General features: G+C 36.0%; 2 protein-coding genes and 1 non-coding gene across 6 annotated transcripts; 1 reads left to right on the top strand and 2 right to left on the bottom strand.

Moving 5' to 3' along the window:
* Positions 1 to 24,056: 24,056 nt before the first annotated feature.
* Trnas-gcu (transfer RNA serine (anticodon GCU)) lies at positions 24,057 to 24,138 on the top strand. The gene has a single exon. It is a non-coding gene; the product is annotated as a tRNA-Ser (tRNA).
* Positions 24,139 to 55,783: 31,645 nt separating this feature from the next.
* On the bottom strand, positions 55,784 to 58,760 carry LOC127857083 (uncharacterized). Its single transcript, XM_052393418.1, has 2 exons — positions 58,317 to 58,760; positions 55,784 to 57,820 (listed from the first exon to the last, which is right to left on the bottom strand). Exons 1-2 carry the CDS (start codon positions 58,635 to 58,637, stop codon positions 56,309 to 56,311), a joined length of 1,833 nt encoding a protein of 610 aa, XP_052249378.1. The 5' UTR covers positions 58,638 to 58,760; the 3' UTR covers positions 55,784 to 56,308.
* Positions 58,761 to 62,987: 4,227 nt separating this feature from the next.
* On the bottom strand, positions 62,988 to 133,980 carry LOC127857092 (transcriptional regulatory protein AlgP-like). 4 transcript variants are annotated; one of them, XM_052393450.1, is made up of 16 exons: positions 133,839 to 133,980; positions 132,725 to 132,880; positions 124,098 to 124,186; positions 119,783 to 119,920; positions 113,712 to 114,186; positions 111,572 to 111,661; positions 110,786 to 110,901; positions 109,625 to 109,797; positions 107,972 to 108,088; positions 91,705 to 91,804; positions 83,725 to 83,791; positions 75,169 to 75,215; positions 73,576 to 73,692; positions 70,282 to 71,053; positions 66,130 to 66,226; positions 62,988 to 63,947 (listed from the first exon to the last, which is right to left on the bottom strand). In XM_052393450.1, the coding sequence occupies exons 14-16, from the start codon at positions 71,031 to 71,033 to the stop codon at positions 63,885 to 63,887; spliced, it is 912 nt and encodes a 303-aa protein (XP_052249410.1). In that variant the 5' UTR covers positions 71,034 to 71,053; positions 73,576 to 73,692; positions 75,169 to 75,215; positions 83,725 to 83,791; positions 91,705 to 91,804; positions 107,972 to 108,088; positions 109,625 to 109,797; positions 110,786 to 110,901; positions 111,572 to 111,661; positions 113,712 to 114,186; positions 119,783 to 119,920; positions 124,098 to 124,186; positions 132,725 to 132,880; positions 133,839 to 133,980; the 3' UTR covers positions 62,988 to 63,884. The 4 variants fall into 4 exon arrangements, with proteins under 4 accessions (XP_052249410.1, XP_052249411.1, XP_052249409.1 ...); XM_052393451.1 differs by lacking the exon at positions 124,098 to 124,186; XM_052393449.1 differs by lacking the exons at positions 132,725 to 132,880; positions 133,839 to 133,980 and having other exon boundaries at positions 124,098 to 128,160.
* Between the last annotated feature and the right edge of the window lie 10,199 nt (positions 133,981 to 144,179).

Below are 144,179 nucleotides of genomic sequence, written 5' to 3'. Positions count from 1 at the left end.
AGACGCGATATTGAACTTGGCGCATGCGTGACCCATCGGGGCACACAAGTCTGCCCTTTTTTGTCACTGTGGCTTACCTACTCTGACAGATAATCGCGACTTCAGGCTCCTGTTATGGGGTAACGGGGCAAATACGGGCCAGTTAGCGTACCTTCAGCGACATATTCACCGGAAGCGATGGCACTGAGACGCCATATTGAACTTGGCGCATGCGTGGCCCATCGGGGCACACAAGTCTACCAAGTTTCTTTGCGGTGGCTCACCTACTCCCAGAGATAATCGCGACTTCAGGCTCCTATTATGGGGTAACGGGGCCAATACGGGCCAGTTAGCGTACCTTCGGCGACACATTGACGTTTAAACGGACGTCAAAGTGGCAACTAATGACGGCAGTTGCACGTCCATATGACGTCATATAACGACGGGACCAACGTCATTCGGCGGGTGTCGGTGAGGTCTACACACGTGCCATGTAGCCGGTCTTCCCAAGGACGACATTGACGTAACAGATGACGTCAAAGTTGCAGCTTTTGACGTCAGCGGCGTGGCCATATGACGTCCTGTAACGGTCAAAACAGCGTCAGTCGACGGGTCTCGGTGAGCGCTACAAACGTGCCAAATTTCGCGACTATTACCAAAGGCGTTTGCGAGCGGCGCCCGTTAAACGCTTACGTGTAAACATCCATAGTGACGTCATCGGCTGGCATTCCTTATAATGGGAGCCGTTCTGCCGTTGCTGGAGGCAAAGTAGTTGACTTATATTCATGAAACTTGGCACACTTGTGGGGCTCAATGAGTCGAGCATGTTGGAAGTGTCGCCGACACTCCCATTGACGTCATTGACGTTTAAACGGACGTCAAAGTGGCAACTTATGACGTCAGTGGCACGTCCATATGACGTCCTATAACGACGGGACCAACGTCATTCGGTGGGTCTCGGTGAGCTCTACAAAAGTGCCATGTCGCCGGTCTTCCCAAGGACGACATAGACGTTACAGATGACGTCAAAGTTGCAGCTTCTGACGTCAGCGGCGTGGCCATATGACGTCATATAACGGTCAAAACAGCGTCATTCGACGGGTCTCGGTGAGCGCTACAAACGTGCCGCCACATTTCGCGACTATATTCCAAGGCGTTTGCGAGCGGCGCCCGTTAAACGATTACGTGTAATCTCAATAGGACGTCATCGGCTGGCATTCCTTATAATGGGAGCCGTTCTGCCGTTGCTGGAGGCAAAGTAGTTGACCGATAGTCATGAAACTGTGCACACTTGTAAGGGCATAATGAGTTGAGCATGTCGGAAGTGTCGCCGACCCTCCCAGTGACGTGATTGACGTTTAAACGGACGTCAAATTGGCAACTAATGACGTCAGTGGCACGTCCGTATGACGTCCTATAACGACGGGACCAACGTCATTCGGCGGATCTCGGTGAGCTCTATAAACGTGCCATGTCTGCCTGTCTTCCCAGTGACGAAATTGACGTAACAGATGACGTCAAAGTTGCAGGTTCTGACGTCATCGGCACGGCCTTATGACGTCCTATAACGGTTATAACAGCGTCATTCGACGGGTCTCGGTGAGCGCTACAAACGTGCCAAATTTCGCAACTATATTCAAAGGCGTTTGCGAGCGGCGCCCGTTAAACGCTTACGTGTTAACCTCCATATTGACGTCATCGGCTGGCATTCCTTATAATGGGAGCCGTTCTGCCGTTGCTGGAGGCAAAGTAGTTGACCGATAGTCATGAAACTTAAAACATTTGTAGGTCTCAATAAGTCGAGCATGTCGGAAGTGTCGACGACCCCCCCCCCCACACCCCAGTGACGTCATTGACGTTTAAACGGACGTCAAAGTGGCAAATTATGACGTCAGTGGCACGTCCATATAACGTCCTATAACGACGGGACCAGCGTCATTCGGCGGGTCTCGGTGAGATCTACAAATGTGCCATGTCGCCGGTCTTCCCAGTGACGACATTGACGTAACACATGACGTCAAAGTTGCAGCTTCTGACGTCAGCGGTACGGCCATATGACGTCCTATAACGGTCAAAATAGCGTCATTCGACGGGTCTCGGTGAGCGCTACAAACGTGTGAAATTTCGTGACTATATTCAAAGGCGTTTGCGAGCAGCGTCCGTTAAACGCTTACGTGTAGACCTCAATAGTGACGTCATCGGCTGGCATTCCTTATAATGTGAGCCGTTCTGCCGTTGCTGGAGGCAAAGTAGTTGACCGATAGTCATGAAACTTGGCACATTTGTAGGTCTCAATGAGTCGAGCATGTCGGAAGTGTCGACGACCCCCAGTGACGTTATTGACGTCTAAACGGACGTCAAAGTGGCAACTTATGACGTCAGTGGCACGTCCATATGACGTCCTATAACGACGGGACCAACGTCATTCGGCGGGTCTCGGTGTGATCTACAAATGTGCCATGTCGCCGGTCTTCCCAGTGACGACATTGACGTAACAGATGACGTCAAAGTTGCAGCTTCTGACGTCATCAGCACGGCCATATGACGTCCTATAACGGTCAAAACTAGCGTCATTCGACGGGTCTCTGTGAGCGCTACAAACGTGCCAAATTTCGCGACTATATTCAAAGGCGTTTGCGAGTGGCGCCCGGTAAACGCTTACGTGTAAACCTCCATAGTGACGTCATCGGCTGGCATTCCTTATCATGGGAACCGTTCTGCCGTTGCTGGAGGCAAAGTAGTTGACCGATAGTCATGAAACTTGGCACACTTGTAGGGCTCAATGAGTCGAGCATGTCGAAAGTGTCGCCGACCCTCCCAGTGATGTCATTGACGTTCAAACGGACGTCAAAGTGGCAACTTATGACGTCAGTGGCACGTCCATACGACGTCCTGTAATGACGTAACCAACGTCATTCGGCGGGTCTCGGTGAGATCTACAAATGTGCCATGTCGCCGGTCTTCCCAGTGACGACATTGACGTAACAGATGACGTCAAAGTTGCAGCTTCTGACGTAAGCGGCACGGCCATATGACGTCCTATTACGGTCAAAACAGCGTCTTTCGACGGGTCTCGGTGAGCGCTACAAACGTGCCAAATTTTGCGACTATTACCAAAGGCGTTTGCGAGCGGCGCCCGTTAAACGCTTACGTGTAAACCCCCATAGTGACGTCATCGGCTGGCATTCCTTATAATGGGAGCCGTTCTGTCGTTGCTGGAGGCAAAGTAGTTGACCGATAGTCATGAAACTTGGCACACTTGTAGGGCTCAATGAGTCGAGCATGTTGAAAGTGTCGCCGACCCTCCCAGTGACGTGCTTGACGTTTAAACGGACGTCAAAGTTGCAACTTATGACGGCAGTGGCACGTCCATATGGCGTCCTGTAACGACTGGACTAACGTCATTCGGCGGGTCTCGGTAAGCTATACAAACGTGCCATGTCACCGGACTTCCCAGTGACGAAATTGACGTAACAGATGATGTCAAAGTTGCAGGTTCTGACGTCAGCGGCACGGCCATATGACGTCCTATAACGGTCAAAACAGCGTCTTTCGACGGGTCTAGGTGAGCGCTACAAACGTGCCAAATTTCGTGACTATATTCAAAGGCGTTTGCGAGCGGCGCCCGTTAAACGCTTACGTGTAAACCTCCATAGTGACGTCATCGGCTGGCATTCCTTATAATGGGACGTCAAACGTCAAAGCTGGCATTCCTTATAATGGGAGCCGTTCCGCCGTTGCCGGAGGCAAAGTAGTTGATCGATAGTCATGAAACTTGGCACACTTGTAGGGCTAAATGAGTCGAGCATGTCGGAAGTGTCGCCGATCCTCCCAGTGACGTGCTTGACGTTTAAACGGACGTCAAAGTGGCAACTTATGACGTCAGTGGCACGTCCATATGACGTCCTATAACGACGGGACTAACGTCATTCGGCGGGTCTCGGTGAGCTCTACAAATGTGCCATGTCGCCGGACTTCCCAGTGACGACATTGACGTAACAGGTGACGTCAAAGTTGCAGATTCTGACGTCAGCGGCACGGCCATATGACGTCCTATAACGGTCAAAACAGCGTCATTCGACGGGTCTCGGTGAGCGCTTCAAACGTGCCAAATTTCGCGATAACAGAACGCCAACTAGAAACATAAACTCAACATTGGGATGAACACTTGGGTACGGTAAATAAAAAGACTTGGAGGTATTTAACGATTTGAGAGCACAATTTCCCAAGAATCAATCACAAAATTGCCACTCTTCTAAAACAGCTCAAAAAAACTATCTTATGAAAAAAATAATATGAAAACAGCATCTGAAGTCTGAAATATTGCATCCGTATATCTTACTTTCATATGGACATTTTAACGGCGCTTCCGATTGTTTATGTCTATTATATGACAATGAATGATAGAGCTCGTGTTTCCAATCAATGTGATGCGATCAATGTTGCTTTCATTGCATAAAAGAACTGAATAAATTCACTAATAATATTGAAAGAAATAATTACCAAGTTTGTTTCATAGCTCAATTAAACTAATCACAAAGCCTGTAAAAAACGTCTCAAAATAAAAATGGCAGAATTAAGATAAACATGTTGCATGAAACGGTCAACTTAAGTACATGAATATGACTTTGTTCTCAAACCAAATGCGTCGGCTGATACCTTTTATTTCGGCTGATCTCTTTTATTTAGGTATGCAAGGGATAGAACGGAAAATTGACGTTACATTTCATTTATTGAATGCAGGATTCGAGATAAAAAATAACATCAAGAACAATATTTAGCTGACAGGAAATCAATTCAGTTGTATAATATTTGCATTCGTATAAGATTGTCCGTTGCAAAATAAACATACAAATTACAAGAACACACGAAACTTATTCCGCAGTTCATGACTTTGTCGGATACTGGAGATAAACTGACATTTTAGATTGCTGATGATATCAGTTAGCGGTGGCTGTGCATTTATGCATGTTATATACATTTTTGTTCAAATAAAACTAACAAAGAACAAAATAAAAAAACACGTTTGTTTACAACTCCACCCTATAAAAAGGACTTTAAAATAAATATACATTGTTTGTAAAATATAACGAGTAATACTATATTTTCTTCGTTGAATAGGTTAATTACAGCATCAATATCATACATTAAAAATACTCAATATACACTTAATTGAAGCTGTTGGTTCGATAATGCTATATACAATTGATCAGTATATAAAAGTTAATCAAAAAGGTAACTCATATTGCGCTGGAATTTGTTTGGGATTGTCTGGCAGTGGTTGTCCATTCCAGTCATTTTCTTCAACGCTCTCGACACAGGGCCCAAACAAAAAATAAACGTTCGTCTACTGGTTAGTGCATGGTTGTAGTGTCGTTTATTAAGGCTATAGTGTTGACCGCACTGTCCTCATCTCGCACGCTCAATCCGAGTAACTTCCTAAAGGCCCGTCGATATTGCTTGTTTTGCCAAGCGTACACAAATGGGTTTACAACCGAGTTGAAAATGCCAAGGAACACGAGAAAGTTTCCAACCATCACCTTGATCTGCGTAACTTGACCTACGTCTAGCATCGTTAGCTGAATTAAGAAGAACAGTAGCCAGGAAATGTAAAATAACAGAACCACCATAGCTATCGACGTGTTCATCTGATTTGAGACCTGACGTTGGCGGCTCTCGGATTGCACGCTGGCCTCGGATTTGATTTTGGTCACGTGCTAATGGACAATAAGGAAAATGTTCATGTATAGCATGAACATTATAAACGCCAGCACTATCCCATGCACTAGGTTTGCGCATCTGTACCATTTGTCCATCACAACCTCGAAAATACAGAACGGTGACTGGCCGTAGTCGCTGACACCAAAGAGTAGGAATGGATTGAAAAATTACATCAACAGTCCAGATTAACCCGACCATAATATAGGCCACTCTTCTTGTCAGTATTTCGTAGTAATGTAACGGATATATTATTGCAATGTACCGGTCTAAGACTGTGCAAACCAATGAATATATCGACGCATTGCACGCGAAACTGATAACTAAATACCGTAAAAGGCAAGAATACTTGTTGGCTTCAAGTGAAGGGTAGAAGAAAAACACAATCTGAAAGGGAAGAGAAGCGCCGATGATAAGGTCCGCATAGGCGAGATTAACGATGAAAACGCCAGTAATGTCTCGTAGTCTCTCGAACTTCACGATAGCAGCGATGACTAGACTGTTTCCAACAGTAACCACAATTGATACGATGATCATCAAAGTGATCGTGGTCTTTGCAAATAACGGCAAACCGTTTGACTCATGTTTGTCTTCCACAACCGACGTTGCGTTAAAAATGAATTCGTGTTTTCCATTCTTTGTTCATTTAAAGCTTGCTGTTTCCCATTAAATCCTGGATGTAATTGTGCTTAGATTGATTGGGTATACATCTAATTGTCGATTAATTTAAAATAACAAGTTTGCACTGAATATAACAGAGTCTTGTTCCGAAAATAATATCACCATTCTCGAATATTAAGGTGCAATGCATTTTTTCAACTTTCATTAGCATGACACGAAGCCGTTCGATGTTATTAAAAGGAATTATAATTCATCGACTTCGTAAAACAAATATTTCCTCATGCATACATCCATTCCGGTGCTTATTGACAAAAGTCTGATTTAAATCAGTGTCGATAGCTTTTGTGGCGTTTGATAACCCCAGCTGTTTGCTTTTACCTATCACATTACCAGCGATGTCAGTGCTGTCATGCCCTTTTATCACGATTTCCAATATCTTCTCATCAATAACCTCGCCCATAGATGCGCGCGCACACTTGTCAGCTTCGGGCGCAGTAAAACTGTTTCAGACTGACGCATCAGACAAAAACGGAATATATCTTAATAATTGGTAATTAATTCAGCTACTCTATGTTTCCAATATAAGTGGCTTGCATAACAAAAACTACTATAAATTAAATAACGGATTGTTTCATCAATTTTAAGTTGGTGAGATCACACAAAAAGATGATATGGTCTATCTTATCAGGGATATTACGACCCACTAAATAGAATATTATTTAACAAAAATTTAATATATTTATGATCATGTAACATACAAGAATTACTGAAGTTTACTCAACATAGAGTTTTATTCTTCGTTATTAGACTTTTTTCAAAAGTGTAATGCAACTTAACCCATGTATGCCTAGTGGACTCTCCCATCCTTCCAAAATTAGGGATGTGTAGTATACTGGTTTCTATATTTAGAATATTTCTTACATTCATGCGGCGTCTTGTCTGGGTCTACGCTGTTTGCCAAGGCCTTTTTTCTAGACGCTAGGCATAAATGGGTTAAATTTGATAACGGTATTTAAAACAAGAAATATCTTTAAAAAAGATATACGGCGTTGATTGTGGTCGATGTTTATGAACGATCAAAAGTTATCTCTATGAGATAAAAAGTAGCGGATGCCTTTTTTCTGCGCAGTTGTTAGCTACATCATAAGCAAATCAATTACGGGGTGTTGCGCCAGATTTCGTGGCTTATTTTGCTTTATGTGATATTATTACTCAGATATCTATATTTACAGAATAGAAAAACACAAGAAACATGAAAATAAACGAGTGCATATAGGTCAGCCGGCAATACTCGAATCTTATTTAATTGCATAATTATAGTATAGCGAATTATTGTGGTCATGCTTAATAAACTGGTCTAAATGGATAAATATTTCTAATTAATTTTACCAAAATTGGTCCTTATCATGCAAATTTAGAAACCATATTAAAAATCGACGATTGACATACCACAATAATATCGCCGAATATCTTTATTTAGTATCTTTCTGATCAAAACAGACTTCAAGTGCACAAAGTTTACGAGACGGCGTTTATATAAAGATTTCTGCAACTGACCGCAAACTGACCTTGATACCTTGCGGATTGGAATGCAATGCATTACAGTCACTACGTTATTGTCAGTAAGACACAATGATCGCAACCCCTTTTGCGAACTCCGGTGATGAACTGTATATAAACTCTGACTTTCACAAAATGACCGCGTATTGACCCGAAACCTCGCGGGTTGAAATGCAATGCAAGTAAGTACTAAATATGACAACATAGCCTTTAGTTAAACGCTTTTGCGCTGGTAATTCTCTGAAAATAAAAGGTGAACGCACAAACTGTATTTATGTCGAAAATTGATTGTAAAACTGTTCTATCTATTGGGCCTTTTCATTAGAGATAAAATTGTTTCATGCAGTAAAACAGTGTTACAAAGACGCGGATATGTTTCCAATGTTCTGGTGTTATACTCAAATCAGCCAATGGAATAAATGAAGTGTATTCATTCGTACTTAGCCGCGGGAAATTTTATTTGAGTATTATTGGACACTTACAAAGGTCAAGTCAGGGTGAAAAGCTGGCTTATTCAGCTTACGCCGAAAAATGTTAAATAGCATGAATAGTAGTCATATACAACTATAACGACAATATTTTTGCTATACGTAGCTAGTTGTTTTGTTTTTTTTTCCATTTTTTCACTCCACTAAATGTTGGTGTGTTGATTATTTATACACATGGTGCCAAATTTAACAAAAATTATTTCAAATCTAAACAAAATCAAGTAAAAACAAAATATAACATATGCTTTTTTATGTTTAAGCCGCATGAATACGAACATAAACATAAAAAAATGAACATTGATCGACTCGAAATGTTTAACGTTGTGATAATTTAAATCGAAATCGAATTGATATATTGCTGAACAGTTGAGTCTCTTTAGTCTGTGAAGCACATTTGAAAATAAAATACAAGGTTGATTGTTTACTGTTCATGTTACGTCATAAAGCACGTTCGATAGTATGTATTTATTATCGGTACCATCGATTTTAAACCAATATTAAAGGGTCTCTTTCATTATTACCCCGGCATGCGAGATGACATTATTACAAATGTCACGGATTCAAAAAAGAATGGATGCATTATGTTTAGAAAAGCAAAAATAACTCTTACTACGTAATTCGTAAAATATAGTATTCTTTTCGAATAATCATAGTTTGAAATCTGAAAAAATATAGAGCGTTTGTAATTCTCTATCTTTGATAATTTAAAACGTGTGTGAATAACATGGCGTTTTTAAAACCTTTATTTAAGTCTGCGGATAGTATTAATAACGTGTTAGCGTTTACAGCCTGCAGTCGCGGGTCTGACAGTCAATTGGAAAAGGGAACATTCTAAAATATTTGTTTCCTTGATAATTATATGTTGGTAGATTTTAAAAGGCTTTAGCATTTTCCTAACATGCGGACAAGTGACAAGAAAAACATCATGTCAGTTATTTTTCGAAAATGAGATTGATGTTGTTATTTTTTTTTCTTTCTTATTTTGATTGTTGTGGTTATTTAAGTACTGCTCAGAACAACAACTTTTTTCAATAATATACAAACATTAATCATTTAGATTTCATAACATGACCTTAACATAATATAATATTATTGTACCGCAAAATCTGTACAGTTGTATTTCGCATCCATGGATTGTGTGTGATTATAAGAGATAATTAAATTACTAGCATTTTTATTACGAATATCGTTCAATATATCTGACAATAAAATAATTTTGCGTCGGAAGACCAACATTTAATAGAGTTGTAAAAGGAAGAAATAAATTATTTACTTTTATATGAACATATAAAGGCGCATGTGTAATCCCATCCGTTTACGATGATTGCTACATGTAAATCGCCTAGTTCCAAATAAAATGAGACTGTGGAAATAAACGTATGAGGTACGTAGTTATATCTATTATGCCTTCGTCAGGCATGAAAAAGAGCAATCACAATATAAATACCACGCTTTGAATACGTCTGGCAGGTTAATTACTTTCATTACAATTATATTTCAGGAACGTTTTCCAGAGAATGGCGGAAAAACCCCGCTTTTATCATGTTTTAACAGAACACAATTATGATAATTTACCTGATTATAGAGGGCAATCAGTCAACTACAGTGTTTATATCGATAATACAAACATGTTGCTGGATGAGCATACTAAAACCCTTTACTAAATTTAAAAGCCGAGATATTTATGTTTCAGGAATCTTTTTAAATAAACGGTGCAGCTCGCCCCGCATATGGATATTAAAATGACAAGCTGAATTTAAACCCTATTTTTAAAAACTGCGACTTATAACGATAACGTATAACGATATGAAGCTGATTTCGACGTTGATGATCAATCAATGAAGAGGATTTGCAGAAATAACGATTGCTCAGTGCGCGTTGGTTTTTCATAAAATGTTATTGGTTATTGCAAATTTGACGCGTCATAGTATTTATTGAATCCAATATTTCGTGTTAAACGTGAGTACATTACTAAGGTGAAATAATACGGAAACACCAGAATACATCTAGATAATATTGTATTTAGACACTTAACAAAATCAAGATAAAAACAAACAAAAAACGATTCAATGGTGCAATAAATCTGACGTTACCACACTTGTAAAAGACCACATTGATTTTGTCGGAGTAAAATGAAGTAAAAATGTTTTTGTTGTTGTTGTTTCTTTCCTTGAGCAATTACGCGTTTTAAAATGGAATATTGAAACAAATGCGCAAATATTTCCGCTTTCAATCGATATATGGTTTGTGTTCGTATATAGTGTACATGCAGGCAATATAAAAAAAACCTCTCCATTCAACGATTATAAAGAGAACGGTAATAAGTATGGTATGTTTTTGCATGTTAGTTGCATAATGTTGAACACGTGAATTCGAACACATTAAAAGGTGCATAGAGTGACATTCTTATATAATAATAAATCATGTATGATTCAGAAGACACACTTAAATTCAGTCTCATTACGCCGTTTCCTTGGCTTAAGCATTCCGATCCACTCAAATAATGCCGTTATTTTGGCTTGTTTCTGGCTAACCGGGCTTCCTGGTGCCAGCAGAGAGTCAACAAGACATGCGAAGAGATCGGCTGCACTTTTTTAACTGCTCATTTATTCCGAAAATATTTATGTTGTATTTTTCTTCAAAACAACTAACACATATCAGATTATTGCGAATGACCATTCTTGTATGACTTATTTGAACGGAAATGTAAATGGCATGACCCAACAGTCGATAATGTTAAATTTTTGCTGCGTTTGTTTCACTTAGCCATATTAAATGATCTTGAAATTAATTCTGAATGCGATTAAATATTGTATGTGTATCGTATTCTAAGATTAAAAAAATAAAAAAATTAAATGTATAGTTTTTCTAGAAAACTGAAAAAACTTCTTTAAGTAATTTACAAAACATAAACGTGAGATATTGTATTCATTGTTTTAAAACCCGCATACTTCAATGCTGTTAATAAGTCATCTTCATATGATAGATTATTGTCTTGTATTATGTGTGTTATCAAACAGATCTAGGTCTACACTGAAGAATTTGTAAAAAAAATCACACCTTATTGTATTGTTTGACTAACAATGAAATGCTATAGACACTGTTTGGTGCAAGCGATAACTACATGTTTAAATAATAACATATCATGTAGCTTTTTTTGAGAATCAGGAAGATATCTTTTGTATGTAAATAGGTTTGTTGAACTTAACTATGGGTGCAAAATGCTCAACAAAAACAATAATAATTATACTGTAAATTGGTTACAAAAAACATACTTTAAACGAATTCAATAGAGGTCATTCAAATTGGTTCTCGAATGCCAAGAACATGTTACACAATTTTGGAGTTTGATAATCGGCCCGCAGAGTGAATAATCGCCCTCAGGCCTACGGCCGATTATCACTTCTGGCCCTCAAGCAACGATGGTATTAACGTCTTTCATACGTAATCCCCGTTAACTGTACTATTTATTACAGAACCAGCTTTCCGTACTTTAATTTTAAATCAATTGAACACTCAATTAATGACGTAGCTATCTCATGTGACGTAATTTCTGTAACGAAACACAGTTTTAGCTAGACTCTCTGGATTCTAGGGACTACAGTTCCGTCGTCAAGGATTTATATTTAACAGTTAAATATTTTTAAGCATCGACCGAATCCAAAACTTATTTTGGATAGCTTGTTTGTCATGCATTATTAGGAATCAATTTTGTGTAATCGCTCCGACAAGTCATTCGAATTCGTATGATAAATCGTGTTTTTGGAAAGTGGTTAGCATTCGATACAATCGTTTAAAAAAAGTGTGATTTAAAATATTAAATAACGGATGGAATAACATAAAAGGACGGAATATTACATCGTTGTTATATTATTATTATTATAAACATCGGATTTAAGTTGTCGATGTGTTTCTTTTGAGGATAATACACGGCTGAGCCGGGCTGGGCAGTGATAATCGGCCCGCAGGGAGCATAACGGCCCAAGGGTCGTTTGCGACCTGGGGCCGATTATCACTGCCCGGCCCGGCTCAGCCGTGTATTAACGTCTATAATATATATCTTACTTTTATACTAAATTATAGATGGGCTAAGGTTTTGAGTCATAAAATCATACTATTTTGGTCTTTCACTAAAATTTATGAAAAACCAGCGTTTGACGTATCTCATGTGACGTAATTTAAATGACGAAACTAGCTAGACGCTTTGGATTTAAGAACAACAACAAATCGGACTTGGAGTGTTTTTATTTAACAGTTAAATATTTTTTAAGCATTGAACGGTTAGTGTGTGTGTGTTTACGATGGATTATTAAAATATTTTGAGTGTGAATAACAGTGTTATGATATAAAACTGGAATGAAACTGGTGAGACTGCATTTTCGATTTTGTTAAAATGTCGAATAAACTTTAAAAGCGATGTTTTGTTGAATAATTGATGGATTAAATTTAAGAAAAGTGTAAGTAAATTGTTCTTTAACTTTTCGAATGAATTCGAAGTTGAATTAAAAGGGTAATTTCTTTGATGAATAAGTCGTTCCTTTGTCAGTCGATCAAAGAATGGCTATCCTCAAAGAATTGCCTGCTTACATCCAGTGCTTAAAAATGGAAGAGATGGATTGCGATGAAGAAATGTGTTCAGAATTTTAACTCGTCATGGAAGCAAATTAAACGAAAATAAACATGGTTATTACACAACTTCGGTGAGTAGAACAATAACCTACATGTTTTACTTTTTTATGGCTAAGACTGGATGTGGACGCCATTTTTTTTCCAGTTGAACGTCACGCGCACACATTCTGAGGGCCGAATATAAATAATCGGCCCTATGGCCGAATATTTATAATGACCCCGCAATTGTGATAATGGCGTGAATAACTGTACAAATTTGTTACTATATATAGTAAGGTATGTATTATTTAACTATAAATGTTTTGTTCGTCAGTTCGATGAATCCTGTTAAAGCTCAAATAGAGGCTGGCATATATCTAATGTATGGTTGTTACTGGTTGAGTCGTGGGTTCTGTTTGATTCGTGGGTATAGAAAGCGCATGAAATCTCGCGATAGAACGTTCGTACATGATGCAGTTCGTTACGGAAAATGTTTTGACACGGTCACCATTTTTTTCCGATCAAAAATGCGTCAAAAACAAGTAAATAGTGTAATTCATCATAACTTGATAGGTCCTTATGAAGTATTTCCTCATTTATGTATTGTTCATATAGTGTTTCATAGTAACACAAAATTTACCATGCTACATCGTCTGTTGACATTTTTTCACAAGAAATTCACCTGTCCTGCAAGGTCAGTTTAAAGGCTATTTATAATATGCAAATCTTGAAATTCTGGCAGCCAATCAGAACCCACGAATCAACCGGAAGCTTATTTTCATGATGGTAGTTTGACACTATCAACACAGTCGATTATTTTGATGTTTAAAGACGATAAACATTTGGAAAAAAGCATCAAATCTTAAAGAAGAAAGGTTAATAATTATTTTCATTATGATTCATGGTCATATATTTATAAAATATTTGTGATGTAACAACTTTATGAAAATTACCCACGACTCAACCAGACTATAGCATACAGAAGAGTTTCAATTCGATATTTGTATTATCCAAACTGTGTGCTACGTGTCGTTAACATTATGTTTTTATGTTCGATTCTTTCGTTGAGTTGTTGTTAATTGTATTGATCACCTTTGGCTGAGACTGAATGTGGAAGCCATTTCGTTATTACGTAACGGCCGTGACGTCATCGGGACCGATTATCGATTATCAACATTTGGCCCTGCAGGGGCACATGCATTCGAGTCAATTTTGTTACTATTTTTGGTAACATAAGTATTATTTGACAATTGTATGCGAGAGTGGTCAGATTCAATAAATAACAGCTATGTATTCGATATGTTATAAGTATTGGAAACCTCTCTGGAAAATTCATAATATTTAGACAAATTGTGTATACTTATGCGCTTATTGTTTTGTCTCAGCTTTCCTGTTTAGAATCCAAAATGGATACTGAAAAAAAAGCATATAATAGCCGTATATTTTATATTAACCTAAATATATAGTTTCACAAGTTATTAGTTGTGTGTGGCAAGTCAGAAATGTCTGATATATATTAATGTCTCAAAGAAGCTTTTTTGATAAGATAAACGATCCTTAATAATACTGTTTAAAATAAGTTCAATTCTGCTTGTTGTTATGTTAATGTAACACATCGGTAATTTATCATTTTTAATAAACATCATTGCCGCTAGAACTAACTTGATCTTGACATCAATTGTGTTAGCTCTAATGCGTATTTGAATCATTAAATGACTATTGTTTGTTATAGCACGTTATGTTTTTATACTTATTTATCTTGTAGACAATAATGTGCATATTAAAAGTAACATAAATACTCATACTCAACGAATAATTCGGGAAATATTTCGTTGAATCAAGTTAACCCATACACAATCATTGTTCTTTATAGCAATAGCCAAAATTGTAACGCAAGATGTGGTATGGTAATACAGACTTAACGAGATACAAAATGCTCGTTTTTATTTTTTTTAGCGCAACATGTTCTATTTTAAATCATTCAACAAACAATTTTCGGCAAATAATAGACGCAAAGTGATCTAAGGTCCATACAATTTATATAGCTTCACAACATGTACAAATTGCTACTCAATATAGGCAGGTAGAGTAAGGGAAATGTGCGATTGAAATAATCTTATAGTGTAATTACTTTTTATGTGCCATTTATTCCAACTCAGATTTTGTTCAAGTTTTGTTTAACGGTATTCTGACGAAATGTTATGTTTGATATTCAATAATGTATTCAAATTAATGCATTCGACGTTTGTCCAGCATCCATCGAATGACGACCCGTGTGTCGTCAAATATTACGATTTGTTAATATTTAAAAATGATACCTAATTACGGAATAGCTAAAACGAGTGCACATTTTTTTTACTGTTATTCATGTATACCATACAAGAATCTGCACTACATACATCTAAAGTATGTCCTTTGTGGTTTTGTAATGTTGGCAATCAAACAGGAAATATGAACCACCTTGTTCATTCAAATAAGGTCACTAAAACCGCACCTAAGAGAATCATCAACGGATTGTAGTCAGGTTATTTGTTTTGTAGTTGTCATATATATGGTAAGACAGAAATCTTACACAAATAAGGTGGCCCTCGCAAAGCAATATACACTTGTAAATACTACACTTGGAGACTTGTCTAACGCAACACTTCCTAACATATATTGTAGATCTGTTCATGCTATCAGAGAAGAAAGGGTCAAAATTTATGGTCAAATATGCAATAAAACGTAAATAGCAGAATGATATAACACAGTGCATTACAAATGCTGAAGTTTATCAAACAGTGAATAAAGAGTGGCGATCTTTGGCTTATAATTGGAAAAAAATAAGGTTAAAGTAATCTAGTCCTCATCATTATTTAACAACAGTGATTAGTGTGTAATATGATTTACATGTGAAATAATGTGCTTTTGTAAATTTGATTACCCCATATTTAAACGTGTTTTAATATAAACAACTGTTCAAATACACGTGTTTGCTTGTAATATGCAGTTTTATAGTATGTATTTGATGTACTAATGGAATGGTGGCCGGGTAATATTTTACATCTTAATTTAGATTGAACAATCGGTCATTCAAAATCACAACGAAAATCATTGCCCCAATCAGAAAGTATTATATATACTTTATATATATATATATATATATATATATATATATATATATATATATATATATATATATATATATATATATATATATATATATATATATATATATATATATAAAATCACAACGAAAATCATTGCCCCAATCAGAAAGTATTATATATATTATATATAAACAAAAACGCTGTATTATTTTTTCCCGAAGCTTTCGACCTCGAAGCTTTCGACGGTCTCCATCAGCGGCCATTTTTTACTATATATACATCACTGAAAATCCGGTTGAAATCGGTTGAAAACAAACAATATAGCGATTTTTATATTGGGTTCGAGTACGGTAAAGTACGAAAACGACATGATAAATAGTCATGATTCGACACGTTAATTCAAACCTAAAAAATAAAATTTCGGATACGGGCGAATTTAGCGGAGAGAAGGTAAGAACAAATGTAATTACATCTGTTACAGACGGAAACTGAGTTGCAACGCTAAATCTGCGTATTTATCTTCCATTTGCTAATAATGTTAAGCAAGGCTTAATATAGATATATTTTGCATAAATCGCGACGCTGCAATGATTTTCGCCTATTGCATGTATTTATGATCATTGATATATTATTTTATCGATTAAACCCGATTTTGACCAGGTTTTCGATGTCAACCTTGATAAAAATATATTTCAATGAATTTATATAAAGTTTATTTCTCGCTATAGGATTTATATGCAAAATAACGATCTATTCCGCGCACGGGGACTTTAAGCAAAAGTTAAGCGGCTGATTTGAAGAACTTTATAAAATTCCTTTATATATATAATATATATATATATTGGCGAACGGGGACTTTAAACTAATGAAATCGTTGATTATAACCATAATTGTACGAATATATCAAGAGAAGCGTTGCGGTGTATTAAACAAAACCGCTTTATGAACAACGTTTAAAATGGAAGTGTATTTTAACTTATATTTATTTTATTCTTAATTCTCATTGTTATAAACAGCATGTATACGCTTTCAGCATTTTGAATTTGTATGTTGATGCATTAAATTTTAAACACATTCTACAAATTGAACAAATTTAACATTCTGATACTGGCATTATCTGACTAATCACACTCGTATGATTACTTATTAACTGCAAACGTATAATTGATATAACTTGCCAACAGGTAGGATGTACAAACGTCCAGACAATTGATCTGACCTGTAATTACCTTAAACCGCACTAAAGCCTTTCATTATTTTTTTCCTAATATTGGTGAACGAAAATAATAACCAGGCAGATCACAAAATGATAAAAGATATGGAAAACGTTATTGCTTAATTTGCATTTATGCTTATTTATTAAGTTTGAAGAAAAACCCGATTGATACTGTTTTACTATATTCAAGCAGTAAAACGCTTTGTGATTAAAACGGCATATGTAATTTATGAGCCAGCGAGACATAATAAACGTGTAAAGATTGGTGATTAAACCAAAATTACAAGTTACAAAACCTTGTTTATCTTCATTGTAAAGTTCTCGTTATAATTAAGCTCTCGATTTTCGAACGATACTTCACTCTCGGCAAATATACAGTTACAAAGCTCAGTATCGTTTAAATTGCATTTGAGACGTTTGCTTAACATATAATATTTACATGTACTCAACGATCGAATATTAAAAATGATGTCTGATAACAGGGACTTTATATCAAACGAGTCAGTTCTCGTAGGTTTCCTTTGCCAGGTATTGACATAACACATACTGTTTTCTTTCGTTTCATTTAAAACAAATATATAAAGAAATTGAAGACAACTTCATTCATGCTTAAATCTTCGTTGAAACACACATTAAATCAAATATGATATGCGTACTGATAGAAGTATGTCATGTAGTGATAAAGAAATATGAACAATTGCATTCGACTTCTGACTTTGAAAGCTGATTTTGCCGCCCAAACGTCAAAGTCGTTGTAAAATTCAAAAGATACATAATAACCTATCAAAAAGAGCAGACTTAAACAGATCTATGGTATATATATGCCGTTTTAAAAATGGGTTGAACATAAAACAATTGATTGCATTTGTTATGACGTGCAGGTAAGTCAAATTTAATCGTGGTTTAAGTTCGTCTAACAAATAAATTCCCCATTGGGCCCCATTTAGATTTAAGAGCTATTTTTCAAATACCGCATATTAATACTGTGAGTGGTTTTGATATTGGTGATCATCGCTACTGATATCAGAAAGTATGCTCTTTATGAAAGAATCTTCCGCTTATCACAGAATCTTAAGATATAAATTTATCTGTCTTTCATTTTTATTAGTGTGAGCGTTAACAGACCATATTTTGCAAATCAGTATGTGCTTAGAAGCCTTAGGTACGGTATGGAAAGACATCCACTGCCTGTTTCATCAGACGACAAATGCCATTCTCCTAGCAGAGTTGTCGTTCGTGCCTCAACATAAATGTGAATGTGATGAACCGCTGTGTATTGGTACACTGCAGAGGGTTTATATGACTACTAGTGTTTAACAGCTCGTAAAATGAGATTGGCCAGTCTGGTGTTTATCATTGAAATCTGTACATATTGGCTGCTTTCAGGGGAAACCGGGCTTAATGCATGTCAGATAAGATAAGCCTGTGCATACTGATTAGCCTGATCAATGCGCACAAGAAAACAGGGCTTAATGCATGTCAGATAAGATAAGCCTGTGCATACTGATTAGAGTGTGCAACGCGCACAATCTAATCAAGGACGACATTTTACAACAGCGAACACCTACTGTGCCTTCAGCGCTTTGATATTCGAATACGTTCAGGGACGTAACAAAGACTTTACCGAACAGCTGTTATGTATTTTACATTGTACGCTTGCAAAATTAATACTACAAAAGTGTGGGTGTAGCATAGATTTCCAACAATTCAGCAAAACATAAACAAAAGATGAGGGTCGATTGCAAAAGCCTGGTTATCTGTTTAACACTTCTTTTTTAGACACAACTACAGTTTCACATGTGTCAAGGTAATAAAACACTAAACGAAAACAGAAACAAATATGCGTTATTTTGCGATTATAATTTTATGCAAAATATTGCAATAATTTATGTCATACATGTAGTAACGTCGTCAAACTGAAAAAAAAATAACTCAAGCGCACTGTTTCTTATAAGCGGACCGAAGAAGTGCCGCTTTGAGACGATACATATTTCTTAAACAAATGCATCCTCTTTAATAAATAGTTTAATTATAATGAACGAAAGAAATGCACTATTAACGAAGCAGCACATGTTATCATAAAAATTGTAATTCCTTAAATATTCCAGGGAAAAAACACTGCTGCTCGGAATGGCTGTACGGTTAGCACAGGGCTTGGTACACAGAGCAGTTTTTCAGTAACCATATGTATCCGTTATTTTGTCATATCAAAGCGAGTGATTATTCTTCGATGATTGCATCATTAAATCTGGTCATCAGGAAGATGCTGGTATGATGTAATTAATAAGGTTGAAGATGATGGTGACTGCATGCAATTTAATTTATTTTTGTAACGGCGTAAAGAAAGGCTTTACATTTGCATTGTGTTTTCTTCAAGGAAGCGCCTTTTCTTTCATGAGTAGTTTATGAAAAAACACTAGATTGGGACACCTGGACTCGCGGAAAATTATATCCTCATTAGTTTTTCAAATAGATGTAATGTGACCCGCTTATGTTTACATGTAAACGATGTCTGGAATTCCGATGTGACCGCAATGTCATAGGAACGCACACAGTTCAAAGTCAAGAAACGTTTTATGTTGAGCAAGTTCTACCATCGACTTTTCTACAGCGGATGTAAATCCTAAATTGTGCACAATGTTACTTGTGTAAATGAAAACGCATCCATTAAGTATCATTTTACATTCCATTCTATTCGTTTATTGGATCTAGTAATGTCATCTCGGCAACACCTGTGTCAATTTTATTTTTCAAAGTATACTTTACCAAGATCACATATATACGTTATACAATTAAATTGACATTCGCAAATAAGAGTTTACTGTAATATATGATTTGTATTTGTGTTTTGTATTCCCTGAACGCACCATAGTGATCATCATCGTAATCTCGCAGCAAGTTTCAAACTGAGGTTAATAAAGAGTGTACCAACCACAACACTCTTACCCTTCTGGTAGATCTCGACCAAGTTCGCACACGCGCTTCTAGAATTGCGAGATACCGGTAATGGTGCTGGTAGATGAAGTGGAGTCAGTTGTTGTAGAGGGCAATGTTGTCGTTGCTATCGTTGTCTTTTTTGATACAACTACACTTCAACACCGTTATTTCGAACACCGATAATCCGAAGTCACCGGTATTTCGAAGTATGTTTCGGATCCCGATTTTGGTTCTTCTTTGTTTAATGTCAAATTTCATTGTTAATCCGAACTTCGTTAAACCGAAGAAATCGTTATTTCGAAGTGATTCAGTGGTCCCAGCACTATAATTCGCAACTCATTATCAATCTTTAAACCGAAGTCAAAACTGCAAAATACTGAGCGTATTTTCACACCTTGTCGTGGCACGTCAAAAGCCGATAATTACACCTTTGTCGTCTGTGCGAAAGCTGGTGTTCAGAGAGACATCGCGTATTAGTTAAAAAAAGTTAATTCATTTCCGAAAATGTATTCATATGTTTGTATGTCTGATAATTTGTGCTATTCGTTATATTTTATATGTTCTGTAATTAGACAAAAATAAAAACAAGAAAAAGATTCTTTTTATTCCTCCGTTTGTTACAAGTGGAAATCTATTGCTATGCGACTTCCACAACGTTTTATTTTTACAGAATCAAAGAAGTCTTCTGTCAAATGTTTATTTCGAATTATCGTTAATCCGAAGTTTTTTTTAACGGTCCCGACGACTTCGAAATAACGGTGTTGAAGTGTACACATGTCAATCAAAATGAAAACCGAGCATAAATTTATATTATACAAAATGTATTGTTATTCTCCTTGGGGTCGACACCCTTGAGACTATCGTATCAACACGAAATTCATACATGTGTTCCAAACACCAACCATTCACACGCGTCTCCCCTTCGTTGTCGTAATGCGCAAGTTTTCCGTTCTTCTCATCTTGGCATACGAACCAGGCAGCGCTGTAGCCGCCTGAAACCATGGAAATGTCAAATGCAGGAAAGCTACTCTAAAGACGTCTTTCGTACTAACATACATATGTATCATGTTCTTAAAAAACATATTTAATTTTCGATTGCAAATCTCATTCACTGCCGTTTTTTCAGCTTTCAATATTTTATTTTGGCTTAGATCATGTGGTGTGTTTTAAATACAGTACATAATGGTTCAGGATTAAGTTGCATTTACATGAGGTGACTTCTGTACCACCGTTTTGGGCATGTATTATGTTTGTAATAAAAATGTAATCAGAATAAAATATTCGTGGAATACACATATCAAATTGTTTGAAAATAAATAACATTCAATGCGATGTGTTCTGTAAGCTTCTTGTTCTGGTGACACACGTATGACAAAAAACTGCGCAAATAATACATTAACGGAAATTGCCATAATATGGACTTATGGACCTGTTCCACTTTTGTATTGAAATTATTCAAAATACATTCGGCCTATAGACATTTTTTTCCTTTACATATAACACCTATTTTGTAGACATCTCTACTTGATTTTCATTTAACCGATTATGTAAGACTAGTTACTGCCGGTATGGTTTTATATAACACATATATTGATTTGCATACTTGATCATTGAGTAAAAAAATCACTATTGAAGTCGATACATATGACGACTAACAATATCGATAATAGTGTACACTGTACATACTTCAAATGCTGATCTAATTTACAAATGGTGCGTTTTGTGGTGTGTTATAGACTTATATAAATATAAGAATATAAATAATAACAGCATATTTAAATAACCAAACTTTGCTGAATTTTATTTTCCGGTAAACAAAAATAAGTTAAATACAATGCGACTGACTCAAAATTGTGTTTGATTTCAAATTGGTTATCCCTGGTTATCCCTGTAGACAGCAGTTAGTTAAAATGCAACTGGGCCGTGGTATATTGTAAATTATTCATTTACTTTAAAAATACAGTTTGGATTTCACTTAGTTATCCGTGTGTTCAGACAGACATTTCAAATACAACTGGACCGTGATGTTACGTGTATATATTTTGACATTATGTACAACGTCAAAAAGGTAGGGTGTCAAACTTGGTTTAAATTATTTATTTCGAAACAATAACACTATGACATTGGTGTGTTTTGTTTTCAAAGATACCGGTATTACCATTTTTCGTTTAGAGTGTGGTCCATTTAATCACCTTTTCGGTTCGCAAAGCTGATTCATACGGATCCTACACGTATCGTTTACCATGAGTGTTAAACATTTCTTTGATTCATTACGCATGCTTAATGCAGTATTGATCCCGAATTTACAACATTGTGCACGTCGTGGGTTTTCGTCTACGTTTTATTATTAATATTTAGTGAAGTCTTTGGTTATAAGTAAACAAGGAAAGGACACCCAGAAGCTATAACGTGTTATATGTTGATATACAGCACAATTGTTGTTTTCATTTGCACTCCCTCTGGAGTAACTGGGTATCATTTTAGAATCTACTAGATTTATTCTCATTAAAAACGAAACAATGTAGTTTTATTCTTGTTGTGTTCGGAGTCGCACTGTACAAGTTTGTGACCTATTATCAAGTTTTATTTAAATAAATGCGTTCTAAACAATTATGAAAAAACTACGCGTGAATTTATAACAAAGAGATTTTTTTAAAACATCAGCAAAAATGTAGACTATTACACCGTTGATATTGTTCATAGTTTAAAATAACACAAATGGACCACGTGATGCGAAAATGAGTTTTCTGCAATTTTCGGCCAGCGTAGCTTCAGACCAGCCCGCGTAGTCTGATCGGGGCGTATACATAATTGAGTCGTGTTCTAAGAAAACTGGGCATAACGCATGTGCGTAAAGTGTCGTCCCAGATTAGCCTGTGCAACCCGCATAGGCTAATCAGGGACGACACTTTCCGCTTTTATGACATTTTTTGTTTAAATGAATTCTCTTCTTAGCAAAAATCCAACTTAGGCGGAAAGTGTCGTCCCTGATTAGCCGGTGCGGACTGCACAGGCTAATCTGGGACGACACTTTAAGCACATGCATTCAGACCAGTTTTCTCATAACGCAACTCATATGTCGTCAATCTAAAATCATTTGCAACATACTCGATAACTCAATTATGTACGTTGACAAAAGCATATCCACTAGTGAAGTGGATGAGTTTTAAATTCAAACTTTTGAAAACTATGTTAGCCTTTCGTTTGATCGTTAATTTTCCTGTGTACTTAGATCTTTTATGTAAAATCATTTTTGTATTGCATTGCAACTTTAAATAAAATGTAAGTGTGTTTGACATGTCATTAAACTTATGTATATAAAAGGGTATTCAAAAATGAATCCATATTATATTTCTCCTTGAATTTATTAGTCTAAAACATTTCCGCAACCAACATTTTCGTAAAAATAACTGTCTTTTCCGTGTATTTATTTCTATTCGATATTATTTGGGATCCCGTGTTGGTTATTTGTGTCCAAAAATTTCTATCTTAAAATGCTAAACATGGTATAAATGTTCCGTAGAATAAAATATATTCTATGTTTATAATAATGCATTTTTTATTTAAATGAACATTTCCTTATCGAAGGTTCGCTTTTTTAGTTTCAAGCCTCCGGGAGCCTGTTCCGTTAGCTTCCATGTAACAAATTAGGATTCCTAATGTGATTCATATATTCACTGGCATAAGGACGTCCTACCTAATGTTGATTGCAAAGACACACAGCAAATGTAGCACAATATTTAGCTGAAGAATTTTATTGAATATTAAACTTTCATTCTTTAATTCTTTATTCTTCAATATTAATTCATTCAAAAATTATCATTTTTGTACTAAGTAACAGACGAGGTGGCCGAGTGGTTAAGGCGATGGACTGCTAATCCATTGGGGTCTCCCCGCGTGGGTTCGAATCCCATCCTCGTCGATATAGTTTTATTCAAAATTACATAAGGCTTTAGAACTGTATATGGCATGTTGGTATTCCGTTATTTCCGTGCATATTTCCTGGTAATATGATATTATGCATCCAAACTCAAAGTTTACTGAACGATTTAGGATTCTCAGACATTCATAGCTGCCAATGTCCCCGATTTCGGAACCACTTATCTTCGAATTTTACTCATTTGGTTGATTACATCGTATATGAATTTATGGTAGTTTTTTAGACGTACCAAGTGGAATAATACTGATATAATTACTCATGTTGTGTAATTCCCGTTTAAAAATCAGAAATATATTTATCTCCAGCTATTAATTATCTTTAAAAATAATTATAAATAAAACGGCAGATAAAAAAGCTATACAATGATCGTTCCTATGACGTATCAATGATTGAAAAAAAGAAGAAAAATGAATAAGGTTAAAAAATGAATAAAGTTCAAGCTATAGTTGGAGGGGGACCCCTGTTTGCCACAAATAAATATACCATACTATTGTTGCAGTCGAAAATTTAATATGTTGCTTGAATTAATGAAACGTGTCTTATTTGATACACACCTATCATAAACTGCTAACAGATCTGAATAAAATGTGGCACAGCATTTTATTATCATTAAAATTTTGTTGAATCATTCCGCTATAAATCGCAACTGGACATAGTTCAGCCCTTTGAGTTATACATAATAGTAGTTTAGTATGCAACATTTCACTGTGAGTTGCATATATGAAAGCTACTGTTGCTATCGGTTTAATCATATAATAATTCAAGTCAACTTTAAAGGTAAATTTTCACTAGTCTATTTACCTTGTGCTCACCTTTGCTCTTCTATGTTTTATCTCCTATGTTGTCCAAATAGGTAATGTTCGTTGGGTGATTCAAATAATTATTAATTTAATAATGCCCAAAATGTTCGTTACGTAAGAGTCACGACAAAAGCTCATATCATGGAATCATGGGAAACACCATGGGCTCCCTTACCATTTACACCGGCTATAACTTTGGTCTGCCATTATGGTCCAGTGAAGCCACAAAATTACAGCCGCGGTGGGAGGTAAGGGAATAAGTTACGGGTTACTAGCAAAACGATTGAAATGATGTCCGAAACCTAGCTTTTCACATAAAATGACCTTTAACATAACGCCAGCAGACCCGATTGAATACACTTCATTTATTCCAATAAGGTAAATAACAAATACAATAATAAAACAGGGGAAGTCTACACTGTGTATCAGCAACCTGCTGTGATGATCCCTATCTTGTCAGCTCAATACACAGGCACCTGGCTACCGTACTGCAAAAAAGGGTTAACTGCCAAAATAACTGATTTCATTTATTGCTAAATTGTTGTGTACATTTAAAATTAACAACGAGAATGGATCAATATCACCGTTGCACATTTTTATTAATTTCACAGTAATCTGTTCTTTAAATAGTGATAGCCTAATTAAGGACGGCGCTAATAAAGAATAAAGTGTGAAGGTGGATAATACGAAATAAGATTCATTTTCGCATGACACTGGCAGTATAGAATGTAGTCTTATATAAATAATACACATTTAAGACATGGATAAAAGATAAATAAGACACATTTGAATCTCTCATTTCTTAAAAAAAATAAGCACAAATAAATAAGATACATTAAAGAAAGAAAAAAAAAGATACATTTGCATATTTCATTTCTTAGAAAAAAGCTTGTGAATCTGAAGCAATACATTTATTACTGACACATTATTCTAAAAGTCGACAGACAACATAAGTTCAAAGAGGGAACCACACTTGAATAAGATCCATTTTCGCATGATACTGGTTGTATAGCAAGTAGTCACATATTAATTCTAGCTCGCATTAGTTGCGATAATTTTGTTAAGTGCGCGTGCCATTGAACGTTGAGTTAAGCGAGAGGTGCGAATTAAATTACGCACAATTAAAATCTGATACTATTCTGCCAGCTTGAATTGTGCTAACGTCATTAACTCAATAGTAACCACAAATTTACCAAGTGTATTGGAACCTTATAGGAATAATTCATGCGTGTCTGAATTAATCAGTTTTTAAGTCTGCCATACTTCAGGTCATCAAAATGTAAGGTATGTATTTTCTTGCATTTTTAATATGTTCTTTAGGTAAAATTCTACCAGAGGGTTTATTCCCGTGACGAGTACGATTTTTAATTCAAAAATGATCGGGAGTGTAATAAAACAAAATTACTGTGCACGGAGGATGATCTTTGACACTGTTACGCACCAAATATTTTTGTATTCACGAAGGTAAAGGATACATGTGAAGGTAACTAACAGAAGGCTAAACGGTGATGCGGTATTTTTCACTAGATCTATACTCTGCAGCGAGTCAGTGACATAGAATACCGCTGCCTATATGTTAAGGATTAATTGAAGGCAACGATATTGAAATAATAAAAAGAACACATCATTCTACAGTCAGTTCATCAGTTTGCCAGTACAATCTACGGCATATGCCAGTGCGTGTGCAAAATAGTAATACATTAATTAAGAAAATGATACATGTACATGACTTCTTCTTCGTCACTTATATTTGAAGAAGATAACGTTCAAAGAGGCATCTTTATCAATATTATCTATAACCCGTGGTATTAAATGACTTCTTTAAAAAAAATCCTAAATTCTTTTGTTTTTTAAATTGCATTTCTTTCATTTTAAGAAATTGATTTTTATTAAAATTACGCTTAGATTGTCTGCACTGATAGATCTACGAATAATCTTTTTTTGCTATAAGCATCGCATGTCTACTATAACTAACTTAATTAATCTTTGCATTGGCATAGGTCATGGCATAAGCGATTAACTCCTGTATCCGTTTTAACACTTTAATTATTATCTCATTTAACGTTATAGCTTTCAGCGTTTATTACATGAACAACTTTATTTGTATTCGTTTTTAAATCAAATCTTAGTGGTGCGTTATTTGAAAATTCGCTAAAATCTTGATAAAAATCTGCCTAACAAATAATTAACCACGCTTTCGCCCTAACATATTTCGTCAAACATGTGAATTTACCAACAGTCGCTTCGCTCCCTATTCGACCGTTACATATTCGTAAATCACGAGCTATGCATAACTTCAGAAAACTGTCGCCAAAAGCGTTAGTTCGATTATCATTAGATGCCCGACGAATGTAAAAATCAGTTTCTCATCTGATTGAGAAACAGATCGATCATCGTACAAAGTCCGATTTCAAGGCGTTTTAATCACACAAATACGCTACATTCCCATAATAAAAGAAAATAATGTCAATCTCTAGCAGTGAGTCGTTTAAGTAACGATGTTCAAAAAAGGAAAATATACACCGCACATTTTTTTTTACATGAATCAATCGCCCGACATTTATCAGCTCATATTGTTCACCTACCGAATAAAACAGTGGGAGTCTACGTTGTGTATTAGCAACCTGCTGTGATGATCTCTATCCTATCAGCTCAATACATCGGCAACTAAAATTGTATTGGAAAAATAGGATTACAGCCCGAATGACTGCTTTATTAGCTCACCTGAGCGATAGCTCGGGGTGAGCTATTGTGATCACTCAGCGTCCGGCGTCCGTCCGTCTGTCTGTAAACAATTTGTAAACATCTTCTTCTACTAAACCATTGAGCCAATTTCAACTAAATTTCATGTGGAGCATCCCTAGGTCATGGGACAAAAGAATTGTTAAAAAAAAATTTGATCGCATAACCAAGATGGCCGCCATGACCATATATGGTAAAAACCTTAAAAAATCTTCTTGTCAGAAACCGCTCATCAGATTTTCAAAAAATTTCACAAGGATGACCTTTGAAGGCTCCCCTGAAAAAGTTGTTCAAAGAAATTTGATTCGTCAAAAAACATGGCCGCAGGAGCTCGTTGAACTTTGCATGTTTATTCGTTTTTGCCTATTTTGTGAAAACTTACAAAAATCTTCCACATTTTTTGTCCGATCCTTTCCAAATTTGCACAGTGTCTTTATATCAATGAGGACACGAACCCTACAAAAAATGAGCATTATTGGTCCATGAAGTACAGAATTACCTCCCCTTGAATTGAGAAAATGGTGTTTATGCAATAAAGTCCAAATTTTTCATCCAATTCTTTCCAAACTTGTAAGGATTTAGCATGGTTCAAACAAGAGAAACAACTACGGTTTATGCATGTTCTTTTTATTACAGATTTGCCTCCCTTTAATTCATTCAAAATCTCATTTTACAGCAGAGATTCCAAATCTGACCTGTAAATGAGCCCCATATTTACTGCCAGTGCTAGGTTACCTTTTCCCATTTGATCATTCTTAAGTATTGGTCTTGTAATGCTGCTACTGCTTCTGCTACTGCTACTACTACTACTACTACGACTACTACTACTACTACTACTACTACTACTACTACTACTACTACTACTACTACTACTACGACTACTACTACTACTACTACTACTACTACGACTACTTCTCCTCCTACTACTACTACTATTACTTCTACTACTACTACCACTACTACTACTACTACTACTACTACTACTACTACTACTACTACTACTACTACTACTACTTCTACTACTACTACTAGTACTACTACTACTAGTACTACTACTACTACGACCACCACCACCACCACCACCACCACCACCACCACCACCACCACCACCACCACCACCACCACCACCACCACCACCACTACCACTACACGACGACTACTACGACTACTACTACTACGACTACGACGACGACTACCACTACGACTACTACGACGACTACGACTACTACGACGACTACTACGACTACGACTACTACTACTACTACGACTACTACTACTACTACTACTACTACTACTACTACTACTAGACTACTACTACTACTACTACTACTACTACTACTACTACTACTACTACTACTACTACTACTACTACTACTACTACTACTACTACTACTACTACTACTACTACTACTACTACTACTACTACTACTACTACAACACCACCACCACCACCACCACCACCACCACCACCACCACCATTCACAGTGACAAAAAACGTATTCACACAATGGCTGCTACTACAACTTATAGCCCATATAGGGGGGCATGCATGTTTTACAAACAGCCCTTGTTTCTATGGGATTTTAACCACAACTGTTCATGTTTATCTCCGACACATATTTTTAGGTCACCTGTCATGAAGTGATACGGTGAGCTTATGTGATCGTGTGATGTCCGGCGTCCGTTGTGCGTACCTGCGTGTGTCCGTGCGTCCGTCCGTCAACAATTTGTTTGTGTAGACAGTAGAGGTCACAGTTTGCACCCAATCTTGATGAAATTTGGTCAAAATGTTTATCTTGATGAAATCCGGTTTGGGATTGTATTTGGGTCATCTGGGGTCAAAAACAAGGTCACTAGGTCAAATAATAGAACAACCTTCTGTAGACAAGAGAGGTCACAGTTTTCATCCAATCTTTATGAAATTTGGTCAGAATGTTTATCTTGATGAAATCTGGGTTGGGATTTTATTTGGGTCATCTGGGGTCAAAAACTAGGTCACTAGGTCAAATAATAGAAAAACCTTGTGTAGACATTAGAGATCACAGTTTTCATCCAACCTTTATGAAATTTGGTCAGAATTCTTGATGAAATCTGGGTGGGATTGTATTTGAGTCATCTAGGGTAAAAATCTAGGTCAAATAAATAGAAAAACCTTGTGTTGACAATAGAGGTCACAGTTTTCATCCAATATTTATGAACTGTGGTCAGAATGTTTATCTTGATGAAATCTGGATTGGGATTGTATTTGGGTCATCTAGAGTCAGGAACTAGGTCACTAGGTCAAATCATAGAAAAACATTGTGTAGATAATAGAGGTCATAGTTTTCATCTGATCTTAATGAGTCAGGTGAGCGATTCAGGGCCATCATGGCCCTCTTGTTGCTATATTGTTGTGTCCATTTATAATTAGCAACCTTAAACAGAATAATGTTTATTCAGGAATAGTAATAGATTTGTTTCGACCATCACCGTGACTACATAACAAAACTAGCCTACAAAACTAATCTATAAAATTATTAAAATTAGTATTTGCATAGGATTCAATAACAAGATTACAATCGGGAATCCTCGGACAATTCATTGTCCGAAGCGTTCAGATTGAACAAGATTAATAACCTTAAAAATAATAATCGATTTTAAGGCAAAAATACCTTCAATCAAATATAAAATAAAAATACATTAATTAAAGCTAAACGTTGCGATTTATACTGCACCAGTCATACCAGTTTTTCCTCAGTTATTTACAACTCCTCGAGATCAAAATCTAACAAATTGTTCAAACATTCAATTAATAGAGAGCAATATCTGGCTGTCATCATCGAACCTAAATTTGGTTGCAATGGAAGTCAAAATTGATATGTAATGTTTTGTTTTTCAACTTCTTGCTCCAGAAAATGTTTTTTTATTTACTTTCTCCATGTACATTAGTTAGTCCGTTTTAGCGTTATGATTAACTCAACAATATTGGTGAATTGAGTGTTAAAGATTTTTATCAAAGTTGTAGCATTATGCACTTCATAAGGAAGACGAAATCTAGCAAAATAACGGACGTTTCGGCGGCTATTACGTCTGACTGCACTAAAATAATTACAATGCTATCAAGCAATTATCGTAAATTTATATTTGTTAAAACACACACGGCAACATAAAAAACGTCATTTCATAATATGTAAGCTAGATTCGCTTTCCGAAACGTCACATTTCGACGTTGAAACTTCTAAAACGCAGTAATGACCATTAAAAACCGCTTTAATAAATGTTAATACATGTAAATACATATTCTACGACAGTGTTATTTATTATCTTATTTGTTCTTACGTTACTGACGCAGTTATATATTTGCGTTACATTTTGTATAAGCGAATTGAAAATTTGTTTGTTTTAATCGATATCAATATTTGTAACACAATATAACTTTTATTTATGTTTAGTTGCTTAAACCGAACACGAAAGTAAAAAGATACTGTTTACGCATATTTTCGTTTTTTCGAGTATGAATCCTACACATATATCTTTATGAAAGCAAAATAAAGTTGTAAATGCGATTGCAAATAACCCACAGCCGGTATATTGCTTTTTGTATAATATCAGGTACTTCGTTACAAATGTGTGTCTTATGCCGTTGATAACTGAATTTGTCATACGTCCGCAATAATAATAGCGCCTAAAACATAAAAAATGTTTTATGTTTTTTTTAATACTTTATTTTTTTCATAAATTAAACGGGCAAGTATCTTTACGGTGTACAATTTCTGATATTCTATATTGGACATAACTTTTAATTTGTAAAATATGTAACATATCTTATTTACGCAACTGTTAAGTATGTCGGAGGTAAATTATCTTACCAAATGAATCCTTAATACTACCAGGAAGATGAGACATGGTGGCATCATCAATTGTGTTTAATGACCAGATTGTAATCTGCCACCCAGTGTGGTTTATGACACCATGTGGTTAGTTAAGTCTGGACAATATCTGATCAAAACGAGATAATCGGATTATGCAGAACAAAGGGGCAATTAAACACTGGAATGCAAAGGCATACACGATTTAAAGATTGATGCAAATAATCAAATGAAAAATATTGCATTTAATTTAATTAAATGCTTTTTTTAATGTGTCAATGTGTTAGTTTTCCCAGACAACCAAGACCATGTAATGACGGCCTTAGAATTTGGAAAGAAATTCATCCGTTGAATAATCGGTGCGCTCTTATATACCGGAAATATCCGGAAAACCCGGAAATCTTTAAGGTAAAACCCGGAACCGATATAAATGGTTATAACTTCATTATTATTCGTCCGATATTAATTATAATGGTACCGTTGTAAAGAAGATTCTCTACAGATTCTAACCATATCAAAATATTTTATGGCAGGGTCGTAGTCGGCTTGTAAATCGCGGACAAAGTTGGCCTGTTTTAACGGTTTTTTTTACACACGCAAATGCCGAAAAGAAAACCCGGAACCGATATAAATGGTTATAACTTCGTAATTATTCGTCCGATATTAATTATAATGGTAACGTTGTAAAGAAGATCTTCTACAGATTCTAACCATATCAAAATATTTTATGGCAGGGTCGTAGTCGGCCTGTAAATCGCGGACAAAGTCGGCCTGTTTTAACGTGTTTTTTTTTATCACGCAAATGCCGAAAAGAAAACCCGGAACCGATATAAATGGTTATAACTTCATTATTATTCGTCCGATATTAATTATAATGGTACCGTTGTAAAGAAGATCCTCTACAAATTCTAACCATATCAAAATATTTTATGGCAGGGTCGTAGTCGGCCTGTAAATCGCGGACAAAGTCGGCCTGTTTTAACGTTTTTTTACACACGCAAATGCCGAAAAGAAAACCCGGAACCGATATAAATGGTTATAACTTCATTATTATTCGTCCGATATTAATTATAATGGTACCGTTGTAAAGAAGATCCTCTACAGATTCTAACCATATCAAAATATTTTATGGCAGAGCCGTAGTCGGCCTGTAAATTGCGGACAAAGTTGGCCTGTTTTAACGTTTTTTTTACACACGCAAATGCCGAAAAGAAAATCCGGAACCGATATAAATGGTTATAACTTCAGAATTATTCGTCCGATATTAATTATAATGGTACCGTTGTAAAGAAGATCCTCTACAGATTCTAACCATATCAAAATATTTTATGGCAGGGTCGTAGTCGGCCTGTAAATCGCGGACAAAGTCGGCCTGTTGTAACTTTTTTTTTATCACGCAAATGCCGAAAAGAAAACCCGGAACCGATATAAATGGTTATAACTTCATAATTATTCGTACGATATTAATTATAATGGTACCGTTGTAAAGAAAATCCTCTACAGATTCTAACCATATCAAAATATTTTATGGCAGGGTCGTAGTCGGCCTGTAAATCGCGGACAAAGTCGGCCTGTTTTAACGTTTTTTTTTATCACGCAAATGCCGAAAAGAAAACCCGGAACCGATATAAATGGTTATAACTTCATTATTATTCGTCCGATATTAATTATAATGGTACCGTTGTAAAGAAGATCCTCTACAAATTCTAACCATATCAAAATATTTTATGGCAGGGTCGTAGTCGGCCTGTAAGTCGCGGACAAAGTCGGCCTGTTTTAACGGGTTTTTGTACACACGCAAATGCCGTAAAGAAAACCCGGAACCGATATAAATGGTTATAACTTCATTATTATTCGTCCGATATTAATTATAATGGTACCGTTGTAAAAAAGATCCTCTACAGATTCTAACCATATCAAAATATTTTATGGCAGGGTCGTAGTCGGCCTGTAAATCGCGGACAAATTCGGCCTGTTTTAACGGGTTTTTTTACACACGCAAATGCCGTAAAGAAAACCCGGAACCGATATAAATGGTTATAACTTCATTATTATTCGTCCGATATTAATTATAATGGTACCGTTGTAAAAAAGATCCTCTACAGATTCTAACCATATCAAAATATTTTATGGCAGGGTCGTAGTCGGCCTGTAAATCACGGACAAAGTCGGCCTGTTTTAACGTTTTTTTTTACACACGCAAATGCCGTAAAAAAAAACCCGGAACCGATATAAATGGTTATAAATGCATTATTATTCGTCCGATATTAATTATAATGGTACCGTTGTAAAGAAGATCCTCTACATTTTCTAACCATATGAAAATATTTTATGGCAGGATCGTAGTCGGCCTGTAAATCGCGGACAAAGTCGGCCTGTTTTAACGGGTTTTTTTTACACACGCAAATGCCGTAAAGAAAACCCGGAACCGATATAAATGGTTATAACTTCATAATTATTCGTCCGATATTAATTATAATGGTAACGTTGTAAAGAAGATCCTCTACAGTTTCTAATGATATATAAAATAGTTTATGGCAGGGTCAGAGTCGGCCTGTAAATCGCGGACAAAGTCGGCCTGTTTTAACGGGTTTTTTTTACACACGCAAATGCCGTAAAGAAGACCCTGAAAAGGAAAAAGGGGTTATAAAAACATTATTATTAATTCGCAATTAATTATAATGGTACCGTTGCAAAGAAGAACCTCCACAGTTTCTTACCATGTTAAAATATTTTATGGCACGGTCAGTGCCAACCTGTAAATCGCGGTCAAAATTGACCGAAAAATACCGTTTTGTTTTTGTACACAAAACAATGTCTTGAGGAAAACACGTAAAAGCTAAAAGGGGCTATAAAAGCATCCTTTTTCTAACCGACCATACATTTTTGGTACCGTTGTTATGGTTTTCTTCCACTGTTTCTAAATATGTAAAAAAATTGTGAGAAAGCATAATATGAAATAAGGCGATGCATCAAAGCGAGCTCAATTAATCTGTAATAGAAGAAACCACGGACTCTAGATGACAATATACAATATACGCACCGTGAAGAAACTAACACACAACTTATATACAGATAATATTTGAATTAAATCATTAAAGGCACTTCCTAGCAGAAGAACCTGGAGTTCGTAAAGACTGTTATTAAAAAGTAAGGAAATGAACTTTCAATTATTACTTTAATCAGCAATTCAGCAACAAACGGGCCATATTAAAGGGTTTCATGTGACCTAATGAACTGAACTGTTAGCCCAAAAACCCGCCCAAAACAGATTGTCATACTATCCGTTGCCAGCCTTGCAACCACAATTTACCTACGAAGGTCAGATCGGGATTCGAACCCGAAACCACCCATTAGCCATCTAAATAAGATATGATTCCGGCCTGGGTTGCTCTACCAATTAAGCTATTCTGACCGTTTGAAAAATATATGGGTAAACTGCAATTCTGTTGAATAGCATGATTAACTTGCTTAGAAAAACGTTTCCAAAGAATTACATGTACATTTCATTGAAATTGTTTTATGATTTAGAACGATATATTGTCAGTTCAAAAGGTCACACGAGGCAATGTTTGAAAAGCCCACAAAAGCTTCCGTTTGTAAAATGGTGATAATTTGCCGACTGTGTAGTTCATATAAACCCTTATTTTGCACAAATCTGGAAGAAACATATATGGATCGAAAACCAACTGCAGATAAGAGCAACAGAACAGTCCTTGTAACTAAGTAACTTTTTTGTTTTAAAATCGCACAAAAGCTGCTGTTTGTAAAATAGATAAAATCACCTTATGTCGGCACACATCTGAAGTATATATGATTCGAATACCAACTGTGGATAAGAGCAACTAAACAGTCCGGGGCAATTGCACTTTACCGGTACGCACTATAACCCAAGCCCTTATAATTAGTGTTAAGTTGCGTAAATTTCGGCATCCATGATGGCAGCGTACCGCTAAAGTGCAATATAGTCAACATAAATAAGGAGTTAAAGCGGGACTGCACGATTTGTGTCAAATATGTTAATCAGCAATTAAACAACAAACAGGCCATATAAAACGGTTTCATGTGACCGGACGAACTGATGAACTGAACGGTTAGCCCAAAACCCCGCCGAAAACAAATTGTCACACTATCCGTTTCCAGCCTTGCAACCACAAGTTTACCTACGAAGTTCAGATCGGGATTCGAACCCGAACCCACCCATGAGCCATCTAATGATACCGGCCTGGGTTGCTCTATCAATTAAGCTATCTGACCTTTTGAAAAATATGTAGGTAAACTGCAATTCTGTATAATAGCATGAATGACTTGCTCAGCAAAGGTTTACAGTTATTCGCACATCCCTGCTCATAGCAAAACACAATTGACTAACATAAAATCTTTTTCCGTAAATTTATAAATCTTTAATCGAAACATCTTCATTCATTTTCATAAGATAATGTTTTATTAATTTTGCATTGCCTTGTGGCTTTAAATTTAAATTAGGAGATTTGTGACGTATATCGTGTGTGGTCATTTCAGTGACGAAAAAAACTAGTTTAACCTCAAAATATTTAACATACAGTCCACACAGGCTAAACAGGGTCGACACTCTTCGCTGTTATGACATTTTTCGTTTAAATGAAGTCTCTTCTTAGCAAAAATACAATTAAGGCGGAAAGTGTCGTCCCTCATAAGCCTGTGCGAACTGCACAGGCTAATCTGGGACGACACTGTACGCACATGCATTATGCCCAGTTTTCTCAGAATACGACACATAGTTTAAACGCATTTTCGATAGAATTAGCGACGACATATGAACGTGGTTTGTTTTTAACAGTTAATTATTTATTCAAAGCATCATCAAATGCAAAACGTATTTAGGATTGTTTGTTTGTCATGCATTATTGTAAACTTCGATAAGATTAAAAAAGAGCATAAATGTGTATGTGGTTAAAAAAAAATTAAGATAAATTGAAAGAGAGCATAATGTGGATGTGCATTTCGTTTGACTCTCTGGCTTTTAATGACAAGTCGGACGTGGCATTTTAGTTAACAGTAAAATATTTGTTAAAACATCGAACGAGCCCAAAACGCATTTTGGATCTTGTGTTTGTCATGCATACTAGATAACTTCCATAGGCATAAAATTCGCTTCTACGTGATCGCGGGTTTGTAAAAAATATGGTCAGAATGGTTCGCGTTTGAAACAAACGTTATCAATAATGGTGTGGTTTAAATTAAATTGCGAAAAAGTGACGGAAGTACAAAAATGGTTGTGCATATCATTGTAAATATACCTTTAGACTTTTTTTCGTTGTATATTCGGAGTCCAATGCAATCAATGACGATTTGTCCAGTATACTTATTGAATTATCTGTCTATTTGTAAATCCAGTATGAAATTTATCAAACCCATTTTGATACTTAAAATACTTTCAAATATATATGCATTTAAATACAAGCAAAGTTCGGATTTCAATACACATATCTATACTTAGATTCTTAAAACCATACCCATATCAGTAATTTTAGTCGAAAAACTCAACCCGTATTTTCGGCACATCCCTATATACCCGTATATAGGAAGTTATCCCCCCCCCTCTTTTTCCGGGGCTGGATGTCGAAGGCATAAATTGCATTTTATTGGACGAGATAGATTAATTTGTTATAATGGAAATGACACTTCAAAAGTAACTGTACTGGAGGATATCATTACATTATGTCTAAATAGATATCATATATCTAAACATTAAGATATAAGTGTTGTACCATAATCACATACCTTTATCTCAGTGCTTGTTCATCTCAAATTACCATGTGCAGTATGGACACAACCATTTTTCATCTTGGTTTGTCATTGTGTACCCAACACATCTTTTGTGAAACCATCTATTCAATTTGCATCTTTTATTGTCACATTCCACCATATCGCCAACTATATCAGGCAACTAACAAGCGCAAAAAATCTTAATAGAACAACTTTTTGCTACTTTACACGGCATTTTTGGCATTTTTTCTATTTTTGGAAATGTTGTAAAATGTTGTTTAGTAATACATTCTAATAAATGTGCTCTCATTCTTGGTATATCATATCTGATAATTGAAAAATCTACATCATAATTGTTGTGTAACACCTCAGTAAGATTTGCAATAGCAAAAACACCACAATCTGTGTAATAAGGTTGACGTTGTACGTCGGGTATTTGTACTTGTACACTGCGCTCTCCATTTTCATAGATTTGAGCGATTTGAATTGAAATACTACTGTTTAGAGTTCTTGGAGATTTTAAACTGTCCACCACAATAACATGTCGATCTTTCTGTGATTGGTATGATAATACCCAGTGATTACTGGCGTTGTAATGTATTTGGGCGGACGGGGGATTTTGTTTCGTTAAACGTTTATTTATATCCCAGGTACCTAAATCATGATTAAAGTACGGAGCAAGAAGTGTGTTCTGCATCCCACTGTCAAGCGCGAATTGTTCTTTTAGCATTTGCTGACATTTGTTTATTATTGGGTCGTTCAGCCACCCAGATGGATTTTTAACTAGCTCTAAATCTATTGTAGATATATTTGCAATTTCTACATTATCGTCTTCCGCGTCATCAATGGTCATTTGATTAAAACACGTCTGTTCACTGGTAAATGAATCATCGCTGCTTATATTTAAATGGTTTTCTTCTTCGAGAACGTCTTCTGCAATTGAACTTAAATTGTTGTCAAACTTTATTTGTTTACAAGAAGTGAATGAATTGTTGGTGTTCCGGCTTCTTTTTTTAGACGTTGGTGTTTTGGGGGTTGATGCTATTAAATTGGCGAGCTTTTGTTTCAGCGATGTGTCGCAAGATTTTCCAGTTGGTGTCATGAGTATTGAATCGGGTGCTGGGTTAATTTCGAAGTCGGCTTTTTTCGGTTTCTTTTGTCCCGTTTTTTTGGCAACACGCGGCTTGCTATTTTTTCGAAGAAGCGTGAGATTTTTAACCGTGCGTTTATCACAGATTCCATCAATACCAAAATATGAATCATTTTCTGCACACGTGAAATGCAAATTATTTCATTGCGAATGAGATGCTAATAGACTGATGTAATGACAGCGATTAATTGAAAGAATCTGTTTGTCTTACATGTACACTATACATGAAAGGAAGGTATCATTAATCTCGTTTATTTTATATATATTATTATGAAAAATTATTCCGTAAAAGGCATAGTCAAACGGAAAAACTTTTCATGGTTATTATAATATATCATTTCTTCACTAAAATGAATGATATATCTTTGGATCGTTGTCAATTTTGTGGTTTAAAATTGAAATGTCATAAGATGTAACGTCTCTTACAGAGTACATTATATATACGATTTTGTAGTGACTGTCATGTTTTATACATAGCACACACAATGCACCCATATCCGATTTTTCGTCATTTAAAGTCAAAAGTTTCAATTGGTTGCATCAAAATATCACTCACTACAAGTTGTTTTTTAACTACTTCAAAAAATGAAAATGTCCCTTTAATTGACTATAGAGGGTTTGACACCATTTTGTTAATGCTGTTAGTACAGATGACATAATAGTTTCAGATTTTAATTCGCACCTTTCGCTTAACTCAACGTTCAATGGCACGCGCACTTATTATTGTAACTAATGCAAGCTAAAATTAATATGTGAATACTTTCTAAAAAACCACTATCCTGCGAAAATGGATCTTATTTAATTGTGGTCCCTCTTATGTTGTCCGTCGACTTTAAGAATAATGTGTCAGTAATAAAAGTATTGTACATATTCACATGCTTTGTAATAAATGAAAGATGCAAATGTGTCCAATCATCTTTTTCAGTGCGCTTAATGTAGCTTCTTTACCTGTGACTACGTGCTTATTTTTTCGAAGAAATGAAAGATTCAAATGTGTCTTATTGATATAATACTACATGCTATACTGCCAGGGTCATGCGAAAATGGATCTTATTTCTTAATATCCAACTTAATTAGCGCCGTCTTTATTAAGGCTATGTCTATTTAAAGAACAGATTACGGGGCGCCTAGATTACAGTGAAGTTTATACTAATGTGCAACAATGATGTGGGTCCACTCTCGTTGTTTATTTTAAATGTACATAACAATTTGGCAATAAATGACATCAGTTATTTTCAGTAAATCCAATTTGTTCATAACAGTAGCCAGGTGCCTGAGATAGAGCTGATAAATAGGGATAACCACAGCGGGTGGCTAATACACAGTGTAGACTTCCCCTGTTTTATTATTGGAATTGTTTTTTATCTGATTGGCATTTATGAAGTGTATTAATTCGGGTCTGTTGGCGATCATTTTATGTGCAAAACTGTGTTTCTTACATACTTTCAATCGTTATGCTTTTAAACACAATTTCATGAAACCATTTAATTAAATACATTGGCGCGTTGGAACATGAATTATAATTTATAAATCAAGCTGAGTGGTATCAGTTTTTAAATCGCATAACTCACTTAAATCAACGTTCAATGTCACGCACGCTTAACAAAATTATAAAAACATCACGTGATTCATTATATTTGTTTAAAAAAAGGATGTACACATATTATATGTATTGGTATATTTTGTTTTTGTTTTTAATCAACAAGAAAAAATAAAACATTGTCATATATAAAGCGCTTTACCTTTGCAAAATTCTACATTACATAAAGAAGTATCGTATTTGTTAAAGTGAACATGCTTGGCATATTTATAATGCATTATTACAAGTATTATAGTGCAAACGGAATTTGACCTTTAAATTTATGCAATCCACATTTTAAGCGTCGTATTGTAACAGTAGCAGACAACAGGCATCAGGTTAATAAGAATAACTGATGTATTTATTGAACGTGAATAACATCACCAAGTAACATGTTTTGAAATTACAAATAATAGTATAACATTATTCATCTATCAATGGTCATTAAAAGCTATGTTTAAAAGCAAATAATATAAAAATGTTTGCCGAAATAAACAATTGAGCTGTGTTTGTGTCACGCTCTATTGGTATTTAAGTCGGTCCATACAATCACCGAAAAGCACCGAAAAGCACCCAATTTCTCTCTCTCTATATGCAATATATCGTTTCTAGCGTGTGCTAACGGGTTTAATTAGTTATTAATGGTTATATGAATGTATGTCTATACTACATTTTGCCCAAAATTGGATAAATATCGGCAATATACCGACCGAATAGCAATTCATGTGAAGACCGAAAAGCAATCAATTTCTCGCTATATAAATGAAAAATTGCGTTTCTATTGTGTGTAACGGATTAAATGAGTTATAAATGGTTATATTTTATGCATACTTATACTACCTTTTGTTTATTATGATGTATTGATGCCCAAAATTGGATAAATATCGGCAATATACCGACCGAAAAGCACTTCATGTGAAGACCGAAAAGCACTCGATTTCTCGCAATATATATGAAAAATTGCGTTTCTGTTGTGTGTAAATGGACTAAATTAGATAAAAATGGTTATATTTCATGCATATTTATACTACCTTGTGTTTATTATGATGTATTAATGCCCAAAATTGGATAAATATCGGCAATATACCAACCGAAAAGCACTTCATGTGAAGACCGAAAAGCACTCCCGCGCAAGCACAGAATCACCGAAAAGCACTCAATTTCTTCATATTTACATGAAAGTAAGCCATAAGTGCCGTTTATAATGGATTGAAAACATGTACGTATTAATTAAGTCATTAATGACTTCGTTAAATATTGATTTAAGTTTAAAGATTACGCACAATAGTATTTTTATTTGCAACCGAAAAGCACTATCGCGCCAGCATAGAATCACCGAAAAGCACTCAATTATTCTATATACATGAAAGTAAACTATAAGGGCCGATTTTAATGGAGTGAAAAAATGTACATATTTATTTAGTCAATAATGACTTCGTAAAATATTGATTTAATTTTAAACATAAAAAAGGCAGTTCTTCTTTTCATTTGCATCAAATTAAAGGTTAAAGACCGATTGTTTAAAAAAACTGCTATTTTATGAATATATATCAAGCACGTACACTTAACAAAAAATACGATATTTCTTTATTTAATGTAGAATTTTGAAAAAGTAAAGCGCTTTATACATAACAATGCTTCTTTCTGGTACTTCTTGAGTAAATAAACAACAATGTATAGCATATTATATTTGTACATAATTTATAAAAAGAACTATGCGCGTCCCATTGAACGTTGAGTTAAGCGAGAGTTGAGAATTAAATTACACATTAATTGTTTCATTTTTTTTTTTAAATTTAAATGATTGAAAAATTATGTCAGAAAACCAGCTTTTCTGCATTAAATGACCTTTAACAAAACGCCATCAGACCCGAATGAATACACGTCATTTATTCCAAGCAGGTAAATAACAAATACTATAATAAAACAGGGGAAGTCTACACTGTGTATTAGCAACCTGCTGTGGTTATCGTATCAGCTCAATACACAGGAACATGGCCATAATGGCTACTGTACTGGAAAAATTGGATTTACAGTCAAAATAACCAATTTCGTTTAAGTCTACACTGTGTATTAGCAACTTGCTGTGGTGATCTTATCAGCTCAATACACAGGAACATGGCTACTGTACGGAAAAAAATGGATTTACAGCCAAAATAACTGATTTCATTTATTGCTGAAGTGGTGTGTAATTTAAATTAACAACGAGCATTGATCCACCTCACCGTTGCACATTATATTAAATTAATTAATTTAATGAACTCATTAAAGGGATCTTTTCACGCTTTGGTAAATTGACAAAATTGAAAAAAGTTGTTTCAGATTCGCAAATTTTCGTTTTAGTTATGATATTTGTGAGGAAACAGTAATACTGAACATTTACCATGGTCTAATATAGCCATTATATGCATCTTTTGACGATTTTAAAACCTAAAAATTATAAAGCGTTGCAACGCGAAACGATTGAATAATTTGGAGAGTTCTGTTTTTGTCGTTAAATTTTGTGAAACTACGAAGAATGCTTATATAAGGTATAAAATACGTCAAATATGTGTACTCGGCGGATTAGCTCAGTAGGCTAAAGCGTTTTTACTTCAGGACTCTGGCAGGACTCCAGGGGTCACTGGTTCGAAACCTGGTCCGGGCAATGTTCTTTTCCTTTTTTTAATTTTATTCTTGAATTTTTTAATGGAGCTTTTACGATCCAATGTTTACATTTATCGATATAAAGCATTTAATGAATAAGTTAAAAAATGCCAAAATCTGTGAAAAGGCCCCTTTAAAGACGGCGCTAATAAAGTGTGAAGGTGGAAATTAAGAAATAAGATATATTTTCGCATGACACTGAATACACACGATACATGGATAAAATATAAATACGACACATTTCAATCTTTCATTTCTCCAACAAAATAGCACGTAGTCACATATATAAGATAGCTTAAAGACCAGAAAACAATATAAGTTAGACACATTTGCATCTTTCATATCTTAAAAAAAACAAACATGTGACTCTAAAGCAAAAAAACCCGTTAAAACAGGCTGACTTTGACCGGGATTTACAGGCGGACTCTGACCCTGCCATAAATTATTTTGACATGGTTAATAACTGTGGAGTATCTTCTTTACAACGGTACCATTATAATTAATATCGGACGAATAATAATGCATTTATAACCATTTTCGCTTTGATGTTTTCATCAAGACATTGTTCTGTGTAAAAAAACACGGTATTTTTCGGTCAACTTTTACCGCACAGCGATTTACAGGTTGACACTGTCCCTGCCATAAAATATTTTAACATCATTAGAAACTGTGGAGGTCCTTCTTTGCAACGGTACCATTATAATTAATATCGGACGAATAATAATGCATTTATAACCATTTATATCGGTTCCGGGTTTTCTTTACGGCATTTGCGTGTGTAAAAAAACCCGTTAAAACAGGCCGACTTTGTCCGCGATTTAAAGGCCGACTCTGACCCTGCCATAAACCATTTTATATATTATTAGAAACTGTAGAGGATCTTCTTTACAACGGTACCATTACAATTAATATCGGACTATTAATAATGCATTTATAACCATTTATATCGGTTCCGGGTTTTCTTAACGGCATTTGCGTGTGTAAAAAAACCCGTTAAAACAGGCCGACTTTGTCCGCGATTTACAGGCCGACTCTGACCCTGCCACAAAATATTTTGATATGGTTAGAATCTGTAGAGGATCTTCTTTACAACGGTACCATTATAATTAATATCGGACGAATAATAATGAAGTTATAACCATTTATATCGGTTCCGGGTTTTCTTTACGGCATTTGCGTGTGAAAAAAAAACGTTAAAACAGGCCGACTTTGTCCGCGATTTACAGGCCGACTACGATCCTGTCATAAAATATTTTGATATGGTTAGAAACTGTAGAGGATCTTCTTTACAACGGTACCATTATAATTAATATCGGACTAATAATAATGCATTTATAACCATTTATATCGGTTCCGGGTTTTCTATACGGCATTTGCGTGTGTAAAAAAAACCGTTAAAACAGGCCGACTTTGTCCGCGATTTACAGGCCGACTACGACCCTGCCATAAAATATTTTGATATGGTTAGAATCTTTAGAGGATCTTCTTTACAACGGTACCATTATAATTAATATCGGACAAATAATAATGAAGTTATAACCATTTATATCGGTTCCGGGTTTTCTTTACGGCATTTGCGTGTGTAAAAAAACCCGTTTAAACAGGCCGACTTTGTCCGCAATTTACAGGCCGACTACGACTCTGCCATAAAATATTTTGATATGGTTAGAATCTGTAGAGGATCTTCTTTACAACGGTACCATTATAATTAATATCGGACGAATAATAATGAAGTTATAACCATTTATATCGGTTCCGGGTTTTACCTAAAAGATTTCCGGGTTTTCCGGATATTTCCGGGTTTTATACCTCGTTCAGCGATTGTTAGGCTGCACACCACACTTTTTAGCCACCAATGCAAATTTCTAAATAAAGAGAACATTGCTCAAGTAAGCACCATTTTGAGTGTCTTAATAATAATGAATGTCAGGTTTGAGTTGTTGTGGTTTTTCTTGGATGTTTGTAAGTTACCAAAACATTGGTATTTTAACTATAGCTGCATACAGGAAGTAGAATTAATGCAATTCGAAAACAGGTGTAATGCTGGCTCCGGTCAGTATTTCTGTTGGAAATTTGAAAGGGCGTACGGACATTGAACTATTACAAAAAATCTAATCCTTTGACCCCCAATTTTCTCCATTGCTGTTTAGTACTTGGTAAGTTACCAATGTAAAAACATGGTTTCCAGGCACCTTGCTTCTGCAGGAAAGTGGCAGTTTGTTGTTGAAACTGGCTTAAAAAGGCTCGGAAACACACATAATTCTGATGTTTTGATTTGAAATAATCAATACTAAAACATTTTGCCCCAACTCATTTGATTTGAGTGTTACTGATTTTTCAGAAGGCACAGCCTCAACCATTCTGGCAATGTGCTTGGTTTATTTTCAGATTTGCGAGGTGACCAGTTTCCAGACATTGGTTCGCTCCTGCTTGTGTACGCGATTGGCCGAGACTAAAAAAACTGTAGTGTGCCACCTTAAGCAGCAGTGTAATGGCGGACGCGGAGAGAATTCAGGGGAGATAATTATGTAATGACTAAATTATGGAACGGTCTATAATTGAGTAACATAAAGACTTATAATTCTAGTTTAAAATGTCTTGAATAACTTTCAGCATGAAGTATTGTGTGGTGAAAACAATGTGTATTTACTACAATGTGTAAATCAACAATAAGTTTGTTGCAAAGGAGATTCAAAGTGGATGGTGAAAGTGATATGGTCTCATAATTCATCAACTGCCTGTTATCTTGGAATACTGAAGGACAGTTGTTATAGGTTTGTATATCAATTTTTACATCACTTTTTTATTTAGTTTTATATTGAATTAATTATGATCATTATCATATTTATGTATTGTCACTGGGAAATGTAAATGGATAAGTATAAATGTAATGCAATTATAAGGAAAAACAACACCATTTGAATAATTATGGCTGTATTTTATGATTATTGTCATCTTAAATGTTATTTATACCTATTTCTGGTCATTAATGAACAGATTTCTTTCCCACATATTCAATGAAAACTTTTATATTTTAAATTTGAAGGTTAAACTCCCAAGGTGAAATTTACATTGATTGGAAGATTCTTTGGATAGAATATTCCTGCCAAAAGACAGCAGAAGGGGGACTAACTGATGTATGGATTTTGACACCAGATTTTACCCTGCACGAGCAGGCCAACTTGAGGAGATCAGGAGTGGGAAAACCGAGCCCTGTCCTTGACCAAGAAAAGTTGGATTTGTTGAGAGGTAAAACTATACAGGTTTTAGCATTTGAAAGACGTCACACTTCCGACCAGTCCACACAGCCAAATGAGACCACATATCTTGGTACATTTTCAAACAGTATTTTCTACCACACGTAATTTCTTTTAATTATTTATGACAAGCGTTAAGTCACATGTGATCACAGGATTTAAATTGCAAAAATAAACAAATAAAAACAACAAGCAAACAAACTTGTTTTGATTTAAATTAATGATATTTATAGTAACAAGATATACCATAACAGCAATATTTATCACTTACATTATAAAATATCTTTCAGGACCTGATCTCAAATGAGATCATGCACAAGACGCACCTCGCAAAGGCCATGACAGTATAGTTTGCAGACCTGATCAGCTGGTGACTGCTTTATGAAGTGTTATTCAACCTCCCCTAAGGGGGAGATTCGAGAGGGTCTCCTGCTTGCTGAACACTACGCCATGGTTGGTATGATTCTTTTTTTAGGGAAAAAGGGGATTTAAATATATAGGTGTTCTACTGCCTCCATATTAATTTTGAAACAAACATAATGCAATTAATTCAAATTTGACTCCAGCACATAATCTGTCTTGCATTAATTTAAAACTACTGCTAAAATTTAAGAGTTACTAAAAATTGTGTTTGTGTATAAAAAAGTTTTGAGAATTTAACACAAAGGCAGACAAAAATAACCTCAGTATAAAGTTAACGATCAAGCTCTCATTTTGAACGATATAAAAAATTCAAGCAACAGTAATTTGCCTCCTAGTTTCAAAAACCTCTTTTGAAATCCTTCTAATGTAGATGATGTTAAAATGGGATATCTGAACTGATGATATTGATGTAAAAGTTTATTCCACCAAAATCAAGTCATTCAGATCAGACTTGATTTGGGTGTAATAAACTTCTACATGTTTTTTAAATAATGTAATGTACAGTAAAATCCTGCATTGATTGTTCATATACATTTCAGATGTCATCTCCAAAAAGTTTGCCCTGCCCATATCAACAGTGGAAGAGAACATGAGATGGGCCTTGAGGAGGCTTCGTGTCATGTACTGCGGGGAGAATATATAAACTGTGTAGTGCTGAGCAATATGTTCCTTTGTTCATAGGTGTAAATATGTGTAAAGGGCTATTCCAGGAAAAGATAGGATGAAGGATTCCTTATTGGCGTCATTTTATAAATCCGGTACCACCAAAACAGTTAAAAACAATTATTATTATGCCCCCCTTCGAAGAAGAGGGGGTATATTGCTTTGCTCATGTCGGTCCGCCGGTCGGTCGGTCCGTCCACCAGGTGGTTGTTAGACGATAACTCAAGAACGCTTGGGCCTAGGATCATGAAACTTCATTGGTACATTGATCATGACTCGCAGATGACCCATATTGATTTTTTGGTCACAAGGTCAAAGGTCAAGGTCACGGTGACCCGAAATAGTAAAATGATTTTAGGATGATAACTCAAGAACGCTTTTGCTTAGGATCACGACACTTCATAGGTACATTGATCGTGACTCGCAGATGACCCCTATTGATTTTCAGGTCACTAGGTCAAAGGTCAAGGTCACAGTGACAAAAAACGTATTCACACGATGGCTGCCACTACAACGGACAGCCCATATGGGGGGCATGCATGTTTTACAAACAGCCCTTGTTAATTTAATCCTCTGTATCACCCCTCACTAACTGAAACTGTATATATCATGGTTCATACCCTTCCTCCCATTTTTACCTGTGGTAGCCCTAAGAGGAGAATGTTATTTATTTTAATTTATTATGTTAAATGTGCTCGCATATTGTGATAATGTATCTTGGGTAGATGTTTTCCTGGTTTTGTTAAAAATGCACTGTAAAATGTTCACATTATTTGTTTTTTTAATATAAACATATTTTTTTGCAAATTGTGTGTGTCTTTTCTTTTTAATCACATGGGGCTTGTAATGATCTGTTGTGATTTTATCTCAAATACCCTTTTTACCATAAAGGTGTAAATATATTTTTTTACAAAGGTTACGGGTCAGACAAGCAAAATTGTATGATCCCTTAAGCGAACAAAAGACTCACAAAAACCAACTTAAACACACTTTTGTAGACAGAAGTGTGTTTTAGTTGGTTTTTTGTGAATTTTTGGTATGTTGTTTTTTTGTGAGTTTTGGTATGTTGGTTTTTTATGAGTTTTGGTATGTTGGTTTTTTGTGGGTTTTGGTATGTTGGTTTTTTGTGAGTTTTGGTATGTTGGTTTTTGTGAGTCTTTGTAACACACAAAAAACCAACATACCAAAACTCACAAAAAACCAACTTACCAAAACTCACAAAAAACCAACTTACCAAAACCCACATATGTGTAACAAGTGAGTTTTTTCTGTGTTTAACTCAGTTTTAACCAAGTTGGTAAAAATACCCACTTTAAACACAGAAAAAACCAACTTACCAAAACTCACAAAAAACCAACATACCGAAACTCACAAAAAACCAACATACCAAAACTCACAAAAAACCAACTTACCAAAACCCACATATGTGTAACAAGTGAGTTTTTTCTGTGTTTAACTCAGTTTTAACCAAGTTGGTAAAAATACCCACTTTAAACACAGAAAAAACCAACTTACCAAAACTCACAAAAAACCAACATACCGAAACTCACAAAAAACCAACATACCAAAACTCACAAAAAACCAACTTACCAAAACCCACATATGTGAAACAAGTGAGTTTTTTCTGTGTTTAACTCAGTTTTAACGAAGTTGGTAAAAATACCCACTTTAAACACAGAAAAAACCAACTTACCAAAACTCACAAAAACCAACATACCAAAACCCACTAAAAACCAACTGCCAATACCGCTTGGTTTAACACGGATAAAACCAGTGTTAAACTCGAGTTTTACACACTTATTTGGGAAGGGCTGTTTTATAAAAAAAATCACCACAAAACATAATGTGACAGGTAAACACACAATAAACTAGTAGCCAGGTCCGTTCAGTTAATAATATTTTTTTAAATTACTATTCATCTTCTCTTGTACGATACTTGATTTTATAAACAAATGCTCAAGATTTCAGTCAAGACAGTGGTTTTGTTATTAAAAAAATAAGGATACAACACAAAATAACTGTACAAAATATATATGTATAAACAGTTTGTACATTTAAAAAAGGATAAAAGTACTGTTCATCTTATGTTGTATGATTATTGATAATAACCAAAATTACAAGCTTTCACACCGTGCCATAGGTTTTGTTATAAAAAATAATGATACAACAGTATAAAAGTTTAAAAACTATATAAAAGGTGATTGTGCATTTAAACAAGAGCACCGTGAAGGGACTCTCAATTTCAATCACAAAGGAGGGAGGGGTGGAGTGAAGAGGGGTGTGTAGTGTGGGGGTGTGGTCATTTATTACATTATCTTCCAAAAATGCGGGAAAAAATGCAAACAAAAAAAATCGGGGGTGGGGTAGGGGTGGGGGGTGGGGTGGAGGGGATTCTTGGGTGCGATGGTTGGACGGTATTTCAAAAATAAAACAAGGGCTGTTTGTAAAACATGCATGCCCCCCATATGGGCTCTAAGTTGTAGTGACAGCCATTGTGTGAATATGTTTTTTGTCACTGTGACCTTGACCTTTGACCTAGTGACCTGAAAATCAATAGGGGTCATCTGCGAGTCCTGATCAATCTACCTATCAAGTTTCATGATCCTAAGCATAAGCGTTCTTCAGTTATCATCCGGAAACCATGTTACTATTTCGGGTCATTGTGACCTTGACCTTTGACCTAGTGACCTGAAAATCAATAGGGGTCATCTGCGAGTCATGATCAATCTACCTATAAAGTTTCATGATCCTAGGCATAAGCGTTCTTGAATTATCATCCGGAAACCATTTTACTATTTCGGGTCACTGTGACCTTGACCTTTGATAGTGACCTGAAAATCAATAGGGGTCAACTGCGAGTCATGATCAATCTACCAATCAAGTTTCATGATCCTAGGCATAAGCATTATTGAGTCATCCTACGGAAATTATTTTACTATTTCAGGTCACCGTGACCTTGACCTTTTGACCTGAAAATCAATAGGAGTCATCTGCCAGTCATTATCCATCTACCTATGAAGTTTCATGATTCTAGGCATAAGCGTTCTTGAGTTATCATCCAAAACCATTTTACTATTTCGGGTCACCGTGACCTTGACCTTTGACCTAGTGACCTGAAAATCAATAGGGGTCATCTGCGAGTCCTGATCAATCTACCTATCAAGTTTCATGATCCTAGGCATAAGCGTTCTTGAGTTATCATCCGGAAACCATTTTACTATTTCGGGTCACCGTGACCTTGACCTTTGACCTAGTGACCTCAAAATCAATAAGGGTCATCTGCGAGTCATGATCAATGTTCCTATGAAGTTTCATGATTCTAGGCATAAGCGTTCTTGAGTTATCATCCGGGAACCATTCTACTATTTCGGGTCACCGTGACCTTGACCTCGTGACCTGAAAATCAATAGGGGTCATCTGCGAGTCCTGATCAATCTACCTATCAAGTTTCATGATCCTAGGCATAAGCGTTCTTGAGTTATCATCCGGAAACCATTTTACTTTTTCGGGTCACCGTGACCTTGACCTTTGACCTAGTGACCTCAAAATCAATAAGGGTCATCTGCGAGTCATGATCAATGTTCCTATGAAGTTTCATGATCCTAGCCCAAGCGTTCTTGAGTTATCATCCGGAAACCACCTGGTGGACCGACCGACCGACCGACATACCGACAGACATGAGCAAAGCAATATACCCCCTCTTCTTCGAAGGGGGGCATAATAATAAAAATAAATATTTGTGTTTTCTAACCGTTTCCAAAAAAAAAATGGAGGGGGGGGTTGGGGTGGGGGGTATAGTGTGAGGGTGTGGTGGTCATTTGTGAGATGATCTTTAAAAAAATGGGGGGGGATTCCGGGGGAGGGGGGGAGGTCGTGGGGGATGGTTTGGGTGGAGTCTATTGTGGTATGTCAGGTAAGAGTTGTTTTGTCAAAGTATCAATCAAATCTAATCATAAATAAAAAAGTTATGGCAGCTTTAGCAAAATTTAATAATTTGAACTTGAGAGTCAAGGTCATTCAAAGGTCAAGGTAAAATTCAACTTGCCAGGTACAGTAACCTCATGATAGCATAAAAGTATTTGAAGTTTGAAAGCAAAAGCCTTGATAATTTAGAAGTAAAGTGGATCGAAACACAAAATTTAACCATATATTCAAAGTTACTAAGTCAAAAAAGGGCCATAATTCTGTAAAAATGACAACCAAAGTTATGCAACTTGTCCTTTTACTGTCACCTTATGATAGTTTGCGAGTGTTCCAAGTATGAAAGCAATATCTATGATACTTTAGGGGTACAGTGGAACAAAACACAAAACTTTACACAATTTTCAATTTTCTAAGTATAAAGGGCTCATAATTCTGTCCAAATGCCAGTCAGAGTTACATCACTTTGCCTGAACAGTCCCCTTATGAAAGTTAATAAGTGTTGCAAGTATGAAAGCAATATCTTTGATACTGTAGGAATAAAGTGGACCTAAACACAAAACTTCACCAAATTTTCAATTTTCTAAGTATAAAAAGGGCACATAATTCTGTCAAAATGCCAGTCAGAATTACATAACTTTGCCTGCACAGTCTCCTTATGATAGTGTCACAGAGTTACAAATATTATTATATAATTATTTGATTTTTTATTGAGTACATTATAAATTCATACAATACAATAGTTACAGTTTTAAAGATATTGAATTGATTTCTGTGAATATGTTTGAATATGATTTCTTTGTCTACTGAATTGCAGTAGAAGGTTACTTGGAACCACATGTTTAACTTGATATTGATTACATTGTGTTAGTTACAGTCTTGGAAGTCTTCTCATGTTAAATTCACACTCAATATGCAGACTGTATGCTGACTGTATGCTTATCAGCTCTAGCTATAAAAAATGACTGTGACTAAAGATTCTTAGACTAGGTGCTAATTAATTACAGTCTTATAGAAGTAAGGAAGTAAGGTACTGTATGTTGGATGAGAGATAGATAGGATTGGTCAGTGAGATGTGTGGGTGTGACTTGGCATTAAGGATCTGTATGATCGATGGATGAATGAGAGATAGGATTGGTCAGTGAGATGTGTGGGTGTGACTTGGTTCTAGCAGGGGTTTTTTTTACTAAGAAAGTGACGCCGATATTCGGCGTCTTCCCCTACCAGAATTTTTCCCCTTAAAATACAATTTCCCCACCAAAAATATCATTTTTCACCAAAATATAATATTTTCTCTCAAAGAAATGTTTATTTTTCCTTGGGGCATTCGACAATTATCCAATTTGCACCATGTACAACGAATTCGCGCTCTCTCTCTCCAGACGAACACACAACATCTGGGAATCCCAGTTATTCTAAATATAGCTCTTAAATAACGTCATGTAAACTGGGCAACTAATCGATATAATCATGTGACTATTTTACTGGATACCGGTCTTGCGCGAGAAGGGTGTTTCGACAATTAATTACCGGAAATCAGTCGAATTTTCATCCGGGCTATGTGCAAGCCGAGGTATAAACGTGAAAACAGAAAAAAATGTCTCACAATTAGCGTTCTTACACAAACAAAATAAAACTTTCGAACTCGGAAGATACTGAACGCATCGAGGCATTTTTTAAGAAAGAATCATCGAAAACCGTTATAACCCAGCAGGATTCCGAGGTAATCAACATCGAACATTGTGAAAGTGAAAGTAGACAATCGGCAGCTGCCGCTCCTTTCCCTTCCATTACTGTAGCAAATCAAGATCGTCAACCCATTCATCATGAAATTAAAATCACAAAATTGACATCGTCCCCCGGCCCCAGTACAAAAATATAGTTGAAAACATTTCCCATTATTAGATCTACACCTGCAACTTTATTAAGGACTTCGACTTTAATACCTGTTAAATGTGTTTAAGAACAAAAAGGACAGAGACAAGTCTCTTTTGATGAGTTATAGACATTGAAATGAACAGTTTTTATTTTTTCCCCTAATATCTCTCTTTCGCACTTTTTTTTCCCCTTTCACCCAGCGTCCAGCGTCTTCCCCTTTCTCTAAAAAAAACCCCTGGTTCTAGGGATGAAAGGGTTGCAATAGACGAATTTCACGTTACGTAATATTTTCACGGCCACCATCTTGGAGGCTCATGCGCACTCAACACTTTCCGCTTCAGTTGTCGAACACAAAGAGCTGTCATTTGATCATTATCGGCGCATTGAATACAACAAAATGGTGATTAGGTGTTCAATTATTGGATGTTTTAACCGAAAGGACCGTGAGAAGGATCTGCATTATTACAGAATACCTGCGATAATCAAGAATCAGGGAGATGATTGGGAAAATCTGACAGCGGATCGTAGACGCGAGTGGTTGGCAAAACTTGGGCAGAGTTTTGAAAACAAAAACATCGACAATGTTAGAGTTTGCTCGGCACATTTTGTCAAAGGTAACTAATTAGCTTTTATTACACATGGTTTCTATTTATGGATGGTAAAATGAATTATAAGCTAACCTATTTGAGATGACACCCCTCGAACATAACGTCATTACCTGTCATTAATACCCGCAAGGGGAGTTAGACAGTCTAGTATAGATAGATAGATTAGTGCAGTTTTTTGGTATCTTTTAACAAAATATTACAATCATGACTGGCAAAAGTATGTGAATCATTATGTTATTGTTTTTCATATACCTCTATGAGTAAAGTATTTAGTTAATGTGTTTAAATTCATAAGTGTCTCCTTTGTTTTTGCTCAGGAAAGAAGGCAGACATGCATGATCGTCTGAATCCTGATTGGGCGCCATCCATAAATCTACGATGCGTCCAAACTCCAACACCTGTCATGGCTTCCACATCAACGACACCCGCAATATCTCGCTACAACCGCCAAATGGAACGTGCACAGAGAAGACTTGACATGTCACAGTTTGCAAGTCTTGGTAATATTTCTTTGAATTACATCAGATTTATTTTAAACCTATTTATTTAACCTCGATAACATCAAAAGCCTTAGGCTTATTTGAAACGCTCCGTTTCCTGGGACTAGAACCAGTACTTGGTGTCTTTGGGGTTAGATTTAAAAAAGCTCCCACAGTGGGGATCAAACTCGACATTGACCTCCCGATCGCTAGGTGGAAACCATTTCAATTATCCACTACGCCATGGCGACTCAAAATGAAAATAATATTTAGTCATTATGACATACCATTCACATATCAGCTGTCAGATTTCTTATTTGTATTCCTGTTAACAATCAATTATTGCAGAGTTTTCAGTCAAACTGAACCATTTGCAAAATATGCCCACCATACTATTAGATATTTAGATAAGTTATAAATATTTCAGCCGAGCCGGAGGTACTTGACAACATTGCTGAGGAGTCAACCAGTGCAGAAACACAGACAGACATGAACAACCAGTGCCTGCAGGGTATGGAGTGCGAGATCAGTGCACTTCGTGCCGAAAACCAGCACCTGAAGTCTCAGCTGTCCGACAAATATTCAGAAAAAGACTTTGAAGGAAACGATGAAAAAGTAAAACATTTGACAGGGTTGTCAAGTTATGAAATGTTGATGTTTCTGTTCCAGTACCTGTCGCCTTTTCTACCATCATCACTTGTTCTCAGTCAATTCAGAACATTTTCTTTGACACTTATGCGATTAAGACTGAATTTGTCAGTAATGTTCCTGTCATATGAATTTGGGATATCTCAGTCAACAGTTTCGCGCATTTTTTCAAGTGTGATAGATGTCATGTATTACAGATGTTATCCAATGGTATACTGGCCACAACGCGAAACAGTTCAAAAGACAATGCCGATGCAGTTTAGGAAAAATTTCGCACGTAAAGTTGTCTCAATCATTGACTGCTTTGAGGTTTTTATAGAAAGACCATCAAACTTGGAAGCTGCGGCAGAATGTTATAGTGCCTATAAACATCACCATACTGTGAAATTTTTAATAGGAATAACACCACAGGGAACAGTGTCCTTCATATCGAAAGCCTGGGGTGGACGAACAAGCGACAAGTTTATAACGGAACACTGTGGTTACCTCAACAACATTCTCCCCGGTGACCTGATTCTAGCTGACAGAGGTTTCGACATAAGTACCAGTGTTGGTTCACTTGCTGCGAGTGTAAATATACCAGCATTTACAAAGGGTCGCAATCAGCTCACGGCTGCTGACCTCGAATCAACACGGAAGTTGGCAAATGTGAGAATACATGTGGAAAGAGTTATTGGAACTGTACGTCAAAAGTACACTTTCTTAAATGGAACAGTTCCAATTAGATTTATAATGTTCAAGGATGAAAACAACTACACAATGATGGACAAAATTGCTCATGTTTGTTGTGCTTTGGTGAATCTGAATGAATCCATTGTAGATTTTAACTGAAGGACTAGTTCAAAAGTTTCACGGCAAATAATTCTTAATAAAAGATCCAGTTTTATCGCCAAATCTAGACTATGCACTGCAAAGTTGTTATTTATTGTAATGGTGTGTGTTCGTATGCGGTCATTTCTTGCATTAAAATAAACCTACTTACTGAATGTGATATTAGATATGTACATGTATAAATAATAATGCAAATATAATTATGTATAACATAAATTAGTGAGCAAATCCTTAAATTGTCTTTGCACTTTTCTTTGTATTACTGTGTTATAATGTGTTTGTGTTTATAAATGAGAAGCAATAAAATTGAGAACAAACTCTAGAATTTTGTTCATTCAGCCAATACTTTAGAAACTTAAACAATAAACTTCAATTCAATATATTTTATTTCATAAACCCACCATAAACTGATTGCAACAACAGCAACAAACGGTAACAGGATGTAACATTTAAATGAATACTAATCTACAGTCAATCAGTGCGAGTACTATAATGCATTTTAAAATGTATCAATGAAAGAATGCATGGAAATTGACAAACCAAGCAACAAAATATAAAACCATGACATTTCAAATTTTCAGAAATGAAAGTTAAATGAATTTCTAAATTAATTGTAGAAACTTGTTGCTACATATGTGTGTCGTGTTCTGAAAAAACTGGACATACTGCATTTCACGATGTGCGTAAAGTGTCGTCCCAAATTAGCCTGTGCAGTCCAGTAGGCGTATCGGGGACGACACTTTCCTCCTAAACTGGATTTTTCTAAGAAAAGACATCATATTAAGGAAAAATTGCATAAAAGCGAAAATTGCCGTCCCTGATTAGCCTGTACAGAATGCACAGGCTAATCTGGAATGACAATTTACGCACAAGCATTATGCCCAGTTTTCTCAGAACACAACACATTTGTACATCCTTAGACTTTTACTAACTAGTCCTTCATAACTCGACGCCTCTTAAACATTGGCAGCTTTCGACACACAGAGCAGTACCACTTTCCTTTGGGGGCAGATTCAATATTAACACAACCATAATGGAACCATTCTATGGCACACGTGCTATTGTCACAGCCAATCATCCTTCCAAACTCCACTTGGTTGCAAATACAGTACAACTGTTCACTCTGATTGGTCTGCTTTTCCTTTAGTGGGGATCTCACTATATCTATGGGTACTGAAACAGTGACTGTGTCATGTTGCAAAGTTGTATAAACCTTGCCAACTAACTCTGGCAAAATAGCATTCCTAAAAAACTGTTCTGATTTGGCACATATCTCATCAAATAACATCCTGTTGAACGCTATTTTTTCCACAAAAATGTCCTTAGTTGTCCAGACAACAAAATAAGTCATGTCCTTATTTGTAATGCCCATTTGTAACTGCACTTGATAGTAATATGCATGGGCTTTATTTAAGCTGAGTTTACCATCATCACTTGCTAAGAACTTGCAGTTGTTTTCTTGTATAGATTCTGACCTTATATTAAATGGACATTTAATTTCAACACAAGCACTCCCACAACAGAGGCATGAAACTATCCCATCAGGGGAGGCACCTAGAAATGGTTTTTCAGGGCTGATGAACAGTCCGCAGTCCATCATCACCACACCTTCATGGTCAGCTATTAGACCTTCCATAAGTTTATTGCGTGCGATTTCTTCATGGTCTTTACCCCACTTTGTCGCTGCGGTCTGGAAGGTGTTGTCATCGGGATAGCAAATCCCTTTCACCAAACTTGCCGATGGCTTCACTGGGTTGGTGCTACACACAGCTTTTGCTTTTGATGCTGTGATTCGACCAGCTCTTAACTGAAACCAAAGCGAAGATTTGGCCTGGCCTCTTGTCTCTTCCTCCACATTAGCTGCTTGGATGGAAGAACACAAAATTGTTACAACCTCACAATGTTTTTTCACCGTTTCAATGTCCTTGCCGATCAACTCCGGGTTTCGCAGATCTGTTAGAGGCTTGGGCAGGTCCTTTTTATCAGCGGTCGGAATAAAACTGTCTGCGTAAGGCTCAACCACAGAAAGTAGAGCTGGTTTTCTTTTCAACTTACTTGCCTGTTCGCAGAATGCAAGGAAGTCTGATTCTGTAGCTTTTGTGACATTTGCTCTGCGCACAGTTGGTGTAGCTACACTCTCCGATGTATCCATCAGCTTCCGCGCTGCCAATTTCTTTGACGTGAAATCAATGTCGCTGACCTCCTTGTAATGAACAGTTTTGCTGGTCAATGGTGGCTTCCATTTACAGGGACCCTCTGTTGCTGTAGCGGAGTCTCTGACTTCCACGGCTGCCATTATCGAGAAGAGAAGAGCAGCTACATGGGTGCAGGCCTCGCCAAGACCAGCCATGCAGTCGCAATGGGCGGCAGCTACAACTCCGTCAGGTTTGGCAATCACCCATGGCTGCAATGGCTTCTCCCGTAATCGCTGCGAGTGAAAGACCTGAAAATAAACAAAGAAATCACTTTGTTAAAAGCTGTCAAGCAATGATTGCAAAATATAACTGCAAACCAATAGTTTATTTTAAACATATTAACACTGCGTAAAAACTGTCAAGCAACAATATCAAAATATAGATTCATGTAGATAACTGCAAACCACAAGAGTTAATTTTTTTAACATTAATATCGCTTCTTTATAAAAATTTATAAGAAACCTATTAAAATGTGTGTAATATTATAGAAGTATTTGACTGCGCATGCCCATGTTTAAGGGAAATGAGTATGCATTTCAAACTTTGTCAGAAACAGCCAAAATGAAGTATGAGCTTGTGAGAACCAACCACTAAGTTTAATCAGATGTCAGAGCACCATGCTACAGCTTCAGGTGTGGTGGGTTCAAACCCTGCACCGTGTGCAGTTTCCTCCACAATTTACTTTTGAAATAAAACATATTTTAATTGAGCCCATTTTGAAGTCCCACATGTACAAGTTCTTACCTTAGTTTTTACTATCACATGCTGTCCTTTGCTGATGGCTACCCTGTCTCGAACCCATCCAGAGCACAACTGGTTTACAGCTTCCAGAGACTTCCAAGCTTTCAAGTCGTCAATCTTGAAGCGACTAGGGGTGAAAATCAAATAATTTACAATGTCTGGATAGGTAACAGATGGTAAAATACCAACATCTTCAGACCATTGTTCTTTGCACTCGTACGGATCTACTCCGCCAACGATAGCGAGTTTATTTTCATACCGCACTTTATCACTTGGATCGAGTCCATCCCTGTAGATTGGCTTTATTTTGACAGTGTCCGACATACTATCATCAAAATTGCCCACAAAAGTCACATTCAAATCAGATTTAACAGCGTACAATTATTCAAATCAGACGGATGTTTATCGTGTATTGTGTAAACTGCGCGCTCCTCCAAGATGGCTGACAACCGGTGCGCGGGTAGTTTTTACCCTCGCCGTGAAATTGGTCTATAGAGTGACAAGTTAGTTTTAGGAAGGAAGGAAGGAGAGGTCAGTAAGAGAAAAGTTAGAAAGTGCGTTACAAGTTAGAGAGGGACAGTTGGAAATAGGAGGATGGAAATTGTTAAATAAGATCTGATAAGAATGTAATGTAAAGAAGGAATGCTTAAGAATGCAATATAGGAAGATGGAATTTGTTGAAAATTATGTGAACTATAAATGAATAAAAGAGTAAACGCAGAAAGCGAGTTGTGTTGTGCTAATCATAACAAGGGCACAGATTTCCCCCGGTCCGGTTACAATAGTTAGTAAGTGTTGCAAGTATGAAAGCAATAGCTTTGACACTTAAGGAATAAAATGGACCTGAACACAAAACTTAACCAAATTTTTTAATTTTCTAAGTATAAAAAGGGCACATAATTCTGTCAAAATGCACGCCAGAGTTATCTAACTTTGCCTGCTCAGTCCCCTAATGATAGTAAGTAAGTGTACCAAGTTTGAATGCAATAGCATTGATACTTTCTGAGAAAAGTGGACCTAAACGCAAAACTTAACCGGACGCCGACGCCGACGCAAAGGTAATGACAATAGCTCCTTTTTTTTTTCAAAAAAATAGATGAGCTAAAAAGGTCAAACTACTATTTCTATTGTTGTACGATTATTGATTATAACCAAACATACGAGCTTCCACACCGCGCCAGTGGTTTGGTTATAAAAAATAATCATACAACACAAAATAACAGTCTATTAAATGTTTAACATTCACTGCCAGGTCCCAGGGCCCCCATTCAGGTCTCTTGGGCCTGGCAGGACTCGGCCTCTCTGGGATTTTATTTGTCCTTGACTTCAAGGACAAATTTAGCCCTGATGTGTTTGCTTTACAGTGATTGTGATAGGTCTGATATATTTTAACATAAATGGCATACATTTTAACGAGACTGTTCACATTTGTTTTGATATACTATGATAATCTGAAAGTAGATATTTTACATTCTTTATAATCCCTCGGCTCAAGTGTACACAAAGATAAAATCTACTCCCAGGTCCCAGGGTCCTATTCAGGACTCTTGGGCCTGGCAAGACTCGGCCTCTCAGGGATTTCATTTGTCCTTGACATCAAGGACAAATTTGGCCCTGATATGTATGCTTTAAAGTGATTGTGATAGGTCTGATATATTTTAACATAAATGGCATACATTTTAATGAGTCTGTTCACATTTGTTTTGATATACTATGATAATCTGAAAGGAAATTTTTTACATTCTACTAAAATCCCTTGGCTTAGGTGTACAAAAAAGAAAAAAATATATAAGTGCGTTTACATAAAGAAAGAGGAAAAAGATTTTTAACGGATTTGGCTTAAGAAGAGGTAGAGAAAAAGAGATATTGGAAAAAGATGTAAGATTTTGTTTTCTGAATAAACATGCCCATATTAGTCCTCAGCCTCCTTCAACTCTAAGGGCAGTTACAATAAGGACCCAGTACTTTCAGTAAGCTTTGTAGATTTGAAACATATTAAATTAACGAAAAAATGGTACAGATTAAAAGATCAATTAACAGGAAATTGTGTGTGTTAAAGAGAATGGATGACAAGCTGGGAAATATTTTAGCTATGTAAATACTGGCAATGACCCTTTTGTTTAAACTCCACAATTTTTTTTGAAAATTAGTGACCTATAGGATTATTTAATACATATCAGAAAGGACTGAATTAGTTTTTATAAACATTGCTTAAAATAATTGTTCAACTAAATGAAAATGCTTATAAATGTGTTAATGTTCTTGAAAAAGGTTGATTCTATTGTTTTACTTTTAATGGTATCCCTTTTTCTTCTACACGATTACTGCTGCACTTTTACTGAGTAATTGCCTTAAAAAGTCTACAACAGCAGCAGCAACAGCCACTTATACAATTCAAATACTTAATCGGCGTGCTGTATTAAGCCAGCTTTTCACCTTAGCATGACCTTTGTTAGCGTCCAATAGAATTCAAATAAAACTTCCCGCGGCCAAGTACAGATGAATACACTTCATTGACTGCATTGGCTGATATGAGAATACGACCAGAACATTGGAAACATGTCCGCGTCTTTGTAACACTGTTTTACTGCGTGTTCAGCATGAAACAATTTTATATCTAATAAAAAGGCTTAATAGATAGAACAGTTTTACACTCAATCTCGACATCAATACAGTTTGTGCGTCCACCTTTTATTTTCAGAAGATTTTCAGCGCGAGAACGTTTGCACTTAAAAGCTATTTTCTCATATTTAGTACTTACTTCCATATTCCTGTCAACATGTTAACATGTTAAAGTATAGAGAGCAGTGGAAGCGAAGACTCACTTTAATGCATTGCATTTCATCTCGCGAGGTATATCAGGTCAAATTGCGGCCACTGTGTGTGAATGTCAGAGTTTACATACAGGTCATCGCTGCGTCTCTACCCTATGTGCTGATCGGAGTTCGCGGCCAGGAAAATAATCGTTACATAATAAAGACGCTATAGCGTGAACTAGCTGAACTGGAATTTTCTTTAGACCAGACAGATGTTAAATGAAGATATCCAGCGATATCATATGGTATGTCAATAATAGATTCTTAATGTGTTTTACAACAATACCATGATAAATATTATTTTAAATTAATTTAACAAGAGTTATGCCATCATATTGACTAATGAATTAAGCATGAGCGCAATGATTCTCGATACTGTTAAAAATCGAATCAAATAGCAACGCCAGACAAACCACTAAAACAGGTTTGTTCGAAGAACGCGCGTATAAATAAAATATATACGGATACTTCGCGTGTGGCCGGTTGACTCATATGTTTTAATTTCACTTCCATTCTTCTTTTGGTTTTCTGTTTTGTATCTATACGTTTATGACCAGCAATATGTAATAACGAAAACTCCGCGTATCATCCCGTACTGCGTTTGCTGCAGCTAAGAACTGCACAGAAAAAGACATTCGCTATCTTTGATCTCATTTATTGAAGTCTTTACCTTTCATTAACTGCAACCACAATCAACGCCGTATATCTTTTTTAAAGATATTTCTTGTTTACATTAGTTTTTATTTAATTTTCCTTCAGCTTCTACTACTGATGTTGCTGCTGCTGCTGAAACTGCTTTACAAAACAATAATTTGAAGCATCCAATGCTACATATTACAACATCTGACAAAGCATCCTTGCAACGTAATATTCTGTTCAGCCCTGCCTGTCCACTGCTACTCTCTAATAACAATATTATAACTGCAATATCAGCCGCAGCAAGAACAACAATAACTACCACTACTCATAGTATTACTCTGAAAAGGACAGAGTTTATTATTTTAAGTATAAAATATAATTGATTGATAGTTTATAAACAAATTAATTAAAAGAAGTAGCAGAAATAAAACCTTTAATGTTTTTGTATCATATACAATTTTAAATACAAAACAAGAACAAAAACAAATTACCACTACCCCTTCTTTATGGTCTTAATGTTAAAGATCAATAAAAGACACTGGCCCTAAAACTTGTGGCCTACTGCTGCTACTATAACTGCTATTGCTGTGGCTGATACTGCTACTGAAACTGTTTACACTACAAGGCACTAATTTATTAATATCTAATAATAGACTTGAAGTTATGATTTTCAGTCCTGTCTGTTTGTGTATTTAGAGGATGGACATTTGTATAAGTATTAATAAACTGTTTTTCTGTTCTGAAAATGATTTATTTTATAATCCAGAGTAAAAAATCTTTATGTTTATTGTAAGTTTATCTAAATGTTAACTAAAAGTAAGATATAACGGGGTAATTGCCAGGTTGAAGAAGAAGAAGTGTTGTGGCATTATACGAGCCTTGTTGTTAGAAAACTGGGCTTAGTGCATGTGCGTAAAGTGTCGTCTCAGATTAGCCGGTGCATTCCACTTGTCACCTTAAATTTGTGTTTCATTTTATTTTGGAAATTTGCCCATAAACTCTTGTATATTTAATTAGCAAAAAATACATGTCACTTTACACTTTAGACTTTTTAAATGAGAAAAGGTTAAAGTTATTGGACAGTACATAAAAAAGGTCATTATCTCTAATAAGTGCAAAATATTCAGAAGGATAATATTGGTAGTAATATTTTCTTTTTACTAACAATATTTTAGGGGAAAAGTATGTTGAGTACTGACATTAATGTTAACAAATAGAGAACATGACATTATTTTATTGACTTAAAATTATTTTAAACACATGAACCGAGTCTTATTCTTTGCACAAAGGTAACTAGCTTTAATAATTTTAATAAGAAAGATTGTTTTCATAAATTCATGTTCCTAAAATTGAACACTATTATTTTGGATGTACATTATCAAAATAGAATTGTCTGTTCAGTGTTACAAAAATTATTAGAAAGGTCTAGTTAATAATGTTGAGAGATAATTTTCTATTGGAGAATCCAATACATAATACTATATGCATTTGAAGATACTAAAAGTAATTTGTTGTTTAACTTGACAACTTTTAATCCATTTCACTACTGCAACCACATTCCCTTTTTTGGATAAAAAGCTTAATTAATATAATAGAAACTGAACTGTAATGTATAATATGTAAAATATATTATTCCATGTGGTATATAAAATATAACACTTGATACATAACAACCAGTCGCAAGAACAAAATATGAATAATAAATCCAACACTTGAGTTAAAAATCAACAATAAATTAACAATATCGACTCATTGAGAAAACTTAACAGTGAGAAATAATCAGACAAAAATGAAAAGCTTATTACAGTAACAGCCCCCCCCCCCCCTAAAAAAAAAATCATTTAACAAATTCAACAAGAAAAAGTAATGAATAACAATATCAACGCGTTAGCAAAACTCAATAAACAAACAATAGGCAAAACTTTTTGCCATTTTTCATGAACTATAGCTTCCCATGAACAAATAATAAAAAAAGTTGCTACCAAGTATAAACTGACTTAACAAAACACATACATTTTAATTAAAAAATATGTAAATTAAGACGTCAATAACAAATGCAAAGTTACAAATCTTAAAAAACTAACTAACAACGGCATGGGTGGGAGACTGGGGCATCTCAAATGGCTTTCAGTTGAGATTGAATGGTCTCTATGGAAAACCTCATTTCGTCTATCCGCCTCTGAAACAATAATACAACTTGGACCTCTTATGAGTTTATTATGTTTCAAATCATTTTAATTTGTAGGCAATATTAATTAAAGTTTTGTCTGCTAAAATGCAATTTAAAACGTTACAGACAACGAGAAATTAAACAAGGGCTGTTTGTAAAACATGCATGCCCCCCTATATGGGCTCTCCGTTGTAGTGACAGCCATTGTGTGAATATGTTTTTTGTCACTGTGACCTTGACCTTTGACCTAGTGACCTGAAAATCAATAGGGGTCATCTGCCAGTCATGATCAATGTACCTATGAAGTTTCATGATCCTAGCCATAAGCGTTCTTGAGTTATCATCCGGAAACATTTTACTATTTCGGGTCACCGTGACCTTGACTTTTGACCTAGTGACCTGAAAATCAATAGGGGTCATCTGCAAGTCATGATCAATCTACCTATCACGTTTCATGATCCTAGGAATAAGCGTTATTCAGTTATCATCCGGAAACCATTTTACTATTTCGGGTCTCTGTGAACTTGACCTTTGACCCAGTGACCTCAAAATCGATAGGGGTCATCTGCGAGTCATGATCAATGTACCTATGAAGTTTCATGATCCTAGGCATAAGCGTTCTTGAGTTATCATCCGGAAACCATTTTACTATTTCGGGTAACCATGACCTTGACCTTTGACCTAGTGACCTCAAAATCAATAGGGGTCATTTGCAAGTCATGATCATGATCGTAGCCATTAGCATTCTTGAGTTTTCATCCGGAAACCATTTTACTATTTCAGGTCAACGTGACCTTGACCTTTGATATAGTGACCTTCAAATCAATAGGGGTCAACTGCGAGTCATGATCAATCTACCTATCAAGTTTCATGATCCTAGGCATAAGGGTTCTTGAGTTATCATCCGGAAACCATTTTACTATTTCGGGTCACCGTGACCTTGACCTTTGACCTATAGTGACCTGAAAATCAATAGGGGTCATCTGCAAGTCATGATCAATGTACCTATGAAGTTTCATGATCCTAGGCATAAGCATTCTTGAGTTATCATCCGGAAACCATTTTACTATTTCGGGTCACCGTGACCTTGACCTTTTACCTAGTGACCTTAAAATCAATAGGGGTCATCTGCCAGCCATTATCAATCTACCTATGAAGTTTCATGATCCTAGGCATAAGCGTTCTTCAGTTATCATCCGAAAACCATTTTACTATTTCGGGTCACTGTGACCTTGACCTTTGACCGAGTGACCTGAAAGTCAATAGGGGTCATATGCGAGTCATGATCAATCTACCTATGAAGTTTTATGATCCTAGGCCTAAGCGTTCTTGAGTTATCATCCGGACACCATTTTACTATTTCGGGTCACTGTGACCTTGACCTTTGACCTACTGACCTGAGAATCAATAGGGGTCATCTGCGAGTCATTATCAATCTACCTATCAAGTTTCATGATCCTAGGCCTAAGCGTTCTTGAGTTATCATACGGAAACCATTTTTCTATTTCGGGTCACCGTGACCTTGACCTTTGACCTAGTGACCTCAAAATCAATAGGGGTCATCTGCGAGTCATGATCAATGTACTTATGAAGTTTCATGATCCTAGGCCTAAGCGTTCTTGAGTTATCATCCGGAAACCACCTGGTGGACGGACCGACAGACCGACCGACAGACCGACATGTGCAAAGCAATCAATCATTGCTTTGTATCCTGTTGCATTCAATCTAATTTAAACTCACTCATCCATTGGTTGTTACAATTAAATCTGGACAGTGTCGTATGACTTTGGAAAAATGGCATATGTTTGTGTTTATGAAATTCTTAAACACATTTATCGTCATAAATGGTTAGATTTTTTTTTAATTGATGTAGTAATTATAAAGGATATCAGATTTATATGCACAATAGAAAAGTTATATGTACGCAGTTATCAATGCGGTAGGGTTTATATGTATGTATTGGCGAATGACAACACAAAAGTGCAATAATTTATGAATGCTCAGAACTTATAACGCGAATCAGTTTATAAGACACTGTCTTGTGACTTGGACCCCGTCATCCGCATTATTTTGGAGTTACAGTGTATCACCTATTTAAGGGTCAAGTAGAAAAATAGAACAAAAAATTGACAACAGAAGTTTTTGTTGTTTTTCTCTACTGATCAGTCAAGTGAGAACTGAATTTCCATACCTGTATTTTGATATGGGTTTCTTCCAAATAGGCAAGTGTACTCCTATTTTCCCACAGGCTTTCAGTAAGCAACACTCGTATGAGGTCTATTGTATTCCTGGAACAAAAAAAAAAAAATTGTGAAGACATTGTATAGTGTATGAGTGTGAAAGTTTGGTTTTTGGATCACAGCAGAGTCAATTTTTCCAAATCACTTAAATCCGTTAAGAAAATTTTAAGGAGGGCGGGTAGGCAGCCTATAGATAGCAGGCGTACGTTTAAGTCAATAAGGACCGCCTGCGATGTATTCTAATTAACCAGATCTGTGGTTTTTAGCTCGGCTGTTTTTCGGAGAGGTATTGTCATGGCCAGCTCGTCATGTCCGTCGTCGTCCTCTAAAACCTTAACATTTTGTTAAGGTTTTCAACATTGCTTCTAAAATAAAAGTGCTTCCATCTACAACATTGAAACTTCATATGTAGCTGCTCCTTGATGAGATCTACACACCAAACTCATTTTTGGGTTACTAGGTCAAAGTCAAGGTCACTGTGACCCCTAAATTTTTTTTAATCTATCAAGCTTTTGCAGCCGAGCGTGGCAACCGTTATGCGGTGCTCTTGTTTAAGTTTACAGCTATCACTGCGGGAAGTCTTCTCTGATACCACACTGCCAGAATTGAAATTATTATAAAACTATAAACAGAAATTCCTCATATCTTTTGTTGACTACAAAGGTATATGTCCCGACAAAAAGAGCGAAAATTTATTTGACAATGCACAACATCACCCCTTACGCATGGAAAGCGTGCATGTATTGATTTGTGGATAAAAACTTTGTAGCACAGAGAACATTGAGAGTGTTGTTTTCGGTTAAAAGCTGTGTTGTTGGATATAAATTTAACAAAATGATATCGTGAATAATTTGAAATTGGACATTTCCTCTAAATTAATATCAAATAAAACACGCTTCATCTTTATAAGAACGATCTTTTAGTTGAGTTATTATTAAAACAGTTATTGTACTGAATATACAGAACATCCGAAAAAATGGATTTAGTGTTGGGCGTTATGAAAACAAGCTTAGCATGTCTACTGAGCTATTGTGTATTCTGTGGTGTAATACAACAAAATGGATTAACATGTGTGGATGCAACTGTGCCGATTTGTTCCATAATTACCGGTAATATAATGTTTTTAATGCCATTATTTTGAAATTCTTATTAAGCATGAGAAGTACTATTACGTTACTTACAATAGTTTTTAATTAGCTTAATTTCTGGAGCTGCCGGGGGCTTTGCCCTGCACCCACCAGGGGCACTGGAGGGCCCCTTGACCCCCAGCAAAAACTTCTGGTTTTCAGACATTTTCCATTGTCAACTTTCACCCATGATAGTGTTATAAGGCTATGATTGGAGTCATTAAGATTTTTAACATTAGCCCCTCATAAATAAGCCCTTTTCACTCACACAAAAACATCCAAGAGGACACTGACCCAGAAGTGTGGAAGGTAGACTGTTGCAATTCAGTGCTTTTAAACACCAGTAATAGTCTGATCCAGGAATTCACACAAGTTTTGAAAACCCCACAAATCCCTTGGTACAAACAACACATCCATTGTACCAACCAATGATAGCAGTTACTTTAAATTATAATGGTCGAGATGATGTGTGATTTTGAAAGGATTATCAATGGGTCAGCTTAATTTGTACCAGCAGACTAGTGGGTTTTCCAAAAGGTTGCATATATTGGAACCCTTTTTTAGCTCACCTGATTGCTCAGGTGAGCTTTTGTGACCAGTCTTTGTCCGTCGTATGTCCGTCCGTTCGTCCATCCATCCGTAAACATTTGCCTGTAAACACTCTAGAGGCCACATTTCTTGTCCCATCTTCATGAAACTTGATCAGAAGCTTTGTCCCAATGACATCTCGTCTGAGTTCGAAACTGGGTTATGCCAGGTCAAAAACTAGGTCACTAGGTCAAAAAAAAGAAAAACCTTGTAAACACTGTAGAAGTCACATTTCATGTCCAATCTTCATGTAACTTTGTCAAAATGTTTGTCTTAATGATATCTTAGTTGAGTTCAAAAGTGGTTCCGATCCGTTGAAAAACATGGCCGCCAGTGGGCGGGGGAGTTTTCCTTATTTGGCTATAGAGAAACCTTGTAAACACTCTAGAAGTCACAATTTTTGGCCAATCATCATGAAAGTTGGTCAAAACATTGGTTCAATTGATGTCTCGGACGAGTTTGAAAATGATCGAGAAAAAACATGGCCGCCAGTCGGCGCGGCATTTTTCTCAATATGTATATAGTGGCAGTTTTCCCTCTTTTGCTATAAAGAAACCTTGTAAACACTTTAGAAGTCACAATTTTTTGCCAATCATCATGAAAGTTGGTCAAAACATTGGTTTTATTGATATCTCGGACAAGTTTGAAAATGGTCGGGATCGGTGAAAAAAACATGGCCGCCAGTGGGCGGGGCATTTTTCTCTATATGTATATTATGAGTAAAAACACGTGAACACAGTAGAAGTCACATTTTTGGCCAAATTTTCATGAAATTTGCTCAGAACATTTGTTTCTTTGATACGAGAGTCGAGTTCAAAAATGGTTCTGGTCAGTTGAATAACATGGCTGCTGGGAGTGGGGCAGTTTTCTCATTATGCCCCCCCCCTTTCGAAGAAGAGGGGGTATATTGTTTTGCTCATGTCGGTCCGTCCGTTCACCAGATGATTTCCGGATGATAACTCAAGAGCGCTTATGCCAAGGATCATAAAACTTCATAGGTACATTGATCATGACTCGCAGATGACCCCTATTGATTTTCAGGTCACTAGGTCAAAGGTCAATGTCACGATGACCTGAAATAGTAAAATGGTTTCCGGATGATAACTCAAGAACGCTTATGCCTAGGATCATGAAACTTCATAGGTACATTGATCATGACTCACAGATGACCCCTATTGATTTTCAGGTCACAAGGTCAAAGGTCAAGGTCACGGTGACCCAAAGCAGTAAAATGGTTTCCGGATGATAACTCAAGAATGCTTATGCCAAGGATCATGAAACTTCATAGATACATTGATCATGACTCGCAAATGACCCCTATTGATTTTCAGGTCACTAGGTCAAAGGTCAAGGTCATGATGACCCGAAATAGTAAAATGTTTTCCGGATGATAACTCAATAACGCTTAGGCCTAGGATCATGAAACTTCATAGGTACATTTATCCCGACTCAAAGATGACCCCTATCGATTTTCAGGTCACTAGGTCAAAGGTCAAGGTCACAGTGACCTGAAATAGTAAAATGGTTTCTGGATGATAACTCAAGAACGCTTATGCCTAGGATCATGCAACTTCATAGGTACAATGATCATGACTTGCAGATGACCCCTATTGATTTTCAGGTCATTAGGTCAAAAGTCAAGGTCACAGTGCCAAAAAACTTATTCACACAATGGCTGTCAAGGTCATGGTGACTCAACTTAGAAAAATGGTTTCCGGATGATAACTCATTCATAAGTACATTGATCATGACTCGCAGATGAAATAATGATGAAACTTGACCAGGATGTTTGTCTGGACATATCAAGGTCAAGTTTGACATTTGGTTAAGATTATATGAACAGACTCCTCTCAGGTGAGCGAACTAGGGCCATCTTGGCCCTCTTGTTTTTCATAAGCATCTGTGGAAGCTAGAAATGCCCTCTGCATATTAGTTCAGATGATGGATAACACATTTGTGGAAGGCAGTTTGGATTTCCTAGCAACATATCAGGTGTTAAGATTTGTTATGAAATACATTTCTTTCCTTCATCCACCCTAAATTCATATATGCCGTAATTTTTTCGGACACCCACTTTTTAAGCCAAAATAATTATTTTATGTGACTCTTAATTTTCGGACATACTGGTTTTCGTCCATAATAAATGACTGCAATTTTTCAGACAGTATATTTTACAGCGCTATATAAAAAGATTTTTTCCCCGTTTTCGCTTATCTGGGACCCTCTAATCATTTTTACATATTAACAATAATAATACCTCGCATAGAATACCCCGAAAATCGGCGGTAATTTAGGGAAAAAAATCACTTTATATAAATTTAAATTTAATTTTAATAAACTTGTTCATGCAAAAAGTGACTTGTAAGTGAATAGATAATATATTCTTACTGTGGGTCCACTGCCGGGTCCGCTGCAGGGTTCACTGCGGGGTGTGCTGCAGGGTTGACTGTGGGGTTCACTGCTGGGGCCGCTGCCGTGTCCGCTGCTGCAATGTCTACCATCAGGGCGGCTGCCGGGTGTGCTGCTGGGGCTGTTGCTTTGTCTACAGGTGTGGTTGAAGGTGTGTCCATCAGGGCGGCTGCCGTGTCCGCTGCTGGGTGCGCTGCTGGGGCTGTTGCTTTGTCTACAGGTGGGGTTGCAGGTGTGTCCATCAGGGCCGCTGCCGTGTCCGCTGCTGGGGCTGTTGCTTTGTCTATAGGTGGGGTTGCAGGTGTGTCCATCAGGGCCGCTGCCGTGTCCGCTGCTGGGGCTGTTGCTTTGTCTACAGGTGGGGTTGCAGGTGTGTCCATCAGGGCCGCTGCCGTGTCCGCTGCTGGGTGTGCTGCTGGGGCTGTTGCTTGAGCTGCAGGTGGGAGTGTGTCCATCAGGGCCGCTGCCGTGTCCGCTGCTGGGGCTGTTGCTTGAGCTGCAGGTGGGAGTGTGTCCATCAGGGCCGCTGCCGTGTCCGCTGCTGGGTGTGCTGCTGGGGCTGTTGCTTGAGCTGCAGGTGGGAGTGTGTCCATCAGGGCCGCTGCCGTGTCCGCTGCTGGGGCTGTTGCTTGAGCTGCAGGTGGGAGTGTGTCCATCAGGGCCGCTGCCGTGTCCGCTGCTGGGTGTGCTGCTGGGGCTGTTGCTTGAGCTGCAGGTGGGAGTGTGTCCATCAGGGCTGCTTCCTATGTAGCTGATAATAATAATATAGTTTTTGTTACATACAGTTGAAATCCGATGGCCTGAATATGCACGGGCCGACAATAAAAGTTTTAGGCATCAGTTATTCGAGCCAACCTGTTTCTTATATACTGTATTTACTAGGGATGCAAGAGGTTACAAAAATCATTAACCGGTTAACCTTTTGCCGTTACCGGTTAACCAAAATGCCTTAAGTAATTAAAATGATTAACAGTATAAAATGATTAAGAGTATGCAAACAATGTCATACCGCTCGGCCCGCTCTATAGAAACTTAAGTAATTCAAATTTGAAATCGCTTGCATTGATAACATGCCAGTTTTGTAATAAAATGTTTTATACAATTTTAATAATTTTGTAAATGTATACCACATATTTTATTTATTTTTCCCGCGTAAATGCATTGGAGTCAAAAATTAAGAACTACACAATGTTAATTTTCACGTGTTATCAACTTATTTTAGTTGGGCCGCTTATATTACGTTCGCGTCTAATATCGCTCACAAAAATGGTGTGTTCCTTTGCACACTCTGTTTTAATGTTTGGAATTTAAATTGAATTAACATTAAAATGTTTTTACCCTTACATTTCGACGTAAAGTTGGTTATGTGTGTTCAATGAATCGGCATCTCTTTTAATTCGATAATTGCATATTTTGTTGTTGCATTTTAGCATCTGTAGCCAAAGTATTATTGTTTGATATTCAATTTACATTTTAAAAAGTGGGTAAACTTAAGGACACAAATGCAAATTAAATTAATTTTGGACAAAATGTAGGTTGTAAATGTAATAATTTATATATATATATATATATATATATAATCGGTATATTTATTCAAAAGCTAAGTAACTAAGTATTATGATCTCAAATACTGATAGTAACATATGGTTGTTGACGCACCATAGCACGCAAATTTCAAGCAATTACACAAATATTAAATTTAAAAGTTTTATTTGTAAAATATTTTTAATTGATATTTTATTATTTAATTAATTATAATTTGCTTTCTTAAATAAAACTTGCATCGGACGGTAATGTTGGCATCGATGAACGTAAAGTATAATAATGATATTATATTCTGATAAAGAAATACGACGTAAACTCAACAAGATTTTAACTACGAATGCAATTCTTGATAAAATTGTTACTTATAAACACAGTATTTTCCCGAGCAATCAGTGTTAGATATAGGTTAACAAAACATCCAAATAAGCTGTCCAATGTTTCAACTGATTTGTATCCGGATGAGTTCGATAAAGAGTCCATTCAACTTCACTAATAGCTCCCACTCCCTGCTATTCGCTAGTTACATTTTTCGCGAGTCAAACAAACAAAAGGGCCAATTATCAAAACGTTCCCCCTATTATTTACATGCTGTTCTAACTAGTTGCCAGTGCTAATTGGCAGTATGTCACGCGCAAAAAGTAAAATTGTACGAATTATTCCATGAAAAAAAAAGCAGATATTTATTTTCAGGTAAACCTATCCCCGAAAATGTAACCTGTTAACTGGTTGTTTTGGTAGGTTTACCTGTTAACCTCTTGCATTTCTAGTACTTACTAACAGGAATCTGCAAAAGAATTGCATCTCCTGTTTAAGAGTATTTATTCTGCCTAAACTCCATACTTTTTTCTGATTTTCAATAAATAAGAACTAAACATTTACTTAACGTTTTTGTTAATCAATATTTTAAAACAGTAACACATACAAGAAACACGTAATACTGTATCATATAATAAATGTATATTATATCAGCATGGTTTAAGTTAATGACATGGAACTCATGGTAAAGCATAAATAATGGCATAATATAATCAAGGGCTTCTAATTGATTATCAGCTTTATAACAAAAAGCAAGTTGGAGCCAAACCAACAAAAGAACATGTGAAAATTGTGACCAGTACAGGAAAAACTATTTGAGCCATCCAATAATTAGACCCCCCCACATTCAAGCCAACCAACAGAAATTTGTATGAATATATATCAATAAAAAAATTTGGTGCTTCTCGGTAAGTTCAAGCCAACCTGAAATTAGAAACAAGCCAGTTTGAGCCATCAGGTTTTGACTTTATAGTTATGCCCTATGCACAAGAAAGCTGTTAAAGAAGGGTTTGCACTGGTTTCAGGTTTTCCATTGATGTCCTCTAAACATTGGATTTATTTTCAAGAGCATAATTATCTAGGACAAGAGCACGGCATAACGCGTGCCACGCTCGACTGCGAAAGCTTTAACAGATTTTTCTTTTAGAGGTCACAGTGACCTTGATCTTTGACCTAGTGACCCAAAAATGAGTGTGGCGTGTAGAACTCATCAAGGTGCATCTACATATGAAGTTTCAAAGTTGTAGGTGGAAGCACTTACATTTTAGAGCCAATGTAAAGGTTTTAGCATGACGCCGGCGGACAACGAGCAGGCTATGACAATACCTCGGGCTTTGTCCGAAAACAGCCTCCCTAAAAAAATATACGAAAACTAACAAATATCTATATAATACTGATGTTCAACTTTCATACTTAGTCGTTTCCTCTTGATAGGAGTAGTTCTCTTCCCACTTGACAAACTAGTAGGGTCTATTCCGAAAACAGGAACTGATGACTGTGAGATTTCCATCATGTCCTCAGTTGCCAAGGCTGATTGTAAACAAAATAAACACAACATATCAGTCACTATCTTCTATGCATCTTGGAACAAAATAGACACTGTTAGAGCAATCCTGATTTCAAAACAATGAAGCTATAAGAGAAGGGTGGGGGGTGGGCATTTGCTGGTTTTAGGTTGAAATAAAAAGATTTATTTAAAACACATTTATGTTTAAATGAGAAGATGTTACCAGTCTTAATTAGTTGCATAAATGTTTCCAACTCATCATTGTCATTGCAAAGAGTTTTAATTTTTTTATGAAAATGTCTTGATTGTTTTTTGTTAATGTGGTGTTCTTTATAATAAGCCTTGTCGAGTGCTTCTCACCTCTACTTGCATACATGCCAGAATTTTTTAGGTCCAAAGCGGGACATTCCATAAAAAATTGTCGGGACATTTGACCAAAAAGCAAGACACCTAAAACGATCTATCATTCCACCTTTACTGTAGTCAGTATAGTCAACAAAAACTCTTGATACTTTTATTCAAGACATAAAACATCTGATATGAAGCATGAAATCTAAAACATAACAATAACAGTTTATTAAATAAGACAATAGCAAACAACGAAGATAATATTCATCTTTTTAGAGTACAAAATCTGGAACATTACGACAACAATACTCATTATATTACGTTCAATGGCAAACATTAACGCAGGGGAGGTTATCTAGTACACTGAAAGTACGGGTTACAGTAAACTAGTACCGAACAGTTACATCAGCTTGACACAGAATGCGCGGCCGTACACATTTCTGAGGTAGGTCTTTGGTGGAAGCAAACCGTCTTTGTGTTCAATTTAACTGCCAACAACTTAATTGGAGTAGGGTCAAACTGTCATGCATAGCACCTCGTTGTTTTTATTACAATTACACACAATTACACTAGACAGGATGGGTATCACTTATTGGACTGTTTGTTGCGATTTTGGTATATTGCACAATCGGATTATCGCGCTATTTTGGAACTAATCATTGAATGTAAAAGACTTATTAATGACGTAGAGTTAATTTTACAAAACAATTGTTTTGTAAATCGTTTCAAACAAAGACAAAAACAAACACATTTTCAACATTTATTTCATTATAATACAACTATCGATAGCAATAAGCGACCACTATCTTGAAGATCACCATGGTGTGAATGCCGGATAAAATCAATAATTAGCCGATAAATCGCTGATAAGGTGTCATAAACAACACTGGTACACACGAGAAGTAGAATCGGATTGTTAATTGGGGGCAATAAAGGGATTAGCGGTGGTAAGTGTTAGCGAAACAGAGCTTGAATAGCGAATTTTATTGGGAACCTATAGACCTTACATCGTTTTTTAACGAATGTCGGGACAAATCGTCTCATATCGGGACGCCGGGACAAAGGGCCCAAAAGCGGGACTGTCCCGCCGAGATCGGGACGTCTGGCATGTATGCTACTTGTTCACCCACGTCACTTCGACCTGCACTTACGTGGGAAGCCTGGCGTTCCAACAATGTGAGCCTTCTTTCAGTCATGTCTGAAACAAATATTTTGTTGATTTTCTTTGAAGTTTTCTTCATGCATGTACATTCTGTGCAATCAATTTACACAAGGTTCTTTTTACTTCCAAGAGAACTGCCATGGACAAACATTTCACAATTTTGACACTGAAATGTTAACAAATATAACACAGCAAAATTAATGAAAAAAAAACACATTGCATAATGTGAAAATGTGACTTTTTGGCTGAAAACTGTCAAAATCTCTCAATTATCAGTTAAAATTATATTCCACTATACTGTTATCACTTATTAGTTCCTTTCAATCATGGTGAATTTTACATGAATAATCCAACGGCAGTTAATTGTTATATATAATCAGATACATACGGAATATTACGCTAGTCAATTGTTCCAAGAGTTTGTATCACTGGAGTCAGGCTTGTCTGATAACGTATCAAAGGAGAGGAGGAGCCTCGAGTGTGATGCGAAATAGCACAAGCCACGAGAGTGACACAAACTCTTGGAACAATTGACTAGCGTAATATTCCTTTTATTATATACAACTAACGAAAACAGTTAACAAATGTATTTTTTACTTTAACAAAACTGACAAAACAATGACTAAAACGGTACGCCATAGTTTATTTAAGACACATATGAATACAGTTTATGTAAATTAACGTGTAAACATTCCAACCGGGAAGACACAGGTTTCCGACACGCTTACCTTAATGCCATCGTTAATCCAATTTTTATAACAATTAAGTTGACAACTTTAATGCGATGTTTATAACAAAAATGTTTAAACGATATGCACTTCCACTTCTATCTCCCATGTCTTTATCGAAACTTAGTTTAAACCACACTATTTTATTGTATTCCTATCGAAATATACATTTATGCATGATAAACACACACTCCAAAATACGTTTTTAACACATATTTTACTGTTAAAAAACACCACGTCCGACATGTCCTTACAGAGTTTAGATAAAACTATTGTGTTTTGTCACAGAAATGACGTCACACGATGTGCTATGCAATATATTTCGTAATATAAAATATTTCTATTTTCGGTGCGTGTAATGTGACGTCATTAAATAGGTTGAAGTAGTCCGGCTAGTATGGTAATACGGAATTGGAAACAGCGAGTAGCGTAATACGGGATTTTTTATTTCAATGATTGATACAACCTGTATTTTGTTAAAAGCATTAAACAGGTATATAATAAAGGTTATTATGGATAGAAGCTACTAGCAGGATCCAGCAGAATTCAATTAAAAAGTTACTGTAATACATTTGTAATACAATACTATATGTTTTTGGAACCCTATACAAACTGTCAATAATGTTGGCAGAATTAATGAAGGTGCTGAAATTAAGTATTGCACAATGGACATTTTCAACATTTTACAATGATTATGCTAAGTTTGTATTAAGACAATTTATTGTATGCAATGTAATGGTGACAAAGATTTTGAATTTTGTCAAAATAATAGACAAGAAAGGCCTTTAGTACAGCATTTTTAAGTAGCAAAATAAAGTGGTGAGAACATTTGTTTGCTCAGTGGAGCCCGTTAAAGAGCTTTGTTTATGGGTTAACTCACAGGAGGGAAGTCCATATTTAAAACAAGAGCACCGCCTTGCGGGTGCAGACCGCTATCTATTTTCTTTTTAAAGGTGAACGGACTCTCATTTTCAATCACAAAGGAGGGAGGTGTGGACATTTATTACATTATCTTCCAAAAGCGGAAAAAAATGCAAAAAAAAAAAAATCAGGGGGGGGGGGATTCTTGGGTGCAATGGTTGGACGGTATTTCAAACATAAAATAATAAAAATAAATATTTGTGTTTTTTAACCGTTTCAAAAAAATAAATAAATTGGGGGGGGGGGTGAGGTGGGGGGGGGGGTATAGTGTGAGGGTGTGGTAGTAATTTGTGAGATGATCTTACAAAAAAAAAAAAAAAAAATTGGGGGGGGGGGGGATTCGGGTGGGGAAAGGGGGTGGGGGGCGGATTCTTGGGTGTGATGGTTTGACGGTATTTCAAACATAAAATAATAAAAATAAATAGTTGTGTTTTTTTACCGTTTAAAAAAAAAATTGGGGGGTGGGTGGGGTATTGTGTAAGGGTGTGGTGGCCATTTGTGAGATGATCTTAAAAAAAAAAAAAAATAGGGGGGGAATCGGGGGGGGGAGGGGGGGGGGGGGGGCACGGGGGATGGTTTGGGTGGAGTCTATTGTATGTCAGGTAAGAGTAGTTTTGTCAAAGTATCAATCAAATCTAATCATAAATAAAGAAGTTATGGCAATTTTAGCAAAATTTAATAATTTGACCTTGAGAGTCAAGGTCATTCAAAGGTCAAGGTAAAATTCAACTTGCCAGGTACAGTAACCTCATGATAGCATGAAAGTATTTGAAGTTTGAAAGCAATAGCCTTGATACTGTAGGAATAAAGTGGACCTAAACACAAAACTTAACCTAATTTTCTATTTTCTAAGTATAAAAAGGGCACATAATTCTGTCAAAATGCCAGTCAGAGTTACATTACCTTGCCTGCACAGTCCCCTTATGATAGTTAGTAAGTGTTGCAAGTATGAAAGCAATAGCTTTGATACTTAAGGAATAAAATGGACCTAAACACAAAACTTAACCAAAATTTTCAATTTTCTAAGTATAAAAAGGTCACATAATTCTGTCAAAATGCACGCCAGAGTTATCTAACTTTGCCTGCCCAGTCCCCTCATGATAGTAAGTAAGTGTACCAAGTTTGAATGCAATAGCATTGATACTTTCTGAGAAAAGTGGACCTAAACGCAAAACTTAACCGGACGCCGACGCCAAGGTGATGACAATAGCTCATAATTTTTTTTTTTAAAATAGATGAGCTAAAAAAAAATTATGCCTCCGAAGGGTAGCATATGGTTTTTGAATTGTCTGTCTGTCTGTCCGTCCGTCTGTCTGAAAACTTTAACATTGGTCATAACTTTTGCAATATTGAAGATACATGTAGCAACTTGATATTTGGCATGCATGTGTATCTCATGGAACTGCACATTTTGAGTGGTGACAGGTAAAGGTCATCCTTCAAGGTCAAAGGTCAAATTTATGGATTCAAAGTGGCGCAGAAGGGGGCATTGTGTTGCAGACAAACACATCTCTTTTTATATATATATATACTAGTATGCTATAATAGAGACAAGGAGTTCAACTTAGTTTACCATAAAACTAGACCATCTTTACTGTAAACCATGTAACTCGAACAATTTTTAACGAATCAACTACACACCGGTTATTTTTGAAAGCTAATAAAATAATTCATCAGGAAAATTAACATCACTACCATAGATCCAGCAGTATGTTGATACCAGCCCTCAGAAGCTGACCCATTTTCAAAATCGTGTTTGGTCGGACACAAGTGTGTCCACATAGAGATTTTCCATGTCCATCACTTTAAAGAGCTAAAACTCAATAACCAAGTCATTAAACGGTAGATAAACAGCACCTGCATGCACAATAAACATTTTACAATTGGTTACAATACCGATTGTTATGGAAAAAGTATGGCAAACACCATTTTATCCCGCCTTTTGTTCTGCGATTACAAAATCTAAACAGAAAAATACTGTTTTGACTCTGGGAAACCCTTTGAGGACGTCAGAGATTGTGTAAACTGTGCACAAAATACAATTGGTTGGTTTTCATCAATTTCTCACTTACTTTTGTACCAATTAGATGCTCAGGAAATTCCGCCCCACCAATAAAAGACAAATAGCAAACGCATCATCGGCGAACACATTGCTTTATTGAATGATGGGGATTCCCATACTTATTTAAAAAAATAAACCTCTCGGTGGTTTATTTACAAGTCGGAGTGAAAAACACTTGGATGGTGTGTGAATGACTATAAAATGTATTATTATCGATTCATTTAAGCTACACACCTTGAAATGAAATACATGTTTATCAATACATATATACATGCAATTTGAAAGTGTGCAAAATTGTCATTAAATCTATAGCCTAGTTAGCAAGTAATTTATTATTATTTTTAATTTTAAAACCGAAAGAAGGAGTTCTATACGTATACGTCCATTTCGACAAACGCGATTACTTTAAGTTTTAAAGCGCAAAAAAGAAGGATTTCTACGTAACCACCAGATATATTCTAATTGGCATAGATATAATTAAATCTATAGCCTAGTTAGCAAGTAATTTATTATTTTTCAAATGGTACCCGGCTTTTAAAGCCCAAGTAGGATTTCTTGACGTATATGTCCATTTTGACAAATGCAATTATTTTTAAGTTTTAAAGCGCAAAAAAATGGATTTCTACCTTATAACCACCAGATATATTCTAATTGGCATAGATTAAATATGTTTCTTATTTATACTTAAATTAACTATGCCATGTATTTCATTGCAAGGTGTGTGGCTTTAATGTTAATTGAATGGGAAATACTGTAAAACCATTAAATTTCGTGTGGTACGAATTTTCGTGGATTTCGTTGTTCCGCTGAACCACGAATTCAAGTACCAACAATTATTTTACAATTTTAATCCGAAATTGGTCTTTTCCGAATGTCATTGCGGACATTCTCTATTGTTTTCGGTTATCAGAGATATTTGATTGAGATATGCTAGGTAATAAAATATGTTGTTTTCTTGATAAGTGTTTGGGTTATAATACTTTTAAATCAAGCACGGAATTTAAACTGTACATCAACGATTGTTCTCTTTTACGTGATGTCGTCAAATTAACAGTTTGTACATTTATCACATATGTCAATTAGTGCCAATTAAAGTTAAAAGAGACAAAACGGTTTTCACACCTGTATTTTGGGGACCTTATTACTCAATTGTTTCTACTAGGGGACCGATTGAGCAGAGAATTGCAAATATTGTCAAAACAACATTGATGGCATTTAGCGGGCGGGGACACACAAGATCGCCGCTTATTCGCTCTTATCGACAATGGTCGGCAACACTTTCATGCTTCAGTGCACATTAATCACACGCCTTGCTGTCAACACACATTAGCAGATTATTCTTCGTTATTACTCTGGTTGTTTTAGAAAAGTTTAATTATTATGACTGTCAATCTTCCCCGAAAATTTGAAATCCACGAAATTACGTGTCAACGAATTAGTTGTTTTTTATTAAACCACGAAATTTCATACCGACAAATTTCTATACGTTTACAGTAACCGTTTTGACAGTCATGTAATCTTTGTGTTTCTGCTGTTTGAAACGATCTGTATACTTGTGTCCAACCAAAAATTGTACCGTGAGTGTCAACTTCTGAGGGCTGGTATCGAAATACTGCTGGATCAATGGTAGTGATGTTAATTTTTCCTGATTAATTATTTAATAACCTTTTGAAAACAGCTGGTGTGTAGTTGATTCATTATATATATAAATATATAAATAAAATATAAACAAGATGCGTTTGTGAAACACAATGTCCCCCTATATGACGTTTGACCTTGTAGGATGACCTTGACCCTTCACCACTCAAAATGTGCAGCTTCATGAGATACACATGCATTTCAAATATAAACTTGCTAGCTTCAATATTGCAGAAGTGACATTACATGAGCAATTTTGACCCATATATTTGACCTTGAAGGATGACCTTGACCTTTCACCACTCAACATGTGCAGCTTCATGAGATACACATGCATGCCAAATATCAAGTTGCTATCTTCAATATTGCAAAAGTACACTGCAACGCCGATATATCGCGGGCCGTTATATCGCGCTGTCCAATATATCCCGCTTTGGCTATGGCTCCCAAAAATCCGACGAGCATGATCACAAAATGACATGTTTAAATCTGAGAATTCGCTAACTTAAAAACTGGTTCTAGCTAGTATCAACACCCCATATTTCGCGGCTTACTATGGCACGCAGTGAAGCGTGAAAAACAGTCGATTAGTGACAATGTTGTTTACACAAGGCTGGGGTTGTTTTTAACACTTAGGAAATATCCAATTAGTGTCATTGCAAAGGTAATAATGGCAGTTAACTGGTATATAGATCGTTAAATTTCGGTACTGGTCATGAATTTATTTGTCCTGATAAAAAGCGCGCGAAAATTGCGTGGGTGTATTTATTTGTAAATAAAAATTTCGTAGCCGGTGTAACATTGCGATAATTTAATTTCCGTTAAAAGTTTCGTTGTAAATTTCAACAAAAGTACCGCGGTATCTCGCGAATTATGTGGCATTGACATTTCCTCTTAATAAAATATAATTCAAACACACGGTATCATTACCGTTACGCTAAGGGTAAATTCGAATCTATGCACAATGCATTTTATAAGGTTTTTTACGGCAAGAATTTTCCATTTTAGCTGATTCGCAAGGGATCGTACATGAAAATGAAAAACATAATTTACATTTTGGTTTTTATTATAAATACACAGATACTTATGTAGTAATGAAAACGTTTATTGTATAATTGGTTTGCAATTATTACAAAACAAATATGCAGCAGCGCTGTATATAAAATGAAAACATTGGGGAAATTTGAGAAGTTAACCGCAATACAATTGAGTTAGACATGTCTCGAGTTATATCGCGCGCCGGATATATCGCGCTCACGATCTTTGGACCCCACCAACCGCGATATATTGGCGTTGCAGTGTATTCATAAAATAAGCGATTTGGGCCACATATATTTGACCTCTGACCTTGAAGGATGACCTTGACCTTTCACCAGAGCTATAAGGTTTTGTGAAATTCTTAATTTACTACCAGATTTTCAAAAAGAATTCTTAACTCTGAAATTTTATTCTTAACGTTACTACTTAGTTTTGGAAAATAATTCATATTTTTTCTAAATGACCTAAAAATAAATAATAATGGTTATTTTCATGCAAAAAAAATCAAAATAAACATACTAGCAACTTTATTTATACGAGTTCAACAGTGTCTTTTCAGTATTATACAATTTTATTCTTTAAATACCTTCATATGCCCAAACTGTGCTTAGATTGCATGCCTTTGATGAATTTTTACATATTTCACAATGAAAACGGATCTCCCCTTCAATCTTTTCAACGATTAGCCACGGGACTTGTCCCTTCCACTCGTTCAATGTTTTTTTGTGTGTTTAAGTTTGGACCCGTCGTGTCGCGTTTTTGTTTAGCTTTTCCGACTGTGTCGGCAACTGAACATACAACATCGTATAAGATCTTTACTATAATGTCTTTCTAAACATTTAACTTCGGCTCACATTGCGTACAATATGTTAAAATCGTGTTTTTGGACGCTTTGCAGTTTTTTAGGACGCTCTCTGGGCGCCGCCATTGTTTTTTGACAGAAAGACTGTATACGCCGCTTTTATTAGAAAAAATGCGCTTTGTTAAACAAACCCGATAACCATTCTATATATTCACCGCAAAGATCTTAAATACGCAAAAAGAACTCAATAAAAATCGATACGAATCGATGTAAAAATAATATTCGTAACTTAATTTTGTATGTCTTAATGGTACGACAAGATTTTAAAATAAATACGTAACGGACTGGAAAATAATTTGTAATATCGAAAATACAACCCTTATTTGGAGCTCTGTTTCACCACTCAAAATGTGCAGCTCCATGAGATACACATGCATGCCAAATATCAAGTTGCAATCTTGAATATTGAAATACTGCAAAAGTGTACATTAAATTAGCGATTTTGACCCATATATTTCACCTTTGACCTTGAAGGATGACCTTGAGCTTTCACCATTAAAAATGTGCAGCACCATGAGATACATATGCATGCCAATTATCAAGTTGCTATCTTCAATATTGCAAAAGTTATTGCAAATGTTAAAATTGGCGCAAACAGACAGACAGACAGACCAACCAACCAACCAACCAACAGACAGGGCAAAAACAATATGTCCCCCACTACTATAGTGGGGGACATAAAAATATTTTGGGCACCCCTCCTGTGGTTAATTATTGACTTGATCCAGAAATATAATCATTTAATATATTACTTTGCTTATTTTATACTTAAAACCTGTTGCAATTCTGTTAATTTCTGTAGGGAAGAAACTTTTTTTTATCAGATGACATTCATGATTTTGTTTCTTTAAGTTTGACTCACCCAAAAGTGATTGTTCACATTTTTGGATAATTAAATTACAAAGAACTACAAAGAAAGATCTGTGCTGTGGCACGTTCTGCCTGTGATAAACAAGGCAAACACGATGCTGACTAATGTTCCTAGGCAGTTTTGATGTATTGGTCAATATGACTAAGCCTTGGTCCAAAATAAGTTACCGTATATGTCAAGGTTAAAATTAAGGCTGATGATCTGAATGTGCTGAGACTTTGATGAAAGTATCAAAGCTTAAGTGCAAAAGAACGTTTTTATAAGGTGGAAATGACAGGACTGAAGAGGCCAATTGCCTTCAAACTTCCTGGTTACACCCGGGGAATAAAAACACAGGCATCACAAAATAATATTCAACCTTCATATTTTATATTGTAAAATCATGAGTCTGTTTGGTCATTATATCCTGTCTGTTATTAGATTACCTTTTGTCAAAGGCCTTCCGGCCCTCTCATTAATGTCCTGTAAGATAGACATCAGCCTGTTCGCCATCTGAAAGTGTGACATTATGTTTCAATTACAGCAGTGAGTAACGAAATGTGCATTATCCGATGCAATTAGTTGATATTTGCATCTTGAGCTTGGTGACTTAAATATATACATGGTCATATCATGAACACAGATTGTATTATTATCTTCTATGTTGTACTGTTTGATATACTGTTCAATGGACAATTTGTAAGAGTAAAATTTAATGCAAACCTTTTAAGAGATAAATTTTTGAATATTTTCCTGGCAAAGGTATGTAAATGATGTAGGGAAGAGCATTCATGATGATTATAACATTTTGCCTGAGCACTTGTGTAGAAATATCTGCATACTATCAGTGATTTTTTTTGCTTTAATTTGTTACAGCCTTTGCCATTTGAATTGGGAAAATTAGCGCCATAAACAGTGAAATTGGGAAAAATAGCGCCATAAACCATGAAATTGGGAAAAATTAAGCATTATAAATAGGATTATAAGTAACAGAAGTGATATTGTTCAGTGAACATGCACTTAAAAACAATATCACTTCTGTTTTTTTTTTTTTTTTTTTTTGGAAGTTGGGCTTTTTTGGGGGAAATTTTGGTCAGATTTTTGGGAAAAAACGTGTATTTTTGCGATTGGGAAGCAGCCGAAATTCGACTGTAAATTTGAGCAAAAAATATCACTGCATACCCTACTTTTAACAACATGTGTAAGTGAAACACAATGTCCCCCTATATGATGTTTGACCTTGAAGGATGACCTTGACCTTGTGAAGGATGACCTTGACCTTTCACCACTGAAAATGTGCAGCTCCATGAGATACACATGCATGCCAAATATCAAGTTGCTATCTTCAATATTGCAAAAGTATTCATAAAATAAGTGATTTGGGCCACATATATTTGACCTCTGACCTTAAAGGATAATCTTGACCTTGACCTTTCACCACTCAAAATGTGCAGCTCCATGAGATGCACATGCATGCCAAATATCAAGTTGCTATCTTCAATATTGCAAAAGTATTTATACAAGGGACAAAATTGTCACAAAACCAGGTTTTCATTGTGAAAAAAAATCTGATAAAGGGAGACAACTCAAACTGAACTTTTGAAATGAACAAACAAAATTAACCCCCTTTGTAAGTTTGTTTTAAAATAAATCTATTTTTAGTCGTGGCGACCTTGACATTGGAGATATTGACGTGATTCTTTCGTGCGACACACCGTCCCATGATGGTGAACAAATGTGCCAAATGATTTTAAAATCTCATAATGAATGACATAGTTATAGCCCAGACAAGCTCATTTATGGCTATTTTTTACCTTTGAACTCAAAGTGTGACCTTGACCTTGGAGATATTGACGTAATTTTTTCGCGCGACACACCGTCTAATGATGGTTAACAAATGTGCCAAATGATTTTAAAATCTCACAATGAACGACAAAGTTATGGCCCGGACAAGCTTGTTCCGCCCGCCCGCCAGCCAACCCGCCCGCATTCGCCAATCTAATAACCAGTTTTTTCCTTCGGAAAACCTGGTTAAAAATAAGCGATTTGGGCCACATATATTTGACCTCTGACCTTGAAGGATGACCTTGACCTTTCACCACTCAAAATGTGCAGCTCCATGAGATACACATGCATGCCAAATATCAAGTTGCTATCTTCAATATTGCAAAAGTATTCATAAAATGAGCGATTTTGGCCACATATATTTGACCTCTGACCTTGAAGGATGACCTTGACCTTGAACTTTCACCACTCAAAATGTGCAGCTTCATGAGATACACATGCATGCCAAATATGAAGTTGCTATCTTCAATATAGCAAAAGTTATTGCAAAATGTTAAAGTTGGCGCAAACAGACCAACAGACAGACCAACAGACCAACAGACAGTTGTAATACAAACGTGTCAGTTTTGATATCATTGTCATGCAGTGACTGTACATTATTGAGTGTGAAGCAAGGGGACTTGCTAAAGATCTGTAATTAAAAAAAGGGTTGCAGTGAGACAGTGAGACTAAGGGACATATTAAGGTCTAAAATTAATAAGGCTGCAGTGTTTCTCTTGGACCTGTTCAAGTTTGGAATAACAAGGGCTGTTTGTAAAACATGCATGCCCCCCATATGGGCTCTCAGTTGTAGTGACAGCCATTTTTTAAATATGTTTTTTGTCACTGTGACCTTGACCTTTGACCTAGTGACCTGAAAATCAATAGGGGTCATCTGCCAGTCATGATCAATGTACCTATGAAGTTTCATGATCCTAGCCATAAGCTTTCTTGAGTTATCATCGGGAAACCATTTTACTTTTTCGGGTCACTGTGACCTTGACCTTTGATCTAGTGACCTGAAAATCAATAGGGGTCATCTGCCAGTCACGATCAATGTACCTATCAAGTTTCATGATCCTAGGCATAAGCCTTTTTGAGTTATCATCCGGAAACCATTTTACTATTTTTGAGGTCACCATGACCTTGACCTCTGACGGAGTGACCTCGAAATCAATAGGGGTCATCTGCGAGTCATGATCAATTTACCTATCAAGTTTCATGATCCTAGGCATAAGCATTCCTGAGTTATCATTCAGAAACCATTTTACTATTTTGGGTCACCGTGACCTTGACCTTTGACCTGAAAATCAATAGGGGTCATCTGCCAGTCATGATCAATGTACCTATGAAGTTTCATGATCCTAGGCATAAGCGTTCTTGAGTTATCATCCGGAAAACATTTTACTATTTCGGGTCACCGTGACCTTGACCTTTGACCTAGTGACCTCAAAATCAATAGGGGTCATCTGCGAGTCATGATCAATGTACCTATCAAGTTTCATGATCCTAGGCATAAGCGTTCTTGAGTTATCATCCGGAAACCATTTTACTATTTCTGGTCACCGTGACCTTGACCTTTGACCTAGTGACCTGAAAATCAATAGGGGTTATCTGCAAGTCATGATAAATCTACCTATCAAGTTTCATGATCCTAGGCATAAGCGTTCTTGAATGATCATCCTGAAACCATTTTACTATTTCGGGTCACAGTGACCTTGACCTTTGACCTAGTGACCTCAAAATCAATAGGGGTCATCTGCGAGTCATGATCAATGTACCTATGAAGTTTCATGATCCTAGGCCTAAGCGTTCTTGAGTTATCATCTGGAAACCACCTGGTGGACGGACGGACCGACCGACAGACTGACCGACATGTGCAAAGCAATATACCCCCTCTTCTTGGAAGGGGGGCACAAAAAGCGCTGAAGTGAAACAAAGATTATATTTCAGGTTTGAGACTCATTGAGACTCGTGGTTAAATAATGGTATGTAATTAAAGGGGCTCATGCAGTGAGACTATTTGAGAAATTAAGGTATGAAATTTAAAGGGCTTCATAGAAACCATACGATGGCCTGAAATTAAAAGGGCTGCAGACTGCAGCACTTTTAATTGAGACATAGGGACATACTTCAGCATGTAATTTAATGGCTTAAATGAGAATGGTAGAAATAAACATGTTGGTTTTTAAAGGGACCTTTCCACGTTTTGATAAATTGACATAATTAAAAACAATTCTTACAGATTTGCAAGTTTTCGTTGTAGTTATGTTTTTTGCAAAGAAATAGTAGTACTGAACATTAACCATGCTCTAAAATATCCATTATATGCATCTTTTGACGATTGGAAACCCCAAATATTATTAAGTTATAATAACGCGAAACAATTGTTATAATTTGGAAAGTTCAGTTGTTAGTGTTATATTTTGTGATATTAAGAGGATAGCTTATATTAAGTATAAAATACATATAGTACCATTTTAGCACGGATGGCTGAATGGTTTAAGCACAAGACTAACTCTAAGGGTAAGTGATCATATAGTCTGTTGGTCTGTCACACTATTTTGAAAAATGCTCATAACTTCTATGTCACTTCAGATGTAACCTTCATATTTGGTATGCATGTGTATATGGACAAGGCCTTTCCATGCACACACAAATTTTGACCCTCTTGATCTTGAACATAGGGTCCTCGTTCAGGTTTCAAAATCTGCATTAAGGTTTCGAAAAATGCTCATTACCTCTTTGCGGCTTCAGATGTAACCTTCATATTTGGTATGCATGTGTATATGGACAAGGCCTTTTTATATGCACACAAATTTTGACCTTGAACTTAGGGTCCACGTTTAGGTTTCGAAATCTGCGGTTAGGTTTTGAAAAATGCTCATTACTTTATGTTGCTTCCGATGTAACCTTCATATTTGGTATGCATGTGTATATGGACAAGACCTTTCCATACGCACACAAATTTTGACCCCCTTGACCTTGAACTTAGGTTCCGCATTTAGGTTTCGAAATCTGGGTATGGTCATAATTTCTATGTCGCTTCAGATGTAACCTTCATATTTGGTGTGAATTTGCATATGGACAAAGCTTTTCCATTGTTTAATTCTTTAATTTAATTTTTGTTTTATGTTGGAACTTTTTATTTCCATTGTTTTCATTTATCAATTTATAGCATTTAATGACAAACTTCAAACAAGAGCACCGCCTTGCGGGTGCAGACCGCTCATCTATTTTTCATTTTAAAGGTGTAGGGACCTATTTCAATTTCAATCACAAAGGATGGAGGGGTCAGGGCCCTCAATCTATTAAATCTGCCGCCTAAATTCGGCGGCAGTCCCCCACCTGAAAAGTATACTTTTTTCCCCTTGTTTTTAAATAGAAAGATGTGTCTCATGATTATTATATCTCAATTCTATTTCAATTTAATCTTTGCAAACATACTAAATTATGAAAAATGCAATGAATATAGTGCAAACATGTACAAATGTAATAATGAGAGAGTAAGTAAAAAAATCCCCCAAAAAGGGAAACGCCGCGAAAGGGTGCGGACCCCTTCCCCCAAAGAAGTGTGAGGCCACTGAGGGGTGGAGTGGAGAGGGGTGTATAGTGTGGGGCTTTGGCCATTTATTACATTATCTCTTCCAAAAATGAAAAAAAATGCAAAAAAAAAAAAATTGGGGAGGGGGGGGGGATTCTTGGGTGGGATGGTTGGACGGAATTTCAAAAATAAAATAATAAAAATAAATATTTGTGTTTTTTAACCATGTTTGAAAAAAACAAGAGATGTGTTTGTCAGAAACACAATGCCCCCTATTGCGCTGCTTTGAAATTATTTTTATTTATTTATTTTTTACCTTTGACCTTGAAGGATGACCTTCACCTTGAACTTCCACCACTCAAAATGTGCAGCTTTATGAGAAGGCCGCTTTGAAATATTATTTTTTTTACCTTGAAGGTTGACCTTGACCTTGAAGGATGACCTTGAACTTCCACCACTCAAAATGTGCAGCTTCATGATAACGCAGCTTTGAAATTATTATTTTTTTTACCTTTGACCTTGAAGAATGACCTTGACCTTGAAGAATGACCTTGACCTTGAATCCACCACTCAAAATGTGCAGCTTCATGAGAACGCCGCTTTCACTTATTTTTTTTGACCTTTGACCTTGAAGGATGACCTTGACCTTGAACTTCCACCACTCAAAATGTGACGCTTCAAGAGGATGCCGCTTTGAATTTTTTTTTTTTTTTTTTTACCTTCAAGGATGACCTTGACCTTGAACTTCCACCACTCAAAATGTGCAGCTTCATGATAATGCCGCTTTGAAATTTTTTATTTGTGTTTTGACCTTTGACCTTAAAGGATGACCTTGACCTTGAAGATGACCTTGAACTTCCACTGCTCAAATTGTGCAGCTTCATGAGAAGCCGCTTTAATTTTTTTATTTATTTTGACCTTGAAGGATGACCTTGACCTTCCACCACTCAAAATGTGCAGCTTCATGAGATACACATGCATGCCAAATATCAAGTTGCTATCTTCAATATTAAAAAAGTTATGACCAATGTTAAAGTTTTCGGACGGACAGACGCCATATATTTGACATTTGACCTTGAAGGATGACCTTTACCTTCACCTTTCACCACTCAAAATTTTCAGCTCCATGAGATACACATGCATGCAAAATATCAAGTTGCTATCTTCAATATTAAAAAAGTTATGGCCAATGTTAAAGTTTTCGGACGGACAGACACCATAAATTTGACATATGACCTTGGATGACCTTGACCTTTCACCACTCAAAATGTGCAGCTCCATGAGATACACATGCATGCCAAATATCAAGTTGCTATCTTAAAAAGTGAAAAAGTTATGGCCAATGTTAAAGTTTTTTTCGGACTGACAGACAGACTGACTGATATACTGATGGACAGTTCAACTGCTATATGCCACCAATTACCGGGGACATAAAAAATACTTTTTGGGGTGGGGGGGGGGGGGGTATAGTGTGAGGGTGTGGTGGTCATTTATTAGATGATCTTTAATTTAAAAAAAAATAATGGGGGGGGGGGATTCTAGGGTGGGGGGGGTCGTGGGGGATGGTTTGGGCGGAGTCAATTGTGGTATGTCAGGTAAGAGTTGTTTTGTCAAAGTATCAATCGAATCTAATCATAAATAAAGAAGTTATGGCAATTTTAGCAAAATTTAATAATTTGACCTTAAGAGTCAATGTCATTCAAAGGTCAAGGTTAAATTCAACTTGCCAGGTACAGTACCCTCATGATAGCATGAAAGTATTTAAAGTTTAAAAGCAATACCCTTAATACTTAAGAAGTAAAGTGAATCTAAACACAAAATGTAACCATATATATTCAAAGTTACTAAGTCAAAAAAGGGCCATAATTCGGTAAAAATGACAACCAGAGTTATGCAACTTGTCCTTAACTGTCCCTTTATGATAGTTTGCGAGTGTTCCAAGTATGAAAGCAATATCTATGATACTTTAGGCGTAAAGTGGATCAAAACACAAAACTTAACCAAATTTTCAAGTATAAAGGGCCCATAATTCCGTCAAAATGCCAGTCAGAGTTACATAACTTTGCCTGCACAGTCCCCTTACGATAGTTATTAAGTGTTGCAAGTATGAAAGCAATGGCTTTGATACTCTAGGGAAAAAATGGACCTAAACATAAAACTTAACCCAATTTTCAATTTTCTAAGTATAAAAAGGGCACATAATTCTGTCAAAATGCCAGTCAGAGTTACATAACTTTGCCTGCACAGTCCCCTTACGATAGTTAGTAAGTGTTGCAAGTATGAAAGCAATGGCTTTGATACTTAAGGAAAAAAAAAGACCTTAGCACAAAACTTAACCAAATTTTCAATTTTCTAAGTATAAAAAGGGCACATAATTCTGTCAAAATGCCAGTCAGAGTTACGTAACTTTGCCTGCACAGTCCCCTTATGATAGTTAGTAAGTGTTGCAAGTATGAAAGCAATAACTTTGATACTTAAGGAATAAAATGGACCTGAACACAAAACTCAACCAAAATTTTCAATTTTCTAAGTATAAAAAAGGCACATAATTCTGTCAAAATGCAAGCCAGAATTATCTAACTTTGCCTGCCCAGTCCCCTCATGATAGTAAGTAAGTGTTCCAAGTTTGAATGCAATAGCATTGATACTTTATGAGAAAAATGTACCTAAACGCAAAACTTAACCGGACGCCGACTGACGCCGACGCCAAGGTGATGACAATACCGGTAGCTCATAATTTAAAAAAATAATAATAGACGAGCTAAAAATGCCAAAATCTGTGAAAATTTGAAGAGTCTGAAGAGAGACTCAATGACTCAACATTTTTATAAACAAAATGGGTCGTTACATGTATAAGATTTTTAACACAGCTGTTTTGTTTGGGATTATAGTAAAAGTCTGGTACTAGTCTTTGTTACGTAGTGGGAGATTTATGGATATAAATAGGTTATTTATGGGAACCAAGTTAATCTCTGGGTTATAAAGTGGTCTGTAATTTAAGAGTCTGCAGTTAAAATCTGGAAATAGAAAACTAGTTGCAAGGAAAAAGAATACTTACATAGCCTGATAAGAGGCCACTGCGCTCGCTGCGGCACGCCTCATTCTGGAGACACTTCTGCCAGCACTCGCTTGTCTGGATGATGACATTATATATCAACCTGCAGATTTAACATATTGTGCATTTTAACAAATTGGCTTTTGTGTATATTTTGCAGTCAATCTGTGAAACTAGGAATACCATGAAGTAAAGTCATTAGGCATTTGTGAGGTCCCTAAGTGAAACAGTCATTTCCCAAAAATCCTGAATCCTTTAGGAATTTGGTGAAATTAATAGTTACACTGAATAACTGTAACATAAATTATTATAAAACAATTTGTATTAAAGTTATATCACATTAAATTTTGTTTGCTTTGGATCACCAGTACCCTAGGCTGTTAACTAATTATTCATAACATTGTTGCATTTAAAAATGTGGTCTATTTTCTTTTTTATTATCCCCACGCTTTTTGAAAAGCGTGGGGATATTGTGGTCTTCTCCGCCGTCTGTCTGTTCGTCCTGGCCACTATCTCCTCCTTCATTATAAGCACTAGAACCTTGAAACTTTCACACATGGTAGCTATGAGCATATGTGCGACCCTGCACTATTTGGAATTTTGGTCCCCCTGGGTCAAAAGTTATGGGGGTTGGGGCGGGGCCAGGTCAGAGATTTTCACTCATTTTTTTAGCTTATCTTACTATAATTTCTTAATTTCTACACCGATTGTCTTCAAATTGATACCAAACCTCTCTTATGACAATACGGTCAATGTCAACTATGCATGGCCCCATTACCAACCCTGGGGCGGCCCGCCCACAAAGGCCACGCCCACCCAAAATTTCATTTTTACTATAATTTCTTCATTTCTACACTGATTTACTTCAAATTGATACTGAAACTTTCTTATGACAATACAGTCAATCTCAGCTATGCATGGCCCCATTACCAATCCTGGGGCACCCCGCCCACATAGGCCATGCCCACCAAAAATTGCCTTTTACTATAATTTCTTCATCTCTACACGGATTCACTTCAAATTGATACTGAACCTCTCTTATGACAATACGGTTTATGCATGGCCCCATTACTGACCCTGGGGCGCCCGCCCACATAGGCCACGCCCACCCAAAATTGCCTTTTACTATAATTTCTTCATCTCTACACCGATTCACTTCAAATTGATACTGAACCTCTCTTATGGCAATACGGTCAATCTCAACTATGCATGGCCCCATAACCAACCCTGGGGCACCCCGCCCACATAGGCAACACCCATCCTAAATTGCCTTTTACTATAATTTCTTCATTTCTACACCAATTCACTTCTAATTGATACTGAACTTCTCTTATGACAATACGGTCAATCTCAACTATGCATGGCCCCATTACCAACCCTGGGGTGCCCCTGGGTCAAACATGCGGCGTGGGGATACGCGTCTGCCTCTGCAGCGCCATTTCTTGTAGTTATTGAATCGTAAGCAAATAAAATTGAACCCACATCCAGTACAACCTGGCTTAATTACAATATAATGGCATACAAAAGATGATTTTTTTTTTAAATCACATGTAACTTAGGTTTCACGCTGTAGTGATTTGTTTTTAGCTGTTTTCGGAGAAAACCCGAGGTATTGTCATAGCCAGCTCGTCGTCCCCTGTCCATGTCATACTAAAACCTTAACATATTGTTAAGGTTTTGAACATTGGCTCTAAAATCAAAGTGAATTAACCTACAACTTTGAAACTTCATTTGTAGCTGCACCTTGAGGAATTCTACATGCTACACCCATTTTTGGGTCACTAGGTCAAAGGTCAATGTGACCTCTTAAAAAAACAACAACAAAAAACTGACAAGCTTTCATTTATTCAAATCTGCACCCACAGCCGAGCGTGGCACCCGTTATGCGGTGCTCTTGTTATGGCAATTAAATGTATGAAAACTATTTTTAACTCAGCTGTTTTCGGAGAAAACCCGAGGTATTGTCATAGCCAGCTCGTCGTGTTGTGTCGTCTGCGTCATGCTAAAAACTTAACATTTTGTTAACCTTTTGTACATTGGTTGTAAAATGAAAGTGCTTCCACCTTCAACATTGAAACTCCACATGTAGCTGCACCTTCATGAGTTCAACACGCCACACCCATTTTTTGGTCAATGGGTAAAAGGTCAAGGTAACTGTGAATTCTGACAAGCTTTCATTTTTTCAAAACTGCACCCGCAGCCAAGCGTTGGAACCAGTTATGCGGTGCTCTTGTTATATAACTTTTCAACATATACACAAAACATACAAAAGAACAGACAATTAGAAATCTTGTATGAATAATCATGTTTTATGTGTATGTTTATGAATGTACTCACATTTCAGGGTGGAAGTAAATTTGCAATATCTCAGGGGGGTTTTCAATGTAATATTTTAAAATATATTAAAATTTTTACTTTCAGCATTAGTCTCATTCCTAAATTAGGTCAATGTAATTGTCAAAATGAGGTTTGGTGATGAATGTGTTGATTGATCATATAAAAATGCATGCAAAGCTTTGTTACTTTTCATCAAGATAATTGATGAAGAGTCATTTAGATAAAAACTAAATTTTTACTTCTAAATGTGTTCATGTTCAAAAGAAGATACAATTACGTGTTATTGATTTATTCTAAACATTTCATTGTGGATATATAAACCTTAACAGACAAAAATAAGGAAACTTCAAATCATATATACATCTCAGCTTCAGTAAACGCTGGGCGCATATAAACCTTGGAAGGAGTTGCTTTAGGAAACCTTATAGTTTATTACAAAAACTAAAATATTTTAAGGTTTAATAATAATCATAAAGAATATTTAAGAATCAAAGTAAAGTCTTTACAGGACATTTTAGTTGTTCAATGGTAAACCATTTATAATGGAGTAACTAAGTGTAGTATTGTTTTGAGTTTGTAGATGGAAGAAGTTAGTTTGTTATTTGTTTTTAAATTTAAACATTTTGATTTTCAGAAGATGTCAATAAAAGACCTCAAGAGTCCTATCATACAGACAAGCTATTTGACTTGAAGGAATTTCATGCTGCCAAAACAACAATTATAATGTAATCGGTAAAAATATCTGGGTATCCTTATGTTTGTATTCTTAAAAAATGTGTAATTGTTAAGATGTTCTATACTGTGCTCGCCCATGCTTCAAGTGAACAGCTTATACACTACCTATGCTTGGCCTGAATAAAGCATACATGCTGTGTACATTATAATTTAATTAAAAAAATTACCCGCTATCTCATGAACAAAAAGTATATGATTTAAGTTATTATATTATTCAGGGTTCTCAATAAGAGTCAGCCGCCGGCCAAATCGGCCTTTTGAAATCAGATTTTGGCCGATTGAAAATCATTCAGATTTGGAAATTCGGCAATTGACTTTTCGAAATTTGTGTGTCTTTTCGGTAATTTTGCTCCTATTTGCTATTAAGCAAAGACTTCGCTTTATTCTATATTTATTTTATGCATTCCAGTGGTTTATAGAGAATTATCAGTGAATTAAAACTGATAATTTCACTGTTTCAAACAGTGAAAATTATCGATAATTTTCACTGTTTACTGTGAAATGATGTTATTTTTGTGACGAAATGACGTCTTTATCCCAGCGAAATTCTTAAGTTATACTCTTTTACAATGTAAATAAACTGTAAAAAAAAACAAACATAAAATAAAAAGAAATTTGTTGGATTCGGTGGAATATCGATTTGAATTCACTTGTGATCATAGAAAATATATATTTTCTATGATCACTCGTGAATAAAAATCTATAATCCACCGAATCCAACAAATATCTTCTATTTTATCAAGAACTACTGATAATGCCATTTTTAATCACATTCTTGACAAATCTTGATTTTAAATGCAACTAACATACTGTAAAACCAAAATCTTCCTGGCATGACGTTTCTTCTTGTTTTGGTGAGGAGAGTAATTTTGTGTACATGTAATTTCTGATTTTTATTGATTTAAAAAAAACAAACTACAAATGCAACTTGTGCAATGTGGTACAATACTTTTGCTACATTTTGGTAAAAAAGGGTGCCCCATCAGTGACATGTCAATTTAAAATTAAGACACCTGGTATGCAAATGCCACCCATCACCATAGGTGATAGACTACAACTTCTAAGTGCCAAATAATAGTTGATCCAACATCAGTCAGTAAAAATGCACATCCTGATTTAAAGTGATATTTTCTGTTATATTTTTTTTTTAATACTTCCATAACACAGTGTTAAAAACATTTTTAATGTTTTGTTTGTGTTGGAATACAGCCTTAAATATGTCGTCTGAGGACGCAAATTGGGCCACGTAAAAAAAGCTTGTTCTTAAATTGTTGCTTGAAACTTAAATTCATGTGTCATTTTAACAAGGAAATGAACCAAAATTAGTTTCTGTCATATAATATATGTTTTACAGTAGCTCTCGCCAATTACAAAAGAAGTTCCCTGATGTTCAAGAAAATAATCAATGAAAATGTTAAACTTTTTGAAAGGTGGTAAGAGTTATGTTTCTTTGTAGTGTATGGTGTGATATAAGTATTGTGATGCAATTAAAATTATTCAATGTTTTAAGCAAAAACTTAGGGGAAAAAAGTGATTACATTACTGCTTTCCTTATATTTTGAATAACCTAATTTACAGCATAGACATCCTATATAACTTGAACAAGCAAGCATTATTAAATTCACCCTTCACAGAGAATGACCTCTTGTTTGCTTGTTAATTCTACAGATTATAAAACCTACCACAAACATACCGTAAAGTTTTATTGAACAAAGGTCGTTTGAAATTAAGCTTTAATTTAACTATTATAAAAAAAAATCTTTGGAGACACTTACCTTACCATTGATATGTAATGTTAATATTTTTGTATTTTTTTTACAGAGCTTTAAAAGCCCATTATGCAAAATTTTATTTTAAGAAAATTGATATCACTCATTCATAATACTTTATTGGTAGTACATATATTTTGTGGCACCTTGTGTGGGCTGTTTTTATTATATTATTTGATTTACAACTTGTAAATACTTATTGAAAAAGCTGACATGAAATATAAAATTATACGCAAAAATGTAAATAAAATGGAAATGTCATTTTTGAATTGGAACGGTTTTAAAATCAGCCATACATTTGTAGTTATAGTCTCTTGTGTGTTATCTTCTTTTGATGTTAACTCTTCACAGCTGCTCCATGTTTTTCGTTTTATTCATATCAAATATTTTTTAAACTGGCTATTCAAACAAATGTTGCATTATTTTATGAAGAATAAATATAATACTTGAAATACAAGTCAAGTTGTCATATTCAAGCTAAATTTTATTGTTTTGAATTCCAATCCAGTAAATTTATATATTGGTCATAGAAGGGATTGTTTAATATAGTGAATTACTTTGTGAATTCACATTTTATAGTCATATGCATTAGGAATTATGTTATGCATTAACTATATTTGCTGTTGTTCTTTTAAGGGACCTTTTCACGTTTTGGTAAATTGACAAAATTAAAAAAATGTTTCAGATTCGCAAATTTTTGTTGTAGTTATGATATTTGTGCGAAAACAGTAACACTGAACATTTACCATTCTCTTAAATATCCATTATATTCATCTTTTGACAATTTAAACACCTGAACATTTTTAAGCGTTACAATGCAAAACGAAATAATTTTGAGAGCCTTTGTTGTCGTTAAATTTTGTGACACTACAACGATTGCTGATATTAAAGGGATCTTTTCACGCTTTGGTAAATTGACAAAATTGAAAAAAGTTGTTTCAGATTGGCAAATTTTCGTGTTAGTTATGATATTTGTGAGGAAACAGTTATACTGAACATTTACCATGCTTTAATATAGCCATTATATGCATCTTTTGACGATTATAAAACCTAAAAATTATAAAGCGTTGCAACGCGAAACGATTGAATAATTTGGAGAGTTCTGTTTTTGTCGTTAAATTTTGTATAACTACGAAGATTGCTTATATAAGGTATAAAATACGTGAAGTATGTGTACTCCGCGGAATAGCTCAGTAGGCTAAAAGCGTTTTTACTTCAGGACTCTGGCAGGACTCCAGGTGTTACTGGTTCGAAACCTGCTCCGAGCAATGTTCTTTTCCTTTTTTAAATTTTATTCTTGATTTTTTACTGGAGCTTTTACGATCCAATGTTTACATTTATCAATATAAAGCATTTAATAAATAAGTTAAAAAATGCCAAAATCTGTGAAAAGGCCCCTATAAGTATAAAATTCATCACTCATTGAATAAGCACAGATGGTCGAGTGGTCTAAGTGTTAAACATTTACTCCAGCCGGGTTCAGTGATTTGAACCCAGTTGAGGGTTACTAACATTTACTCCATGGGTCAGTGATTTGAACCCAGTTGAGGGTTACTAACATTTACTCCATGGGTCAGTGATTTGAACCCAGTTGAGGGTTACTAACATTTACTCCATGGGTCAGTGATTTGAACCCAGTTGAGGGTTACTAACATTTACTCCAGGGGTCAGTGATTTGAACCAAGTTAAGGGTTACTAACATTTACTCCATGGGTCAGTGATTTGAACCCAGTTGAGGGTTACTCTTTTTTTTTTCCGTAAATTATATTCTTGTTTTTTACTGGAGCTTTTAGATCCAATGTTAACATTTATCAATATAAAGCATTAAAGGACACACTTCAAAATCTGTGAAAAGGTCACTTTTAAGGATGATAGTTTTGGTTTTGTTGACAGTGTAGTTTGGTAGTTTGCCTCTGTTAATTAAAAAAAAAGTTGGTAACAATCACAATGGCTGATACCTTGGTTTTGCTTTGCTAATGGTGTTTGCATTAAGTTATTATAATTGTTTAGATCTGTGCAATCAAACAGCGCATTAGGGAGGTATATAAAATCATCTTTAAAACAATGAGACATTGATTATTTGACACTTTTCTTATTGATTTAAATGGTAATGCTTGAAGATACTTTGTGATAATGAGAGTGTTGGGTGGGATGATTGTGATGATTTTTATTATGATGGTGGTGGAAGTGGTTACTGGTGGTTACGGTGGTGCTATGATGATTGTGGTGGTAGTGATGATGATAGTGATCATGATTAGGACATGTTGATTGTTAGGATGATTATGATGGCAATGATGGTGGTGGTAGTAAATGCTGGAGGTGAGGTGGTAGTGGTTGTTGATGGTGGATGGTTGTGAGACGTTATTGTGATGGTGGTAGTGGTTAGGTTGTTGATCATGGTGGATGGCTGTGAGACGTTATTGTGATAGTGGTAGTGGTTCGGTTATTGATGGTGGATGGTTGTGGCGACGTTATTGTGATGGTGGTTGATGATATGGTTGGGTATGGTTATTGTGGAACTGTTGGTTTTGAAGTTAAGAATAATTGATGTAATGATGGTGCTTTGTGGTGTTGTGATGTGAATTTTTTACAGCGTTTATATTTTTTGCTTTTGTTGATTACATGATGATAGTTTTTGTGGTTGGGCTTTGTGAGTGTGATGTTGATTGCTGTAATGATTGTAATCAGGGGGATGGTGATGTCAAAAAACCATTGATGTAAAGATGGTGTATTTGGTGGTGTTGGTGATGCTTAGAAAGTGATGGTTGGGGATTGGGCTTTGTATGGTGGTGAAGGTGATGGTAAGTTTGTAATGCTTGGGGTGTTGGTTGGTTGTGATGGTGGATGTTGGTTGCTTGTTGTTGGTGGTGGTGGTGAATATGGGGTTGTTGGTTGATTGCGGGGTTGATGGTTGGGTTGTTGGTGGGGATGGTTGTGCTGGCAATGGTTGGGGTGGTGGTGTTAGGCTGTGGTTGGGGTCAGTGTTTGGTTGTGATAGTGTTGATGATAGTAGGTTATTGTGGGAGGGAACTTGGTTGTGCTGGTGATGGTTGAGGTGTTGGTTGGTTGCGGTTGAGATGGTTGTTGTATGTAGTTATGGTGTCAGGTTGTGGTGGAGGCAGTGTTCGGTTGTGATGGTGCTGATGTTTGGGTATGGTGGCTGGTTATTTGTGGGTTTGGTGTTTGGTCCAGATGGTATTGGGGAGTGTTGGGAAGGTGGTTGGTTGTGATGTTGATGGTGGTGAGGATGGTGTTTGCTTGTGATGGTGGGGGATTGGTTTTTCGATTCTGAGTGTGTTGGTTGGTTGTGATAGGTTGTAATGGTGATGTTAGGGTAACCAGTTGGTTTGTGATGGTGTTTGTAATTGTTTGTTGTGGGGTTGGTGGTGATGGTGGTTGGTGTTAGTGATGATGAGGTGTTGGTTAGTTCTGCTGTTGGGGTGGTTGTTGGTTGTGGTTTGGGTGTTGGTTGGTTATGGTGAGGGTGTTATTTGTTTGCAGTGGTGGTGATGGTTGGGTGTTGGTTTGTTGTTGTGTTGATGGTTGGGGTGTTGGTTGGTTTTGGTTTTGATTGCTGGGGTGTTTGTAAGTTGTGATGGTGGTATTGTTAGGAATGATTGAAGTTGGGATTTTCAGCAGGTTTGTGTGATTGTAGTGATGTGGTTGATTGTAGAAGGTGTTGCTGGGGGTTGATGGTTTAAAGATAAGTGATTCATGTAATGGTTATCTTAATTTTGTTCTGTTTGTATTGGTTATTATTTTCTAAATATTATTTTCTTTATTGGTAATTGCTTTTCTTGTTAAGTGTTCTTTTTTTGACATTGAAATGCTTCATTATATGATTTTTTTCGTTAAATGTTTAGTGTTTTTGACGGGTCTTTCATTTTTATTTTTGGCTGTGTCATGAAGGTAATGTATTCACTTACATATAATCATCAGAAGTCAACCGAAATCCTGCGCATTTGTAGACAAAGATTATCAAAGAAGCCTCAATCTACAGTCAATTTGAATAATAGGTAATACAACCGTGAATGGAAATAACATTAGTATTAGGCAAAAATATGCACACATGCAAACTAATACAAAATAAAATAGATAATACAAGCCAGTCATGGACAAAATATTAATATTCAACACATAAAAAATGCCATTTATGTATTTATAGTATTTGCATGCTCTTTTAACAAACTGTTTCGCTTATGGTATGTGCCATGTATAATGATGGTAAGCCATCAAAACAAGGAGATTGGTTTCGCATTCTGCTGCACCTTGTACCATTAAACTTTGATACTTGGCATCGGCATAAAACGGGTCTAATAAACTTATATATGGGGTTTCATGCGATACGCAAATAACTATTAAATTAAGTATAAAGCACTTACGTTGTTGAAGGTTGTCAGAAAAATGTTAGAAATTGTATACTCGTTCCGAAGAATTTGTATGGGGGGGATATGTTTTCGAACAAGCCTTTGTATACTAGACCATTGTCATGTGATCAAAAATTGTGGATGACTGCGAACATAATTCAAACAGGAACCGTCCTGTTTGACATAACAGTCATTATGCGCGTTAAAAAATCGACACAATATGCTCGGGTATTGTCTGTATATACCGATATGTTGCATTTCTTGATTGAAATAACCATGGTCTAACTTTTTCTGATTATGAATTTCCGTTTAAATTAGTGAACTCAAATCTCTAGATTGAATGCGACAATTAGTGTGACACAGATGCATAGAATAACAAAATGCAAACTGAACGCAGGAGTTCGATTTTAACTGCATGAAAGATTTAGATACATGTATTTATCAAATGTTTCAACATGTTATTCTTATTTAATTTTTGATAATAATATACGAAATAAATATAAATTCTCTTATGAAACATTGCTTGGGGTGACGCACAATCTTAAATATCAAACAAAGATATTGGTTTATAAAATAAACAAAATTTTCCTCGCAAAATTGAAAACAACATGTAGAAAACAATGTGTCGACTTAAATCGTGGCTATTTTAACGGCAGTCGTTCCTGAAGAATCCAGGCTTTATTAGAAAAGTAACTCGTGGTTCAATTTCTCTTTTAAATACAAAAAATGTATTTCGACCGGCGCTGCAGCACATGCGGCCATAGTTTTGATCCCTATGAAATATGCCCAACGTTGCAAAATTCAACGACAATCCGGTATTAAATAAATTGGGTCCGCGGATTCAGCGCATGCGGCCATAGTTCCGATGCCTATTAACTTAACGTACCACAAAACCGTCGTTGAGAGCCGATGCACATGTCGCTGGCTCTGTAGGACGGAGCAGAGTTGTATCCAAGGCGGACAAACTACATAATTATTTTTTTTTTACATCGCGGAGGATAAAAGTGTGTTTTTAATGTCTCTAATGGAATTTAGAAGCACTCGTGTGTTTTTCAGAGAAGATGTTGTTGTTCAGAATTTATTTACAGGTCCCATGCCCCTTCACGAAGTCATTTTAGCTGGACCTGCCCCTGTGACCTTTCAGGGGATAAATGTTAATTATGAGCTAGAGTAGGTTAAATTAACCCTGGCTACCCGGGTATTCGCCACATGATTTTTATTTTAATTAAGTTCAGTGCACGTTGCCCAATGAGACCTTACTGTGCCCTGTATCTAGTGCTGATGTTGGGATGCAGATCACGCTGAGCGTCATGCACATGATTCAAATACATGACACCCAACCCAACCCCCACCACATCATCACCCATGATGTGAGATCCAGAACACCCACATATAACCCAGCCGTCCGCTGTCTGTTAACTTTGAGATTGGCCATAACAATATTGAAGATAGCAACTTGATATTTGGCATGCATGTGTATCTCATGGAGCTGCACATTTTGAGTGGTGAAAGGTCAAGGTCACCATTCAAGGTAAAAAATACAATCCAAGGGAAGTAATAAGCTTTAAAAGGGAGATAATTTTAAAACCTGCCAAATTACATATTGAAATTTTATTTAAAAGCGGCGCAATAGGGGGCATTGTGTTTCTGACAAACAAATCTCTTGTTTTTCATTTTCTACTGGTGTCATAAGATGCCGAATCGCATCATTTATAAGACAAAGCCTTATGGTCTTAACAAATGTAAAATTCCAACACAGTCGCGCATAATGTATTTCGAAAATTCTGTTGAAAAGAAACGCTCAATTAAAATTTCAGAGCAAATAACGCACTGTCAACAACGCTTTTATTTGCATTAGTTGATATATACAAGAACAATACCTACGAGACAATAATATAAAATGATCATGGGCGTTTAAATTAATAGTTCTATTGAAATTTCATACTGTAAATGAAAATCAATAGGAATAGGGGAATGTTACTATCTGACCCTAAATTATAAATTAACCTGTGTATTGCCAATGTATTTAAACCTCTTTCTGTAAAAAGAGTGTTTAATCAATGAGGGTAAAGGGTCTAAGATAAAGCTGTGCAGTGCCACACAGGCTCAATCCGGGACGAAAATTCACGTTAATATTTTAAACCCCCTTTTCACAGAGCGAGGCTCATTTATAGCCGTCGGGCAAATACTTTCTAACGTGCCCTCGGCAGGCCATAGATGTGTTTGAATGTATTTACCGCATTTCCACTGCATAATTCAGCAAGTTAAGTCTGTTCTTTGAATGTTTGTTAGTCATATATTGATTATTATTGTATCGTAATTTTTATGTCCTTGTTATCTAAAAACTATAAAAAGGCTGTCAGATGTACGTGTTCTCTGTGAATTATAGGCATATTTCATGATTTAAACATATTTAAAAGATATTGAATACAAAATTGTGTATTTATTTGAAATCACATAAGAAACGTATTGTCAAATAACAAAAGAAATTTGCTCAAATAAATTCCCAGACTTTTAATGATCAAGACACGATTAATCGACCATTTCGATTCATGATCCTAGGCGTAAGCGTTCTTGAGTTATCATCCGGAAACCATTTTACTATTTTGGTTCACCATGACGTTGACCTTTGACCTACTGACCTCAAAATCAATAGGGGTCATCTGCGAGTAATGATCAATCTACCCATGAAGTTTCATGATCCTAGGCATATGCGTTCTTGAGTTATCATCCAAAAACCATTTTACTATTTCGGGTCACCGTGACCTTGACCTTTGATCTAGTGACCTCAAAATCAATAGGGGTCATCTGCGAGTCATGATCAATCTACCTATGAAGTTTCATGATCCTAGGAGTATGCGTTCTTGAGTTAACATCCGAAAACCATTTTACTATTTTGGGTCACCGTGACCTTGACCTTTGACCTAGTGACCTCAAAATCAATAGGGGTCATCTGCGAGTCATGATCAATCTATCTATGAAGTTTCATGATCCTAAGCGTATGCGTTCTTGAGTTATCATCCGAAAACCATTTTACTATTTCGGGTCACTGTGACCTTGACCTTTGACCTAGTAACCTCAAAATCAATAGGGGTCATCTGCGAGTCATGATCTATCTACCTATGAAGTTTCATGATCCTAGGCGTATGCGTTCTAGAGTTATCATCCGGAAACCATCTGGTGGACGGACATACATACATACAGACAGACCGACAGGTGCAAAACAATATACCCTCTCTTCTTCAAAGGGGGGCATAATAAGTGTGTTCAACTCTAGTTAATCACGAGTTTTATCCGTGTTAAACCAAGCGGTATTGGCAGTTGTTTTAAGTGGGACTTGTTTGCTTACCGACTGGGTTAAAACTGTGTGTCAAACACAGAAAATACTCGGTGAGTAGGTTTTGGTATGTTTGCGTTTTTTTCTGTGTTTAAACAGAGTTTTTTTCAGGAAGTTGGTTTAACTGTGTTCCTAGTAACAAAAAACATGCTTTTACAAAAAAAATCACTTTGTAGCTTCTTGTGTGTTTTTTAGGAAGTGTGTTTTAACTAATAATTGTTTAAAGAGTGTTTTAACCAACTAGGTTAAAATTGAGTAAAAAAAACAGAAAAAAAGTTAGTTGGTTTTATGAATGTTTTTGGTAAGTTTTTTTGTGTGTTTCTTAGGAAGTGTATTGTTTGTGTGTTTAAAGTGAATTTTTCTTACACTTTTGCTAAGAAAAAAACTTACTTTGGAAAGATCTTGCACAAAAAAAAACCCTTGGTACATTAATGTGAGTTTTTGGTAAGTTTGGCTTATTGTGTGTTTCTGTGAGTCTTTTTAAGAAAGTAGGACTGGTTCTTGTCTTCAAAGGTGTGTTAAAGTTGTTTTTGTGAGTCTTTTGTTCGCTTCAGGGATGGTAAAATTTTACATCGTCTGAGCCGAAACGTTTGTGCTGATATGTTCCCGTAAACAGAGGATATTGAGATTCAAGCACAAAAGATGATTTCAAGTCCCATATTATTTAAAACAAACGGGCCAAGATGGCTCTAGTTTGCTCACCTTTTTTACAAGGCCTTGTTCATCGATTAGATGAAAATTCAGTACTCTAGAGCATATAAGATTGGTTCTCTTCTGTTTACTTTTGCAGTGTTGTTAGCATATGATTAATTCTGATTGAGTACTGTCCATTTGCATGTTTTTTTTTGCAATGCAAACATTTGGAAGTAATGCTAATTCTATGTGTTTACAAGGTTTTTGTAAGATTTGGACCTAGTGACCAAGATGACCCTATGTCAAACTTTGACTAGATATTATCAAGAAAAACATCCTGGTCAAGTATCATCATTATTGGACCAAAACTATTGGCTCTAGTGTGTTTACAAGTGTGTACAAGGTTTTTGTAAGATTAGTCCCATGACCTAGATTTTGTCCCCACAGTTACCAAACGTCAAACTTCACCTAGATATTGCCCAGACAAACATCCTGGTCAAGTTTCATAATTATTGAACCAAACCTCTGGCGTATGGAGTGTTTACGAGTTTTTTGTAAGATTTGACATGGTAACCTATATTTTGACCTGTCATGACCAAACATCAAACTTTGCTTACAAAAATAAATATTAAGAACAAGATTAAACAAGATGTGTTTTTGAAACACAATGTCCCCCTATATGATGTTTGACCTTGAAGGATGACCTTGACCTTGACCCTTCACTACTCAAAATGTGCAGCTCCATGAGATACACATGCATTTCAAATATAAAATTGCTAGCTTCAATATTGCAGGAGTGACATTACATGAGCAATTTTGACCCATATATTTGACCTTGAAGGATGACCTTGACCTTTCACCACTCAAAACGTGCAGCTCCATGAGATACACATGCATGCCAAATATCAAGTTGCTAGCTTCAATATTTCAAAAGTATTCATAAAATAAGCGATCTGGGCCACATATATTTGACCTCTGACCTTGAAGGATGACATTGACCTTTCACCACTCAAAATGTGCAGCTCCATGAGATAAACATGCATGCAAAATATCAAGTTGCTATCTTCAATATTGCAAAAGTATTCATTAAATAAGAGATTTGGGCCACATATATTTGACCTCTGACCTTGAAGGATGACCTTGACCTTTTACCACTCAAAATGTGCAGCTCCATGAGATACACATGCATGCCAAATATCAAGTTGCTATCTTCAATATTGCAAAAGTATTCATAAAATGAGCGATTTTGGCCACATAATTTGACCTCTGACCTTGAAGGATGACCTTGACCTTTCACCACTCAACATGTGCAGCTCCATGAGATACACATGCATGCCAAATATCAAGTTGCTATCTTCAATATTGCAAAAGTATTCATAAAATGAGCGATTTTGGCCACATAATTTGACCTCTGACCTTGAAGGATGACCTTGACCTTTCACCACTCAACATGTGCAGCTCCATGAGATACGCATGCATGCCAAATATCCACATAATTTGACCTCTGACCTTGAAGGATGACCTTGACCTTTCACCACTCAACATGTGCAGCTCCATGAGATACGCATGCATGCCAAATATCAAGTTGCTATATTCAATATAGCAAAAGTTATTGCAAAATGTTAAAGTTGGCGCAAACAGACCAACCAACAGACCAACCAACAGACAAACCAACCAACCAACAGTCAGGGCAAAAACAATATGTCCCCCACTACTATAGTGGGGGACATAAAAAATCTGAAACAAAATTGTGACCTCTAGAGTGTTTACAAGGATTTTGTATAATATAATGAAAATTTTGACAATCAAAGGGCAATAATTCTGCCATTTATTATACGATTTTGCTAATTATCAAACTTGACTGAGATCTTGTGGCTATATAGCTTCTCAGCAACTTAGATAAATAATGCTTGAGAGATGTGAATGCTAGAGTTTTTACAAACCAAATGTGGACCGACGACAGACAAAGACCTATCCTAAAACCTCACCAGAGCAATGAGGCGAGCTAAAGTGTTTTTTTCACTACATTCATATTGAGAAAACTTCCCGGCCCACTAGGGGCCATGTTTTTTCACTGATCTGGACTATTTTCAAACTCGTCCGAGATATCAATAAAACCATGTTTTGACCAAGTTTCATGATGATTGGGCAAAAAATGTGAAATCTTGACTGTTCACAAGCCTTTTTTACTATATAAATAAAAGGAAAAATGCCCCATCCCCCTGGCAGTCATGTTTTTGAACGGACCAGAACCATTGTAAGTCACGTATCTAGGAAACAAATGTTCTGACCAAATTTCATGAAGATTGGACTTAAAATGTGACTTCTAGAGTGTTCACAAGGTTTCTCTATAGCCAAATAAAGAAAACTGACCCGCCCACTGGCGGCCATGTTTTTCAACTGACAGTAACCACTTTTAAAATCAACCAACATATCATTAACACAAACATTTTGACAAAATTACATAAAGGTTGGGCATAAAATGTTACTTCTACAGTGTTTACAAGGTTTTTTGTTTTTTGATCTAGTGACCTAGTTTTTGAGCCAGCATGACCCAGTTTTGAACTCAATCGAGGTATCACTAGAACAAATCTTCTGACCAAGTTTTATGCAGATCGGACAAGACATGTGGCCTCTAGAATGTTAACAAACCAAATGTGGACGACGAACGGACAGACAATGGACAAAGACCGATCACAAAAGCTCACCTATGCAATCAAGCACGTTAAAAACACAGACAATTTGCAGAAAATTATATTTATATTAAAAAACAGTCTGAATATTTGTACAGTGCAAAACAAGGAAACATTTACCCAATATAAATTTTCTCAATATCGAAGCACATTTAACGAAATGAATAAACATAAATAACAAACTCGTCTTAAGGCTATCCCAGGCAAAAACAGGGGAGGGAGGGGGCTGAATGGGTATTAAGTTTCTGTTAGTGAGGGGTATTACACAGTATAAAATCAATTATAATTGTATTTAACTATGTTGAAAGTACGCCATTTATTAAATGATGCCACTAAATAATCCTCGTCTCATTTTTTACTGGAATAGACCTTAACACATATTTACACATTTATACAAACCCAACAAAGTTGCTCATCACTGCTGTACACGGTATATCTCATGCAGTCGCCTCAAAGCCCATCTCATTTTTTCTTCAACTGTTGCAATGGGCAGCGACAATTTTTTGGAGATGACATCTGAAATGTATATGAACAAGGGCTGTTTGTAAAACACGCATGCCCCCCTAATGGGCTGTCAGTTGTAGTGGCAGCCATTGTGTGAATACATTTTTTGTCACTGTGACATTTTTTGTCTGCCAGTCATGATCAATGTACCTATAAAGTTTCATGATCCTAGGCCTAAGCATTCTTGAGTTATCATCTGGAAACCATTTTGCTGTTTCAATCGCTATGACCTTGACCTTTGACCTAGTGATAAAATCAATAGGGGTCATTTGCCAGTCATGATGAATGAACCTATGAAGTTTCATGATCCTAGGCCTAAGCATTCTTGAGTTATCATCCGGAAACCATTTTACCGTTTAGAATCACTGTGACCTTGACCTTTGACCTTGTGACCTGAAAATCAATAATGGTCATCTGCCAGTCATGATCAATGTACCTATGAAGTTTCATGATCCTAGGCCCAAGCGTTCTTGAGTTATCATCCGGAAAACATTTTACTGTTTTGAGTCACTGTGACCTTGACCTTTTGACCGAGTGACCTGAAAATCAATAGGGGTCATCTGCCAAACATGATCAATGTGCCTATGAAGTTTCATGATCCTAGACCTAAGCGTTCTTTAGTTATCATCCGGAAACCATTTTACTGTTTTGAGTCTATGTGACCTTGACCTTTGACCTAGTGACCTTAAAATCAATATGGGTCATCTGCCAGTCATAATCAATGTACCTATGAAGTTTCATGATACTAGCCTAAGCATTCTTGAGTGATCATCCTGAAACCATTTGGTGGACAGACCGACAGACGTGCAAAAGGGGGGGCATAAAAATCAATGCAAGATTTTTAAATATTCAAAACACTTGTTAAAGTTTAGTCATCCATAGTAAAGGCATTCAGATTCATATCATCAGTTCAGGCATCACTTTTTAACATTATCTTCATAAGAAGGATTTCAAAACACATTTGTGAAACTAGGGGGGAAATCTACTTGTCTTGAAATGTTGATGGTTCAAAAAGAAAGTTTTGAGTAACTTTATACTGAGGTTATTTTTGTCTGCCATTGGGTTAAATTTTCAAAATTTAAAACACGTACATTTTTGTTGTTACTATTAAACAAGACTATTGTCAAGCAATATAAGTCCCCTACCGGCTCCACCATTGTCAGATTTTTTTTCTTTTATTTGTTGCCATAGCAACCAGAATTTTTGACAAAGGAACAAAATGAAATGACGTTCATAATTTCCTTATTGCAATCTATCCAAGTTTCAAGTTTCATGAAAAATTATTAAGAACTTTTAAAGTTATTGCAGGATCCAGAAAAGTTTGACAGTCTGACTGACTGACTGACGGACACACAGAGCACAAACCATAAGTCCCCTCCGGTGAAACCGGTAAGGGACTAATTATAGCAGTAGCATAAAATTTACGTAAGACATGTGCTGGAGTCAAATTTGAATGACTTTCAATATGTTTGTATCAAAAAAGATGTAGTTTTAATAGGACATCATTATATTAAAATAGTCCTGTTCTCTTAAAAAAAAGAGTTATACCAACAATGGCGCAGCAATCAAGAGACCTCAAGTATCTCTCCCTTTGGGGTGGTGGATCCTCTCTTCATAGAACAGTTCACCAGCTGGTCACGTCAGAATATTGCTATCATGGCCTTCAAAATGGCCTTAACAAGCCATGTCTCGTGGAAGATCTCATTTGAGATCAGGTTGTTCTGAAATATATTTCATAATAGTGTTTAAGATGCACTAATAAATCATAGAGTTTAAACCCTAATTATATATTTTATAAAATAACTTGAAATAATTTTATACAAGAAACTGTCGGAGACGGGTGATGCTCCCCAAAGTTTTTTTTTGTCACAATATTGCACTATATATTCAGATAAAAGGAAACGTCTTGAGGGGCATTACTTTGGACAAAATAATACAATGGATGGTTTAGCAACTTAAAAATTTCAAAGGGCCATAACTATCTAAATAAATCATCTAACCAGAACCCACAAATAACATGCGCATCTCCTCAAGGTAGTTAAGCTTCCCATAAAGCTTCATTTAATTCCAGTCAGTAGTTGGGGGACAAGAATTGCACTATATGTACAGTTTATAGAAAATTTCAAAGGGCCATAACTCTGTGACAAATTTTGGGGGAGCATAAAAACAAGAGCACCGCATAACGGGTGCCACGCTCGGCTGCGAAAGCTTGTCAGAATTATTTTTTTTTAAGTTAAGGTTTTAGCACGACGGGGACGACGAGGAGGCTATGACAATACCTCGGGTTTCTCCGAAAACAGCCCAGCTAATAAGTTTTTTTTAAGCTCAGTGTTTTCGGAGAAAACTCGAGGTATTGTTATAGCCAGCTTGTCATATGCTGTCCGTTTAACATTTTGTTAAGGTTTTGATCATTGACTCTAAAATAAAATTGCTTCCACCTACAACTTTGAAACTTCATATGTAGATGCACCTAGACGAGTTCTACATGCCACACCCATTTTGGGTCACTAGGTCAAAGGTCAAGGTCACTTTGACCTTTAAAAAAAAATAATCTGACAAGCTCTCATTTATTCAAAACTGCACCCGTAGCCAATCGTGGCACCCGTTAGGCAGTGCGCTTGTTTTATGATAAAAATATTTTTTAAATTATCAAACTTATATATTATCAAATATCTAAGTAAATACTAAAAAACTTTGCAATGAAATTACCTGCAAAGCCTGTGAGCCTGTGTGTTGAGCCCATGTGTCACTGTATTCTCCTCTACCCTGAGCTTAAGGACAGGCCTTGGTGTTACCAACAGATGCTGAATTCTGCCAAGCATTAGCTGAAACAAAAGGTATATGTTTCTTCCATTGTATTGCTTCCCTCATAGAATTAGACACTATTATGTTACCCCATCATTTAAATTTGGGGTATAAAAAACCATTATAATGACATATTTTATAATTGCACACATTTTGGTAATAAATCAAGGTCTTTGTTCACACAATTATCCAACATAATAATCTTTTGTCAGAATATCATGCTTTAAGAAACCTGTTTGCTGCATTATTTTGATCTGTTTGAAAAAACTTTAAAGGGAATTGTAATTATGGTCTGTGAAAATGGATAGACACTTGTGACATAAGATTATCTTTTCAGTCTTATTGCAGTTTTTTTAATCACTCATTATGTGGTACAATAATATACTTCAAACAATTCTTTCAGTACACTACAGAAAACATATGGCATAACATTATGACTTGGTTCTCGTGCTAAAAATAAATAGATAAACATCATGATATTTCTAAAATATTTATGTGTCTTGTAAGCTAGATGATCAAGTTGTGTACTCCAAACATTTTACATGTACATTTGTAACATATAATCCTTATTAGATTTGGATGATTTATTTTAAATTTCCATTACTTTTTATCTGGCAATTGAAATGCTTATTTACATAGTTGTACACATATTCTGGAGCTCATAGTGAAAACACTAAATTAAGTTGTTACCTGTGCCTCAACTTCATCAAGTCGAGCCTGCAGCTGATGCACAATTTGACAACAGCTGTGGAAAGCTCCATCAGGGTTTGTAACACTAACCTGTTGAACATTTACTTTCAAAAGTATTGCAAAATAAAATGACATATCGGTTGATAACACAGTGTTTTATTTATTAAAAACAAGGGCTGTTTGTAAAACATGCATGCCCCCCATATGGGCTGTCAGTAGTAGTGGCAGCCATTGTGTGAATACGTTTTTTGGCACTGTGACCTTGACCTTTGACCTAGTGACCTGAAAATCAATAGGGGTCATCTGCAAGTCATGATCAATGTACCTATGAAGTTTCATGATCCTAGGCGTAAGCTTTCTTGTGTTATCTCCCAGAAACCATTTAACTGTGTCAAGTTAACGTGACCTTGACCTTTGACCTAGTGACCTGAAAGTCTATAGGGGTCATCTGCAAGTCATGATCAATGTACCTATGGATTTTCAAGATCCTAGGCGTACGCGTTCTTGAGTTATCATCCAGAAACCATTTTTCTAAGTTGAGTCACCGTGACCTTGACCATTGACCTAGTGACCTGAAAATCATTAGGGGTCATCTGCTACTCATGATCAATGTACCTATGAAGTTTCATGATCCTAGGCATAAGCATTCTTGAGTTATCATCCAGAAACCATTTTGCAATTTCGGGTCACTGTGACCTTGACCTTTGACCTATTGACCTGAAAATCAATAGGGGTCATCTGTGAGTCATGATCAATGTGCCTATGAAGTTTCATGATCCAAGGCATAAGCATTCTTGAGTTACCATCCGGAAACCATTTTGCTATTTCGGGTCACCGTGACCTTGACCTTTGACCTAGTGACCTGAAAATCAATAGGGGTCATCTGCCAGTCATGATCAATCTACCTATGAAGTTTCATGATCCTAGGCATAAGCGTTCTTGAGTTATCATCTGGAAACCATTTTACTATTTCAGGTCACCGTGACCTTGACCTTTGACCTAGTGACCTGAAAATCAATAGGGGTCATCTGCGAGTCATGATCAATGTATCTATTCAGTTTCATGATCCTAGGAATAAGCGTTCTTGAGTTATCATCCAGAGACCATTTTACTATTTCGGGTCACAGTGACCTTGACCTTTGACCTAGTGACCTGAAAATCAATAGGGGTCATCTGCGAGTCATGATCATTGTACCTATGAAGTTTCATGATCCTAGGCATAAGAGTTCTTGAGTTATCATCCGGAAACCATTTTACTATTTCGGGTGACCGTGACCTTGATATTTGACCTAGTAACCTCAAAATCAATAGGGGTCAACTGCGAGTCATGATCAATGTACCTATGAAGTTTCATGATCCTAGGCATAAGCGTTCTTGAGTTATCATCCAGAAACCATTTTACTATTTCGGGTCACCGTAGAACTTGACCTTTGACCTAGTGACCTCAAAAACAATAGGGGTCATCTGCAAGTCAAGATCAATGTACCTATGAAGTTTCATGATCCTAGGCCTAAGCATTCTTGAGTTATCATCCAGAAACCATCTGGGGGACGGACATACATACGGACGGACCGACATGAGCAAAACAATATACCCCCTCTTCTTCAAAGGGGGGGGCATAAAAAACAAGAAATGTGTTTGTCAGAAACACTATGTCCCCTTCTGCACCACTTTGATTTTTTTGTTGACCTTTGACCTTAAAAGATGACCTTGACCTTTCAACACTCAAAATGTGTTTGTCAGAAACACTATGTTCCCTTATGCGCTGCTTTGATTTTATTTCTTTTTACCTTTGACCTTGAATTATGACCTTGACCTTTCACCACTCAAAATGTAAAGCTCCATGAGATACACATGCATGCCAAATATCAAGTTGCTATCGTCAATATTGCAATAGTTATGGCAAATGTTGAAGTTGGAGCAAACAAACACACAAACCAACCAACAGACAGGGCAAAAACAATATGTCCCCCACTATAAGTGGTGGGGGACACAAAAAGAGCCGCCTGCCTGTCTCAGAGCACAGCTCATTTTTACTTAAAAGTAATCCGATAAATATTCCAAGAGAATATGCTTAAAAGCATCTTTAAGTAAATATAGGGCCGACATTAAAGTTTAACTTATAACTTCAAATTGCTACCTCATACATATCATGGTCACTCTCAAGCATCTGGCTGAAGGACATCCTTAAGGCTGTTGGAGGAGGAGGGCCGTAGCAATCAAAAAGGGGTGTGGCATGCAGTCAGTGGATGGGTTTGAACATCAACAGCAGGAGGGACCTGGATCGCTGCCACTGAATGAAGCTTGAACGTTGCCAGTGAAGGGACCTGCACTTAAGCTGGTTGATGGACCTGGACTGAAGCTGGAGAAGGGGCCTGCCATTCCGCAGTTGACCTGGAACGAAGCTGAAGAAGGGGCCTGCCATTCCGCAGTTGGTGCTATCTCCACTACTGTTGTTTGAGGAACCAGGACTGAAGCTGGAGAAGGGACCCGTCATTCAGCAGTTGATGTTACCTCCACTACTGTCGTTTGAGGAACCTGGACCGAAGCTGGAGAAGGGGCCTGCCATGCAGCTGTTGCTGTTACCTCCACTACTGTCATTTGAGGAACCTGGTCTACAGTCAGTAGAGGTTACAATATACTTAACATTTTTGGAGTGCAATGCTATACTCTCTAAAAACATGAACATCATTTATAAGAAGACACAATTCTCTGTAGGGGCACTTGCCATGGCTTTATTTTAGAATGTTTCTTTGTGCATGTGGTAAGGAAAACATTGATGTAACAGAAATTCACTCTTTTGCTTAATGGTTGGAGACTACATGAGACTTTGACAGATGGCGTGAAACCCTTCTCAACTGGTACGAAGCCGGTAAATAGATGGCCATAAAACAGTGACTGCTGATTTGCGTCGAGTTCTTTCTTGCATAACGTATGACCCCCCCTTTTTTATTGTATAAATCATTGCAGCTTGGAATGCTCTTTAAGAAAAGGTATGGTTATGGGGATGTCTATGCGCAAAGTTTGATTTTATTTTTTGTTAAAGTTATTGCTTTCACATTGAATTTGTGTAGGAAATCTTTTAGTATATTGCGACCTAAACTAGCGTTGGGTTTAATAAAAATATCGTCTGAACTTTCAAAAAATGAATGCCAAAGATGATTTTTGGTCACTTCTTGGCAAAAAATTAGAAGATAAGTCTATTAAATGTATCAATTCAGATCGTTTAGTACGGAATGGATGCATTTCTAACAGATCCCCGCCCTAGTATGGGTGAATCAAAGCTAAATTGCCTTCAAAGTCAATATCAAAGACATACTTGGTTTACCGTGTAGCCTTAATGTGCTATATGAAGTCAAAACTGAACCCCAGTGACTCTGTGAGCCGTTTATGCAACAGAAGCTTGTGTGTCAAGCCTGAACATTTAAACATAGAGCCCCATTCCACCAACATGGTTCGGAGGACATGTTTTCAGTTTGGACAGTGTAGGGGGCATGGAACTGAGCCAGCCTGCATATTTGGTAATTACATGAATACCACAAGCTTCACCAAGCTTCTATCAGTTCATATAAATACACTTAAAGTACATTAATGCCTTTTTTTCCCTTCTATATCTATTTAAATAAGGTATTTTTGCCATTTTAGGAAGAGGGAGCCTTGAGGCTGATACACGGGCCACGTTATAGGTCTTTTTGCGAAGAAGTGCCAGATCAGGTAGTATTTACACTTTATTCTAATAATCACACAGTCAACTTAGCATATTTATGATGTTTAAAGGGGCCTTTTCACAGATTTTGGCATTTTTTAACTTATTCATTAAATGCTTTATATTGATAAATGTAAACATTGGATCGTAAAAGCTCCAGTAAAAAATCAAGAATAAAATTTAAAAAAGGATAAGAACATTGCCCGGAGCAGGTTTCGAACCAGTGACCCCTGGAGTCCTGCCAGAGTCCTGAAGTAAAAACACTTTAGCCTACTGAGCTATTCCGCCGAGTACACATACTTGACGTATTTTATACCTTATATAAGCAATCTTCGTAGTTTCACAAAATTTAACGACAAAAACAGAACTCTCCAAATTATTCAATCGTTTCGCGTTGCAACTGCTTTATAATTTTTAGGTTTTAAAATCGTCAAAAGATGCATATAATGGCTATATTAGACCATGGTAAATGTTCAGTATTACTGTTTCCTCACAAATATCATAACTAAAACGAAAATGTGCGAATCTGAAACAACTTTTTTCAATTTTGTCAATTTACCAAAGCGTGAAAAGATCCCTTTAAGGTGTGGGAGACCTTCAAAATCAGATTTTGGGGTCACTTATGCCCTTGCCATAATGCAATTCCTCGTGCAACTTGTAACGATAGTTGTGAGTCCTGGCACGTAAAGCTCGTGCTTTGATGGTAGCGGATGTTCGCTTTCGGTTGAGGTCATTGCTGTCCTCATAGGCTAACTGCTTTATAACCTTTGACCCCTGCGTAAGGTTTGCATGAAGTTCCATGGTTTTTGCAATGACAGTGTTAGCATAGCCATTGTTTAATTTGTAAACCTGTCCGTGAATGCGACCTACACAGTTGCGTGAGAAAGTGACAGACTTAGGATTAACGGCTTGATATGACCTGTTTGCTGCTTCGCACTTTTGAGTTGTGGTTGAAAGCTTGGTTGCGTCAAGAGCAGCTGGACCTAAAACCATTTCAATGCATTTTCTAAGGACATGATTGGTCACTGTCAACCATTTTAACCTTGACATTGTTTGGCATGAAATTCTTTGCTTGCCTATTGGTACCAGCACAGACATAGCTGTACTTTGCACAACTGGTACCACAGTAACCATTGAAACATAGAATAATGGTTGAGATAACATTAACCATGACCATCTTTAGAGTTATGATGTCACCCTGTAGTTTTTTGTGGGCAGCTTTAAGCTCAGCAATACACCTAGCTTTGACCGAGAGAGCGAATCGACCCCTGATGTTGCACTTGGAGTGACCCTTGAGCATGCCCTTCGAGAAAGGTGCTTTGTTCAGATCACGCTTCAGCGAGTTGCCTAGGTGCCTAAGATCCCTAAGATGACCAACATTGTGACCGTGAGACTTTTGAACACCTCCTTGAATTGCCCTACTGTCGCCATCGCAAGTAAAATTGGATATTTTAATGTCCTGTGAGATCAGGTCTTCCAACACCTCATTATATTTCCCTTCGTCAACTATCGAGTTCCGCTCGGAAACGTTTGCAGTATAATGCCCCCTATGATTGTGGCACTGAACAGGTTGACCTTTATTTCTTGGCATTGATGAAGTCCTACAGAGTTTATTTGATACCAGAACCCCTACAATTTGTTTGTTTTTGGTGTTATTTTCGCACATTGTGCTTATGGCAATGGTTCCGGCTTGAAAGGGTGTTGCGTCCGACTTAAAAATTGGATTGTTATAGCATGTGTCCCCTTCGACATTGACCAAAATGGGATCTATTTTGGCATTTTCAGCCATCAAGTTTTTTCTTATGTCGCACATACTTCTCTCATTGAGGGATTTCACGGCAGTGTTGACCTTGTTGGCTTGTTTTTGCATAGCCAGTGGAGATGGAGCGATTATATTAGTAGTATTCAGAATTCTGCGGAAACCTGTGTTCCCAATAGATGTGCTAGCAACACCTATTTGGGACCCTACATTAATCGGAGCTGCCTTTCTGCCCCTTGTACTTGATGGAACCTCATTGTACAGCTTATAATGCTTGCCTACATATTTGAATCTTGTACATAGTAACCTTTCCCTCCAGCCTAAGCCCCACTTTACGGAAGCACTGCCATCAATGACCAAGTCACCCTTACATTTATCACTTCTTAACCTATGCTTTTTATTTTCAGAGGACATCATTGACTGTAGTAGGGCTGGGACATAGACCTTGTTCGTTAGTAAGTCAGGATGAACTTTGGATGAAGCAGGAAGCCGTAACATGTTTACATAGCGAATCCTGTTAGCACGCGGACGCAAGGGTTTAGCTTGGGTTTGAGAGCCGTCTACATCCCGAAAGGTAAGAATATTTTCATTGTAAGCTACCCTCGCTTCAAAGGATGACCTTTCTAACCGTACGTATGTGTAGGAGTTTGACCTTTTTTTATAATGACGTTTTATGCCCTTGGCTGGACCAGGTCTGCCTGGCTTAAAGGCGAAATTTAGCAAGTTTTTCTTTCGCTTGGTTATAAACCCCATTTTCCCAGATTGCTACCTTAAAAAAAGTCAAAGAACTTATTTTAAACCCAAAGTATGCAAGTTAACAATCCCTTTAACCTCTAAATGTGAGCAGGCAATGCAAATTGACTACCTGCTGCAGTTTAAAGGCATCCATGACTTTATATGCTATAATATATAATTGGGCACCTTAATTAAAGGGGCTGCGACAAACAAGGTGCTTTGTAGATTTCACACTTTATTGGTGTGAAACAACAAGTTATTAGAAGCTGATTGATTTCCAAACTTCAAAGTATCTTTGATCTCTCATTTTGACCAATTTGTTTACTGTCTTGGATGAAATTGGATTTTTTTTGGTATGAATTTGACATTTTTGGGGTGATTTAAAAAAAAAACAAGGGACAAAATTGTCACAAAACCAGGTTTTCATTGTGAAAAAAAATCTGATAAAGGGAGACAACTCAAACTGAACTTTTGAAATGAACAAACAAAATTAACCCCCTTTGTAAGTTTGTTTTAAAATAAATCTATTTTTTTAGTCGTGGCGACCTTGACATTGGAGATATTGACGTGATTCTTTCGTGCGACACACCGTCCCATGATGGTGAACAAATGTGCCAAATGATTTTAAAATCTCATAATGAATGACATAGTTATAGCCCAGACAAGCTCATTTATGGCTATTTATTACCTTTGAACTCAAAGTGTGACCTTGACCTTGGAGATATTGACGTAATTTTTTCGCGCGACACACCGTCTAATGATGGTTAACAAATGTGCCAAATGATTTTAAAATCTCACAATGAACGACAAAGTTATGGCCCGGACAAGCTTGTTCCGCCCGCCCGCCAGCCCGCCAGCCAGCCAGCCCGCCCGCATTCGCAAATCTAATAACCAGTTTTTTCCTTCGGAAAACCTGGTTAAAAACACAAAAAAGACATTATCAAAATTGCTTAGAGTAAAAATATCTAACAAATTCATTATTTCCCACCCGCATAAGCCTCACATGCATGTCTATTTGGTTTGTTTTGGTATTTTTTTGCAGATATTGAACACAACAGCTTTAAATCTTAAAGGGACATTTACGCTTAAACAGGCCTAAAATGGCATTCTTCTGACTGGAAACACCCGCATGAGAAAATATGATATAAAATGGCCAAATGGACAGATAATCCAGCCAAACTTAATATTTTGCTGCAATATGCATAGGAAGATAATAATATGCAAGAAAAACACATTTTAATCAGAATAAATTTCTCCTTTAGGTTACAATATACTAAACATTTTTGGAGTGCAATGCTATACTCTCTAAAACATGAACATCATTTATAAGAAGACACAATGCTCTGTAGGGGCACTTGCCATGGCTTTATTTTAGAATGTTTCTTTGTGCATGTGGTAGGGAAAACATTGATGTTTAACAGAAATTCACTCTTTTGCTTGAAGGTTGGAGACTACATGAGACTTTGACAGATGGCGTGAAACCCTTCTCAACTGGTACGAAGCCGGTAAATAGATGGCCATAAAACAGTGACCGCTGCTTCGCGTCGAGTTCTTTCTTGCATAACGTATGACCCCCTTTTTTATTGTATAAATCATTGCGGCTTGGAATGCTCTTTAAGAAAAGGTATGGTTATGGGGATGTCTATGCGCAAAGTTTGCTTTCACATTGAATTTGTGTAGGAAATCTTTTAGTATATTGTGACCTAGAGGGACCTGTGCTGCTGCTTAGTTTCTTCTTTTTTCAGGATCCCAAAGGCCAGTTTGTCTGTAAAAGATAGACGCCAAAACACTTGCTAAAGGGCCAGTTATTATTCAAATATGTTAATTTATTCTGTTTTTTTCCACAAAATTATGAAATTTTACTGAAGTTGTTAGTAATCTTGTAGTTTTAATATTTTAAATTATTTCAATGTTTTTTTTTTCTAAGCATTTAAAAAAATATTGCTTCAGTAACTCTCATCACATAAAATTAAAAGAATAGACAGTGGGCAGAATTTTTTTTTTAATTTACCAAGATGAGTGGTCTCTTTCTGCTGTCTGGATTGTTCTGAATTATGGCGCCTTTTCTGTTTCCCAGCAGGAGCAGTTGTAACAGCTGGCTCAGAGTTATGTCTTGCTCTTTCTCTGGTCTCATCTGAGCAGAGTATTTCTGTCAATACACAGATGTAAACTTTCCATTTTCAAAAAAATTAATTTCATCATCATGTGCAAGTAGAACATTTTAAAACCAACTGATTATCATCAACTGTTTATCCTTTCATTGACTTGAACTTGCATTCTGTTGCAGGAGTAATTAATCATAATTGCCAACTTTGCTTCTTTAAACAGTTTCAAGCCAGTTAACATTTTTTTAAATTTACTTACTAGAAAGATCTCCCTGAAATCCCTTGCAGATTTTCATGTTTAACTACAAAATTTAAGTTAAGAAATAAGCCAGTCACAGGAGCTAGAAAATTAAACTTTGCTCTTGTGAATATTGTAACTGACATACAACTGTTTTGATAATGAATTCAATACAAACCATATTTTGTTAAATTGAATTTTAACAGTTTAAGTGTGATATTGTTTCTCAAACTATGAAAGACAGTTCTTACAAATAACATTTCATCTTCAAATGGCAAACATTTGTTATAGCTATTTTTAAAAGCATGAGGAGTTCCAGTCATATAAAGCTAAATAATTCCAAAATTTGAGCTTTTATTCACAAGCATGACCTTAGTTAGGCATTAAAGCTTGGGTGACAGGATTAGTTGTTTATGGGACATGCCATCTATATCAACATAATGAATATTTGAGGTAATTTGTTTTAAAATTGCATGATGATATCATTTTACAGTCCAGAAATCTTGGACAGACTAAAAGATCAGGGCTATAGATAACTTTTGGGGTATATTGGGTAATTTACCCCCTGTTTTTGACAATAATAGGATTTTTGTAAATTCAATAGAGTTTTAGCAAAAAATTTCACCCCCTACTTTTGAGATTAATTAGGGTTTTCAACCCTGTTTTTTTTTTAAACTCAATTGGGTAATGTTGGGAATTACATATATAATGTTATAACAAGGGCTGTTTGTAAAACATGCATGCCCCCCATATGGGCTGTCAGTTGTAGTGACAGTCATTGTGTGAATACGTTTTTTTGTCACTGTTTTTTGTCACCTTGACCTTTGACCCAGTGACCTGAAAATCAATAGGGGTCATCTGCCAGGCATGATAAATGTACCTATGAAGTTTCATGATCCTAGTCCTAATTATTCTTGTGTTATCATTAGGAAACCATTTTACTGGCTCCAGTCACTGTGACCTTGACCTTTGACATAGTGACCTAAAAATCAATAGGTCTCATCTGCCAGTCATGATCAATGTACCTATGAAGTTTCATCATCTTATGCCTAAGCATTCTTGAGTTATCATCCGGAAACCATTTTACTTTTTAGAGTCACTGTGACCTTGATCTTTGACCTAGTGGCCTAAAAATCAATAGATGTCATCTGCCAGTCACGATCAATGTACCTATGAAGTTTCATGATCCTAGGCGTAATCATTCTTGAGTTATCATCCATAAACCATTTTACTGTTTCAAGTCACTGTGACCTTGACCTTTGACCGAGTGATCTGAAAATAAATAGGGGTCATCTGCCAGTCATGATCAATGTATCTATGAAGTTTCATGATCCTAGGCATAAGCATTCTTGAGTTATCATCCGGAAACCATTTTACTGTTTCGAGTCACTGTGACCTTGGCCTTTGACCTAGTGACCTAAAAATCAATAGGGGTCATCTGCCAGTCATGATCAATCTACCTATGAAGTTGTATGATCCTAGGCGCAAGCATTCTTGAGTTATCATCTGGAAACCATTTTACTATTTCGAGTCACTGTGACCTTGAGCTTTGACCTAGTGACCTGAAAATCAATAGGGGTCATCTGCCAGTCATGATCAATATACATATGAAGTTTCATGATCCTAGGCCTAAGCGTTCTTGAGTTATCATCCTGAAACCATCTGGTGGACGGACCGACCGACCGACGTGCAAAACAATATACCCCCTCTTCTTTGAAGGGAAAAATCTACCCTTCATTTGTTTACATTTCATACGCATGCGCACACACGCACTTCCTCACCCTTATTTGTATATAAGTAATTTGTTAACTCCGACTTGCACGTAAAAAATAAGTAGATAAATTAAACATGTAAAAATCATAGTATTCCTTTATGCTTTTTACATATGTAATGATTTTCATTAAAAAAACTTATAATAACTTGGTCTTTTTTTTGTTCTCAACTTTGCTTGACAATTCACACAAAATGGCTGCTGTAATAAGTCACGTTACCATGGTCAAATCATGGGGCGAATTAATTTTTAATGGTGTACACTGAAGGGTTTGAAAGCAGGTACTTGTTGTTTGGGTGGCATTGAAAGTTTTACATTATATGGTGGTGCTGGAAACTTGCAAAAAATCTAAAGCGGATTTACATAACAATTAAAGTTGACAGCCATGTAGAAACAAGTTCTATGTCGTAAAGAGTTCCTATTAATGTGTTTCACTATTTTCAATCTTAATCGTCACTATATTTGACGTCTCAAAAAATAAAGAGGTTTGAAAGATGGTTCGTCCATGATACTAAGGTTACTTTTATTTATACAAATGGAATTCAAAAAGGTACCTGTACATAACAACAAACAATTACTGAATTTCTGATCAAACTTCATTCATTTTTTGCTTTGAATAAGACAGAGTTCGAGAAAATAGCTGCACAATTGATGAAGTTATAGCTGTTCAAAGCGATGCATCCCATTTTCGGGTCATTTTGAGTTGAATACATTAAAAATGAAAGTAGAAATCGGACGGGTCTACGAATAATACCACAAAGATTGATAACTGCTGGAAAGACTGCCTTCTTTTCTTCATAGGACAGCATATAAACTATCCACATACCAAAAATCAGCTTAACATTTGAAAGTGTTGCGTACAATAACTCCGGAAAAAAAGTACCGGTAACTATATAATGTCCAAGGCCCATAACTTTGCAAAAAAATCAATGGACAGGAATTTCACAGGTCATTTGTATGTAATGTAGGTAGACTCACATACCATAAATCAGCTCAATATCAGAAAGGATTGCGTAAAAAATCTCCGAAATATGGTCATAATATAGAACATTTCTATATTCACTTTTGTCTCAAATCTCCATGCCTTTTACTTTATATTAACTGAAGCTCCTCCCTTGGGTAATATCTCTTTAAAAAAATATATCTTCCCGTGTCAAAAATGGAAATTGTACCTGCCAAATAAAAAATGAAAACCTAATTAAACTTACTTCTTTCCTTGGCAAAAAATTTAGATCAGTCCAATTTCTGTATCTTTGCCTAAAAAATCAATGGACAGGAACGAATTTGACACTTCATCTGTAGGTCATGTAAGTAGACTCATTACCAACAAGAAATGTGTTTGTCAGAAACACTATGTCCACTTCTGCGCCGCTTTAATTTTTTTGTGACCTTTGACCTTGAAGGATGACCTTGACCTTTCACCACTCAAAATGTGCGGCTCCACGAGATACACATGCATGCCAAATATCAAGTTGCTATCTCCAATATTGCAAAAGTATTCATAAAATGAGCGATTTTGGCCACATATGTTTGACCTCTGACCTTGACCTTTCACCACTCAAAATGTGCAGCTCCATGAGATACACATGCATGCCAAATATCAAGTTGCTATCTTGAATATTAAAATACTGCAAAAGTGTACATTAAATAAGCGATTTTAACCCATATATTTGACCTTTGACCTTGACCTTTCACCACTCAAAATGTCCAGCTCCATGAGATACACATGCATGCCAAATATCAAGTTGCTATCTTCAATATTGCAAAAGTACTCATAAAATGAGCGATTTTGGCCACATATATTTGACCTCTGACCTTGAAGGATGACCTTGACCTTGACCTTTCACCACTCAAAATGTGCAGCTCCATGAGATACATATGCATGCCAAATATCAAGTTGCTATCTTCAATATAGCAAAAGTTATTGCAAATGTTAAAGTTGGCGCAAACCAACCAACAGACCAACAGACCAACCAACCAACCAACAGACAGGGCAAAAACAATATGTCCCCCAGTATATACTGGTGGACATAAAAATCAGCTCAATATCTGAATGTGTTCATAAAAAACTCTACAGAAAACAGAATAGCAGACATACAAACAGGCAGACAAACAGACAGTGTGACTGCTTTCTGCCACCCTACTGGGGCATAAAAATAACATTCTACATGTATTACACCTAACACATACTAGCATATCATATTATACATACTGGCACTTATGAATAGCACATCGAAGAATGGTCAGGAAACATCTTAAGGTTTTCTGCTTGGCAAGCCAGTGGGTTGTACAAGAAGGTTACTTACATGAAACAGAGATATAGCGCTGAAAAGTTCCTCCTAAGATTATATCCTTTAAAAAATATTACCTACTTATCAAAAATGGACATTGCACCTGCCAAATAAGAATTATCTCCCTTTAAAGCTTACTACTTCCCTAGGCAAAGATTTGGATCAGTCCAAGGCCCCTATCTAAATCGACAGAATCGAACGAATTTCACACTTCATTTGTAGGTCATGTAGGTAGAGGAACATACAGCTCCATATCTGAAAGTGTTGCATAAAAAACCTCCGGAAAACAAAATGACAGACACCCAGACTTGACAGTGCGACCCCTATAAGCCACACTACCGGGGGCATACAAACATTTTTAAACTAATCATTAACAATAGTCATTTGTCATCCCAGCAATGACCTGATAATTAACTTGTACAGTACTGTTGTAACTTTGGAAACTTGCTCAAAATAATTTCAAACAGTGTGTGTGCAAGTTATTTAAAATTGCCCGAGTAACAGCCTTGACAAACTTCTGTCCAAACATTTCACCTAGACATCTGTGTATGAACTAAACCATTTTTCTACGGACTGGAAGTAACAAATGTTTGCAACATCAAGATCATTTTGCATTACATGGTATATAATGAGGTCAAAGTAGGACAAACATTTCTTAGTGTGACCTAGACATTTGAGGTAAGGAGACAGGTTCTATGCTCAATAAATTGTCCTATGCTGGTTAACAAATGTTCCAAGTAATGTCACAACCCATCAATATACATGGCAAAATTATGGCTAAGAGAGGAATGGTAATACTGTTTACTGGTCAAACTTTACCTTGAAGTGTAAATTTCTTGACATTTAAGGTAGAAAGACTGGTGAAACGTGTTGCATTATGGTGATTCATGGTTATGTCCAGCTATGGCAAAATTTAACCTATAAGTGTGACCATGACTTTTAAGGTATGAAGACAGGTGTTCCACAGGGCACATTGCCTTTTTGATGGTCGACAGTTGTGAAAAATAATTTCAATATCCATCAATATATGGCAAAGTTATGAGTGAGACAGTAATTTGTACAAAGTGTAGCGCCTTGTGGAAGACTAGAGGGAATATTTTTACACATAACATGAGCTCTAATGATGGTCTATATATTTTCAATGTTTCATGTACTTCAAAATCCACTTTTATATGACAAACTTAAGGCTGAGGCAGGAAATTTTGAAATGGTTTAATGGTGAAAATGGACCTTTAAGTGCCAGGTTTTTTTTCCCACTGTTTGGGAAGATAGCCCATGGCTTTGGAATTGGGAATTTTATCGGCATTTTCATGAAATTGGGAAAATAAATTCATTGGCCTTTTTTTCCACATGAAAAGTCCACTGATTAGGGAAATACTAAATTTGATATAACTCTTTATAATCATTCAAATTAAAAGAACAAAATCATATGATACTTTGTTAGATGTAATTGAATTGAAATTGAGATAAAATACGCATAAGACTTCTTTCTAAAAGAAAAAAAAAAAAAAAAAAAATTTAATTTTTTTTGGAAATTGGGAATTTTTTGCCACATTTTGGGAAAAAAGTATACTTTTTGGGATTGGGGACATAGCTGAAAATAAAATAGGGCCAAAAAAAACCTTGAGTGCGATCTTGACCTTTGAGATAGGGAGGCTGGTGTTACACGCAACACATCTTATTTGCTAATTTTTTCGCCACAGTTCAATTTACATGCATGTTTACTAATGCATGCCATTTTCGTGAGTTTTGGCAGGTATAGCGTCATTAGAGGTCCGCGTACAGGAGACAATGCACGTTGTGGTTCAATATATTTATTGAAAGTTTGGTATTGTGTTGGAAAAATGTTGGAAAATCAAGAAATTTTGTCGGGGAATTTCAGCAATACATCAACTGTCGAGCAGTCGTTGCTCAGCAGGGAAGAAGGAAAAGCTTTGGACAAGCAGAGATTTAATTTTTGATCATTTTGCCGTTCCTTTCAGAAACACGTCAAATAATAACACAAATCAAGATTTTCAATTCAGAAAAGGTTTAAAACACCAGTTTAACTTCATTACAAAGAGAGTGAACAATATGGGGAAGATTGAAGATTATGTGATTAACAATGCTTTATATAAGGTCAGAGGTTCAAGCTCTGCTGCAATGCAAGAAGTTGCTGAAGATAGCAGACAAGCATGGCTGGGACACAGTACGCAAGTACAATGAGCATCCTTTGGCTGACAATGACATAGATGCTGCAAAACTCTGCAGCGCTATTGCACGTGCTAACTGGTTATGACAATTATGGCCTTATGACATCAGCAGCAGGTCCAAAGACTATGACGCCTCCAGCATTCAACCGTCTTCGCAGTTTTTTCGTTGTCATTCAGCAAGATTCGGAGAGGCTGTGTCAAGACGTTATCAAGAAGGTTTTCAACCAAAGATTGCTTTTAGAAGCAATTCAGGGCATAGGGGAAGAGAAGTCTCAGTTCGGACTTCACAGTCTGCTGAGCCTCCGGTGCTGCTTATAGCGGAAAAAATCACAGATGGTAAATTGTTAGCCAAGCACGGTCGTTGGAAATCTGAAGCATTGGTTGATGGATATGTTCATTTCAGAGTAGAAAATAAATCAATAGTATCAAAAAGTTTAGGGATGTGATAATTTGTTTGTTCATGTTTGGCTAACAAGTTATTTACATACTTAAAGTTTCTTCTATGTTTATTCGAGTAAAGCGGACCGCCTTCTACATTTGGTGTTTGTTGTAATGTTTGTTGTCACTTGTTTGCTAGTAAGCAAAGAATTTATTTAATTTCGGACCAACAAAGAGGGAGAAAATAATTGCTACATGTATTCTTTTCATCACAGTTCAATAAACATGCGTGTTTACTACTGCACAGGATTTTTGTGAGTTTTGGTGAGTATAGCGTCATTCGAGGTCCGCTTACAGGAGACAATGCACGTTGTGGTTCAATTTATTTGAAACAGTAATTATATACTCATTTTTAGTTTTAGAATAATATTATTTTTCAGGTTTAAATGTACATTTTTCATATAGAATTATGCTGTTGGATTGGTGTGTTAATAAGATTGTATTTTTTCTAGTGGACTAGTATGGGTGAGGACCAACATTCGGCAACACAACATTTGACAAACGGGCACAGGTTTCCAGAGCCTTTTCCCTAGACATTTGAAGGGTTTTTATTTCTGTTTTTTCCTGGGCGAGTCATGTTGCATTTTATACACATCCTAGTTTAAGAAATAATGTGTATTTTGGAGTTGCTGTCGAGTTTATGCTTTGTTTGTGTTTTACATAGTTAAGAATGATTTTTTTAGTCCCTGGGTTTTGAATTGGCAAGAACTATGATATGTAAATGCACTTGTATACTTACATAAAACCTCTTGGTAAAACGGCTACATTAAAAGCGGAGTGCCTTCTACATTTGGTGTTAGTTGTAATGTTTGTTGTCACATGTTTTCTAGTAGGCAAAGAATTTATTTTAATTTTATATTTTATTTATTTTCGGACAAACGAAGTGAAAGAGAAAATTAGATGATTTACATTTCTGCCATGAAATTGCAAATCCATCCATATAAGACAAAGTGAATGACTGAGAAAAAAATCTGCTTACACCCACAGACTGAGAAACACACAATCCAACTGCCTTATGCCCCTCTCATAGAAGTGTGGCATTAAAATGTACAACTAAAAGTTTTGATTGGTAAACATACGAAATTATTAAAAATCAAAACCTTTTATTTCACTAAATAAATTAACCCTTGATTTTACCACACCATATTGAAAAGTAAATTAAAAAAGTTGTGTGTAATTTGTCTAGTTTTGGGAATATTATATTACCACAATCACTGCAAATATTGTTCAGTTGAAAAATACTGATTTAAGTGACTTAAGAAAAAAATAATAAAACGCAAAATGTTTTGTCATATTTGCGTTTGATAATTACAATATTTGTAATGGCTGTATTTGTTGGAACACAAGTGATAAGCAAGTGCTACTTATAATTGTGTTAACTAGTACCTTGAAAAAAATGTTAACAACCAAATCAATGAAAACTGTTGCACTTATGTCAATAAAATAAAAACATATTTTAGTATTTTGATAAGCATTCTATAAATTTAAAAAAATGGGCATGGCACACTGTCATTTTTTTTTAAATAAATGATCTAACAAAATAAATATGATTTTTTTTGAAAATGTTAATGTTTAGTAATAGAATTTGAATACCAACCATTTATCAATTCAATAGCTGCAATAAGAAAAAAGCAAGTTAGTGGCAATCACATACAACAAACTAAGACAATATAAATATACATATATATATATATACATACATAGTTAAATAACAGAACTGAGACCTTCCAAACAAATGAAAAATATGATTATAAATTTGGACCAATAGGCAGTGTGGGGTTCACAGCCGTGTGGGGCTCGCAATGTCCATCAAAATGCCTGGCATTCTCACCATTCATTTGACAGATCATACGGTTTACCTTTTTTCTGTATTTTTTTAGGGTGGAGTTTGCCAATGAACGGGCCTTAGCCTATTGATTGACAATGTTATATTATGGTCCAGTGGTTGCTTACTTATTAGGCACAGGCCCCTTCTGTGCTCCTTCCATGCAGGAGGCCGATACCTGAGGTATCTGACCCCAGAAAGTCTACTGGCCCCCATCCTGGTAGGCCAGACGAAAGTCATACAAATTACACTCATTAGCACTCTGGCACAAAAGGGCCAATGGCCAACCAGTGGACAGTTCTGATGAATAAGAATAACAAAATCAATAAGATACATACATAGTAATAATGATAAAACATATATAACAAGAGTGCCAAACTGTCACAAGATACGCCCGTTTTAAGGCTTTGGGCAACTTGATAACTCCGCCCGCCCACCCAACCACCCACCAGCCTGTCAACCAGACTGCCCGCCGCCAAGGTGAAACTAAAGTAAGTCCTGTTTTTTTAAAACGGGCGTATAAAAAGAAAGTGATTGCTTTTTGTTCAAAGGAAAACAGACCAATGCAGTTTTTGTGTCAAACATTGAATTCATCATAATTATTATTGCAAGGAAGAAACCTTAATCAGATATATAAAGTTCTTACAATGCTTAGATCTCTGACATAAAAAACTAGAGCTTTGTCACTGAATGTGACTTATACCCCCATACCACTTTGACGCAGGATAAAAAGTTGTTTAAAAGTTTCGGATGAATACAATTTGAATTAGAGTCCGGACAAAGTGGCGCCGTTGAAAATGCACTAATTGACCCTATGACCTAGTTCTTGACCCGACATGACCCATATTCGAACTTGACCTAGATATCAACTAGATGCAACTACTGACCAAGTTTGGTAAAGATCGGATGAATACAATTTGAATAAGAGTCCGGACAAAGTGGCGCTGTTGAAAATGGACTAATTGACCCTATGACCTAGTTTTTTACCTGGCATGACCCATATTCGAACTTGGCCTAGATATCAACTAGATGCAACTACTGACCAAGTTTGGTGAAGATAAGATTTATACAATTTGAATTAGAGTCCGGACAAAGTAAAATGCACTAATTGACCCTTTGACCTAGTTTTTGACCCAGCATGACCCATATTCGGACTTGACCTAGATATCAACTAGATGCAACTACTGACCAAGTTTGGTGAAGATCGGATGAATACAATTTGAATTAGAGTCCGGACAAAGTGGCGCCGTTGAAAATGCACTAATTGACCCTATGACCTAGTTTTTGACCCGGCATGACCCATATTCGAACTTGGCCTATATATCAACTAGATGCAACTGCTGACCAAGTTTGGTGAAGATCGGATGAATACAATTTGAAATAGAGTCCGGACAAAGTGGCCCCTTTGAAAATGCACTTATTGACCCTATGACCTAGTTTTTGACCCGGCATGACCCATATTCGAACTTGGCCTAGATATCAACTAGATGCAACTGCTGACAAAGTTTGGTGAAGATCGGATGAATACAATTTGAATTAGAGTCCGGACAAAGTGATGCCTTCCGCCCGCCGCCCGCCCGCCGCCAAGGGGTTTCACATAATACGTCCCGTATTTTATACGGGCGTATAATAAAATAATAATAATAATAACAATAATAATTATACAAATAATTATACCAAAAAGGGTAATCAGATAAAAAATATCATAACTTTACTGTACAAGGTAACAAAAAAAGAAAAAAACTAGTAAACAATCATGGTCAAAATTAGAATAAGGTAGATGTCTTGTTAAAGAAGAAGAAATATAAATGATGCTAAGAAAATACATAAATAAATAAATAATGTATTTGGTAAAAAAGAGTCAAGTTAATAAGTGGGAAAAGGAAAAAAATGAAGGAAAAAACAATCAAAAGGTAGATGAGATAGAAATATAGATTTAAATGAAAATGTATACACAGAATAAAATACAAAGCTAGGAAGCGCATACAAATTCCTACAAAGAATCTGAGTAAGCCGTCAAAACTTTTAACAAACAATAAACTGTTTTTTAAGCTAGTAAAATGTAGGGTTTGTTAATTTACAATTTTAATATAATTTTATTGTATTGATTTCTACATTTAACAAAAATAATTTAACAAACATGCCAATCATAAAGGTTAAGAAAGAGTACATTAAAAGTTTTGATTGACTTGTACAGAAAAGACAGTGAACAACATTTGTATGAATTGATAAAGTGGTTGGCAACCAAACATAACAATACTATTGGTAAATGCAATTTTTCAAAATATATACAAATTATTATTTCACCAACAAGAGCACCGCATAACAGGTGCCAACACTCGGCTATGGGTGCAGTTTTCAATAAATGAAAGCTTGTCAGAAATATTTAATTTTTTTAGAGGTCACAGTGACCTTGACCTTTGACCTAGTGACCCAATAATGGTTGTGGTGTGTAGAACTCATCAAGTCGCATCTACATATGAATTTTCAAATTTTTAGGTGGAAGCACTTTGATTTTAGAGCCAATGTTAAGGTTTTAGCACTACGCCTACGGCAGACAGCTGACTGCGGACGACAAGCTGGCTATGACAATACCACGGGTTTTCTCCGAAAACGCCGAGCTAAAAACAGAGATAAATATCAACATCAAGGGTCAAAGCTGGTAAAAATGGAGACCACATTGTAAAATTGAAATTGCAATATAAAGGCTTCGAATTAAGGAATACATTTTCAATTAATCCAACCTAAAGTGTACGATAACTGCATCTATTACACCCAGAAAAGATATTTGTATGTCCGTTTTACAAATGGTAGAAGTCCCTTATACATGTTCTTTCAATAACCCATAACTTTCCAGTTGTCATCGTCTTGCTAAGAAAATAATTTAACTCCAACAATTCACTGAAATTGTGTTAGTGGCAAATTCTAACCTGCCTCAGAACATATTCATTAGTCCAAGTAACATTGAGTGATATATTTGTGACCGGGCAAAGTGATGACACTCAACCTGACTCAGACTCAGATTCTAAGAGAAAACCAAAAAAAAATTGACATCAAATTTGTTCATCCAACAGCTTATAATAATTATAGTGGTGGTATAGCAAAAAAGGCCTGGTGTATTCTGTTTAGAAACAAGGAAGAAAACAAAAAGTACCCAAAGTGCAAAAATGAGTGGGATCTTTTAAGAAAATGTTTTGACTCCAACATTCAACTGAAGATACAAGTAACAGCAAGACAGTAAGTAATACATTTGTGACAGGGCACTTGTATTCTTAGACATCGAACAACCATCATGATTTTGACAAAGATGTTTATTAAAGTGTTTTTAAAGCAAGTCATATTAAGACTGTCAAATCAATCATTGACAAAGCACAAAACATTGCAAAATCAAACATAAAAGAAAGGGTTGACAAATAAGAAAATTGGGGAATGAGCCAAGATGAGACAACCAGAAGAATGTGGCTTGTGAAGGATGGCATTCAACAAGTCCCTCTCTGCTTTTGAAGACTGTGTGTTTACACTAAAGTGTGGTGCTGCAATGCCTTCTGTTCACATAATAGCAAAAACTTCAGTACCAGCAACTCTTAATCACCTCTGATCAATCTCATTTCAGCTGGATGTGCTGTGCAAATGCCTGGTTTACCATTTCGTGTGAAGGAGTGGGATGCGGTTGATGTATGTTTGCTTTTGAAAAGTACATATTCCATTAACACCAACAGCTTTCAAACATAGACATACATAAACGTTTGTCTTTCAAACAAGTTGTTTCAGTGAAAGAAAACTTACTTTCATTACATTAAAATTAATATGCCACTTTAGCATTTATTGAATCATTTTGAGTGGACACCAGCTTATTGTGACACAATCCATTCCCACCAATGAAAATCAAGAATATTAAGCATGCAGTAAAGTATACAATCTATTCCCACTATGTGTACTCAAATATAAAATATAATGTAAAGCATCTCTAACTAAGGAAACATTTTCAGTAAAATAAATATTTGGAACTTGATAGGAGTTATTTCCTTTTCAATTTCTTAGAATTATTTGTATTGTAAAAGGGTTTTTAATAATAGCTATGCAACTATAATACCCTGTAAAAATCTGGATGCTTGGATGCTGTAGTCACTCCACTCAGAGGTGATCGATCATGCACTGTCCAGATGTAACGGTGTCCACTATTCTTGGCAAAGTTTGTACCAAGTCAATGTGTGGTGCAAATTGTCCTCATGCCCCCAATGCTGGTATCCTGAAGTCATATATACGCATTTATAAAGCTTTGCAGATATCCAGAAAAGTTGTGAATACACGTTTATAAATAATTGCTGTTGTCCTGAAAAGTCATGACTGCACTTTTATAACGCTTTGCAAATATCCCGAATCTGAGCGTGTAATATACATAACACAGGGCGACACAATGCCACCTAATGCGCCGCTTTGAAGCCATATATTTGACCTTTGACCTTAAAGGATGACCTTGACCTTTCACCACTCAAAAAGTGCAGCTCCAGGATATACACGTGCATGCCAAATATGAAGTTGCTATCTTCAATATTGCAAAAGTTATGGCAAATGTTAAATTTTGACGCAAACAAACAAACATACACACTAACAAACAAAGCAACAAACCAACAGACAGGGCAAAAACAATATGTCCCCCACTATATTGGTTGGGGACATAAAAATGCAGTTACCCCAGGGGTTCCAGATTGATAAATGTACACCTATTGTGTATGGTTTAACTTTCCAACAACGAATATTGACAAAAAATAACAGTTTAAAAAAATACCCCTCTTATAGGTATTATATATACACAAGGTATGAAACGCACTATATGCCTATTGCTGAAAGATTGTGGAACAAGAGACGTGACCGTTTTCATCGAAAACACACGTTTCCATGCACTTGCCGGTGGGGGGAAGGGGGGGGGGCAATTTTTTATTTTTTTTTTATAATACTGCTGCCTGTGAATCCAAAAGGCACTAGATGTAAAATATAAAGGACAAAAATCAATCTGACAATCAACAGAAGTTGCATTTTACATGTCTGTTGGATAGTTAAATATTTATATTTAATAGAAAGATCAAGCCCATTTGATATGTGTTCAAACATTAACTTATAATGATAAATAAAAACCTAGCACGAGGTCCACGTGCTTTTATTTTAGCACAGTACTTTTTTTTTCGAAATAAACGTAGCCTACTTACGATTTCAATGATATTGCGACTGTTCATAGATGTACCATATGGTGTCAACATGGATAGCATCGAGACTTCCAAAGTCAAAGCAGCACGAATTTATTCTTTAAAGTGTCAGTTTATTAGATATCGTTGGCGGCTTGTGAAAAATTATCCGGAAGCGGATGTGAGGTAAATGGTTGCATCAAACTTTATAGGCTACATACCAGTAAACTAAAGCAAATATGTAGTTCAGTAGAATTCTCCTAGCAGAGTTGTCGTTCGTTCGTCACCATACGCGCAATGAACCGCAGTGTAAGAGAGTGGTTAAGCAGCAGTAAAAACTTAATTTAACACAGGTTACAAGTATATTGTATATCATTGGTGAATATTACTTTTAAACAGTGCAACAGTCAGTAATTTAGGAGTATCACGAGGATTCCTTTACGTATTTGTTTGTCTCAGGCGGCGGTGATTTGATAGACGTGTGTATGCGCTGTGAAATCCGACGATTGCCTCTACCGCTTTCTTAAGAAACGGCAACTCGTAACGCGGAAGAATTCGCAAGCACGCCGTATGGTGATATTGAGAATGCAAACGGCGAGTACCGGAACTTCCGAGGTTCCTCGTCTCGTTTACGTAATGGATCCAAAAGATACTCTGAAGTCGTTATAGTTGCAGATGCAAGCGCCTAGAAAGCAAACATGTCGGAGAAACGGATAAGAGCTAAGGTTTCCGTGCAACCACACACATTTTGAGGTCGACCATAAGATGGTCATGATGATACTTTTTCGGTGTTGTCTCAATGTGTTATCTGTTTCTGAAATATATCACTGCGTTAATAACGCGTTCTTTTAACGCAAATGCAGTCCAATGATCACGGTATGATCGCGGTAAAGACTCTGTGTTATACGTTGGACTTATAACAAATGATATTCTTAGCGGTGTTTTCAAAAAAATATTTATGGCAGTTTATTGATTTGTTGCAGAACAATAATCGTCACTGTCATCACTTTAATCATCATCATATTCGTATCATTATTCATATTTTGTCGTCATATGCACTATAACTATCTTCCTCTACTTCGCTACCATCATCGGCAACATCAACATAAGCATCCTCATCTGTATCATCATCAGTTTCAACAGCAGCAGCGGAAACCACAGTAGCAGCAACATGAGCACCACGATTATCATAATTATCATCGGCATGACGCCACGACATCCATAATCTTCATCATCACAGACATCATCGTTCCGAATGATTTTGGTGAGCTCCATTGGTGTTATTATCCTGTATAACTGTGATGAAAAGGTCATTTATTATTTATTTGTCATGTAAATGCAAAAAACAACAATTATTTTTAAATGAATTTGGCATCGTAGAATTGGGACTTCGGCACATAACATATTTATTCAACGATTTTTACTCTTCAAACTGGTAAAAACAATTCATCTCAATTCAGGTTGAAATAACTAAACAAACTTGTTAAATCAATAAGCAGATTGAAATAAAAAGTATTGACAAATGGTAAATAAGGTTTTTCTTTATATTTAATTGGTGTTTATTTTATAATGATAACACATATTATAATGACGTTGATAGTATGACACAATTTGTCTGAAAAGGTAAATAACGTCATACAAACACTCGTTCAATCGTTGTGTCCGAAGCAACATTCAATTTATTTTATATATAATGATAACACCGTCTGAATTAATTGTAAAACATAGCTGTTCGACAGCTTAAGTGGGTGATATATATGAAATTATTCTCGGTTTGATAAATACGGCATTGTACGTTATTGAGAAGAGAAAGTACGCTAATGTACAATAATGTTTTAGCGCGAAAATGCACGGGTTTCTTGTAAATGGTTTAGCGCGAACAATTCACGGGTTTTCGTTTTTGGCTATACATTCAACACAAGTTATAACCGACCACTTATTGAAATTATTTATTTTGAAAACGGTTTCATGAAAAATAACCAAACTTCAAAACTCTTGGTTCAACCTAATTGTGTATCGAAAAATACTAAAATCACATGCTTGTGGTAGTGCGGAATGGTCATGCGGATAAGAGGGTTCGAATCCGACTTTGTGCGCGAAAATCACGTGCGCACTCATGAATTGTTTCACACCACCTCTTACTCTACTGAAGTTGTCAGCGGTTTCCAAAAAACGCAACACTACGGCTAGAATTTTTATGGAGGAGCGTATCAGAGCCATTGGAATGCTACATAGTGGTACATCCATAAGACAGGTACGCTGCTCGTTTAAATTAAACAACGGATATTGAATACAATTCGTCAATTCAGACACTATTTATGGTTTAAGTATGGTGTTTAGTATTTTTCATATGTTTTCAGGTTTCTATTGTCTTAAACAGGAGCAAATCGACTATCAGTGCGCTTTGGGAAAAATTTTAACGAACCGGAAGTGTTGCTAACATTCATCGCCGTCCTCGCCGGAAAGTTACAACTCATTGCCAGGACAGGTACATTGTACCCACTCATTAACGTTACAGATTTTTACCTGCTACAGAAACTGCAAGGCAAAATAACGCAATCAACAATCGTCATGTTTCTCCACAGACTGTAAGGAATCGTCTCAGAGCCGCTGGAATACGCTCTCGACGCCCTCCCAATAATCACCCCTAGACATCGAAGAGCTCGTCTTGTTTGGGCGAGGCGATATCTGAGGTATTCAAGAGCCGATTGGGAAAATGTCTTTTATCCTACAGCTAAATGATTTTATAGAACAAATACGACTCATAAAGAAAAGAAAAGGTTTTCTCCACGGTTATTTTTAGATAAGGTTTCTTCCACTCTTATTTTAAGAACATTACGTAGGGACTAGTTTTTTTGGCCTTTCACCCCTGATTGCGTCATTTAGGTAATTTGGTACGCAGTCGTTTAACGAGTTTACGAGTGTGTGTGTTTACGATGGATTATTATAATATTATGAATGTGAAAAACACAGTGTTTGGATATAAAACTGGAATGAAACTGGTGAGACTGCATTTTTGATTTAGTAAAAATGTCGAATGTACTCGAATAACGCGATGTTTTGTTGAACAATTGATGGATTAAATTTAAGAAAAGTGTCAGTGAATTGTTCTTTAATTTTTCGAAGGAAATCGATGTCGAATTAAAATGGTAATTTCTTTGGTGGTTTAGTCGTTCCTTTGTCAGTCGACCAAAAAATGTCTATCTACAAAGAATTGCCTGCTTTCATCCAGTGCTTTAAAATGGAAAAGATGGATGGCGATGAAGAAATTTGTCTAGAATTTTAACTCGTCACGGAAGCAAATTAAACATTACGAAAATAAACATGGACGTGGTAATTATACAACTTCGGTGTGTAGAACAATACTTTTATGTAAGTAAGTATAAAGTGTGTAAAAAGAAGAGTTGTTTAAAGACTAAAATTAACAATATCGGCGGGAATAAATGCTGAATCATGCTTCACGTAGCCACGGTATGTGTCTACACATTTTGTAAATTTCAAAATGGCGGGAGCCATGTTTGTTTTTTGGTTTTTTACAGTGGTGAAACAAGAATTGTAGTTTGAACACAACCGTCTGTGTTCTACTTGAGTGTGTTACATTTGGAACGCTGATTAAATTTGAATCGAGGCGTATAGCGATATTTTGTCTCGTTACTTTTCTTTTGCGCGAAATTCTTAAGGACTATTTCGATTTCCGTAAAAAGGAGAGATCACAATAAATATTACTACGCAATGTAAGATTCAGTAAGATTTAGCAAGCCTCGCCATGTAAACCTTTCTTCACTCGTGGGATAAATTTAAGTACACAATCACACTAACAAAGTATTCTCTATTTTACCTGAAGAGATAAGAGTAAAGCTACGTGGAGCTGTTTGCCGTATACGGATATATCGTCGACGGGGAGAAAGAAACCACTATAATTGTTTGTTGGAGGTGGATCGTTTCGGTGGTGGTTCTATAATGCTGTGGGCTGGAGTTTCTTTGCATACAAAGGCCCCAATAGTGCAGGTTAATGGTAATCTAAATGCCCTCAAATACCATGTCGCTTTGTCACGTGACGAGTTTTCATTTGGTTACTTTCCGATCGACCTTGACATTTTTTGCTGAAATTGTAAACATTACTTTCGTTTTCTGTAATCTATTATTTGTGATTAACAACTTACGTCTGGTGGATTATAAGACTGATTTCAGTGTGAATCAGGTAGTTTTAAATAATATTTACCTTGAGTTTGTTTTAACACTACAATTTGTTTACAAAACATGCCAGAATAATCTAAAATACCAGGAAATGTCATTCTGAATTTGAAAACACTTGAGCACATGGTATGTTACTAAAAATAGAAATAACTCTATCGCAGAAATTCTAATATAATAAGTGTTAGACAATAATATGCTATATACTTATTGAGGTGACTAAATGCATGTACGTTAAAAATGTGTACAGAAAGAGTTTATGCAGGAGAATGACATGTACATAATATTTTCGTTTTGCTTTAATTTGATCATAAGAGCATATGTGTTTGCCTTAATTTGGAGGATAAACGTAATACTTTAAAAATACAAGAGAATTAACAACAAATTGACAAACATTTCGTAGCAATAGTAAAATTATGTAAACAATTGTATTTGGTTTGATTTTGTAATATCAATATTATAATATATACTGACAAGCATATTTTTGTAGCAAAAGTACAATTATATAAACACTTTTATTTTGTTTGATTTTGTAGTATCAATATAATTATATACACAGGCAGCGAAAATATTTACTTTGACAAGCATATTACTTTTTCCTTATAATGGTGTAACTAATCTACCTAGAAAAATAAAGAATATAGTAGACACTATTGTATTGAAATTGACAGTGTTATTGTATTTAACATCTTAACTTAACTAAAACTTAAAGCTTCATATGAAAGCTAAGGTGAAGCAATAGTTTGTTAATATATATTTATATTAAAGGCTAGCTTAAAAATGTTAATGACGACAGACAGATGATCTTAAGTTCAGCACTGCTAATACCTTCAAAAACAAAATATATTTTACATTCACAGACTAGAAGGAAAAATCTTGCAATGAAGGTATCTTAGTGCGTAAATTGTTTGTTAATGTGTTACACTAAATGACCAGGTATTGATTTAAAATCATCAATAAACAAATGTGTTTATATGTTAAAGTATGTATAAAGACCAATTTGTTTGTTATTAAACATTCTTAACCCCGAATACCATAGTTGTGTGAATGTGATTTTTCATATATGTTACTTTATCTTAGTTAAGCAGTTTGGCTGAGTTCGTGTAACATACATACGTTGATGTATCAATATAAAATCATACCGCTACCATGCATATAAAACAAGTACATGTTGGATTAAATGCACTGACAATTATAACTCAATATTTAACAAGTGCATAAGTTGGTGTATCAATTTATATTATTATCACTATCCTGCATATAAAGTAAGTACATGTTGGATTATATGTGCACAAAGAAGTACAACTAACTATTAAAAAAGTATTTGACACACAAAAAAAAAAAACAACACCAAATTAAATGAAAAAAAAAACAAGTCTAATGTCGGAGCGGTATCAATGTTTATATGCGTTTTATATGGTATCAGTATAATCACTGGCAAACACATAGAACATTTAGAAGGGTCATTTTTATCTGAGCACAAAATAATTAATTACTTGTTAAATAATGAAAGTAATTTCATTAAAGTATGAATTCTAGCTGCGTAAATCGCAAACATAAACTAATAGTTCATGTACATATTCATGAACACCAGCATACACAAGTAATTACAAAAACAGAAGGTTAGAAGATACATGTAGATACCAGTAAGAAGTACTGTATGGATAAAAGAGTATAAGCACTAAAGTTGTATTTCATGCTTTGTAGAAAAATACAAACTTGAGCATACTGACATGAAAATCTGCTATGAGCCTATATATTAGAAATGGTTATCAGATATTTTAATGACTGGCTTATCCTACTTATATATCTGTGTTATATTAATCTGATACTTAATGTTATATAATCGAAATAGTTTTTTATGACTCAATTAGCCAATTTATAGCTGTGTACTAATTACCTGACAGTTTATGCAATATACCCAAAACTGTCTAAGTAACCTCCTGTAAGTATACATCTAATGCATATACAAATCTTAAATAAAAGTTGTCTTTTATAATGCCTTCTTAAAATCCATCGTTGCTGCAGTTGCATTACCAGTGATATCGATTTTTCTAAATATGCAGTAACATTTTACATGGATCATGGTTTCTATGTTAACGTTTTGATTATATAACATCAACATGGATATCCCATATGAACTCTAAGTGATATACACATAGTTTAAAAAACAACATTTTAATTAATTCTTAATTACGTTATACTATCATATATCTGCATTAAAAACTTCCACCATAGTATATATGTATGATGGAAACTTATCTTTTCGAACAAACAATTCGTAAATTAACTCGCTACTGATTTGCATATGTTTTGTTTATATTTGTAATGCTTAGCCAAGTTACCGCTACATACATTGTAGCTAATTTTTCTTATATGTGTTTTGTTTATTCTCTCATGATGCTTCCGTTCACTATATAGTCATATTGCGTATTGCGTAAGAATCGACGCATTTGCTTTTACATATCGATATACTCGACTTTTTCATACTTCTTGTAAATGTGTTCACTTAAAATAATATCTTTAAACTGCAGAGGCATCCAGGGTAAAAAGAAACGATTATATAATCTGTTGACAGAGATCAATTAATTATTTTTTTTAATTTTGTGTGGGATTGCAAACCACGAATTAACAAATGTATGCAAAATGAAAACATTTATTTTCAAAACCCAATCCACGCCTCCTTCGTATGTGTATTTGCATAGATAACACGCATTTTTCATTTGATGAAGCCCCAAGCCTTGAAGGAATGTATTCAGCCAGATTTCAGCAAATTATAACATTTAAAACTAGGACGTAATTTCCATTAGAAGGTAAGACGCATATATCATTACCAAAAAGAACGAAAAGAAACAAACATTTTCACGCGTGCATTGTCGGAGATGTTTGCAAAGCTGTGAACTTCAAGTCATGTATAATATATCCAGATTTAGTTTACATTTATGAAAGTCTACCCATAATTGGAACTATAGGCAGGTTAATATTATTTTAAATATTTAGATTGCCTACCGGACGTATATTTTTACCTGTATGAATCAATTGCTTTACATTTACAATGATTTTCAAACAATAAAAAAAGATACAAATAAGCTGGAAATTAACTTAGCTTCAGAACGGATATAATTATAAAACCTCAAAGTTCAATGAAAATGATCTACAATGCATCAGAGTGGGCAAACATCAGCTTTAATAGTGAGCTTTAAAGTTTATAAATGAACTGCACTCATATCATATCTCGACATCTTTGTACAGCACCATGTCATATCATTTTTTCATCAACATGTTGAATTTAAAGTCGAATTTTTCCATCAATGTGAGTTTTTTTTGTTTAAACCCTGGCGGATATTTTACTCGGGGACATTGGTTAATATAATTGTCGGTGCAAAATAAATTAAAGAAATTTGTAAATAAAGTGCTAAATATGCGACAAATCCCTGCATCGTCGACTTTAAATAGCCATATTTCAATAAATCCTGAATATTGATAACCAGGATTTTTCTAACATACATGGTAATACCTCCTTTGCATACACCAAAATATATTTTGATTCAAAAATGCCTTTAAACAATCATAGAACTGTATTTACTTACCCTACCGAAATTCATCAAAATCTATCGGCAACTTCTCCTAGCACATACAACTTCTCACAGTATATCGGGTTTCCGGGGGGGGGGGGTAATATAGGGAACATAAATGAAAACAATGCTCATCTCTCAGCGGTTATTTCGTTAATATGCTGTTGAACTTTTCTGTTGAATAAAATGTTATACGTTTTAAGCAACAAGCTGTTATGCAATACCGTTCTTTCGTCTTCTTGGAAAGACATGAGTCGTAACAATATTCCCTCTTTTATACTGGGGCATGCAAATACAAATGAACCTCTAAACCTGATATTTATATTGATACAAATGTACATTTATAATAGTAAAATGAACAAAACTAAATCCACTCTTAAAGCAGCAAAATCATACCTGTCCTTACATTGCCTTGTACTAAATTTAATTAATTGTTCAACGATTTGAGGCAAAGTAAAGAATGGGAACTTTTATCAAGAAATGTTCAGTAGTTTTGAAAAGAAGTCATGTTTTGTCAAATATTCATTTAACAAATGCAATTTATATTGCAACCACTTTTTCAGTAGTTGTGAAAATAGACAGAAGAATTCATGTATTGTCAAATATTTCTTTAGCAAATGTTGTTCCATGTAAAAGCTATTGATGGTAACATGTATATGATGAGTTGTTATATGCATATATTGATTATAAACTATTTACGAGGTAAATAAAATGTATTGGACGGAAAAAAATATAATAGCATGGCATGTTCACACATATCATCAACATATTTGTGTGTGAAATTTTATTTAAATGACACAAACACCGACCTTACAACAAACAGTACCAGTGTTTGTGAATCAAATTGACAACTATGGTATTGTTCGATTTAATTTATATATACATTTATGGCTTCATACATATAAAATATTTATGAACGTTTGTGCTGCGTTTTATAGGTGCTTTTAAGAATCAAAATAAAATAAAAACTATGACACGTATCTATACATTAAAATAGCGAAGTGAAGAACACCTTAGTCATCATATATATTCTTTGACATGGGTTTGATCATCCTACTAGAACGATAGAGTCCATGCATTTATTACAATATATGTAGATATGCGATCCATTTTCTGTATATAATGATTTTGCAAGGCCTCATTTGTACGTAATTTTCTATGACAAAGTTATGTAAGTTTTAATCATCAAATGCGTTTATGGTTTACACGTATTAGTCAATGAATATATTGGTATGCATATTTCGATTCAACTTATAGATAAGGTTTGATACTTATCTTATAGGTACTGTTTGGTACTAGAAGCATTTATTTTTTTGGTCTACTGTCAGATATGAGATCGTTAGTATTGTCAAAAGTCCGTTATAAAGTATTTTTTTTCCTCCAGATGTTATAGACAATAGTATAGTGACGGACCCGCGGGTACTTTTTAATGTAGATGACGCTCAGCTCGAGTGGAGTGTGACCGCTGTTATGCTATGCGTTTGCTTTGTATTAATCAAACGTGTCACATTAGGATCAGTTATCTTAACCATGATCCACGAGTTGGTTCATTCTGTCATGCCCAACAAATCTGGGTGATCATTCGCGTTGAAGATTCTATGATGGGAAGTACTAAATCTAGTGTCAGTGTCTGCCAGTATATGCATAAGTAGCTCTCACTTAATATTTTCAAAGGTTACAATAAAGTCGGAATGATCGTCATACTCTCATTGTGTGCACCATTTAAATCAGTGTTACAAGGCTTATTTAACGGATTTTATGAATGAACAAACATTTTCATCTCAAATGTATATGCGCGTATACATATTTTTGAGCGAATGTAGAAACTACATATGATAAGAACAAGCACACTCATTTTATTGTCTATACATGTATAAACATGCTATTTTGAGAGTTGGAAAGTAGTAGAATTTTAATCTTATTAAAATACAAATAGTTGTTTGTGTGCACTCAAATTCATTGAATTACATTGTCTCCGCGTAGTATATCTTAGTGAATGCACTTTGTTTCCAAACATGAGATGTATGCTAACGATTCTGCATAGAGATCGGAAGATAAACTGCCTTTTAAATTTAACAGGAATTGAATATGAACACACATAAATGCATACATTTTGTTATTATATTTCTTTATTATTGTTGAAACGTAATGCGCGCACATTACCGCCAATCGAAATGAACTCCATACATTTAAGCGAAATATAATTGTATTGTTTTGTAAACTTAGACAACAATGAAAACAAAAAACATATGTTGCATCATCTCTGACCAAATCTTACTTCTTATCTAGTTTTGAAGAGGATCACATCACTTATTCATTATTTTTGAACAACTCAGAAGCCGTTTCAAATTCGAGATAAAGTGTAAAATCAGAAGCCGTTTCAAATTCGAGATAGAGGGACAGACAGACAGACAGACAGACAGACAAACAGACAGACAGACAGAGAGGAGGGGGAGCGAGAGAGATGGGGAGAGAGACGGAGATAGAGGGAAATTAATTGAATGCACGACACTGTCAGAATGACCATGTGCAAAAATATTAGAATAAGAGAAATACACATTTCTCAGTAAATCTGTCTGATTTTATCCAAAACTTA

The sequence above is a fragment of the Dreissena polymorpha genome, chromosome 14 (genome assembly GCF_020536995.1).
Source record: "Dreissena polymorpha isolate Duluth1 chromosome 14, UMN_Dpol_1.0, whole genome shotgun sequence".
In the NCBI taxonomy this organism is placed as follows: Eukaryota; Metazoa; Mollusca; class Bivalvia; order Myida; family Dreissenidae; genus Dreissena; species Dreissena polymorpha.
The sequence above is the reverse complement of the archived record's forward strand: the minus strand, read 5'-3'. Positions and strand labels throughout refer to the sequence as shown.

Coding starts and splice junctions, on each gene's coding strand:
- LOC127857092 (XM_052393450.1), bottom strand. CDS start 71,033: ATGGACACACTCCCACCTGCAGCTCAAGCAACAGCCCCAGCAGCACAC. Junction 66,227..70,281: donor GACCCGGCAGTGGACCCACA/GTAAGAATATAT, acceptor TTTTTGTTCCAG/GAATACAATAGACCTCATAC. Junction 63,948..66,129: donor AAACCCATATCAAAATACAG/GTATGGAAATTC, acceptor TTATTGTTTCAG/AGGCGGATAGACGAAATGAG.
- LOC127857083 (XM_052393418.1), bottom strand. CDS start 58,637: ATGTCGGACACTGTCAAAATAAAGCCAATCTACAGGGATGGACTCGAT. Junction 57,821..58,316: donor ATGTGATAGTAAAAACTAAG/GTAAGAACTTGT, acceptor GTTTATTTTCAG/GTCTTTCACTCGCAGCGATT.